Source organism: Gnatocerus cornutus, chromosome 6 (assembly GCF_029298725.1).
Source record: "Gnatocerus cornutus isolate USDA-ARS CGAHR chromosome 6, icGnaCorn1.1, whole genome shotgun sequence".
In the NCBI taxonomy this organism is placed as follows: Eukaryota; Metazoa; Arthropoda; class Insecta; order Coleoptera; family Tenebrionidae; genus Gnatocerus; species Gnatocerus cornutus.
This window is the reverse complement of record NC_142238.1, coordinates 2,558,968-2,701,506: the sequence shown is the minus strand read 5'-3', so window position 1 is coordinate 2,701,506 and position 142,539 is coordinate 2,558,968. Positions and strand designations below refer to the sequence as shown.

Here is a 142,539-nt window from a genome sequence, read left to right as displayed (position 1 = left end):
TATGGTCGTAATTACAGCGTTTATTTGTGGTGATAGTGATAAGAATTGATTAGTTTGGCGGCGTGTATTGGTGGTTGTCTAATCAAGAAATCAATACGCAGACTTCATCCAACTTTTGTCCATTTTAGACTCTTTAAATTTTGACTATTTAGACACGCTTAATGATCTTTTTTAAAAATTCTTTATACTCTTTGGAGGGTCAAACTCAAAATAAAAACTTTAGATTATGACTGTATAATAGTTTAAACTCCATCGAAAATCTTTAGATTCTTATTTATATTCTTTATAATTACTTTTTAGGCTTCCTATAGTAGTTTTCTAAACTCTTTAAACCCACTTTAGAATCTTTGGACTTTTTGCAATGGAAGCTTTACTTAGCCTGTTTAGACATTCCTTAGACACTCTTTAAACTCTCTTTAGACTTCATTTAAGCATTCTTCAAACAACATTTAGACCTTTTGGGCACTCTAGAGTCTCTTTAAACACTTTTTATACACCATTTAGACATTCTTTAGTCTGTTTTTAGACTCAGTTTAAGCATTCTTTAAGCAATATTTAGACTTTTTGTACATTTTGAAGACTCGTGAGACTCTTTAGACACTTTGGACGCTCTTTAAACTCTTTAGACTGTTTTAAGAATACTGTTAGGCATTCTTCAAACAATATTTAGACTTTTTAGCGACTCTTTTGTTGTTCTATGGTTTTGTAGGTTTTTTAATCTTTTGGACACTCTTGACTCGCCACTCTTTAAAATGTTTAGATTCCTTAGACACTTTTTAGATACGCGTTAAACTTTATTAAGAAACTCTTTTAGCATTCTTCAAACAGTATTTGGACTGTTTAGATGCTCCTTCGATTTTCTATAACTCTTTTTACACTCTTGGGACGCCCCTTTTTAGACTCCTTAGACACTCATTAGACTTTTTTAAGACTCGTTTTGGGCATTCTTTAAACAATATTTAGAGTTTTTAGTCTCTGCATGACTCTTTGAGTTCTTTAGTGTTTTGGACTATTTAGACACTGTAGAGTCTTTAGACACTTTTTAGACTTTTCCGATTGGTACTCTTAAGGCATTTTTTAAATTCTTTAGACTTCTTAGACATTATGCAGACTCTTTTGACACTTTTTAGACTCTTTAGACACTTTTTAGACTTTTCCAATTGGTCCTCTTTCGGCATTTTTTAGATTCTTTAGATTTTTTAGACTTCTTAGACATTCTGTAGACTCTTGACACTTTTTAGACTCTTTTGGCTTTTTATATTTCTCAGACATTCTTTAGACTCTTTAGGCACTTTTAAATCTTTTTAAGATTTCCTTCAGGCATTCTTAATACAATATTTAGACTTTTAAGACAATTCTTTGACTCTCTATGACTCTTTGGATTCTTTAGTCTTTTGGACACTTTAGATATTTTTTCGACTCTTTAGACACCTTTTAGACTTTTCCGATCGGTACTCTTTAGGCATTTTTTAGATTCTTTCGACTTTTTAAACTTCTTAGACATTCTGTAGACTGTTTTGACTTTTTTTAGACTCTTTAGACACTTTTTAGACTTTTTCGATTGGTACTCTTTAGGCATTTTTTAAATTCTTTAGACTTTTTAGTCTTCTTAGACATTTTGTAGACTCTTGACACCATTTAGACATTCTTTATTAGTCTGTTTTTAGACTCAGTTTAAGCATTCTTTAAGCAATATTTAGACTTTTTGTACATTTTGAAGACTCTAGAGACTCTTTAGACACTTTGGACGCTCTTTAAACTCTCTAGATTCTTTTAAGAATACTGTTAGGTATTTTGAACACTCTTCAGACACCTTTTTTAAGACTCCTTAGACATTGTTTAGACTTTTTTAAGACTCCTTTTGGGCATTAGACTTTTTAATCTTTCCATGTCTCTTTGGGTTTTAGTTTTTTGGACTCTTTAGACAGTCTGTAGACTCGTTAGGCACTCTTTTTAAACTCATAAGACACTTTTTAGATTTTTTAGACTCCTTAGACATTCTTTAGACTCTTTAGACATTCTTTAGGCTCTTTAGACATTCTTTAGAGAATTTTTATACCCCTCAGACACTCTTTAGTCTTTTTTAAGATTCCCTTCATTCTTCATACAATATTTAAACTTTTAAGACAATCCTTCAACTCTCTATGACTCATTGAATTCTTTAGTCTTTTAGACATTTCACACACTCTTTGGGGTCTTTAGGCATTTTTTAGATTCTTTAGACATAGACTTTTTAGATTTTTAGACACTCTTTTTAGACTATTTATACACGCTTTAGATTTTTTTTTAATTTCCTTTAGGCATGCTTCAAACAATGTTTAGACTTTTTAGACAATCCTTTGACTCTATATGACTTTTTAGTCATCGATTCTTTACTCTTTTGACCACTTTAGACACTCTGTAGACACTTTTTATACTTTTTAAAATACTCTTTAGCCCTTTAAAATTAATTTAAAAACTTCTTATCCATTTTTCAAACAATTTTAGACTCTTTACAAACACTACATTTAAACACCCCTTAGGCACTCTTCATACAATCTTTAAACATGGGCTCTTTAGACACGCTTAAAGACCCTTTTAAATTTTCTTTATACTCTTTAAAGGATCAAAGTAAAACAAAACTTTGTATTAAGATATTAATAGTTTAAACTCCATCAGAAATCGTTAGGTTCTTATTTAGATTCTGTACACATAATTACTCTTTAGGCTTTCTATAGTTTAAACTCTTTAAACCCAGTTTAGAATCTTTGGACTTTAAATTTTTAGACTGCTTTGATTTTTAAAGACTCTTTAGTCACTGGAAAGACATTCTTCAAACAAACTTTAGACTCTTTAGACATTTTTGAGAGCCTCGAAGTAAAACATTTTTAGACTGTTAAGACTCCAGAGACACTCTTTATGCTTTAAAAACTCTGCAAGACTCTTTAGACATTATTTAGAAATTCTTTATAACACTCAAAGTAGTACTGAAAGTAAAAAAATCTAGAGACACTTTTTTGATCTAGAGACCTTTGGGATTTTAGAAACTGTTAAAAACTCCTTAGAAAACCACAAAGAATCTTTCAAACATTCTTTATATTTTATTTCTTTATAATTTATATAGATTCTTTTAGACACTTTAGGCTGTTTGAGACATGAAGTAAAAAATTCTTTAGACTGTTTAGACTCCATAGAGACACTTTTTAAATTACTTCACTCACTATCTTTAGACTCTTTAGATTTTAGAAACGCTTAAAAACTCTATAAAAGCATTCTTTAAACAAACTTTAGACTCTTTAGCAATCCTATTAAACATTCTTTAGATTCTTTGTGTCCTCTAGAGAATTTTTAGAGGATCTTTATATTCTTTAGACACTTTAGACTATTTAAGACTCCTCAGGGGTTCTAGAAGAACTGAAATTGTTTAAATTCTTATTTGAATTCTTTAAACACTTTTTAGACTCCTTAGACAATCTTCGGAATCTGATTATGCATTCTTTAAAGAATCCTCAGATTCTTTAGACAATCTTTGGGGATTCAAAGTAAAAAAATCATTAGACTATTTAGACTCTATAGACTCTCTTGAGAATCTTTAGACACTCTTAGACTATTTAAGACTACTCAGACACTCTTTGAAGACACTTTTTAGATTTTAGAGACTCTGAAAGACTTTGAAGACATTTTTTAGAAACTCAAAGTAAAATATTCTTTGCACCATTTATACTCTTTAGGCAGTTTATAGTTTACAATAATTATTACGTGTATTTGGTGGTAATGATTGCTTAGTTTCACGGCGGCCTTCCTGCAATATCAAAACGCCGGCAGCCCAAAAGCTTCCGGTTTAAACTCCTTCAGCGAATTCAACACCAAAGTCGCAGGCTTCCTCAAACTTTCCGGGACCTCAGGTTCGGGAACTAAGACTACCTGCATCCCTGCCGCCACGGCGCCCTTGGCACCATTGGGAGCATCTTCAAACACCAAACACTAATCACAGTTATAAAGGAGAAAGTAAAGAAAGTAAACACCTGTTCTGGTTTGGGGTTGTCATCAAATCTAGACGCACAAACAAGGAAGATATCCGGCGCTGGTTTCCCATTTTTTACCTGTGGGTCAGAACTCCCACACACAATGTGGTGGAAGAGACCCATGAGTTGAAGATGGTCTTGTACCTTCAAGACGTACATGTCTTGACCGGAAGACGTCGCCACGGCGATCGGTATCTCGTGTTTGTGAAGGTGTTCAATGAGTTCTTTTGCCCCTGAAGATGACATTAGTATAGTGGCGACTTTAGTCGATCTCAAGTACCTGGCATCAGGGTTGGGTGCTTCAAGTACTCTTTTACTTTCTCGTGGTACATTTCAATGAACTGGTCGGAAGTTATCGGTAGATTCATTTCTTTTATAGCGATTCTGGCAGTGTTGGGCTCCGTCGTCCCCAAGATTTTTAATTGGATCTCATTGGTGTATTCTTGGTTGTACTTGGCGGCAATGTCACCAATTGCCTTCCTGTAAAGAGACTCGGACTCTGGAAGTTTCAATGAGCTCTTCATTAAACAAGTTTTATTTACCTAGGATTAGACCATCCAAGTCGAAAATTACGTGAGTCACTCTTTTGAACGACATCATGCTATAAGGTGAAGGTGGCGACTGTCTATGGAGGTGACCTTGTCTATGAGAAACCGATAACTGGTCGAGTGGGAAATGAGCGCGCCATGATTCTATTTCAAAACAGTTTTTTGCAGTGAAAAACTGTGACGTTGTTTACCAAAGATTTTAGATAAGATGTATTGTTGGTTGCCTGAACACAAAGGAAAATTTAAGGAAAATTGGACCAAAAATAAACAAACGTGCATTGAAACTGTAGTTTTTTGTCGGAGTTTGTTTTGCCTTAGCGCTTCTGCTTTGGTTTTACATGATAAACTACGTTTTGAAGATTTGTCTTCACTTTTAATAGCCTACAAAGAGATACGTAAATTTGGTTAAAATTCCGGGTTATTATTTACCTTTCCAATTGTAGTTTTTGATCATTTCATCATTTAAAAACTTGAGGTTATGTTTACACAGTTTTGACAAGTGACAGATAAAACACCAAATTGCTTCCTGGTCATTTTTGCCAAATATGTTGGTAGTGTCTCTCTGGAAATAACTGCGTTTTGAAGATTTGTCTTCACTTTTAATAAAGTAATGCCTACAAAGAGATACGTAAATTGGGTTAAAATTCCGGTTATTATTTACCTTTCCAATTGTAGTTTTTGATCATTTCATCATTTAAAAACTTGAGGTTATGTTTACACAGTTTTGACAAGTGACAGATAAAACACCAAACAGCTTCCTGGTCATTTTTGCCAAATATGTTGGTAGTGCCTCTCTAGAAATAACTGCTCAATTCTTTGCAATTGTAATTCTCACCTAAGATTCTCACGATTCAATGAACCACAAGACATCAATTTATCTGTGTCGTGCAAGCGAGTTAAAGTTTCGTAGTTTTTTTAAAGTAATAAACGGTTTGATTTAGTGGGATCAAGAGTAATGTTGGCAGTGCTGCAGGCAACCACAACGCTAAAGGCAGTCTACAAGTTTTCTCCGCAGTTAATTTGTTTCTCCAGTATCAACGGAATTTGCAGTTTTATTTCAGTGTCTCGCCACAATTTCGATTAACTCGTTAGTGCAATTTAAGAATAATTGAGGGCATTTGTCTTCAGTTTTGTTTTTGTTCGGTGACAAACGATAAAGGTTATCGTAAAGCATGCTTTAGAGTTTTAACCGTTTTTCGCCCGGCTTGTTTGAAAATGTTTGTTTTTTATCGTTGTTTGTGCAAGTGCCAAGTTCAACTGAGAATTTTGGATGTTTAAGGTAAAACTAACAGTTTAAGTTAATTCATTCTGTTTTTAATAGTTATTTGTGTACCAAGGCCAAAAAGCGTGTCTTTTTCGGCTGAGCCTTTTTTTATGGCCGAGGCGATAGCCGAGGGCAAAATGGCACTTTTTGGCCGTGATACACACTAGATTTTTTAGGCGACATCATTAAATTTACAAGTTAATTAATTTTTATTTATGATTTATTGATTTAATCATTTATAACAACTGAATAATTGTAAATATTTATGATTCCTTCAGAAAAGTTCATATTTTTTTTATTTACATTTGCAGTTTCGGCATGTTTTTTATTTTCAAACACGTTTTTGTTGCACTTTACAGCAGTTTGTCGATTTGATTTTACCCAAATAATGATAAAATTGGGGGTAATATCGGTATCTTAATGTAATATGCAAAACTATGGGTAGATGGCGCCACCATTGGTCGGCCAAAAATGTTTGCGGCCAGAAAAGTCTTACTTTTAGGTCGCTCTTGAGGCCTAAAAATTCCATTTTCAGTTTAAGTCGCCTAAAATTCGTTTTTTAAACTTACAGGGGCCTCGTTATTCTCAAGGACCAATTTTGGTTACTCCTCAAAGGCTAAAATGGGGTAAGTGATAATTCTTAAGGCATTTTTTGCGACGCAATGTTTTATAGTATTGTTGTGTACCGTTGTGTTTCTCTGTTGTGCTTTGAATCTAAACTTCATAGAAAATGCTAATAGTCGCATCCCCACACCGTCTTAAGGGAGAGTTATGAGATGTGACTAATTGATCATATGAGAATGAGGGTGGCTAGAATTAATTACAAAACCTCCCCTCTAGCCGCTAGCCGCAAAATTTTTACAAAAGTGAAATAAGAAAAAATATAACACGTATAAAGACAATAGTAAAACAATATATGAAGCATCAAATCTAATAGTAGTGATAACTAATATAAAATATACAAAAATTGTAATACGACATTAAAAAATATAAATAAAAAATTTGAGAGATAAAAAAACAAATAAGTCATAATTAATACAAATAACTTGTGATAGAACTATGCTAAAAAATATATATACAAATGACATTAATTCAGATGTAATTATACAATACATAATGTAGTCATAACATCGAAAATAGAAAGTACATAATGTATTTAACTTATTAATTTGATTCACAATCAGCGTTATGACAGTAAAACACTCATTGTAATTTGTAATGAAAATAATTGAAACGAGGATCAATTCGGATGTGCAAAAAAAATCGTAAGAATTAGAAAAAAAAATTATACTTCGTTTTCTGATTAAATTGTCTAAATTATATTTCTTTAAACGATTGAAATGAACTTTTTTGCACAAAACAGCGCCGATTGCATTTTGACTCGCGTCTGTAGTCACTATAAATTCTTCAGAGTAATTGGGGTATTGTAGGATTGGCGGATTTATCAATTGCATGACCCCTTATTTTACAATATCGACAAAAACTATTATTAATATTTGGATTTTGAGAGAAATTATTTTGTCGATTTGAATTTGTGAAAGGTCTTTGATTTGTGTTATTAGAATTATAATTAAAATGATTGTTGTGAGACCTTTGATTTAAATTATTAGATTTTTGAGAATCTTGCAATTTACCTAGCTGATTTTTCTTCCTTAACTGCAGCCTCTATAGCTTCATGCAATTTTCGAAATCGCGACGCTTTGATAATTAGTTTAATTGGCTCATTCAGACCTTCTACAAAGAAAAAAAAACTAATGGCTGCCATTGACTGAGTAAATTGCTGAAAAAAAGTTATAATTTCAACAGAAACTGAGAAAATACATGACAAAGTTGACCAATCACAAGGAGGATACACTCGCGAGTTGCTAAGAGACCAGTTTAAGTTTTCTCCTTTGAATTTTGTATAAACAATCAGGTCCACTGTAACTTAATTGACGTTAGAATGACAGGCTTTAATAAATCTAACTCATATTGAACTTAATGTGCAAAAACGGCTCAGCGTGCTTGAGGGATTGACTAGAGGGTCGAAGACCACTGGTTGACGAGCGTTGAATGACAAGTGACACGGCGGTAGGACAATTGACACAGTGGAAAGCCAAGTGTGTCAACGGCGTTTCTTTCGGTTTCCCTCACTTGCTGGTTCCTAGTTGGTGTTTGGTGTCAACAAATATCTTAACACGGTCCAATTCATAATAAAACCCAACTTTAGATATAAACCCTTCCTGTCTAAGACATGTTATTACTGACTTCATTAATTTAGTGAAGATGTATGGAGCGCAACTAAGACCAAAAGGCCATTAAACTTAAAACGCAATTTTTTTTTGCAGCTTTTTACAATATAAATGAGAAAATATGCATCTTTTAGATCGATTGTTGCAAAAAAACATTTTTTAGTGATTAGTCTTGCTACAGTCCTAGTGCCTTCAAGTTTGAAGTGTTTAGTTTTAAAATGTTTGAGAGTTGTTTTTGTGGTTTGATGTTGCCTCCTGGCCACAGATTCTCTGAAATGCAAACTCCACAATGGTAAGATCTTCTCTTTCCCCTTGTTTGTTCAAAATTAATGCAAGGGTTCTTCCTATTGCAGAGATGCTTGCACCAATTTCGGATTGTAGATCTTGCAGTCTCTTGTCTCTACGACGCACAGAGTGGAGCCGCGGCGGGAAAAAATCATTTTTTAAAGGTTACGTTTTCCATGAATTGATCTACGTACTTAAGACTTAATAAGTTATAGAATAGAATTATAATAACAATTTTTGGATTGAAAAACGTTTTCTATGTGTAAATTCGACTTGAAGTTGAGAAACCGTAAATCCGGCTAACATAGCAGCATTTTCCAGGACTTCCAGGACACTTAGGGATTTCCTAATTTATTTGCTCTTCCAAAATTACCCAAATCTTAAACACTCTCAATTATATCAAATTTTAAATTATAATCCAAACGTTTTTTATGGATACCTTTTTTCTTTACTAAAACGGTCATGCAAATTTTTCCACACTCTTTTACATTTTTCTAAGGTAGTCTCCAGGACAATGCTTATCTCCTCCCATGTGTTTTCTTTCACTCTGGCATCTTTGAAACTTTTTCCTTCATATCGTGTATTTGGGGATGGGAAGCGATTAGCTCAATTAATAAGCCTAATTCGAAACCTTTAAAATAATTTAATCGTCAATATTTGTATGAAATTATATTTAAGTCCCACATGTGTTTCGTTAAAGTAGGGTGGAGGATTTTTTTTTTGAGTCCCTGTTGTTTTCATGTGCTTGATATATATTTCATATACATCCTTTGTAAATTAGCAAATTTTTGCATACATTTTTCAGCTCCCTATTGAGCAATCTTTTGCCAAAGGAGACTTTTTGAGTTTTTCGATCATTAAAACGGTCATTCTAAGTAGTTTTGGGGCTTAAATATAAATTTGTTGCATCTCTTAAATTAAGATTGTTGTCATTTGGTTTAACACCATGCAGATCTTTGGGTGCAGGTGTTTGCTCTAACAAAAGCGCTTCTGCGTACTTATCAGCTGCGGCTGCATCTATGAATACACAAAAAACTATTTCTATACAAGTTTTGAAAGAGAAAATGCAAATTAAAATAGTTTTTAAAAGAATACACTCACCATTCAACAAAATATTCGCCTCTTCTACAGTTACAGAGGCTGCCAAATTTATACCTTTATGGTTTATGCTGATCTCAACTAATTCACCCTCCATCTTACAGCTAAAGGAGAATTAATTTTTATTTAGGGTAGGCTTTGACAAAATTTACGTAAGTCGAGAAAAAATTTGACAGTAGTTTGACATTTGTCCTTTGATTCAATACATTATTGATTCTGGAGAGACACACGATACATTTTCTCTTATTTGCACCTCGTAATGTTACATATTTTCATTAAAAAATTGAGGTTATATCAAAAACAAAATTTCACTCCGACATGACTTCTATGTTTGTCTCTCTCTTTCATGGCCTACCCTAAACCAAAATTTTGTGGCTCACATGTTATAGAGTAATATAATTTACAAATCAACTTGCAGCTTTCAGAATTATTGAGGTTATATACCAAATAGGGGAACTAGGGGCATGAAGAGAAAACAACAAAAAACTGCAGTAAAAATCAATTAACATAATGTTTTTATTTATTTATGGTACACATGGGGATTCTTTATGCTCCCATTAAACTTTTTTTCACTCCCGACGCCTTTTTATTTTGATCAGTTAAATAGCCGCTCAACTGATGACGCAAATTTTTCATGACTCTTCGTTTCTTCTTGTGAATTGTAGTTACATTTGCATTCAACACAAACTCCTAGAATGTTCAAATAAAAAGTTGATGCATAAGATATTGAATTGAAACTCGATGTAAATTTAAAACAGCAAGGCAATTTTGTTGTATTAAAAATTTTTTTGCGAAACTATCCGTCCAGGAAGTTTTTATTTTCATGTATTTCCTTCCGGTTTTCTGGCGCAATTGTTTCCATTTATCGCTTGTAAAATATAAGGAAAAATAATGAATGTCTGTATTTATTTGATAGATTCGGTTTTCAAAGTCAGTATCATTCTCTTTCGATTCGTCTTGAGAATCATTATTGTCTTTATCATTTAACGGTACATTAAATTTGGTACCATAATTTACAGTATCTTGATATTTGCATAAGCGTAAAGCACCTGTATACAATTTTTTTTTGATGTTATTAGCTTATATTTAGAAATAATGGTTGACCAAATTTCATTCATTCATTCACTATTCGCCTGTTCTACAGTTACAGAGGCTGCCAAATCTATTACCTTTGTGGTTTATGCTGATCTCAACTAATTCCGCCTCAGTCGACGATTCCATCGAACAGCTAAAGGAGAATTATAATAATATAGAATAATACAAGGTGTTTATAAATGTTTCTAGCATCAAGGGTGGCTCTGGAATTCTTGCCATGCACTATTTTGCCGCTTTGTTTTCATAGTGAATATAACTGTCTTGAAAATAATGTATAATGTTATTTACGTCAACGAAGTTTCAGTTACAGTTTTGTGTCCAAGTTTTTCAGGTTTTAAACCACAATTAGAAAAGTTTATTTCTCAAAACTTTCTGTACTCCACGTTTGAGGTTAACTGCAAATGTCAGTTGAAAAATCGCAACCCACATTTGTAATGAGCGGCAAATGTCTTTGACATTTCATAGCCACCCTTGATGCTAGAAACATTTATAAACACCTTGTATAATCTACAAATCAACTCAGTACTCACCAAACTTTGCAGCTTTCAGAATTATTGAGGTTATTTTTCCGAATAAAAATTTGAGAAATTTTTGTCAAATTGACGTTCAAGGTTTGTCACAACTAACCTTTAAAATTTGCGGTTTGGAGTTTATTCTCTTCGTTTGGCGTATTGTTACTGCGCAGAATTGTGAAATTTTTTGTAAATTAATTATATTAAGTAAAATATTAAGTTCTTCAATGAGAGACAAATTTCGTGCTTCAAAGTATTATTATTATGGGCAGACATTTAAAATTATCATTAATAAATTTTAGTAGTTTTAAATTTGGTCTCTCCAGAACCTTTTTGCAGTCAATTATACTGCGATTCGCTTTTCAAATTTTGTATTACAGGGTTTACAGTGTCTATGTTTTTATAATAAAATAATGCTGCCTCCAACCGTGTTCCTCATCGAGTTCTGGAGGCAGGGGCAAGCCCGGACTCAAGCAAACTAAAAACAAATTCTGCAAAATATGGCTAAAAAAATTCCTATAGGGGAAGAGTGGGCAAAACGGGGTACTTAGTGTCTAAAATGCTGTACTTATTTTATTTTACCATTAAACATAATTTAACCTTTTTTATAACAAAGTTTATTTATTTAGTTCTATTTTAAACATTATTACAAAGAAAAAAACTGAAGGCTACATACTAAAACATTTTTTTTTAAATACGTTTCATTCACCCCGTTTTGTCAACTAGTTTGGGTAAAATGGGGTACTACAGTGGACAAAATGGGGTGGAGCTTTTCTATGCGCAATGATCACAAATATAGTAATCATCTTCTTCCTTTAACAAGGCACAAGCTTCATGAGCCCATTCTTGGCAGTTGTCGCATTGAATCCAGCCTTCGCCGCCCTTAGAATTTGAAAAATCTTCTTTACAGATGATACATTTAACGTTGTCATCATCTTTTTCGTCATCTGAAGAGAATTCATACATCCTTTGCCTTTTGCCCTTTTGTTTACAACTGCCAGCTTGAGCTGTCTTATTAATAGTTGTCCTTTGCGAACTGTTGTTCTTGCCACAGGGCGTGTCAAAAATTCGTTTTTTAACTACAGTTTTCGATTGCTCAGAAGCATATAGCGTTGAGGCTGACTTTAATTCGTTCAAGTATGGACTCTCAGTTATAATTGCAGTTTTACCTCTCTTTCGCTTGGATTTGTTTGTTTTTTGTGGTGCCTGTGGTAGTGGCATGATCTCATTGGGAGATACATAAGTTGAGGTACTTGTGCTAGGTTTTTCGGGGGTGGAAACCAGCGATTCTCCAATTCTTGATCTGCTAGGTCCTGGAATTGGACTGTTTGGTGGTGTAGTTGAGGCTACCTTTTCTAGAGCCTCATAGCGTTGCGTTTCATTTTGTGCATCTAAAGGGTCAATGTCTGCTGGATTGTCCTGACCAGTAAACTGTTCATTATCAGTGGTCTTGGATGCCGCAAAATCAAGTTCGGTGAAAACCTCTCTATTTAAGGGATAAATCCCCGTTTTGCGAAAGCCGTTGATGGCAGTTTCCATAGTGGCCGTTTTTAAATATGCCTTGCCAAAGAGTGCCCCCACATCATCTTGTGTTACAACTCTACCAGGATGCACACGCAACCAAGTATCTATTTCGTGGGAGTACCAATCGCTTAAGGGTTTATTAAAGGATACATCTAGCGGCTGTAATCGATGGGTACAGTGTGGTGGGAACACAGAATATGCACGTTATTTTTGCGGGCTAGTTCTATCACCTGAATGTTCTTGACATGCGTGGAGTGACCATCCAAGAGCAGAAGGACTGGATGTTCCTCACTGGGCCGTGCATGCGATATAAAATGAGTAAACCAGTTGATAAAAACGTCCGTCTGCATCCACCCACTTGGATGGCAGGCCAAAACAGAACCTGGTGGTGTGCTATCCATTAGTGACATCTTTTCCCGTTTTCGAGGAAATATTATTAATGGGGGAACATAAGTTCCAGCCGCAGAAAAACAAATTTCTAAAGTAATTAGTTGTCCTCTTTCAGCAGGTGTAATTTTTCTCACTTGACGCCTGCCTTTTAGAGCTATAATTTTTTTCATGCTCTTCTGGACTGTTGTGATTCCTGTTTTATCTACATTGTAGATGTTATGAGGGGCAAAATTGTAGGTGTCCATTAACTAGAGGCCGATGTAGGTTCTGGCTTACGCAGAGTAATTTTTTGATGTCTGTGGCGAAACCCTTTGAACCAGTCTCTTCCTGCCATTTTTAATTCTCTATTGAAATGGTGTTTAATATTATTTTGTTCCGCATATTGAAAGGTCAATTCTCTGAAATCTCTTACTGTTAAACCAAATAATCTTGATTCCAAGAATAGCACATGATTCGCCAATTCTTTTTCTTGGGCAAATGTAAATACAGGTTTATAGGCACCTAGACCACCCTTCCTACTAGCTTCCTCCACTGACATCCCAGCTTTAACTTTCTTCATTCTGTTTTCTAAAGTTGTTTGAGGCACAACGAATAGATGCCTTACAGTATCCAATTTTATCCTCTAATATTGCATTTAAGGCACCAGCCATAGCATCACTAGCCCAGGATTAGCGGTTTGTCTTTCTTTTGTAGTGGGCCATATTAAACCTATTGATGGCAAAGGGAAACAAAAATATAAATCAAAGTATGAAGGCTAAAATGGGGTACCCCGTTTTAGGCTACCCCGTTTTGTACTAATGCACATTTTTGCTAACTCAACAGATACTTTTTTTAATATGAGGAAACTGGGTAAAATAATTGGTTCCCAATGAAGTCAACAAACTAATTAACAATTGTAACCACTTACCACTTAATTATTCCTGATATTCTTTAGTTATTTTCAAATTTAGTTTGCACATAAACTCGTTGCGACAAGTACCAAAATCAAGAATGTGTGCTAAAGAGTTCTACTTTACTAACACTAGCAATATTTTGATTTCATTTTGTGCTATTCTTCTATAGATGTCGCTCGGGAGGGGCGGTACCCCGTTTTATCGCCGTACCCCGTTTTGCCCACTCTTCCCCTACATGCAAATATAAAAAACAATAATATAACAAAATTTTTAAGAAAATTCTCAACAAAAAATACAGTGTCATCGGAGGAGGAACTGCTGGTTTCATCCTCAGTTTTCCCTGAAAGAAATTATGATTGGGTCAACTTCGTTCAATTTGTATACATGTTGACATGCCGACTTCAATTTTCCACAGTTATTGATTCCACGATGAACGTCATTAAAGTTGAAAGTCGTGTTTTTTGCGGCCACGTTGCTTTTCACTTGTGCCCAAATAAACTCAATGGGATTCAAATCAGGATGATATGGGGGTAATCGTAGAACTTCGTGACCGACAGCTGAAAACAAGTCATCGATTTTAAAGGTTTTAAAAGCTGCTTTGTGGTGTTTAACCAACTCGTACAAAATAGGCTTCAACATAGAAGGATTTGCCTTTTGATTTTCAAAAATGTTGAATGCCGAGGGCAAATTTTCCATTATTTTGATCAATTACGTCTCTTCGTTTCATATTAGTCCACCACACCTTGATACTCTTCTACTGGAAGTTGATTTTGGTGGATCAGAAGGTTGTTTGTTCTGACATCTAAAGATGTTGAACTCACCGTCAATCTCGTTTTCATTTCCATGAATCGCAAGTGGGTATCTGTAAAACTACATCAGCGCAACTTGCTTTGCTACACTAAAGAGAGTTTTTCACGTTGATTGGAAGTACTCGTACAGTAAAGTTTTTAAAAGCCCATGCTTCAGCTACCTGCGTAATTTTATTTACGTAGTCACGAGGGCCAAATAGGAAGTTTACTTACGAGCGTTGTTGCAGAATTGCCTCCGTTTAAATCATTTCGATTTAGTGTTTCGCCGATAAAGAAGTACCCTGGAGTTAAGGGTTGCAAATCGGAAGGATTGTTGGACATGGGAGAAAAAGGGCGGAATTAAGGCCAGATTCAATCATTTTCGTCTCTAAATTTACTCGTTTTGAATGGAATTATGTCGATTTTTCAGCGGCTTTATGCATTCCCCTGAAATGTGGAGCTCTTGGTGGCTTAAACTTCCACGTTATTAATTTATTGTAACGCTAATTGGTCTATAATCTCGGATTGAAATGATTTTGCAGTTAACAGTTAACAAGGACTTTTTTTCAAATTTGAGTTTGCACTTGTATTTTACGATTTCAGGAACAGTATTCTTGTCGACAGTGTAATAACTGTCATTTTCTGGCATGTCGTCATTGATAAAAGTGAAAGATTTTTCGTCATCCATGACAATTGTGATGTTTTAGCGCAGACAATTTCGCCGTAGTTTCCTGCATTTTCTTGGAACTTCTTCTAGGGGCTTTTGTGTGTATTTTGCTGTCTTTTGTCTGAAGTTTTTAACATTATGTTTCTTGACAATATTTCTTATGCTACCACGGGAAACGTTATACTTTACGGCTAACTTACGTTAGTCAAAAGTGTGTTGTTTTTTTTTTATTAGCCACCTATTTATATTCATTCTCACAGCTTTAAGCCCACCAGTTAAAGGTTTTTAAAGCGAATTTCTCATATTGGCCATTTTTATTACTTTTTCTTGTTCATTTTGGATACTACTATTTAATTTTGACAACAAAATGCTTCTTGCTTCTTGCAATGCTAATGCATTTTTTGTTTTGCCGACTTATTAATTCGGTCCTCGTACCAATAAGACAGCATCTATCGAATAAACATTGATTGCATTTTGAAATGTTCTAATTAAATTTTCACATTAATTTAAAAATTGGTTTAGTTGATGGGGATTAGAATCTTAATAGAATCTTAATAAAGGAACATTTATTTGATTTGTATTTGTTTCTGTTTCTGGCATATTGTCAGCAATATTAATAGATCTTAGCTGAATAATCAAGTTAGCTAAATCTTCGAAATTATTGGAAATAAACTAAATAAACTAAATGAAAAAAAAAACGATATAGTCACCCTGTCTGGGAACAATTTTTTCAAAAGTTGCTTTTATCAAAAATGTTGATTATATCGAAAAAAAAAATTAGTCTTAGTAGACAAACAACGAAAATTTAACAATAAAAGGCAAGAAACAAATATTAAAGAAATACCTTGCAAATACTAATATAGAAAACTACGAAGAATACCAATTGTCAAAAGCAAGAACACACGTAAGATAAAACAAGAAAAGGAAAGAACGTGGAAAAAATTTAAGAAGAAAATAGCAGAAACATCCTTCAGAACGATAAACACTGTCTCTTCTGTTTTTGCATCTTTGACACGGTTATTTTACGTACTGACAGTTGATGTAATTATATCGAATGACAGAAACTAAATTAGTTGACAATATCAAAGGTTGTTTAATCAAATGTTTTTCATATCGAAGGTGACTATATCGAATGTTCACTGTATTAAATTTCTTAAATAATATTTAACAAAACTTATTAAACTAAAAGTTAAATCTTTACAGTCTTTTTATTGTCCGGTTTCTTTTTGTCAATCGTCTCATTTCTTTTTTGTTTTTTATTTATATCTCTAACGAGCTCATTCTTGTACGTGGAAGCTGGAAGTATTGCATCGATTCTGCATTTGAAGTTCTAGATGGCGGAACCTCAGTTATTACTACTACTGATGTCGTCTACGGAGGGGAAGTGAAATCCATAATTTTTGTGTTGGCGGAAAAATTTTATTTCATATTTATGACATTTTAGCACATCTTCAACTCTTCCTGGAAAATGCAAGATCTTTTTTTTTGTGGCAAATTTCACCAAGACGAAGTCTCCAATACCTATCTCTTCATCATCTAGAATCTGTCGCAGCCATGTTGCTACGTTAATTTCATATTGTTTGTCTGGTAATGAAGGGAATTTTTTTCTCACCGCATCAATAATATATAAAAAACGATAGTGTCTGTTATTAATCAGGTTTATTCCGTACTTTTTAAAATTTCTAGCACTCCCAGATGTCCAACTTTAAAATTATCTTTTCTACCAAACCAAGAGCATTTCGTTGCCAATCTGTCACTAAAAATTCTCCTTAATCCTCTTTTTATGGATTCTACTTCTGTTGTTCCTCCAGACAAGAAGAAAGCAATTTCCTAAAACGAACAGTAATGTAGGTATCATATAAAAGAAATTTCTATTGTGCCTCTTCTGAATTTTTCACTAATTCATCATATTATAACAAGTTTTTGTATTTTTTGAATTGATTTTTAGGGACAGTTTTAAAATTGTTGGCCTGACATTTAGATAAATCTTTAATCTTAAGAGCCATTCTTTCAATTAAAATTTTGTTGTAAAGTGTGTTCTCAAGAATTTTATTTATTTTTTGTTCCACAGAATGGATTCGTAATGTTAAATCTATAACTTGAGGACTTGGGGTGGTATTGTTTTTATATACAATCTCTGAAACATTCAATATAAATTTACCATAAACTGTAACATTTTATTACTACTTATCGGCATTTTCTATAATTTCTTCCATTGAACCTATGTCCATTGCTGCATCTAAAAGAGCAAAAATAATAGTATGTTCTTTAATGCTTCGCTTGTATTGTAATTTTCCTATCCTCGTGTAATAACAGCCTTCATTACATGCAAGTGAAAGACACTATTTTATCTACGACCAAACAATATTTTTCATCTTAGCTTTAAAAGTCTTTCTTTCTCGCTAAATTCAAATGAAACTTTTCCATTACACTCTATGCACTTCACTAACGTTGAAAAAACAGAATAAAATATATATTAATAATACTAACCTATGTAGCACGGGGACGTACAATGGATGTACATTTTTAAATCGTGCCTGGATATATGAACATCCAATGGATGTCCCTTTTCTGACCAAAATTGGTCTTTAAAGTCCATAATCCATCCAGTTTGCGCCAAATTGGATGTCCATTGGATATACACTATTGGACTGTTCTCTTCTGTACTTTTTCTGGATGCCATCTGGACTTCAATTGGATGTAAAAAGACGTCGACGGATGTGTTTTGGATATAGGAATAACATCCAATAAAAGGCCAATGGACGTCCATATTAAGACTGACTTTTTCTGGATGTTTGTTGGACATCGACTGTACATTCAATTTGGACATCGAATGGATGTCCATAGGCAATGACGGATGTTTTTTGGACAATAAATGTACATCCGCTGGTCGTCCAGTATTGGATTAACTTTGTCTGTACGTTTTTTGGACGCCAGTTGGACCCCAAATTAAGGTGAATGGACATTGCAGGATATTTTCTGGACGTCCACTGGATGTCCATTATTAGAATAACCTTTTCTGGATCTTAACTGGATGCCAGTTTGTGCTCCATTGAACATTTTTTGGACACAGAATTTACGTACTATCGCGGAATCAAAATTTCGATCATCAAATTGACTGATGATTAAAAATTGTAAACTGTCCTTTAATTTTATAACCTTAAAATTTATAAACGGTACAGCAAGTGTCAGAAATTTATTTTGTATGTCAGTCACAATGACAATAAAGCTTGCTTTACATTGCCATGTCAAAAAGTGATGTTCGAAATTTTGATTCCGCGATAGTACATTGGATGTCCAGTGATTACATTTTATTGTACCAACTTTTTCGGGATGTTCAATGGATGCTAGTCGGATGTAATTAAAAAGAAAAATTAATTGCATAAAATTTTATTAAATATAATGGATTTATTACATTCATTAAAATATAAAAAAGTATAGTAAAATAATAATTATATAAAAAGTAATGTAAAACTCATTTCTTTCGGTTATTCACTCTTTCGGTGCAGCGCCTAAGCCATTTCCCTACACATGACTCGATTTCTTTTTCTGTTGATTGCCCAAATTTGCCTGATGTTTTAGTGGATTCTGAAAAATGTTTGTTAGAAAAAATTGTACATGATAAATATTACATTGGTGTTATCAAAATTTCAGTTCAAAAGTCAGTTGTTTTGAATGCTACATATTATAAAAGACCAAAGATATTTGCATTATGCGCTTATAATTAGAAACATCCACCATACCTATAATTAATTGTAAGATTTTTGAATTGCCTAATGACAATTTGTGTCCACGGTCCTTCATATTGTAGTTACTTCCTAACTGGTCGGGCTGGTTGTTTTATTAAAATCTTCAGTTGCTTTTCTATAAACAGATCGACTAAATTTAGGCATTTTAAACCGATTTTATAAAAGACTTTTAAGATTTACCTTTTTGTTGTATGTAGAAACTTTTTGCGACAAAATTTTTTAAAAATTATACTCGAAATTATACAACCACACTTATTGAAAACACAAGGTACACCGACCAAGGACAGAAATCAAGTGGTCAGAGGATTTGAGAACGAAGGGCAAAAATGGTGGTAAAACCATAAAAAAGTGGCTATGAAAAATTGTAAAGTTGAAAAATATACTTACCTAAAATGCTTACTAATTATACACTATATTACACAACACACGTTCATTAAAAACACTTTATCTCAAATTGATCATATATCATATGAATGATTTTCTAAAACTCATTAAAAACACTTTATCTCAAATTGATCATATATCGTATGAATGATTTTCTAAAATTAGATATATAATAAGTAATTTTATTATTCCATTTTTAATAAAATACAAACTTTTTTATAAAAAGAAATAAAAAAAAATTGTATCTATTAAAACTTCCGGTAAAATACTTATAATCTACAAGTAATATAAGTATACTACAATATATTATAACAGATATAACTTAAGGAAAAAATAAACAAAATTTCCATGTAATTTAATTGTCTTAATTATGAATAAAGTCGCTAAACAAGCACACATATTTGTATTCATCAAGTCAAAAGTATTGGTTAATCTTTAACTAATTTAGTGTTTGTTTCTTCTTAGTATTCGTCAATAATAGTGTCTTAACACTTGTTCAACATCTGGCACTTGTCGAAGGGCCTTCTCGACCAGATTGGTGCAATAAATTCCTGTCTAAAGTGTCCACCCTTCAGTGCAGTCGAATTTTTAACAATGGTTCCCGATCCAAAAATTTTTTAGGGTTTACGAGCTTACGTCTCTTTTATACTATTTCAAACTTTCTCTTATTTTATTATTATTTTATATTAACTGTTCTACAAAGAATATGTTGATAAATATAAGTATATATTATACATATGTCTTCATTGTTTTTAGTTGTAATTATTTAGTAGTAAGTATTACTTAAAAAGTCTATGCGCTAGATTAAAAACTTAATTTGTTAAACTGAGATAACATCACTACCTGCTTTCCTTTCAAGCGGTGCCGGCAAATCAACAAAACGGAGAAGAAAAAGTTTTGAGACGTCACATGTTTCCAGGGGGTTCCGCCAAAATGCAATACAACTGCAACATTTATTGGTAGCAAAAAGAAATACTCGGCTTAAGAAGTGCGACGATGAAGGTTTATTATTCTAATTGTTTTATTATTAACCTTTTCGCTGCTCCTCATGTTTTTAAGAATTGTTCTGCAGTGCGGCGTTCGCAAGCTCGTACGTGATTATACGTTCAGAGCAGTTCACGGCTGTTTTGCTTGAACGTATATTTACGTTCCGAGCAGTGAATTGATCAAGTAATTTCGTAGATGGTCACAGTGGTTTATATTTTTCACGACGTCAACCAATTAGACAAGATAAAGGAATATATTAAAAAGAGAACAAGAGTTATTACTAATTTAATACCTTTTCAAAGTATGAAATTTTTCGAAACATGGAAGTATACATAAGGGTGCATCACATTGTTGACACATATAACGTGTCTCACGTCTTATTTTGTTTTTAGAACAAACCACACATCGTTTGGTAGGATTCTTTCTTTTGGTGGTATTTGGCACGTGTCCTGGGAAATGCCGATCCGAAAGACGAATAGGGTTGTCAGCATCATTAGATCGTCGGCCTGCAGTTCCAGGATTATTATTTTGGGATATTGGCTGATGGTACTTTTCTAGTAACTGCCGAATGAGTTCTTTTTGGAAAGTACTTGAAGATATATTGTTTCCAGAAGCTGTTTTATACAGTATGTATGCGTTTAGCAAGGATAAGTCTAAAAAGTGGAAAAACACCTTTTTATACCACTTTATGGTTTTTCTTACTGATTCCAATGAACTTAGTATTAAATCAGATTTATCTACAGCACCCATATATTTGTTGTATTCAATGATACACAGTGGTTTTTTGATAGGTTCATTTGTTTCGTGGTCTCTTTTTTCCGTTTCTGTTATTTCGTTTTGATGACAAGTAGTCAACATGCGAACATCACGCTTATCACGCCATTTCAAAGCCATCATATTTTTGGTTGCTTTGACATCTACTTCACCTTTCTTTAGTTTTTGGTCTAGACTTGGCAAATATTTTCTGTTGCTTTTGACAGTGCCACAGGCATTTGTGGCTCTGTCATGGAGAAAATTAAATAGCGTGGGACTGGTATACCAGTTATCTACGAAATGGCCCTTTCCAAGATAGCGTTCCAGCATAGTGAGCACAATTTGTCCCGATTTTCCAAGTCCTTCTTCGTCAAATCCAGTATTTATCTCTGTTGTACTACCAGTATATATTATAAAATCGAGGATGTAACCCGTCTCACAATCGCATAGCAGAAAAAATTTGATTCCAAACCTGTGTCTTTTTGAAGGAATAAATTGCTTAAAAAACACACGCCCTTTAAAAAGCAATAAACTTTCGTCTATGCAAACGTTTTGAAAAGGGTAAAACGAATTTTGAAATGTTGTCTTCATGTGGTCCACAATTTTTCTAATTTTTCTTAGAGAATCGTTTTGAATTATAGGCTCGTTCAAATCCATGAAGTGAAGGCAACGAAGAAGTACCAAGTACCTATCCCTGCTCATAATTTGAGAAAATATAGGGGTTCTTATTAAAAAATCGGTAGACCAGTAATCGTTAATATTTTTCTTGCGTACTTGAGACATCAACATGGTGACTGCAACAAAGCAATACATCTCTTCCATATTGGCGTTTTTCCATCGCTGTAGACGCGAATCTTCGGTAGCACCTTCCAACAAATGTGTAGCATACTTGTTGGTCTCAGAAACAATGAAATTTACTATTTCTTGAGTAAAGAATACTTCAAAACATTCCAGTTCTGTAGGGGATGTATCAAAATCAACTAAAATACCAGAGTTTTGATGTCCCGTAAAATCATGAACGACCGGATTGAAATTATCGCTTTTCCAGTCAAAAGGATTTGGCAATTTTGCAATTTTTTTTCTCTTTGGTGTTGGTTGAGATTCTAAGTCGACCTCGTCCTCAGTATCTTCTTCAATCGCTCCTTCTGTTTCTTTTTCAATCTCTTCGTCGCTTTCATTACATTCTTTTGGATCGTCTGGATCTTCTGCATCCCAATCATCATCTGAGTCATTACAGATAAAATCTTCATTTTCACTGTCACTATTGGCCAAAAGTTCAGCTAATTCAGCTTCGGTTAAAGATTTCTTTTTGCACCATTGTTTCGCCATCTTAATAAATCAAATCTGCATTCAGACTAACAAGTAAATGACTTGGGCAAAAACGTGTCCAAACAAGTGCGTAGGTAAAAAAACATGTGCAGTAGCGCGTGGAGTGCATTTTAGCCGCATGCGGAAATATCTGGCTTGAGCAGTCAGGGCGTAGAAACAAAAAAAAATTAAATTCGACACAACTTGTAAATTCGCACTCCTTAATGGTAGGTAATCCTATATACATGTCCATAAAAATACGCTTTGAGCAGTTTACTGCCTCTCAAGCCATGCGAACATATCCGCTTTGAGCAGTCTGAAAAAATTTCCGTTTTGCGTATTCTTACGTTTGGAGCAGCGAAAAGGTTAAGTTCAGATGAAGACAGATTTGACCATTTCTTTCATTCAAATAACTGGCAACCTTTTTTTAGTAAATAAATGTTCCTAATTTAAAAAAAAAGTGACTGACAAAATATTACTATACGTATAAAGTTCCAAATTGTTAATTTGAGGTAAGATCTCGTACGAACGACAAACTAGAGGGACAGATATTTATGAATTCGTACATATTCTAGACAGCTATGTTAAATGTGTGTTTATTGTTAATTCAAAATAATAGATTCATGCATTTATTGAATGGATTATCCAATATAAATCGTCAACCAAACAGCACCATGCTCTAACTCAATTTGAAAAATATGTTTCATTATTACTTCCTATTCTCGGATTGATATCTCACACCATCCTAATTGATAGATTTTGTCATTTGGACTACTAAAAACACCAAACCTTATGCTACAATTTGATAAGAGGCAAATATTGAGAAAATTATTTACTTTACTAAAAAAAGTTTTTTTTGAAGCCGCGTGCAAAAAGTGCATCCAACGAACATCCGTAGGGGTGTATTCAAAGTATATCCAAAATTTTTCATCCAATGGATATCCATTACATGTTCATTCAAAAATAGTCCAGAAATGTAGATTCATTGAATATATGTACATAAGTGTACATCCATACATAATTTCAAATTTCACGTTCAATGGACATCCATTATCTGTCTATCCAACTATAGTCCAAAAATATACATTCATTCGACGTCCGAATGTGTACATCCCAAATTAATCAAAAAATGTACATCCAATAAATATCTAATATGTGTCTATCCAGCAATAGTCCAAAAATCCATTGGACATCAAAAAGTGTACATCCCAAATAAATCCAAAAATGTACATCCAATGAATATCCGTTATGTGTTCATCCAACAATAGTCCAAAAATGGATATCCATTGGACGTCGAAAAGTGTACATCCCTAATTAATCCCAAAAGGTACATCCAATAAATATCCAATATGTGTCTATCCAAGAATAGTCCAAAAATGAATATCCATTGGACGTCAAGAAGTGTACATCCCAAATGAATCCCAAAATGTACATCCAATGAATATCCATTATGTGTCCATCCAAGAATAGTCCAAAACTGGATATCCATTGGACGTCGAAAAATGTACATCCCTAATTAATCCCAAAATATAAATCCAGTGGATATCCATTATGTGTCCATCAAAAAACAGTCCTAAAATGTACATCCATTGTACAGCCAACAAATGTCCATAAACACACCATCCATAGACGGATAAATATGGATCATTTTGGACATGAACTGTAGGTCCGATGGACGTCCGGTGCTACATGGGAAGGGTGTTATTTTTCTGGGTCGTTTCAAAATTGTATTACCGTTCTTCCGATCTTGTTTAATTTTTGTTGGCATTTTACTAATAGTAACTGTTATCACACTAAAACTGAACACCACAAAAAGCTGAATGACTTAACAGTTTTGACAGTTTTGAAATCCATGGCAATCTATTATTTGGTTGAGCGTAATCATAATAAATTAGTCTGGAGCGACGCATACATAAATACTAATTAATTAATTTTGCTTCGAATGACTTGAACTTTTGACATTATATTGTTGAGATGTAAGAACCGATTATTTCGATGCTAAACGACGATTTCTCGCTGATTCTCGCTGTTTTCTGACTTGAATTCGCAAAGAACAGCTCGAAATTTACAAAACCACCAGTTTCTATCAAAATTCAACGTCTGAATCGCGAGAAAATAGCTGAAATCTGCACGAAATCATCAAAATTCTTAGAGAAATCCTCTTATTTCGATGCTAAACGACGATTTCCAGCTGATTCTCGCTGTTTTCTGGCTTGAATTCTCAAAAAAGAGCTCGAAATCTACAAAACCAGTATTTATTTTTTTTAGAGAGAGGCTTAAATTCATTTCATTAAAAACATCCAAGAAAACTTTGTATTCCAGCGTTAATTCTGGTTTTCGTCACAATATTCTGTGTAGCCTAAATATTTTTTTTAGTTTGCCATGGTGGTTCTAAATAAGATCTAGACGTTGAAGAACGACAATAGTGTGATTAAATTTTTGGCAGCAATTCAATAGTAGATTACATACCGAGGTGGAAAGTGTTTCATTCCTGTCGAGCATAAGTTTGATACCCGAGAGCGCAGCAAATATGCGAGACAGGAATGAAACTTTTCACCAAGGCATGTATATATACTATTTTATTCACAATCATTTAAATAAACAAACAAGAAATATGTTTGATTTAAAGATTTTTACGTCAATTGTGTCATCTCCTTAAAGAGTGAAATGTCAGTAATAAGCCTAGTTGATCAATTAAAAGGCCGCCTCGAATAACGTTAAGTGCAAAAAAGGGACGTTACAAACACAATACAGTTGACTCTCACTAATTCGAACTCTCAGTAATTCGAAACTCTTGGTATTTCGAAGCAAAAGCTCGGTCCCTTGTGAATCTCAATAAATCGAAGTTTTTCAATGCATTTTGGTAATTCGAAGTTGAAAGGAGGCAAGGCCGACCGGGAACACGCAGTAATTCGAAGTTTCTCTCAAGGAACTCTCAACAATCCGAAGTCACAAAGTCAGCAAATGTATTCATTCGCATTTTGTTTCCTTTGTTTGTCTAGTTTCTAGGTTTTATAATTTAATAGGGTATCGTCTGAGTTTGACACAAGTATCATGACTTCAAAAAAATACAAGTGTCTAATATGTATATGAACATATTATACTACGTTGACGTAGATAGGCTAAATGACGTTGAAATACACTTTTCATACAAATCAATACATACAGGGTGATTTTTTTAAAACGGCAGGCGTTGTAGAATTTTTATTTATGAACCGATTTCAAAAATTTAAAAAACAAATTAAATGGTTTTTAATTTCCTATAAACTGATGATTTTAAAAGTTTTTTAAATGTCTTAGTATTTTTTGGGCGATACTCAACTTTCTTATTTTAAATTGACACCCATATTTTTTTTTCCATAATTTAGAAGATATTAATTTTCTTGATTCAGAAATGTGTAATATGTTCTACTTTTACAAAAAATATTTAAAAAAAATATCAAAAATGAAAAAATTTAGGCAATAAAAGTTAATAAAATCTAGGTGCGTGGTGTCAAATAACACAATATCGTTATTGTAATGTCAAAAAGCAGCAAATAACAGAAAGAACAAGTTTTCTTACAAGTTTACAATGCACAATGCATTTCTCGTAGGTGTCAATTGTGCAATAAAAAAAAAACGGGATGGCGTTTCAACAGTATTTTAATTAAATTAAGTAGTTGTTTTTTCTGATTTGTAATTATTATTGTCTTTTGTTATTAATAATTTCAAAAAAAAAAGCCGATCCTTTCTGTTATTTGCTGCTTTTTGACATTACAATAACGGCATTCTTTTATTTGACACCATACACCTAGATTTTATTAACTTTTATTGCTTATTTTTTTCAACTTTGAAATTTTTTTTTTAAATATTTTTGGTTAAAAGTAGAACATATTACACATTTCTGAATCAAGAAAATTAAAATCTTTCAAATTATGAAAAAAAAAATATAGGTTTCAATTTAAAATAGTTGAGCCCAAAAGATACTAAGACATTTAGAAAATTTTTAAAATCATCAGTTTATAGTAAATTAAAAACCATTTAATTTGTTTTTTAAATTTTTTAAATCGGTTCATAAATAAAAATTCTACAACGCCTGCCGTTTTAAAAAAATCACCCTGTATATACATTATAGCTACATATAATCACAACTCTTGGTAATTCTCTCGCTAATTCGAACCCTTTGGTAATTCGAAATTTTTTACTGGTCCCGCCAACTTCGAATTAGCGAGAGTCGACAGTATTTAAAATTTATTTTTATTAAAACACATGTTGATTAATGTTACACCCGAAAAAAGTTTTCTTTGACAAGATTTTCCAAAGAAAAACCCTATATGTACAGTATCGGACATAGTTAAAGCAACTTGACAAAAATCGATTTGTAATTTTTTTGCACACTAAAAGGAAGTGGGTAGCTATAGAATCAAACTGTTTAATAATCAAGCAACATCTACAATAAAAAAATTATATTTATTCCACTTATTATTTGCCAGAAATTAGAGTAAATGTATTCAACAATAATAATTTTGCGACAAAATTAAAGCAACTTCCCAAAAAATATTCAAAAAAGAGTAATATAGACAAACTGGTCAATATTTAGTCCAATACCCATTATTGGCTATGACGTCATGACATCTCTTGGGCATGGAAGATATTAGATTCGAAACAGTTTCCTGATTGATGCTGGTCCAAGCGGCCTGGACTTCAGTGAATATTTGTTTTTTATTGGACATTTGTTTCTGACGAATTTGTCGCTCCACTATCTCCCAAAGATTCTCTATTGGGTTTAAGTCCGGAGACTGCGCTGGCTATTGTAATACATGAATATTATTTTGTTGAAACCACTCTTTTACACATTTCGCCGTGTGTTTAGGATCATTATCCTGTTGGAATATAAACTGCAGCGGCATCTCCCATTCAGCATAAGGTAACATCACAGATTCTAAAATGTTTCTATACACGAAGCGATCCATAATGCCTTCAATTTGATGAACAGGTCCGATACCGTATCCCGAGAAACAACCCTAAACCATGATATTGCCTCCTCCGTGTTTAACCGTCGTACTAACATACTTCGGATGCAATCTTTTATTTTGAGGACGTTGAACATAGCGTGCTCCATCACTTCCAAATAGTTGAAACTTAGATTCATCTGAAAATAGCACCTTCTTCCAATCATCTTCCGACCAGTGCAAATGCCTATTCGCAAAACACAGTCTTGCTTCCCTATTTTTTTTTGACAGAGCGGGTTTTTTTGCTGGACGTCGTCCAGGAAGTCCAAATTCAACTAGTCGACGTTGAACTGTTCTGCAGGATACATTAGCATTGTCAATTTCTGCCATAAGTCTGGGACAAGAAAGCCAGGGATTGTTGTCGTTCATTCTCTTTATACGACGATCAAGTTTCTTTGTGGTTTTTCGGGGTCGACCTCCTCTTTTAAAGTTCACTACACATTTACGTTGCCGATATTTTTTTATAGTTCTGGAAATTACGCTTTTACAAACACCAAACTGTTCACTTATCAAACGTTGAGATTTTCCCGACTGATAAGCCTCTATTATTTTATGTTTTGAATCAAGGGAATAGTGTTTTCCGCGGGGCATCGTTAAATATAAGTTTCAATATTCCTCAACCTACTCTGACGACAATCTTAACGAAAACTAAAAAGTTGCTTTAATTGTGTCGCACCAGTTCAGGCTTATCTACAAAAAGGCATACAAAAAAGCGAGACGGAACAAAAAAAAAAACATGTGGAAGAAATTGTATTGATAATAGTAAAAGACATGTATGGCTTGCTGGGAAATAGCTGTTATCACCAAAGGTACAGTCAAGGTTTTACAAAGTTGCTCTAACTTTGTCCGATACTGTATATTGTAGAACATTTTTTCACTAGTATCTCAGTTTTGACGAATTGACGGTTACAACGTTATTCGAGACGGCCGGCTCTTCAATTATTATTGTTGTTGAGTATTTCAGAATAATGCTCATAATTAACACTATCAAATCTATCTATCAAATTTGTTAGCAAAAGTCGTAAGAAATTTGGGTTTTCTCCTCGTAATTGTTTCCTAAAAACTAATGTCCGACCGTGAAGTAGAGTGTACTCCTCCAGAATTGCGCTGTTATAGTGAGCCGCTTTTACCATGGCGTACCTGACTTTTAGAGTCGAATATTATCTTATTGCACTCATAATGTGGAGGGTGTAAACAGGCTATTGTGTCCGAAAATTAAAATTTACGACATCTCCAAGTAGGTAGAAAAATGTGGACCCGTGCCTCTTCCAGGTATTAGCGCGGAGGCTCAAGATGATTGTTGATCCCTTCACCGTGTTTTTTTAATGAGGTTGATAAGCTTTTAATTTTTGTTTATTAATTTGAAAAAACCGAGAGTCATCAAGTTTTTACGATAAGAACGAAAAAATAATGTTGGAACATGTGTATTTGCATAATTATATAAAAAAAATATAAAGAACATCCTAATCCTATCTATCTAATTAAAAATTAAACAAAAATTATGAAATTTATATAAAGTTATAAAAAAACTACAAATTAATCATTCCACATCAGAATCATCACTGTCATCATTAGTGTTTATGATGAGTTCTGGAAAGTCATTTCGACCTAGGAAATTGTTTTCCACGTGAACTGTGTGGTCAATACAATTGGACCAAAGAACACCGTCAATTTTTTGAGCCTCTTCGCGGATCAAATTAACGACAGAATTAGTCAAATTTGGCGTTAAATTACCCTTCCTAACTCGGTGTTTGAGTTGGCTCCACACCAACTCAATGGGATTTAGCACACAGTGGTATGGTGGAAGTCGCAAAACCTGGTGTCCACAGTTTTCAGCAAAGTTGTCAATCGCATATGATTTGGACTTATCCACGTCACTTTGTGTAATTAAAGCAACCAAATTCTTTTTTGTCTGCTTTAGACCTTCGGGAATGGGAATGTTCTCTTCCTGGACGAATTTCAATAAGGCATCCTTTTTTGAAGATTTAGTTGGGATTTTTCGGTCTTGTCTGGAGTGGTACGAAGCGTTATCTAGAACAATAACAGAGTTCGGTGTTAATTCTGGAAGAAGCCGATTCATATCATCGTGGTAATCTGCGCTGCTGTCCTTTATGTTTTTGGTCGCTAAAACAAATGAATTAGGAATAAATCCATTTTTATTACCTGCTGCCAAGATGATGATCCTCTTTCCTCTATTTGGTGGCGTTTCAAAAAAACATTTCTTGGATCCGTCAACCCAACCTCGTTTTACGACATCGTGACTACCGTACCACGTTTCATCAATGTAGACAATGTTTTTTCCCAAATCCCTAAATTGTCTAATTTTGGATATAAATTCCACTCTCCACGTCACTAAACGAGGTGTGTTCATTATGGAACACCGTTTGTCCAAAATTTTGTATCTAAAACCAATGGCTCTTAATAAGTTACGCATAGTATCCACGCAAAAATTTGCTGGGAACTTAGCTTGAATGAGTCTTTCTCTAACAGCCATTACCGTTGGAACTTGCTTTTCTTTATACATCGTGTAAATGATGGATCGAACAAAATCTAATTCTGGTTCACTGAATTTTTCGTGGACTTTCAGTCGGTGACGCCTATTTGGTCCACAGTTTTCTCCGGTAGAATTGATGATGCGCTGAACTGTCCGATATGGTATTTCCGTTAATTCAGATGTAACCTGGACAGGTGCTTTCTCTCCCCGGTTAATCAAGTTTTTATAGACTTTTCTGACCAAGTCCTTTGCAGAATTGCACAAATATTTTCGCACCTCGCTAGCACCTAAAGAAAAAACAAATTTTGTAGTTATTAATTCCATTTATAAATATTAGGTCCGTAAGAAAAATATCTAAATTTTATTTAAAATAATGAATTGATAATAAATAAAAATAATGGTTTTCTTCACTTACCTTCTTTTAACAAGTTTTGCTCTGGAACGTCCATTGGCTCTACACCAATTACGTCGATAAAATCATCATTTTCATCTTCATTAGATTGATCTAACCAAGGTTGCCACATCATGAAATAGGTCGTAAAGAAAACAAAGTGAGCAAAATTCGTCAAACAGTTAACTTCAAAATGATTTTTCGTACTTACCGGTCCTCTTTATACATATTACCACTCCTTTTAGTTTAACGACATTTTAATATTCCACTTAAAGTCCCCACTTTTTCTAAGAATTAAAGAATTAAGAACAAATAGGCAAACAGACTCCTTACAAAAGATTCTGAAAAGTACCTATTTGTGGATTAATTAAACAGCAAAATTGGATTGCGATAGAAAACTAATTTTGCGTATGAGAAAACAATGAGAAGGAAACGAATGTTTATAATTCATTTCACAAATTCAGAAGCATTATGTTAATATTACATTTTGAATTACTTATATGTATTTGTGTTAGGATTTGAAAATTCTTTATAATTATGTAAAATACACGTTCCATCATTAAAATGATGAAATTTTTTCGTTGTAAAATTTTAAAAACTTGATAGCACTCCATTTTTTTAACTTGTTTAAAATTTAAATTAATAAACAAAAATTAAAAGCTTATCAATCTCATTAAAAAAAACACGGTGAAGGGATCAACAATCATCTTGAGCCTCCGCGCTAATACCTGGAAGAGGCACGGGTCCACATTTTTCTACCTACTTGGAGATGTCGTAAATTTTAATTTTCGGACACAATAGCCTGTTTACACCCTCCACATTATGAGTGCAATAAGATAATATTCGACTCTAAAAGTCAGGTACGCCATGGTAAAAGCGGCTCACTATAATAAATGTTATAAAGACTAACTCACTTTTTGAAACAAAAATGTGTCTTTTAGGTTAATCACTTGTCAAAAAAAACGATTGCGGTTATCATCTACGCCTGTTTACATAATCCAGCTATTTTAATTTAAAAATTTTAGTTCAAAATCTCCGTGGCGCCCCCAGAGGTTGGGAAGTGCAGTTAACTACCTGAAAAAAGTGTGTTGACAACACAAAACTTTTGCAGACGGCTTTTGCAGAATTTCAATCCACTTCCTCTTTATGTTTACTTAGGGGGTCATTCACGAAATCTGATTTGCAAACGCTTACCGGGATTGCAAGTTGCAATATCCTTACAATGACTTATCGGGAGATTTGCAATGGAATTCACAAACCGATTGCAAGGTATCAGCACCTTAACGAAAATTTATCTGCTAGACCACGCCCCTAAATTACCAAACCAATCACCTTAATCTTAGCCTACATTGCAAATTTAAAATTATTAATATTATTATGAGAAATGTAAAAGTAATGTCAAATTATTTTAATATTAAAGTGTGTTGCTTTCTTGTTACGTTATACAAGATGGGTAAAGGTATCAAAACCGATGGAGAAAAAATCTGTCTACGTATTGCTCCGGATTTCTAGATGGTTTCTGTAGACATACAAGTCAATGGCTCCAAGCACATTAGGGAACCCACAGCAAAGTGTCCCGTTGTGGCCAATTGCATAAAATTGCTGTTTAATGTTAACGATGCTTTCGTTGTCTTCAGGAAATTTAATAAACTGTGGTGCAATTTCTATAAGGGAATCAACGACACCTCGAATGATTCTACTTGTCGAAGCTTGAGAGATCTGGATTGTATTGCCTACTAACCATTGAAATCCTCCACTGGCCAAAAATTCTAAGGCGACATAAAGTTGTGTATCAACATTAAAGGCCTTGGACCGTTTTGATTTTTCGATTAAACGGTTTCCAATTAATTCTTTGATTTACAAAAAAGTTTTTCTCGTTATTCTCGTACTTTGAAATAATGTTAGATCTCTTCTATTTTAAATTCTTTATTTAAAACCGTTTTTTCTTTGTCTTTGCTACTGCTATCAAAAATCTGTTACCACAAATCTCTGCTACCACTGCTGCACAAAGAGCCATTTTGTACTACAAATATTGGTAGTAAACGTGAAATTAGTTTTGCTGCATACATTTGTTCCATACTTACATCGAGAATTAAATTTTTCATAAAGTAGTAATTCTTCAAAATAAAGTTGCGGGAACCAAACGTGTGCCGCAAATTACTGATGCTTACCGAAAAATTGCAAATATTTACAAATTTTAGAGAATTAGGTTTAACCAGAGATTTGGAAAATAATAGATCCGGTTACCATATGGAAATTTGGACATACGTTACACAAAACATGTGCAACAATAATTTTTATTTCTGTCTCTACCTATTGCACTGATTCCTATCGCTGATATGCTTATGCAGTATTGTCTCTCTCGTCAGGATGGAACCAATCAGAGATCATGACGTAGATCGTTACTCGAATTTCAAATGGCAAATCCAAATTGTCATAGCTAATGTCAGTAAAGAACTTTGAATGCAAAGTTTTGTGAATTTAAAGGTTTTAGACGTTATTTCTCTTGTATGTTGCTAAATTTTGTGACAAGGATCTTTCATCACTAGTTTGATTTCGTTTTGCTGTCTTTTAATGTTGAAACTTTCATTCCTTAATAGGCCGAAGCTCTTCTACGTCAAGTGGAGACTCCCACAATATGAATGCGGTAAAACCGAGCATTTATAGCTCCACAATTAAACGATATTGATACAATTTTCAGTGTGCATAACATAGTTTTCAATAGGTTTAAGGTCAAACACTAATGACAAAATCAAAATTACCAACGTGTGACTAATACGTTTCTAGTCTGACACCAGAAACCTGGCAAAATGGAGAAGCTAATTCAAACAGCCTAGATTAATTGTAAGAACATAGAAAACTTTACATTAGACCCAGACTTCTAAAGAAGAAAATGCAGAAAGTCTCTTTTAAGATGTATTTGCCACTATTCACATCAATTTGATTTTGTTCCTCGTCCGAGTGTAAGAAAAAAGCGCAGTCTTCTCTCGGTCTGCCACGATCTTCTTTTACTCCTTTCTACTCATTGTCAACCTTTTTGCCTCTGTCCAAATCTTAAACAGAATCTTATTTGCTACAATGTCACAGGTTTCCTAGCGTGTTCTTCTTTCTGTTCTTACTTGTTGTCAGAGCTGTCCATTATTTTGTTAACCAGTTCTGAGCTTCATACTCTTTTGATGTTCTCAACAATCTACTTGTCCCTTTTTAATGTATTTTTTACTGCTTTCATGTATTTTTCTTCAATACTTTGAACATTTCTCCATTCATCCAATTTAGTTAGGTACAACTTGGATTTTTATTACCTAGGATATTTCTTTCAATTGAATCTTGATCTTTTCTCTCTTCGTCAAAATCCATGTTTTTCTTCCTCTCCGTATGTTTGGTGACTTCCGTTTCAATTATAAATCATCTGCTAATCGCATAATAATTCACTTTCTTTGCACTTTATAGTCTGTGGTTAATTTTCATATTTTGCTTCTCAATTTCTCCACAGACGACGATTTAGTTCAGAAACATGCCAGTTGTAATATTCCATTGATTTTTATTTCACTAGTTAGCCCTATTTGTACCATTTCTATTCTACGCTTATTACAAAATCTGTTTCGACAATTATCGCACAAATTTGTTCAAATGCGTCTTAAACCAAAAATTCTTCTTTGAACTCACTTTCTGTCGTCTGTAGTATGCGACGTCAGAGGTTTTATGGTGCTGAGAGAACTTGTTGTGTTACAGTACGTTGGATTACTCATTTTGCTGTGAACTGTCACACATTACAATTGTTGTCAATCTGTTGTCAAGTTTTAAAATTAGCCAATCAAAAACTCTCCATCCTGGCGAGAGAGATAGGTATACATTGTATCCAGTGAATGCGTGCAACAGACAAGGACGAAAGTTGTAACGCTAGTCGTAGATATGTTTTTAAGACTTTTAACTATGTCCCCCCATCTATTAATTCCCAAATCTCTGGGTTTAACGATAATTAGAGCCTGTTATTGGTAGCCATGGTTTTTGCATTTGCAAACTGATCAAGAATTACCTTATCTGACTTGGTATAGCAGCCGTCAAGATAATGTGGCGCTGACCTGCTCAGATGACTTGACTTTTAAGGGGATCTTCGCAGTCGAACAGTATTCAGATTTTTTGTGGGCAGGGCACTGTAATTTGGCAGAAATCACTTTAGTTGTGAATAAGCAATGGTGCAACCAGTATGTAAGAAAAAGAAAGTAATACAAACATTTAGAGAACTGAAATTCGACACTTTCAAGTTCCCTGTTATTGGTCGAAAAATGGTTCTGACCTGACCATAACAAATTAACCAGATGAGCATTGAGGGATGAATGGGAGTTTACGATGCTGGTGTGTAGGTCTATGGTAAATAGAATAATAAGCATAAAAAATACATATATTGAACAAAATTGTTACATAGTATTTTTCAATTGTTTATTTTAAAATTTCATGGGGCAATTGATTTTAGGTAAATTTTTTTTTAGTTTAGGCAGCATTGTATCCCAAAATGATTGGTCATATTCGATCTGGAACAATAAATGAATACATAAATATAGTTAATTAATGTTTACATTTTACCTTTTCAACAAAAAATCCACAAGGAGTCCAAACCATAAAGTGACAATATTTCGCTCCTGTGATGGCCAGCTGTCCTTCCTTGTACTTGGTAAAAATATTGATGGTTTCGTTTCAGCTGGAGATTTCCATCATTTCGTACCAAGTAATTTAATTTTTTTTTCTCGCTTGCTGCTTGAGGGGTTGTGTTCTTTATTGACCAAGGGCACTTGATTTCTAAAATGTTGTCTTTGTCAATAATTCCATCCGGGCTAGCACCAAGAAAGTTATTGTCCTTGTCAATAAAAAGTCCGCAATCTGAAACGGTAACACCAAACTGTCTTTGGAATAATAATTTCGCAGTACTCTCGTTTTCGGATCCCCATTTGATGGCGGCGCTCTTTCTAAATTCACTCGACAAAATGTTTTGGCATAATTTTTTTGGGTCTGTTGAATTTCGTAATTTGCACACAGTGCCAAAATTAGAGGCAGTCAATCGATATCTTCTTTCTTCCTTCCACCTAGTATTAGCGGTTTGTCCTCGTTTCTCTTTTTCAATAAACTTTATTTGTTCAGCGTCCTTTTTCAAACTTGTCAATAAATCCTGCCGTTTTTTTAAAAATTCTTCTTCGTCCATTTGAATCCCGTAATCTTCGTCAGGTGGTGCAACAGTTTTTTACTTTTTATATCGAGGAAACAACTGCCTCCTAGCTTTATTGTAAGCAGATTTTCTTTTCACGCTCGCAATGTACATTTTTGCGTACTTTCCTGGACTTCGTCCGGTCATTTTTTTTTGAAATCGTCGAAAAATAGTTTCTTTTTTATTATAAGCAATAGCTGCTGCATTGCATTTTATTGCGTAACTATTTTTTATAGAAAAATTTATCCTTTTCCCTCCTGTGAATTTACAAATTATTGCATTGTAACATTCAGCGGCATTATTTTTCATATTCAAAATTAAGCTGTGGGCATTTTGAACCAGTCTTTTCCCGCAGGCTTCTATGTCTTCGAAGATTCCAGACTCTATCATCTGTGGAACTAAATTTACTTCGTTGTCTTTCTTTCCTTGACAAAAGTAACTATCACAACAATCGTGTAATCCAAAAACATGTTTTGGACTATTACTATTGATGATATCTCTTTTGTCAGAAGAGCCACTTGGTCTTCCAAAGAAATTTTTTCTGTTCTCCTATACAAAATTGCCTTCTTCACAGCAGTTCTTAGTCTCAATATGTTATTGTTGAGACATTTACGCAGAGTCGGAGGTACTAAAGTCTTTTTCGAACTGAATCTTAGCTTACACAGATCCCTAAGTTTAAAGCAGTAATTTCTAAGTAAATGGTTAACACACTCAATTTTTTTAATCGCCACTTTATGTCCATATGGTCTCGCAACACAAAGTTTTTTAAAAACGCTGCTGTCTCCGTCTCCCACAAGTTGTGTATACATAAGTCCATGCATTGCCATACTTTGTCTAAAACCTTCAAGTATTATGTCTGACTCCATTGCTGCACAATGGGCCGATTGCGGCCTGAGTGCAGTGAATACATCACCCTCCCCCTTAATACCATACCATGTCTGACTCCATCCCCGTAGAAGAAGCAGTCCAGTTTTTGAATTGGAATGTTTTTTACTGTTGATCGGTCACAAACGGGACAATATTTATTTCTACCGCCAATGAAAAGAAGTTTTCCAGTTCTTGCCGCCACTATGCAGGCCTGTAATATGTCAAATATTAAATAAACTATGAAAAATTATTCATTTAGCACTTAAAACACCCGAAAGAGCGTCGTAATTGACTTTATATGATCGTTTTGACCATGCTCCATCTGCGATGACGGTTATCATAGGTACACCTTGTGAATCCACGTCTCAGATAAAATGCTATGGTGTTTAGCATATTGATGATAATAGTACGAGAGCTAGCAACGTGAAAAAAACAAGAATTTCAGGTAGGCCAGTTTTTAGATATGCTTTCTCTCTCACTCTCCCGGGCATGATCCGGGCTACCTGGCTGGCGGTAGTGGTTGCGCTCATCAGTGCGCATCGTATCTGTACAGGTAAAATATCAATTTTTCAAATAATTTCAAGAAGTTTTCTTTTTTTTTTATTATTTTTATTGAACTGTCAGCAACATAAATCTATTATTGCCAGGCACTTTTATTGTTGTTTAAGCTATACCAGACGCCAATTTTGAATTAAAAAAAAAATTTTTTTCAAAATATTTTAGTATGGCTGAAATTTTAATATGATCTTATTTAAGCCACTAAAAACCCAAAATTAATTTGCCAAGCAAAAATTCGATTGTAAACCTACGGCCAGATCGACCTAAACGTGATAAGTGAGGTGGTGTTATTTTGCATGGTCTATAAATAGTTGTCAAATAAATTACAGTGAAAAGATTGAAAACTATTGAATTAATGTGTGGATTAATACGGTATCAAAGTAATAATTTATTGTTGTACAAAATGAGTATGAAAAGAAACCAAAAATTTTATGGTTACATGAAAATTAAGGCTTGATTTTTTAATCAATAATTGTATCACAAAAAACGGAGGCATCTTCATAATCATCATCATCATCTTCATCACTGCTGTCATTTTCATTGTCATCGTCATCTTTTGAATTGTTATCGTCTTGTAATACATTATTATCTGTAATAGAATGAAAAATTTTATAATTTTTCGGCAAAGAAATTTATAAATATTTTATTTTTAATTTTTACCTTTAATAATAATGTCAGCAACTAATGATGGTAATTGCTCCCCAACAAACCAGGCAAAATCGTATTTGCCGTCATTTATGGTCCAGCCGGAAGCTTGAGGTGATAGAGATGTTGGATGTTTCAAGTATGCATTTCTCCAAAACTTTGTTACATAACGAACTCGCAGAAAATGCTGATATAATTCAGCTTTACATGGTGGTAGGCTTGATGGGTCAAAATTACGAAATTTTTTTTCGAAATTATCGTCTGATTTTTTGGCGCGGTAAGTGTTTGTAAACAATTGAAACCGAGTTTCATTGACGTTCCAAGAATCACGAGCTCCGTAAATATGACAAATTAACTTTTCCAAGATCTTCAATGTCTCTTCCAACAATTCTTCATCATCTGTTATAATATTTTGACAGGCCGTCTGATACTGTTCTGATTGTTCTAAGAGTTTAAAAGGTCGCAGTTTACCTTTCCGGAAAAAAGCCGGTGTGTAGTCGCATCCAGTGAGGGCATGAAAGCACGGTAGAGCTTTCGATACAGAATTCCCCAAAATTTCGTATATTCGATTGACGCTTATAAATCGTTCGTGATTCCCGACACCCAAATTTATCCAGAGTTTTAGTGATGCATTCAAATGTTCCATGTTACCAAGAAGTATTATTAAAATATCTGTGTCTGAGCAACGTATCATGACTTCGGCATCAACATTTATTTGGCAAATGTGATATATTATTCTGGAATCCGCCTCTTCATGTTCTTCGCAAGACAATGAATCTTCCACAGTCTTAATTACTTTATTATTTTGAACCCGGTAGGAATAGCACTTGTTGAAATTCAAATTGTTGAGAAACTTGAGTTCTCAATCGACGCTTGAGCTTTTTCAAGCGTCGCCGTAGTGAAAAAATGAAAATGTGGAAAGGGCCTGTTGCCAAAAAATCTTGTTCTTACTCTAGAGGTTTATTCAGAACTATATTACAAAAAAAACTATGTACAGGAAAAGTAAAGACCACCCCTCTGTGTGGGGGTGAGGCGTGCGCAGACGCCCACCAATACGAGGGTAGTACCGTGATGGTACCGAACATACTCCCCGCGTTGAACTGTTGAACAAGTTCAAGAGGCAAAAAATAGGTGTGTTAAACTAATGATATAAAAAGTTGATTTAGATAAAACACATTTAGTGAAGTTCTTGAATTTAATTAAAACAATAAATGTCTTAAACTAATAACGATTTAGAGATGTTAGAGAGTTATATACAGTTGCTAAATGTAGATTAGCGAAAAGTGAGGACTTATAACATAATTTTATGAGTCCAGAGGAACCGCACAGACCTTCGTAATGGGTCGTTTGTACACTCCCCGCACTGTTTTAATCGACACAACACGACACTGTCCGTCTGATCCGGGATGGAGATCGACAATTCTCCCCATGGGCCAGTGAAGCGGAGCTGTGTTGTCTTCTTTGAGAATAACGAGGTCGCCGATGCAAGGACGTTTTCCGGGATGTTGTCTCCATTTCGATCGGGCCTGGAGAGTCGCCAAGTACTCCCTGGACCAACGCTTCCAGAATTCGTGTCGTAGTCTCTCTACCAATTGGTAACGATTTAACCGGTTTCTTGGTTGGTCATCAAGTCCAGGTTCATTGGGGGCGGTCAGAGGGGCCCCAATGAGAAAATGGCCAGGAGTTAAAGGTTGAGGATCGTTAGGGTCGTTAGATAGAGGAGTGATTGGACGGGAATTCATGCACGCTTCCACCATTGTCAACAATGTATTAATTTCCTCGTAATTAAGAAGCGTTTCTCCAATTACCCGTTTTAAGTGGGACTTCGCGGATTTAACCGCGCTTTCCCACAAACCTCCCATGTGGGGAGCATGTGGAGGAATAAAGTGCCATTCTATTCCATCGTTTGAAGCCGCTGAGTGCAATTTTGCTCTAAATTCGCGGTCTCGTAACAAAACGCGCAGCTGCTGGAGATGGCGATTGGCTCCAACAAAATTTTTCCCATTGTCTGAAAATATTTTTGCCGGTTTACCTCGTCTAGCAATAAATCTTTTAAGGGTATTGAGAAAAGCGGAGGACGAGCACTCGCAGACAACTTCGATATGTACGGCCCGTGTTGCAAAACATACAAAAATGGCAATGTATGCCTTCATTGTTTTTTGGGTTCGTCCAAATCCATTCTTTAACGCGAATGGGCCCGCATAATCCACACCGACAATTGAGAAAGGACGAGAAGGCGTGACGCGATCTGCGGGAAGATCAGCCATGAACTGATCAAATTGCCTGGGTTTTGTTTTGTAACAATTCAAGCAATTAAATATTAATTTCCGAACAATGGTTCGTCCCGAAATGGGCCAGTACTTGTATCGAACAGCGCCCAAAGTTGTCTGGCAGCCTGAATGTAGACCTTCTATGTGATGTTTTGTAATTATCAAACGCGTTACTGGATGATCCTTAGCCAATATTAATTGGTGTTTACCCCATTCGGACAACGAAGAATTACGAAGGCGCCCCCCTACGCGTAAAAGACCGTTATCGTCGATAAATGGGCTTAAGGCCGCGATTTTGCTGGACTTCGGAATTTCCTTGAAGCCCTTTAACTCGTGGATTTCGTTGCGCAAAGCTTCTGATTGGGTCGCTTTGATAATGGTATCATGAGCCTGATTCAATTCCTCATTATTTAAAGGACCGGTTCGTTTAGTGGTTTTTGATAAGCAGTTGTTTTTAAATCTCAGAATTAATGCGGTCACTCTGATCAATTTTTGAAATGATGAAAATCGCGTCCATAATTCGAATTGTGATGGCTGCATCACTCTCAAGCAGCAAATGGTTTTTAGTTCGGGAAGGGTTGTATCATCCATTGATTCCGCATTTAAGTTGAAGGAGGGTATTTCGCAATTGGGTAGTGATAGAAACTCCGGTCCTGTCAACCAGCGAGACTTTGACAGAAGAGCGGGAGTTGTGCCACGGGATAAAATGTCGGCTGGATTCTGACTTGATGGCACATGATGCCAATCGCGGACATTGGTTGCGGATTGAATTTCCGATACCCGATTTGACACAAATACCTTTAACCGTGTGGGTTCTAATCGCAACCAAGCTAAAACTATGGTGGAGTCACTCCAGAGGTGGTACCGGGCCCCGGAAAGATTTAAAGTGTTGCGTACCTTTACGATCAGCCGCGCCAAAAGCAGCGCCGCGCATAATTCCATTCGCGGAATCGTTATGGACTTTAATGGAGCAACTCTATTTTTTGAGCATAAAAGTTTTGTTTGTGGATGGCCTTGGGCGTCTAGGCTACGTAGATAAATGCATGCTCCATACGCGTTTTGACTGGCATCGCAAAACCCGTGAATTTGAAATTCCTCGCGCTGATGAAGAACTAATCGCGGTATTTCAATGTGATTCAACTCCGAGAAAGTGTTTATGAATTGACACCATTGGGTGTGTAACTCGGCAGGTAAACTCTCATCCCAATCAAGTTTCAATGACCATAATTTTTGAAGAATAATTTTAGCTGCAACTGTAACTGGTGCTACTAATCCAAGAGGATCGAATATTCTCGCGATCGCACTCAAAACTGTGCGTTTGGTGATTCTTTGCGAAGGGGACGGATTATTTGCTGTTTCGAATTTGATTTGATCACTATTGCGATCCCACAGAACTCCTAATGTTTTGCTGACTTCTTGTTTGTCTAAGGAGGCCGTGTTATTACTTGAAATTTGACTTGTGTCCGATATATTAGGACGATTGGACATGATTTTGTGCAGTTCGAAGCCACCGCTACGTAGAATTGACTTTACTTCATTTAAAAGTTGAATTGCCTCGATTTCCGTGTCGGCTCCGGTGAGCAGATCATCTACATAAAAATCACGGCGAATGGCCCGTGCGGCGTTTGGTAGATCTGCGGCTGCAGCGATTTTCGCGAGTTCTTCTAGGCATCGGGTCGCTAAAAAGCTCGAACTTGCGAAACCGTAAGTGACCGTTTGCAGCTTGTAAATTTTTATGGGTTCGGTCGAGTCATCTCGCCAAGGGATTTGTTGGTATTTTTGATGCTCCGGATGTAACAAAATTTGCCGGTACATCTTTTGGATGTCTGCTGTGATGGCCACAGGGTACGTTCTGAACCGGATGAGAGTTTCGTAAAGTTCGGGCTGTAAAGTTGGGCCGACCAGCAAGTGGTCATTTATTGACTTGTTGTTCGTAGTTTTGAAGGACGCGTTGAAGACTACCCGCAATTTTGTTGTTAAGCTGGCCTCGTTTATGACCGCATGGTGCGGAACAAAGTATCCGGTATGATCGGGTTCTGGGACTTCCACCATGTGTCCTAGCGATTTATAATTGGTCATAAATTCCTTATACTGTTTCCTTACAATCGGGTCCCTTTGAAGCCGTCGTTCAAGATTCAAAAACATCTTGCAAACCCTGTCGTAAGAATTTCCCAGAAGGGGCGGTTCGTCCCGAAAGGGCAATTTGACCTGAAATCGGCCCAACGCCGTTCGACTGAAGGTCTTGGTAAAAATGTCTTCGCATAAATTATTTGAGTTGTCGATCGTATTTTCTCCGCAATTTTCAAGGTTGAAGAATGTTTGCACCGCGTCATGTAACTCGATGTTCGAGATGTTGCACGGGATTTGCGCTGGGACCGGATTAGATTTTGAAGGGCCGTTGATGATCCAGCCTAATTGGGTTTTTTGCAGAATGGGACCGCGGTTTGGCATCTGAATTTGGCCCACGCAAATCAACTCCCAAAATAACTCATTGCCTAAAAGGAGGTCAATTTTATTTGGCACGTTATAGGCGGGATCGGCCAAGCGAATATTTTCTGGTACACCTGTTATCGCTGAAATTGGCACGGTAGGTATGTTACCAGTAATTTTTGGGACAACGAGGCAATTAAGCTCGGAAGAGTAAGCGTTTTGCGCGCTAGTGAACTGAATTTTGACAAATCGCTTTATCGGCGCCACTATTCCACCGATACCGGAGACTGCGATATTTACGTTTTTGACGTTGTTTAGTTTCAATTTTTTTATCGCTTCTTCCGTAACAAAGTTCGACGCGGACCCGTTGTCGAGAAGTGCCCGCAACTGGACATTGTTGCCCCCTCGCGCGCGTACGTTGACGATGGCCGTAGATAAAAACACGGTCGAGCAAATTAAAGAAGTGCTTGTCTCGGCTGACGAAGTTAAGGCTGAGGTCGACGGTTGCGGTTCTTCATTGTGGGCAGAATTTTGATTCATGTGCAAGAGCGTATTGTGCCTTTTATTGCAACTTCTGCAATTTGATGAATTGCACGTTTCCGACCTGTGGCCACCGCGCAAGCAATTGATGCAAAGCTGAAGTTTTTTGACTTCCAACATGCGCTGCTCTGGACTAAGCGCTAAAAATCGCGGACAGCCGTAAATGTGATGTCCCTGCCGACATATGGAGCATTTCAACGGTTTGACTGAAGGGCTGACTATATGAGAAATTGTACGGTTGTTACCGGAATTTTTATTAATTTTGAACGGGTGTTGGTTGACTCTTGTGGTTACGTCATAAGACTCCCACATTTGACATCTCTTGGTGAGAAAATCTATGATTTCTTTTTGGCTTGGTGACGCGTTTGTCAACGTATTTTCCCATGCGATTGTAGTGGGTTGATCAAATTTTGATGAAATTAAGTGGACGAGCAAGTCGTCCCATTGATTGACGGGACGCTTCATATTTTCCAACGCCTTTAAGTTAGAATTTAAGGTAGTTATGACGGATCTTAGTAATTTCGCGTCTTTGCCATGGATTTGGGGTAGTGAAAATAAAGCGCGTACGTGGTGCTGCGTTATGAGGCGCGGATTCTCATACCGTTGTTCCAGCAATGCCCATGCTGACGCGTAATTGTCCGCAGATGGAGTCAAGTGCTCAACTGTCTGTTTCGCGTCCCCTTGCAAGCTACCGCGTAAATAGTGCAATTTTTGGACCGCAGGAAGCTCCGTGTCGTGGATTAGATTTGTAAACGTTTCCCGAAAACTGATCCATTCCGTAAGGGAACCGGAAAATGTCGGCAACTTAATCTCTGGTAGTTTGACCGTTGGTAGTTTCTCCGCGGTAATTGGCGGTTCGTCCGCCGATGGACCTTGGCGTGCCCCAGTTTTCGTGTTTAGAAAATTCTTGCATGCACTTATGATTCTATAATACTCGTCTTCAAAATTTTGTAGGTCTGCATCCGTGGCCTTTTCTGAGTTTAGCGAATTTATTTGCCAGTGGTAGCCCTCAAATTCGCCTAAGCATGAATTTAACCCTTGAAGTCTTTCCCTTATTTCCATAACATTGTTGGCGTTTTCCGGCTTGGAAAAAAAGGTGTGAAACCGAGTCAATCGACTTTTAACAGCTGCACGTTTCGTTACAAGAGTTTTAAGTTGTTCTTCGGACATCTTTACTAGATTTATTAATTAGCAACGCGAAAGCCGAGAAATTAACTTGGGGACAACAGTGAAAGCGTGTATGAGCGCAGGAAATGAAATGAAGGAAGTTCTAACCTGAAACCTTTCCTGGACTGGAGCGAGCTGCTGCTGATGATGATGAGGTTGTGTAGTTGGCGTTGAATCTGCTGTTGCTAAGATCCTGGTGACGATGTTTCGCTGCGTTGGAGCGTTGAATTGATGGGAGAGCTGGTTGACTGCAGTGTGCTTCTCGACTTCGCTGCTGACCTTTTGATCGGTGTTTGGATTATACCACTGCTTCCCGATGAAGGCGTCGAATTGAGAATTTCACACCAGCACTAGCACAAATTTCGGATCTGAGCACTGCACTCTCAGATCCGGCTCGAAGGACCAATTTATGTTGAGAAACTTGAGTTCTCAATCGACGCTTGAGCTTTTTCAAGCGTCGCCGTAATGAAAAAATGAAAATGTGGAAAGGGCCTGTTGCCAAAAAATCTTGTTCTTACTCTAGAGGTTTATTCAGAACTATATTACAAAAAAAACTATGTACAGGAAAAGTAAAGACCACCCCTCTGTGTGGGGGTGAGGCGTGCGCAGACGCCCACCAATACGAGGGTAGTACCGTGATGGTACCGAACACAAATAACTTATTTTATTTCCAATTATCGGAGCCATTTCATCACCAGCCCAATGGTCAATAAAAAAATTAACAAGGGCTTCTTTAAAATTTATATTTTTCAGTTCGGCCACAAAATTATGCGGACGAATTTGATTGGGTCCGATTGTAACTTGGCTCATTAATTCATCCCGACGTGTGCGTTCAAAATCTTTGATTGATGGTGTAAAATATTGATCGAAGACAATATCGACACGATTAGATTTAAATCGTAGTATCATACTCAAAAATTTTTTTGATAAACCGTCGAAGGTTACAGGTACTTCTTTCATTAGGTGTAGCATGAAGAAACCATCCAAAATAGCTATATTAAAACACGAAGGTGGCTTATCGACATTATTACCGATTTTCTTCTCAATTAATTTAACTAATTGAGATTTGTCAGTTTTACAAATACTGCCATCTGCGTGGCACATTGATGTTGGCACTGGTGTCAGTGGAAATGTTAAAACTTTCTCAATATCCACTTTATGAGTTAAGGATATCCCCAACATTCTTCCAAATAAATCCCTTTGCATTCTCAGCTCCACAACTTTATTTCCGAGTGTTAATTTTTTTTTCTTTGGAGCCTCAGCGAAGTTGAGTACTTGATTTTTTTTTATTGGTTTGTCAAATCTAGATCCATCGACAGCACATTCATTAATGAACTGCTTTCTTAACTCATCACCACTTTCTTCGATGTTCAGGAGAAACTCAGCTATATGTTCAGAGACTGGCTTTCCACTAGCTATATTGTAAAGATTATCTTTGTTCAAATCTGAATCGAACGGATTACAGTTTTTTTCCAAAATATCAATAAAATGAACAAGTTGTTTTTCAAAAATTTTAATCCGATTAGGTTGTAAGTCTGCGGTAATGTCTTGCAAATATCTTAATCCACAAACATCGAGAACATGTGAGATCAAAGCAGCCCTAATACTATGACTTTTTGCCCAGCGTTGACGTGCAGCTATTGAATTTGTAAAATGTGCAATACCGCTGAGACGTTTAGCTGCATCGGCGTTGATTGTCTGCTCCAGCGTAAGATCTATCGGTATTCTTGAAAAAGATTTATCTGTTCTTTTAATACCAAAACATCCAGATTTGAAGTCCTCTTCTAGTCCTGGGTGTGTGTCGTCAACATTCTGCAAATTGTCATAATATTTTACACACCATCTAGCGTAGTTTGGCTGATTAACTATAAAAAATAAATTAGTGATTTTTGGAATTATATGCTTGAACATTTCAAAATCACCCATGCGAATGCTCCTTGATAAAGTGATGTAATAATTAACTAGTTGGATGTAGGTCATGTAGAACTGAGCAGTTTTTCCATGATCACCTTGTCTAGTTTTGTCTACGAATTTTTGATACGAAGAGAGCAGTCTGGATAACACCTGATTAGGTAATAGTTCAGCAGTCGTAGTTGAATCGGAAATGGAAATTTCATTATCTTGATATTGTAAAAGATCATCAAAGATTTGTTCTTTTAAGAAACTGTGTTCCACTTGTTTGGTTTTTAAGTATTGGTCAAAATGTAAAATTTGCAAACCTACAGCCATCAACGGATGCAGACGTTTACACCGGTTAAAATGTTTTCCTTCAATGATGCCGTTTACCGAGCCTGATGCTATAATCTTACTTTCAACCATCATATGTGATAATCCACACTCATTGATAAATACTCCAATCGCTTTAAAAAATGCCATCATCAGATGAAATGAGCCTAGATGTATGAAGAGATTATCAAATTTAGGACTTTCTGTCGCCTGAATTTTGAGAGCTATTTTAGCAATGGCCAAATCATATGTTACTTGGACGTATTTTTGGTCACATTCCACGCCAACTTTTTGAGCCTGTGTCATTGTCAACTTCACTACTGATGTCTCCGTTGGTGAAAAATTGATCGGAGTGAGGTAGGATACTTTTTGTTTTGGAGTATTATCCTTTATTATTCTAGAATTAAATCCCGTCCACATTGGAGTATTTGGTACATGGAAAAAGAGTGAAACCATATGTAATAAATCTATAGTTTGTACTAATGATAAAGTACTCGGAATATATTGATGTATGTTTTCAACAGGTGTTAATCGATCTAACATTTCCAAACGGGCAGATATCGGAACAAGTTCAGGAACAATGGCTTCAAAGGTTCGTCTTCTTTTCACTGTTGGTGGTAACATGTCAGACTGGTCACTTCTAGAATCGATATCAATTTCATCAAGAGCATCATTATCAATATTTTGGTAGATTATACCAACGGTATCATGCAAAGTTTCTTTGCCATTAAGTGTATCTACGTATCTGTCAAAGTTGTCGAAGGCGACACCAGTGCATAACGATGATTTCTGAGTAATATCAGGTGGACAAATTTCAGTGCGATGTACAGATGAATAAGTAGCTTCAGTTTCGAGCTCCTCCAGTGTGGTGTAGTTACAGCAATGTCCAAGACGATTAAGAATGTTTATGATTTTTCTACTACTTGTAAGACTTTTAACCGTCATGCCTAGAGTTATATGTTTTGATGGTTTAATAGTACCATTGGTCACACAAAAAATAGTATCAGAGGCGATTGAGTTGGTTAATCGATTACAGTTTATACCATTTCGGCGACGAATATCCTTGCCTCCAATCAATGTTTTAAAAAATCGATCGAGTTTTTCAGGAATAGTACATTCACCATTGATTAAATCAAGTGGCTTGATTTTTGTAGGTAATTCTAATTTATCCATTTGTAAAATTGTGTTCCGTAGCATTAATGCAACTTTATCAATAAGCTCATTTTCCTCGAGTCTCGTCAAATCATTATCTTCTAATAAACTACAATCTTTATGCATGATAACTTTTTTTTTATTTTTTGAAATAATTTTAATTGATTTTTTAAATTGTTTCAATATTTTCTCCTCAAGATAATGATTTGTCATAAAATTTAAATCTGACTGAGACTGAAGCTTTAATTCATCATTGTATGTATCACAAAGAGAAGATAAGAGCAAACAATTTTTCTTGTTGATAACTTCTTCCTCTATTAATGATACAATTTTTTTGAAAATGTTCTGATGGATACTTCGATTGTCATGCCAGGAAGTTTGTGGATTATCAGCAATAACTTTATTATAATCATTTAAATATCCCAATTCACACGAATGATGATAAAAAACAATTTCACTTTTTGCCTGTAAATTTTCTATTTTGTTTAACAACTCTTGATTATTTAATTTTGTCATCCACTCTGCTATTTTTTTATAAATTTTGGCATCATTCGAGGAGTGTAAAGCCTGTTGTTTACCTTTTGCTTGCTTGCGATCTTTTCCACAAAAAAAACAAGCTCGTGTGATATTTGAATTTGTTTCTTTATTTACCACATTTACCACGCTATCAGGCTCAATAACTACATTGGAATTGTCAATTTCTTGGATATTAACTTCTGTTTGTGAATTTGTAGACGTATTATCTGGAAAAGTTTCATTAACATCTACTGCTGTAGTTAATATCGGAGTTGAGCTAGATGGGCTGGGAAGATCTACTACTGTAGTTAATGTCGGAGTTGAACTAGATGAGCTGGGAAGATCTACTGTTGATGAGAAATTAATTTCAGATAAATTTCGATATTTCGCCATGAGAGCTGTAAAACTGTTGTAACAATTTCTATGATATCCATCAGTGTCATTAACTTGCTCTGGTAACTGTACACTATTATATTTCAGTTTAAAATTTACACGTATTTGTAAAACTTCTTTACACTTTTTTAATTTTTCTTCCACAAAACTTATTATTTTTCCATCTCTGTCTTTACAAAAAACACACTTTAATTTTTCATTAACCATTGTAACACAATTTTGTTAAACGTAAACACCAATGTGACTAAACTGACGCCATCTTGACTACAAACAGCTGCTGTCGTCTATCTCGCTTGCGCAACTAACGCGTGATTGTCTGCACTCTTCCAACATGCCCAATCACTTATCACGTTTAGATCGATCTGGCCGTAGATTAACAATCGAATTTTTGCTTGGCAAATTAATTTTGGGTTTTTAGTGGCTTAAATAAGATCATATTAAAATTTCAGCCATACTAAAATATTTTGAAAAAAATTTTTTTTTTAATTCAAAATTGGCGTCTGGTATAGCTTAAACAACAATAAAAGTGCCTGGCAATAATAGATTTATGTTGCTGACAGTTCAATAAAAATAATAAAAAAAAAGAAAACTTCTTGAAATTATTTGAAAAATTGATATTTTACCTGTACAGGTACGATGCGCACTGATGAGCGCAACCACTACCGCCAGCCAGGTAGCCCGGATCATGTCCGGGAGAGTGAGAGAGAAAGCATATCTAAAAACTGGCCTACCTGAAATTCTCTCTCAAAAACGTTGCCAGCTCTTAGACTATAAGACATTGGAGGTAAATTCAACGCTCCACTAATTTGATTTATCGCAGAATGACCAATTCCTGTGCTCAAAGTAGCTAATACTGCCGCAGAATTGATGTTTATTTTTTCGTCAATGTTCAATCTCTTCTGTACAAAGTTTGCTTCTGAACCGCAAACTAACCCTTAATAAGCGATTTATGATAGGTAACACTTTTATCCTGGTCCGACCCTTGCTAATCTTCTGGATACTTCAACGCTTCTTGCCCCAAGATGGGTAAAAATATTGCCCATCATAACTCACCGAAGGAGCAGTTTGCGTTTCAGAAGCAATTGTCGCAAATTAAAAATATTTTTAAGAATTATTAAATATCTCGTTACATCTTTAATTCACATTTTGATTTCCTTTTCATACTTTTGGCAATAAAAGAAACATAATAGGTTAAGTTTGCCACCGATTTGTCAATTTTTATTTTTGAAAAAAACGTTGTTTTTGGCGTTTAAATAACATATGGTTAGCACTAGATTAAAACTGGTTACCTCAATTTAAAAGCGCCCCGTTTTCTCTACATGTACAAAAAAAATAATTTGTAGCTTCATAATTAATAGCGATTTTGGCCCGGTACAGTAGTGTTATTAGCTTATGACTCAGGGTTAAGTGCTATAGACTATTTCTTTCATTTCTAAATAAAAGAGACCCAAATGCAAAGAGAATAGCAAGCAAAAAGACAAGGATGCTGATGGACACATGTGCCGTTATGCTCCGCCCGACACAAGTCGTGTTGTACCATACCAGAATTTAATTCCGTAAACTTGGGAGATATTGATTTAATTTATTTTCCATTTCTTTCATTTATTTATACAAATTTTGTTTAACTCGATTTATAAAAATCTTTAAAAAAAAAGTTCTTTCGGGTAGCAGAGTCAAAATTTACAAAAAGCAATAATTTTGTATTTCCATTTTAATAAAAAAATATTTTAAAATAGTTAGATACATTTTTTTAAACGTTTCTTCTTGTAACTCTAATTAAGTGTATTTTAAGGACACCGTATTAAAAATTCAAGACAGAGTACAAAAAAATGTGGCCAAAATATGGAAAAAACGTTTCGCCTACCCCGGAAGAATCCCCTTAAGGGTTTTTACGACGGTGCGGTTGGGGTACCCATAAATTTAGGTATTTATTTCTACTGGTTTAAGCTGTCAAATATACATTATATTGTTAGGATCGCATTTGCTAAATTCAAAATAAAAGGAGACATATCAGGTGAATTTAATTTTTTGTACTAATAAAAAAATATGTAAAAATCAACAACAAATTACGAGATAATTTATTAACTAATTAAATATATTAAATTTATTAACTAATAAATAGACAAATTAATCAAATTCCATTTCACTGGTGTGGAATATTCCATTCCACCCCATTGGTGGTGCATCCCTAGACGGGTGGGGGATGCCACCACATTTTGGTCCAATCGAGCCGGATGCATACCAGTATCGAATATTAATTAATCAATCCAGAATCGTGTTGTGAGTGAGTGCGTCAGATCCAAAAGACATTGCCATCTCCTGGGTCAAAAAACATCGACAAACCTCTAGGAGGTCTACAACAAGAGACTTCAGAGAGTTCAGCACCACCACAACAGTCCCAACTCGCAAAGTCAGCCAGCAGCATCGAAAAGGTCAGTCCCTTATTCGCTTGATTCCTAACGTAGCTAGAATTAAGGCAAGCTTCCAAGCGGTTTGCGGTAGTATTCACAATCAACCAGCGTATATAAGCTTAAAAAAATGGACGCGTTAAAAGTTGAACGCAAGAAGATTAAATCCGCGATCACGAGGCACGAAACTAGTGTACGGAACTTCCAAGACGGGGACGAATTGGGTATTATTGAATCCAGATTAGCAGAAGTAACAAGGTTGTTCAAAGAATTTGATGATGTACAATCTAAAATCGAAAATTTATTATTGGCCGAACCAGATGCGGATGAAGACGCTTTGGACAAACAGAGTAACGAGATCCGTAACAAATTAGAAAATCAATATTTTCAATTAATCGCTAAAATCAAAGGTATTCTTGTTAAAAATGGTCCGGTGGCAGGTCAATCTGATAATAATTCAACACACTCCACATCAACGGTTATCAATATTGCGGGTAATTCGGAACATATCGAGCCCAAGACGAATTTAAAACCTTTACCTTTACCAACCTTTGCTGGTAGACATTCAGAATGGTTCACGTTCTATGATTCATTTAAATCCCTAGTGGACGACGACAAATCCCTATCGAATATTCGTAAATTTCATTACTTAAGAAGTTGCTTAAAAGACGAAGCTCTACGAGCAATTGAACCATTAACGGTTTCCAATGCAAACTATCAAGCGGCATTAGAATTACTGCAAAAACGCTTTGAGAACAAACGGCTTATTGTTCACGAACATATCGCTAATCTTTTAAATATTCCTAATTTACTAAAAACTTCACCTTCCGAACTAAGGCAACTTCTAGACACCGTTAACAACAATATTGCTGCTTTAAAAATTCATCAAGACATTGGTACTTGGGACGCAATTCTTGTACCAATAATCAGTCAAAAATTAGATTACGCATCTAGAAAGGAATGGCAAGGTACGCTTAACAAGGAAATTCCAAAGTTTAATGATTTTATTGAATTTTTGGAAAAAAGATATCAAATTCTAGAATCTATGCACGCTATTAAACCACAGAATAATCCAAAATCATTCAATCAAAAAAATGTGCAGCAAAATCTAAACAATTCATTTGTTAAACGGAATGCAAACTACTCGTCAAATAAATTCACCACTCAAATCATAACCAAAAACAATATCAATTGTCCAATCTGCAAAGAAAATCATCGAATTCATCAATGTTCCCAATTTTTAAACATGTCTATTACTGACCGAATCAAACAAGTTCAGAATCTAAAACTATGTAGCAATTGCTTAAGGAATAATCACTCAGTTAGCCAATGTAGAATTAATGTAGTTTGCAAAGAGTGTCGACAAAAACATCACTCCTTAATTCACATCAATGAATTCAATCCCGAACAAGCCTTTACAAGTACCAGCCTTCATATTAATTGCTCCAACAAAATTCTTTTGTCAACCGTACTTGTCTTGGTAGCCGACAAATTTGGCAAATTACATAAATGTCGAGCATTGTTGGACCAATGCTCAGAAGTCAACATCATAACCGCGGAATTGTGTACAAAATTAAAACTAAAGACACAAAAAATCAAATGCTCTATTTCGGGTGTAAATCTAAAGGAGAATTCGGTCAGTCAAAGCGCAAATGTGTTCATACAAGCAAGAAAGTCAAATTTCACGGCGGATTTCAAGTGTCTTATTTTAAATCAAATAACGAAACCAACTCCCTCGGAGTCATTGGACAAAGCATTAATTGAAATTCCTCCTGAAACGGTACTTGCGGATCCGGAATTTCACATTTCTCAAAACATTGATATGCTTATTGGAGCTGAAGTATTTTGGCAATTATTAATGGGAAGTCCAATTCAATTTAAACCGAATCAACCATACTTCCAAGAAACGAAACTAGGCTGGATTTTGGGGGGTAGTTATTCAGCTTGCGATAATTATAATAAACCTCTATCATGCAATTTTATTTCGTTGGATAAGGACGAATTACTAAACGATCAAGTGGCTCAGTTTTGGAGTCAAGAAGAAGTCGCGCCATCATTTAATACCAAATGGACTCCAGAACAAGTCGAATGCGAAAGGCATTTTATAAAAAACACAACGCGAACACCGGAAGGTAGATTTGTGGTCAGGCTAAGTAGTGATACAAAGCCGGTTCTGCAGCGGAAGTCGTAATCTCGAGCGCCCGTCCGGTGATGTATTGCTGGTCATCTACCAATCAGGCGCACAGATGGTGTCGGCGGCTCTTCCGGCGTATTGCTGGTCATCTGCCAATCAAGTGGGCGGGTGATTTAAAAATTTGACAGATGGCGGTGGGAATTTGACAGCTGGTGGCGGGAAATTGAAATGTGTAGCCGGTTGGAGGCGCCGCGAGCCGATAAACAGTTCAATTTGCGCGTGCGCGGCTAAACGGCGGGAAATTTAAAAATCTGACAGATGGCGGTGGAAATTTGACAGCTGGCGGCGAGAATTTTGAATTGACAGATGGCTGTAGATTTGACATTTGATCGTTCAAGATGGCGTCTTTAATTGTGACAGCTGGTAGAGGATCAAGATGGCGGTGACGGTTTGGGTGACAATCATAGAGGGCGCTAGAGAGAGCAAGAATTTCAAAATAATTTGAGTGCGGTCCTCGGAAAAAATTTTTGGAATTTCTCGGAAAAAAATATTGCAATTTCTCGGAAAAAACATGTAAAATAGTTCGTTATTTGGGTGTGGTCATTTGGTCTGATTTCCGCGTTTCTCGGAATAACCGCAAACATTGATAAGACCGGACGTTTTTCGCTGTCTATATAAAGAAAAAATCAATCAATTTCATTCAAATCAAGTGTTGTGCAGTCCAAGAATCGATAAGTATGGGTTAATTTTCATTTAATTATTTTATACTAAGTAATACATCTTTTAGAATGGATTTGAAACAAATCAACATTGTCACTAACAGTTCCAACTCCATAAAGGAATTTAAGGGTCTTACAACTCTGCCCATTGGTGTAAAGTACCTTATTAAAAATGTGTCTTTGTACAAAGGGCTTTACGGTGAGTGTCCTATAGTGGAATTGGAAGATTTTAAAGTATTTCTACCCAAAAGAAGTATTGAGGTTATACGCAGCAACTTGGAAAACTTTACTTCAGACACATATTGTTTAGTGTACAGAGGAATAAGAAAATTGAAGAATTGTGAGTACGGTACTACAGCATTGTTTGAAATTGTCTTAAAAAATGAAGACCATTACCACAAAAGTGTTTGAAAAATGATTATTGCATAAAATTATACAATTATAAATTAGTAGTGCTAAATCATGAAATTACACTTGTAAGACAGAAATAAAGCAATCTAATCAATATGAGTTTTACAACCTTTCCTGTTGCGGTAGACGCACACATCTGTTGATAAAATAAAACACTTGTTAAAATCGTTCTTTATATTTATTAAAATCACACAACACTCGTTCGCTTAAGAAATGTATACATTCCATCATACAGTAATTTTTAATAGAGGCATTAGAGTCACAAATAATTCTAATAATATCTAGTATTGACAAGTTAACAGAAGCATTTGCTATTTTGGGTACGTTATTTAACAATTTATAATAATAATTAAAAAAATTTAATTTATGTAATATTTCAAGTCTTTTCGACAAAATAGTGTCTAATTGGAGAATTTGTTGAATATCATTATCCATCAAAACAAAACTAGTTGAATTTTTAGATAGCTGAATGAGTTTTGGTTTGCGATTGATGACAAAATTTTCCCAAAATTTGATAGTGTTGACCTTTAAACCGCCATCGATGAATCGTGTGAGCACCTTAACAAATTCAGACCATTCGATTGTATTGAAGGACAGATTATTGAATTCATTGTTAAGTCGAATTGCAGGTTGAAAATTTCTCGCAGGACTTAGACCACATTCAATAAAGAACGGTGATAAATATTCAAAGTCATATCTGATATTGAGAATTAAATGTTTTTCTTTTTTGATTTCCTCTTCAAATCGGTTAGCTTCAATCATCAATTCGCAATCATACTGAATTTCTTCAACATCACACTGCTCATCGGCAGACATCTTGATGTAAACTAATCAAAACGATCATTGTTTACATGTCATAACACATTTTTCTTATCAATCCAACTGTTATGGTTATTATCAAACCCTAACCATTTAACCAATACTTTATTTCCACGTCGTTTCAAAACTTTTTCCACTAGATATATGTCCGAATTTTTTGTTTTCTGCAATTCTTTTTCGTAGAAAGCACCCATTATAGGTTTTTCTTCCATATCTTCTAAAAGGTACGTGGTAGGATTGGTAATATTTATTTTAACAACCTTGAACAATTCTGTGGTCCAATTAGGTGTATAACCTTTATCAAAAATATGTTTGGCTTTACTTATCCTAACAATGTCTCCAACTTTAAATTTTCTTGTGGCTGTTGCAACTTTAATCTCATTAAATGATGATTTTAAAACACGATCTTCATTTGTTTTGTTTACACTAACGGGCTTCACATGTATTGTACTATGGATGGTATTATTATATGTGGATACAAGTTCTGGTAGAACATTAATCCACTTGTATGAACCGTTTAAACTGAAGTATTTAAAAAGACGGTCTTTTAATGTTCGTATGACTCGTTCGGCAATTGCTGCTTTTTTAGAACTGAACGTATGGTAATGATTTATTTTATATTTCTTCATTAGTGCATTGAATTTCGAATTAAAAAATTCTTTACCTTGATCTGTCTGTAAATTTTTGGGGTGCCTCTTCTCTTTTAATATTGATTCAAATGCTTTTGTAACTTCATCGGCATGTTTAGACTTTAAGGGCTTAGCCCAAACATATTTCGAAAAACAATCGATAACAATCAATATAAAGTTAAAATTTTTATTAGACGAGGCATACATATTCATTTGTCCTAGATCAGCTTGCCATAAATCATCTAAACCCTTAATAATTGTTCGACGTCTTGTAAACTTTCTTTGGATTGGTTTGTGAAGCTCATTAACAAGCTCTAGTTTTTCTTTGGAATGCTGTTTCACCATTGTTTACCACTAATCTGATAAATAATTTGAAAACAACTAATTTTATATAAATCTTTTATTAATAATAAGTAGAATCTACAGACTGTTTTGTATTACTAGATATCTAGAATTTTTTCACTAATTATTACAGATTCACATTTGCTGATTTTCAAATTTTTTAATTATTTGAATTGTGCAATAATTTTTTATCATCAATACTAACCAATTTGTTTTTGCTTAAGAACTCTAGATTAGCAGTCGAGATGGAATCAATTTTCTCTTTAAGTAAGTTAATGGTCGTAAGATTGTTTTCCATATGCTGATTAATTTTCAAATTGTTGTCCGTAATTTGTTCTTCTATTTTATTTAATCTTTTATCAATTTGAGCTACAACATTTAACAATTCTGTTTTTAACTTGGCATATATTTCTTGCTGTAATGTTATACGGTTTTGACAGAGCTCTACAGATTTAAGAACTCTAGAAGATATAGCTTTAATAGTTGTTAGAACATCCTGGGATAGTTGAGCAATTTTAGTGTCTATATATTTTTTATTCGCAGCATCATTATCCAAAGACGGTTCTTTAATATTGCAAATTTTCAAATTTTCTGCATCAATATCCCCATCAACAGTAAATTTCAATCCATTAGTAGTTTGAAATTTTGCCAACAATAAAGTGTTTTTATGATCGTCTAAAGCTTGACCAAACTTGTCGAGAGGCATTTTACAACTAAATGATTTGGACGGATTACAAGTTAATAAATAATACCCGCTTCTTTTAATTCATTAACTATAGCTACAATTTCATTGTTATGTGACGAATTACCAGCGTCTTTTGACGCCCAAAGTAATTTTAATCTATCAACAAGTTCGTTAACATCATCCCAATATACATATTCGATTGATTTGGAATTGTATTGCAATATATTATCTGTAAGCCCACTTCCAGAAAACGAATAACTACGTTGTGGTGAATCACTAATAAGTGGTTTTATAACACTTCGATATTTCGGATGACTACTGCCTCTTAAGTATCCTGTTGGATCAAATTGTCTTTTGTGTACGCTTGTTGCTTTAAGTATTGAGTGATAGCTATCTTCATCATCTTTTGTATACTTCATAGGACGTTTTTTAAACAATAATTCATACAAGCCCCTTGTACCCACATAAGTTTTACCTCCAATAGTAAAATCATCACTGTTTTTCCCAAAATGAATTAATTTATTGCCCAACATCCATTTATTTGTTTCTGCATCATGATTTACTCCATATGTTGTATCATACTCTTTTGCTGAATGATCTCTTAAAAATCCATCTATGTATTCACGAGCTAATTCCGAATAATCAGATAAGTAGTCTTCATAAGCTTCTTCAGTGATATTTTCAAACACATTATCATCACCATCACCAACAACATCATCATCAGGATTAACTGTAGCTGTAGCATAATCATCAGTTGGTTCAAAACTAGGGTTGTATTCACCAATAATTTCAGTAGGAAGCTCCTTAACTGAAATTTGATCCACTGATTCAATGACGGGCTTGGTATCTGTGAATTGATTTGTCTGTGTAGATGAGTCACGTTTTGGAGCGAAGTAACGTGTTTGTGTCGTACTATCAATGACCTTTGCGGTTTTTGTGGTTTTTGCAGATATGTTATCAACCTTCTTGGACAGAGGATCAATAATAGGTTGAAATATTTTCTTTATTGTTTCATCTTGCTCAAATCGACCCAATTTAAGAGCTAAATGTTTTCTCCTAATACCTTTAGCGAGTCGATCAATGGCTTTTGTAACGTGCGGATCTGAAGATGTCATTTTAATGAGTGATGATAAATTATAGAAAATTAGATTTTTATATATTTATCGAACCCTTTGCGATATCGACCATTATCCACCGGAAAATCTTTAACAATTACTAAACATCCATAACGTTTTCTCCAGCACTCTGAACAAATTTTTTTGAATTGATCATAGGACATATCGGGTGAAACGTGCTCGTCATACACATGTTTCAAATTGATTTCGTCTTGTCTAAATAACACAATAACATTACTATTATCACGTATTAATTGTTTAGGTATTTTAGAATAAGTTTGGCACAAGTAGGCTGCATCGATATTTTTATGTCTACACATTGAATAATACTGACGAATTTTATTTTGATTATCACAGGCCACATCGTCAAATATAAATAAGGAATGATCAAGAGCCTGAGAGGGATCAATTACGTCATCATTATTGTCGTACGGAAAGTATTTTATTCCATTCACACGTGCCAACACCGATTTTAGTACTTGATATTTAGTTTGAAATAAAGATTTTGAATAAAGATAAACATTTTTAAATTTAAGTCCTCTTTCATTATAAATTAAAGAAAGCAATGCGTTCGTTTTTCCACATCCACTGGGCCCACAAAAAATTGCTCGAAATGAAGTTGGTAGTAGTTTTCCATGAATATGAGTTTTCGGTTTTTCAAAAAAATCTAAATTAACTATGGGTAGGGTTTCTTCTTGTTGCGTGCACTGCATTCTGACATAAACTGATGGTGAAAATAAAAAGAATTGTTTATAAACTTTTATAACCATCATCACTGTTAGAAAACATCAAACATACTTGATTCTAGTGATGATGATGATGATGATGATGATGATGATGATGATGATGATGATGATGATGTTGATGTTGATGATGAATCATTTTTGATTAATTTTTCGAGTATACATCTACAAGTATCAGGTCCACACGTGGCGTTTGGATTCGACCAAGGACATGTCACATAATGAAGTCCGAATTTATCATTGTATACTTTTTCTGGTTTGTTGGTATGTGCTTCATGCATTTTGAACCAATAACTAAAGAAAATCTACTACAACATCACCTTAAATAGATCTGATGGAGAGAGGGTGATTAATAAAAAATTAAAAACTTTAGCATTTATTTATTTTTTCCACCCACTGGTGCAAAATTACACAGTTTACATTGCTACACATGTAATTTTTTTGATTAAAGTGATTAAAGCATTTTGGACGTTGTTTTTCTAACTTGGGTACTCCAACTTCATTTTCAACGTTTTTTATGATCAAGTCCGGTAATTCACTTGCACACACATATGTTAAATAAGTATGTTTTTGGCTCCCCTTCACATAAACCATTTTATAGTTTTTTAATACTTTAATTAAAATATCAGCAATGTCATCATAATTCACATATCCATATGAATAGCGTAGACCATGGAAATTTCGTTCTTCATACCTCACTTGACTTTTATTGGTTTGCGACAATGTGTCAAATTTTTTAGGCGGCTTTAGAAGGTAATGATTGGTTTGATGTCCGTTGAATATGGTAACTTCTTTGGGGTAAAAGGACCATTTTTGATTTTCATTTCTCAAGTTAAACCCTTGAATATCAACACAAACAATCGTCATCATGATTGTCGTCACATTAACATTACATCTTTAGTCTGTTAAATTATATACCACCCCCTCTACTTTTTAAGATAGACTTCGTACTATCTCACTAATAGGAAGATGTTCAAAGATGGTATCATGAATGATAATGCAATATGCTTTTGTATCTGCAGGAAAACCACTTGCGGCTTCAATATCAACCTTAAGATCAACAGTATTTGATTTCAACGATTGGTGCCTTTGGGAACAGTCAATGACGAACAAAGCTCGATTCTTAAAAGCTACATAATCTAACAAAGGTTGTTTGGGATGTGTAATATCATTTTTAAATCTACTCAAAAATTGTGAATAATTATAATGTGCATCAACAAATTTATTTTTTTCAAAGTTGAGCCTCATGCGTTCTGTAGGGTAATATTCTCCATTTAGCATAATACGTATATCTGATACATTTATATTCCCAAAATATTGCGGATCTTTTTTGATAGTATTTCTGATCCCCGTTTGAAATGCAATAATTACAAATCGAGGTGTTTCTACACTTGTACTTGTTTTCACACCCCAAATTTCTTTTGTAGCACCAACAGTCAGCTGGGGCAATTCATGATAATCCCATTTTCTGAACGATATAAACATTGGCTCATCTGTTTTTATTGATTTTAACAAATTTAATTTCAGGACATCATTAGGTGTAATAATGTCCACTTTTAGTGAGATATTTTCAATGTTTAATTCCCCTGCTATCGTAGGATCTTTTACATTAGTTGTATGCATACAGTCATCATCGTTCTTGTTCCTTACAAGACGTATAGTTTGTTTTCCAAAAGATGTTACTTGATGATCATTGAAAACACCAAACAGATGTTTTAGCGGAACACGTAGAATGAATGATCCATCAGTATTTACTATAGGATTTTGTGGAAAATTCCATCCTGCAATATCCAGGTGCTTTGAATCGTTGGGGTTATAACAGAGATAACCTCTGATTGTGCTCACAATACCAGGATCACGTACGGTCTCAATTTCTTTACCATTTAATTCATATGTGACAGAATCAAATAGAAATGCACCAACATTATTTACAAGAGATACACTTCCTTCTCCACTTTTTTTCTTGACACTACCTTCAATAATCAAGGCGGCATCGTACATTAAGGTCCATATGTCCGATTGATTTATTGAAATTTCAATGATGTCATTATTATTAAAAGTTTTCACATAAGGATAATATGTTCGAGTCTCAATCTTCTTAATGTTTTCATCAAATTGCGGTTTTCGATGAAAGTCGAACGTTTGGCTTAATGACATTATAACCTAACGATTTAAGAAACAATATATTCGCTGGAGTTAAACCCTTTGTCTTCGATGGTTGTCTTTTACAGACTGACTGCTGAACAACTGACATCGAACTTTTATAAGGACTTCGACTTGGATTGATAAACACCAAACCCATTATGACAGTTTCTTTAGTTCTAAACGCACAATTACTTCTTCTTTACGAAAATTGACAGGTTTGAAATCTTGGTTAAGTATGCTTAGTGTTATGTTTGGAATTTCTCGCTTATTAATTATGGGTAGATATACAAGATTCCTTGGTACTTCGTCTATTGCAAATCCTGGATTGACTTGCACAGCAAATTCGTAAATGGTATGAGAAAGCCTATGATTATGAAAAGCTCCTGTCGTTATATTACAATTAATTTGAATAGTTCTGACTTTTACTATGTCGACAGGTAGATCTGATTCGTGATGTTGATGTGGTGGTAGTGTACGTTTAGAAAACCCTAATATTCTACCAATACTATCCTTCTGTGTAAAATCGATTGCGTAATGTTCGCTTTTAATTTCACACTTAAGCGTATTGTGATTGGGTTTTAGTGAAAAATATTGGTTGTAGTCTTCTTTCTTCACAGAGTTTGGAATTATTTTTTGGATCAAGTATGATTCAATGTCGGAAATTTCATAAGATCCTGTTGGTATTGTTATTACTTTTGAATCTTTCTCCTCAGAGTAATAGAATTTATTTTCGCCCGGTTCAATATTTGGAATACTATTGTATGAATGAAACCCAATTAACGCTAAACCGTAATCGCAATCTGAATCAAGTTCTATAGGATTTGGGAAATCGATGGATAGCACGTGATTGTTACTTTTTAAAGAGAAGATGGTTGACATTATTCACATACAACATCTAAGATGTAACTGATTTATTTTATATATTTTACATATGTTTATACAAAAATTTCAAACATAAATGACCACAATTTACTTGATTGTAGTTTTGATATCGATCATTGTTGTAAAAAATTTCAACACTATTACCCAAATAACGTACAAGTTCTTGAGGCGGCTTTAGTGCCCCAAAACTATCAAAATAGGTAACATTGTTGTTCTTTTTTATGTAGGCCACCCAATGAGTTCCTGGATTTTTCTTGGTATCCAAATTGACTATTGCGCATTCATTTTTATTTGGTTTATTTAATAATGTGTCACGCATAAAAACTCCTCTAAAATATGGTATTTTTAACATTTTTGCGAATTTTCTTATATCGATGTCGTAGAGGGCTCTGTTGGGTAGCTCTATAGGTAGTTTTTTGAGACCTGCTGTTTTTTCAAAAACAATCCGTATCCACCTCTATCATTCTTCTTCAAATAAAGACCAGATCCTTTTTTACCAATTTCTTCCATTGCTTTATTATGCCGACCTTGTTCATCTAATTTCTTTTTCGCATTCTTTGCATCAATCACTGTTTTTGCCACAGCACTAGCTCCCCCTATTAGTGAACCAAGACTTCCCAGTCCTGCCAATATAGGTAGAAGAGGTAAAATTCCTCCTTGCTTCGGTTCAAACGGTATTATTCTAGGAACACGTATGTTCTTACGACCTCCCGCTTTTCTCACAGCTATACGACCTGTTTGGAGTGCCATCACTGCAGCTCTTCTCAATGCTGATTTATTAGATAAATCTACATTTTCATTCCTTAGATCCTTTCTTATGTGGTCTACAATACCACGATTAAATGAAATAGTAGGATGATGACGATGAGTCTTTTTTCGAAGACCCATTCCAAGCTTTCTTTTCGTTTTCATGGCTGTTGTTACAAGCCAAGCTGCTGCTTTCTCTCCTAAACCGGCGTCTTTCGATTTAACCCTCTCCCAAGCCCGATTTTCTAAAATCCAATCTGCTCTGTGTCGCTCGTCTAAAGATTGATTTTTGGAATAGCTAATGTCGTGTTCTTTGCATGCAGCATCCAACTTATTTATACCAGAATCACCTTTCCGTAATCTTTTCTCCAATTTTGTGCCAGGACCACAGTAGCTTTTTTTATTGAAAAATGAATAAAATCTTATAGAATATGTAAAGACTTACTTGTAGCCGGGTATGTGTAGTTCTAGAGGTAGTTTATTAATTAGAGAATTTACTACACCACGTCCACCTTTACGTTCGGGGACTAACATAACAATGAATACTTCGTATAAGTGTAGTGATATTTATAGAAGAGGGAGGGAATAAAGGCACATCATTTTAATTACAAGTTTTATTTTTGTACTTTTGAACAAGATTGGGTGGTAAAAATATTTCCAGGTCCTTAATAAATCCATGTAGTCCTTGGTCGAACAAAGATTGACACAACCTCGCCACATCTGTTTGCTTATCGATGAATTGTTGACAAATTTCCATACCATTGCGATATTGCTTCTTCCATGATTTAATTAATGCATCCTCTTCTGTGAAGTCCACATCGTACACCTCAGCATATAGGAGATCATAGTAAGCATCACGAAATTCGGAATGGATACGTTTGATGGCGGAATTAAGATCTGTTGCCTTCACCCATTTGTCTTGACTGTACATTTGCCACATCCTACTACTCCAACTTGAAATGTAGGAATGAATGTTAATTTTCAATGTTGTATTAAAAGTGATTTGTAGTGGCCGTGTGGTAAAGTATCAGTGGAATCATTTAATAAAAATCTTTTATCATCAAAGTTGCTTAAACCAATTTTGTGCTGTTCGATACTGTAAACTTTGTGCGCAAATGATCGTATTGTACGTTGAGTCACCTCTTTAACCATGTTATTTTTTAAACAGTCTAGGTAGTCTTGAAAAGTGATTTTATTTTTGACAACACTAAATTTTACACCTTTTGATTTTTTTATACATTTTCCCCCTTTAACTTTGTACGCGTACATTTTAGATCTAAGTCCAATAAAATGACTCATCGCATTGCTATTTAGCTCATCTTTCATCACCCCAGGGACCTTTTTGTTTACAAGAGGTATTGACCATTGATTGTTTAAAGGGTAATCACTTGTATCGAACATTTTAATATTTGCCTTAATTAAATCATGATAGATATCATCACATTGAAGTTCGTAGATAAGGCTGTCTGTGTCAGTATATAAAAGTTTGCAATTATTTTCATTAAACTTCTTTAACATGAATTCATAATGAAAATTATAGACACATACTTTGGAAATATCTAAAATAGACATACCAATGTACAATGGTTTATTGAATATAAGTTCTGTTTTTGCAAGCTCAACCGCGATAAGATTTTCATTAAAAATTGTACGATTTTGAAATCTGGGGCTGGATATTAAATTTTTTGCTCCGTATCTCCCTTCCCATTGCGATACCAATTTTACAATTCGATGTTTTCGGATATTTTCCATGGTTTTTCCAAACACTGCATTATTTGCCAATTTATAATTATTTTTTTCAAAAGTACTTTTGGCTTGTGCACGTAAATTTGTGTTTAGTTCGATATACGGTTTTAGCCATGGAGCTTGTTTGAAACTTAAAATTTTATGAATCTTTTTAACCACTAAACCATTATGTATCGCTTGTTTTAAATTCTGATAATGAAGAATGTAATTAGTTTTTTTATGTAGGGTGGTCATTAATTTAGAGATTTTTGAATTTGCTGGTTTTCGGTGTTCAGCACAAAAAGGTAAGTCTTTGTGCCTATCATGTCTATGTTGCGGGTAGTCAAGATCGACTTCTTAAATGTAACCTGTGTTGGACTCGTTGGAAATATTTGTAACATCAAAATCAGTAACATCATCTAACCATTTAAATTCTCTATAGGGTAAATATTGCTGCATGGCCCACCCGTAAAGATTGTTGACATCCAAATACATTAGATATTTATTTGGTTTAGTTGGATCATAATCGTCACCTAAATATTTATTATTTGCTTCCGAGTATCGATTGCAGCATTGATTAATGCCACCGCGAATACCTCTTTCCACAAATAATAACATATCAATATCTTTAAGAATTTCGAGTTTACATCCAGTGTATTTCAGCATACAATCCCATGTATAACCGGGTAAAGTGTAGTACCACCCGGGGTCCAAACCATACGTTTTATGCATTACTCGACGGAAATTTTCGAAAACATCGGCCAATAGTAAAATGTCAATTTTCATATACAAATCCAAGTATTCGCCCAAATTGTTAATTTTAAATTGGGTCCAAACGTTTTGACCGTGTTGATAATTTTCTTCGGAAATGTGCGAATCATTTAGTTTACTATAAAATTTTTCGATCGGTGGTAAACATGTCTCTGTTAATTTTTCAATTGAGTCGAGATAGTCGTATGGAAATACACCTTTACGTGTGAGTAATTTGAAGGAATCCTCATCTAAGTCTTTAAATTCGCGTTTTAAATGTTGTAATTCATCTGATTCTAAAGTCGATACTAATTCATCCAAGGATGCATTCATAAATCTGAGAGAATCAATGAACCTAAATTTTATATCAGTATTTTCATCTTTCAGCGTGAATGCAATGTACTTTTCTAGATTGATTGGCAAAAGTGTGATTTTTCCTAATTTTGAAATATCTTCAATGAGGAAATGACTATCATATCCCGATAAATTGTGGAAAACAATGGGAACCATAAATCGCTTTTTATAATTTAAATTACATATTGAATGAGCAAATCCTCTAAATATCGATGTAAAATGATCATGGTCTCTTACAATGTTTTTTTGTTGTCTATCTTCTTCGGTAAAACATTTCCCACATATATGACATAAAACAGCTGATTTAAAGCTTGGACTTGAACCCATAGGTTTAGCTTCGATTATTTTTTCTGAGACATTTCTTGCAATTTGTTTAAGCTTATTTGTAAACCACACAGCAACATTCTCACCACGATAAAAATCATAAAAGGACAGACTATCATCATAGTTACATTTTAGAAATAGTCCAACACTGCACGCTTTATGTTGTTGATACTTGAAGGTTTTGGATGTATTTTCACAAGTTTTTTCGATAGGTTGAAGCACAGACTCGAAATCGCAGTATAAAATAAATGGTAATGTCTGTTGATTGATATAATTTTGAAATTCTACATAATCATATTTTGGAAATGAAATTTTACTAAAATTTAATTTTTCACATTGCTCCGAATGCTCTTTAAAAGTATCCTCCTTCTTGAAATAATTAAGGCAACGATCACATAAATAGACTTTATGATTATTTTTGTTTAATTGATTTGAAACAAGTCGAGACAAGTTTTTAATCCAACAATAATGATACTTTATTTCGGTGTTATCCACATCGGCATTATCTGGAGCCTCATAATCATTTAATTTTGGAAAATAAACGTTTTGGACTTGGAGCAAATTTACATGTTTTTCTAATTTTTTTTCTGTCAGTCTTACTGGAGCTACAGTATAATACGATGCTTTTGATTTAGTTTGATTTAATTCCAAAACGTACACGTTAATTGAAACATTATTTAATTTTTCAAATTTAGAAATTTGATTAATACTGACAGGAAATTCGATTCCCTTCATATTTAATTTTGATGACCAATGCGGATACAAATTAATCTTATCAGCATTAATGTTTGTGGGGAATAAGGCTGAGATGACGCTCCAAGAAAAGCACTCGTTATCATTATAATTTTTGACATTAACACAAGCGTGTTTATTAGCAATTTGTTGTGGAAGTCTGATGAAAGATGAACCATTCCCAATTTCACATTTATTTATATTGATTTCCAACGAAATAATTTTATGTAATGCCCAACCCGAATCACGAAGTTGAAAGTTTTCCAGTTTACTTAAAATTTTATCACTTATGTAATTTTGAAACCAATCTTTAATATTTCGCCCTTGATCCAACAGTCCATTCCTGGTGTTAAACGATTTTTCTTCAATAATTTCACTACCATCGTTTGGATTGTTTTTAATAAATTCACCATGAAAACATGCGTTAATTTTAAGCAAAGTAAATTTTTTAAGCAATTTTTTAATGCGAGAATTAAAAACCGAAAATGCATCATTTAAAAACTGAACAATATCAATGTGACTTAAATTAAAAATTATTCCAGTTTGAACGCGTGACTTAAAAGCAGTTTTCAATTCTTCCCACTGAACCCTCTTTTGATGATTTATCTTCAATCCTCGACCACTGATACCATTATTTGCACACAAACGTTTAAGTATGACGTGAAAATGTTTTAATTTAATTAAATTGGAATTAAGCTTGAGTCGAGCACCAACACTCAATTTCAAGCTTTTAATAGTTTTCGAATAAAATTTAAAATAACTTTTAATTTGGTGGACCAAATATAAAGCACTTTGATGATCAAATTTTGTTGTCAAATTATCCAAATGCGTTTTAGTAGCCTGAACGATGTCGTTACTTACCACGATCACTTCATCAGCTTTGGAAGTCATGATAGGCCTAAGATAAAGTACAAATTCAGTACCAGATTTAGAAGCAAAAATTTATTCTTACCTTTTATTATCACTCTCACTACAACAAAATTATTTGTCTTATCGACTTAAGTTGATCACTCGTATAAACGGCGGAAAATGTTGAGCTGATTACTGTTCTATTAGCACCTTGACAGCAGCACTATCAATGGTCTGAGCTGATCACTTTGTTCATTATATAGACGGCGAAGAACGTCCGGTCTTATCAATGTTTGCGGTTTTTCCGAGAAACGCGAAAATCAGACCGGATGATTACACCCAAATAACGAATTATTTAGCATTTTTTTTCCGAGAAATTGCAATATTTTTTTTCCGAGAAATTCCAAAAATTTTTTCCGAGGACCGCACTCAAAACTTTTTGAAATTTTTGCTCACTCTAGCGCCCTCTATGATTGTCACCCAAACCGTCACCGCCATCTTGATCTGACACAACTGTCAAATTCAAAATTTCCGCCATTCCATAATGACATCTGTCAAAATTCTCGCCGCCAGCTGTCAAATTTCCACCGCCATCTGTCAAATTTTTAAATTTCCCGCCGTTTAGCCGCGCACGCGCAAATTGAACTGTTTATCGGCTCGCGGCGCCTCCAACCGGCTACACATTTCAATTTCCCGCCACCAGCTGTCAAATTCCCACCGCCATCTGTCAAATTTTTAAATCACCCGCCACCTGATTGGCAGATGACCAGCAATACGCCGGAAGAGCCGCCGACACCATCTGTGCGCCTGATTGGTAGATGACCAGCAATACATCACCGGACGGGCGCTCGAGATTACGACTTCCGCTGCAGAACCGGCTTTGTATCACTACTAGGCTACCTTTTAAACACGAGAAGAGCAATCTCGGCAATTCAAAGGCACTCGCACTAAAACAATTTTTTTCTCTTGAAACCAAATTACAAAAAAACCCGGCGTTAAAACAAATGTACTCTGCGTTCATGAACGAGTACCGTAATCTCGGACACATGGAACCGGTGTCGACACAAAATTTATTGGCACCCAATAATAATAACTATTTTTATTTGCCGCACCATCCGGTTTTTAAAAATACCCTGCAAGGTCCTCAAATTAGGGTAGTATTTAATGCTTCGGCAAGCTCTGGAAAAAATTCAAGTTTAAATGACCAGCTTATGACGGGGCCGACAATTCAACAAGACCTATTCGCTATTTTAACCAGGTTTCGAACCTTTCAATACGTGCTATCAGCCGACATCATAAAAATGTATCGAATGGTATTGGTAGCTGCCGAAGATCGGGAATTCCAAAGAATTTTATGGAGGGATGACCCTCATAAACCGCTGGGGGTTTTCCGGCTCAAAACGGTCACTTATGGTACTACCTGCGCTCCTTTTTTGGCTGTTCGAGCCCTTCATCAACTAGGCGACGAAATTAAAAACGAAGACCCCGAAACTAGCGAAATCATAAAACGGGACTTTTATATGGATGATCTTCTGTCCGGTAGCGACTCCATTGAAAAGGCGCTAGCATTAAAGAACAAATTAATGACAACTTTGAAATCAGGGGGATTCGTGTTAAATAAATGGGCCTCAAATGCACCTCAATTAACGAACTCCGATACAAACGTTCCGGTCAATCTAAATAAAACGGAAGAAATAAAAATTCTCGGCTTTTTTTGGAATCATAAGCGCAATGAACTGAAATACAAGGTCGAAGAATCGATAACTACAACGAACATTGTTACAAAAAGGACGATATTGTCGACCATCGCGAAAATTTTCGATCCGTTAGGATTAATTAACCCGGTCATCTTAACAGGCAAATTGTTAATCCAGAGTACTTGGAAAATCAAATTGGACTGGGACCAACCAGTTCCCGAGGAAGTCAAAGACATTTGGATAAAATTCGTAAGCCAACTAAGGGAATTAAACGAATTGCGAATTCCACGTAAAGTTATACCCGCTCACGTTAACTCCGTGGAACTACATGGTTTCGCCGATGCATCAATCAAGGCGTTCGGTGCGGTGCTTTTCTTGCGGACTACTGATGCAACCGGAAAAATCGAAACAACCCTTCTTTGCGCGAAATCCAAGGTAGCACCGATCAAACTCATAAGTTTACCAAGACTCGAGCTGTGTGCGGCGGTGTTACTCGTCAAATTAACAGTCAAGGTTCTAGAAGATCTTAACGTCGCAATCACTTCTCGAAGGTTTTGGACAGATTCGACTATTGTGTTGCATTGGATCCGCGAATCGCCCGAGCAATGGAAACCATACGTAGCGCACAGGGTAAAACGCATTCAAGAGTCAACTTCTAAATTAGAATGGCACCATGTACGGTCCGCGGAAAATCCTGCAGATATTGCATCAAGAGGTACACCTCCCGGCCAATTGCGCGAATTAAAGCTATGGTGGGAGGGCCCTAATTGGTTATCACAAAATAAGGAATCTTGGCCTAAGATGCCCAATTGCTTGATTAACGACCCAATCGACTTGTTAGAAAAAAAATCGGTGGCCACGGTTCATTTGATCAAAGCCAGAGAAGAATTTTCGCTCTTTTTAAAATTTTCTTCTTTCACCAAACTCGTACGCGTAACAGCTTATGTTCTTCGATTCATAAAAAATGCACGGAAAAATTTACAAAAAAGTTTAGGGAGCATTTCACAAGAGGAGTTGCAAGCGGCTCATGAAGTAATAATTAAACACGTTCAGAAATTCCACTTTTTTGAAGAAATCAAGGCGGTCACAGCAAAAAAGGATTTTCGAACCAATAATAAACTCGCGAAATTGGATCCATTTATGGACGCTAAAGGTCTTCTTCGTGTCGGGGGACGATTGAAACATTCTACTCTTAACTACGACAATAAATATCCCATATTACTACCGAAAGATCACCATGTTACCCGATTAATTGTAAAGTCTACGCACGAGAAAGAGTTACACGCGGGAAACGAGGCTACATTGGCCGCCATCAGACAAATGTATTGGCCAATAGCCGGTAGAAGCATAGTACGCAAAATGATCCATTACTGTATTCAATGTAACCGCGCCAGCCCAAAAAACTCTATTCCTAAAATGGGAGATCTTCCTCAAAAGCGGGTACAACCGGCCCGACCGTTTTACATTACAGGCGTTGACTATGCCGGACCATTTTTAATTAAGGAAAATCTAAGTAGAAACTCAAGAAAGGTCAAAGCGTACGTAGCTCTTTTTATCTGTTTTGCTACTAAAGCTATTCATCTCGAGCTGGTCGGAAATTTAACATCAGAATCCTTTTTAGGCGCATTCAAACGTTTTATGTCCCGCAGAGGAAATGTGGCCGAAATTTTTTGCGACAACGGTACCAATTTTGTAGGTGCCGAAAGGGAATTACTCAGGTCACAAAAGTTTCAGGAAAAAATATCCAACCCATTCATGTCAAAAGGTGTAAAATTTAATTTCATTCCCGCCCATTCGCCCCATTTTGGAGGACTTTGGGAAAGAGCAGTTAAAAACATGAAAAAGCACATGAAAAGAGTTATTGCAAACGCGTCTTTAAGCTACGAAGAATTTTACACGGTATTAACTTGCGTGGAAGCTTGTCTAAATTCGAGACCTCTCATTCCTCTCTCCCCTAACCCCAACGACCGGGAAGCACTGACTCCGGGACACTTCCTAATCGGAGAGGCAATCACGGCTCCGGTAGAAATGGATCTCACCGATTGTCCTACCAACCGGTTATCCAGGTGGCAAAGAGTAACCCAAATCAGACAACAACTCTGGAAGAGATGGCAACTGGAATATCTGTCCCAGCTCCAGCTCAGACCCAAAGGTCAACTGGGACCAACGACGAACCTCGCCAAAGACGACCTAGTGGTGCTATTCGAAGACAATTTACCACCCCTACGATGGAAGTTGGGGCGAGTAGTAGAGGTGCACCCAGGTAGTGACGGTGTTGTGCGCATAGTGTCCATCAAGACAGCAAGTGGCGTAATTAAACGTGCGGCAAAAAAGGTGTGCGTCTTACCAATAGACAATAATTAGTTAGGAGTTATTGATCATTACATTAGTTTTTTAATTTTCCTAATTTTTTTTTCCTATTATGTTCATGCATGGTCGATGTTTTTATGTACATATGTTTCAGTTTGGTTAGTTTTTAAAGTGTTTTTAATTTTTTATAGGGTAGTTATAAGACATGTCTAACTGTGTATAACATGGCATTCTTCTCTAATATGTAATTTCATTGTAAATTCAAAATATTCGTTATCAGCCTCTTTCTGTTGAAGTTTGAACTTCAAGGGGGGCGGCATGTGGAATATTCCATTCCACCCCATTGGTGGTGCACCCCTAGACGGGTGGGGGATGTCACCCGCCTTTTAGATTTAGTTAGTTTTTAGTTAAGTTCTCTGTAAACAGTCCACGAGTAAACATCTCCAAAAAATCGAATTGAATTTCAATTCTGGTCCTTCAAGTCAATTCACCAAGACAATCCACAGCGTGGTCAAATAGAACCGGATTTAGACCGCAGGTCTTCAAATCCGCGATAAAGCCACCACAACTGGAATCGTCGTCGTCATTTAAACTAATTATTAATTCTTGGTGATGATTATTTCTATAATTGTCTTCAATCTTTGTCACATGCGCAACACTGTTTTTCCAGCTACAAACGCTGATTTTGTGCACTTCTTGATAAATTAAATCAATCGCATCTTTGGTAAATTTGGACGCTGTATTATTTCGCCGAATGTGTGCCTTCAACTCCGACCAAATCAATTCAATAGGATTGAACACACGATGATATAGAGGCAGCCTTAAAACGGTGTGTCCATGTCTCTTTGCAAGCTCGTCAGTATGGTAAGATTTGCTATGTTTTGGTGCGAACTTCGATTAATTCGGACTTGCTGTAATTTTCTTCGAAATAGACGTCGTTTTCATGCAAAAAATCCTGGATTTCATCTTTTCGGCTAGAATTATTCGAGATTTTTCGTAATTGTAATATTAGCGAATTCCGTTTGGATAATAGCTAGGTATGACATTTAAGGGTAGGTTTTTCCAAAATTAGTCAGCACTAATTGTAAAGTAAGTACCATTGTTATTATTGTTATTATTTACTTATGAGTAAAAAAACAGTGTTATGAGATTAAGATTAAGTATATGTGTATTATACAAAAGGCGCTATTAGCTATAATAATTCCGACGTCGAGCGCATTTTTTCCAGCAATTTTTGTAATATAACGGAACAAAATTGTTAATATAGTACTTATAATAACTTAAAACGTAACCAAAAATTATCACTTAAAAGATTCAAAATAATAATATGGTGAAAACGCGTTTTCATATTAGAAAATCAATAGTATTTATAAAAATAACACTACTAAAAATGCGAACTGCATAAGCAGTGTTTGAGTGACAACCCAGGCCTCAGAGCCGAAATTTATGACCCCTCAACCGCACCGTCGTAAAAACCCTTAAAAGTCAAGTCATCTGAGCAGGTCAGCGCCACATTATCTTGACGGCTGCATTAACTTGCAACTGCTTACCCGACCTTATCGAGTTTTGTGAATGACCCCCGTAGTTTTTACCTGCAACAATGAAACACAACACAACCATGACACTTTAAATTAATGTCTACTCACCTTGAGGAAAGTTAAATAACTTAACATCATCAGATTTACTTCTTCTACATTCGGGAAATGCACATCTTCGAACCATTTTTAGTTCGTTTGACAGTCGGTCGTTATTTACAAGTCAGGGTAGGTACACAAACAACAAAAAATATCCACGTCATTCGTGTTTAAAAATACAGGTGTCCGGAAAAAGGCGCATCACTTTGAAAGGGGGTAATTGGGTGGTCCCCCAGAGAACCAAAAAAATCCAGGCTTTGTGTTTTCGCAAGAGTACCAAAAGAAAATTAGGAAAATGGCAACATTGCTCAACTGTTCCCCCAATAATTTAAATTTCTAGTATTCAAAGCTATAGTAACGTTGCTGTTGTATTGTTGGCGTTAGTCAGGTCGGTTCATGAACGAGTAATCTAATGATTAGATTAGATCACTGATCTAAATTGTTGATTCAAAAATTTTGTAAACAGTTTTCAGGCATTTTTCACAAGATTTTTCCGATTTTTTTTTGTGCCATGCCTTTGCGCAAAATGTCCTTTAGGTAACAAATTCATTTGAACGTAAAATTATTGCACAAAAATCGACATCATATCAATTCATCATATCTCGAACAATTGAAGATATGGATTTTTTTTAACATTTTTCCGGTGATCTATGGCATTGTCCGATGATAGTACCACGGTGGTGCGCGACTTTTCGGACACCCTGTATGTTTTTTTTTTCAAATTGCGCCATTTTTCATCACATTTGGATGCAGGTTTAATTATTCCTTTCTTTTTCAACTTCTTGTTTATGATTTCCCACACTTGTTTCTTGTTATACATAGGCGACATAAACTTTTCGTTATGTGTAAGATAATCGTCGATTAACATTTTTATGTGGTGATTTGTCCAAGTTTTATGTCCATTTTTTTTTTTTATTTTATCGCCCCTTATATAATTTTTTTCATCGATGCTTAGCTCTTCATATTCTTTAAACCATGCATGTTTTTTGTGCAATTTATTTGCATCTGTTTAAAGTGAGTTGTTATATTACTTTGTACAATATATCTTTAACTATCCACAACATTGTTCAAACATTAGTCAATTTTTTATCGAATAATTTTGCACTAAACTGTGTGACTTGTAATGCACAATATTGTGTGAATATTAATTCCAGAATATTAGGTGAATTTTAATTGCATAAAATTATGCTAATTTTTAACGGACACTATAAGAAATTTTTACACAAAATTGTTCGAAACATTTTTAAATATTGTGTATGAAAATTGCCCAATCTTATACTTCAAAAACTCTCAAAGATGGGTTATGTCAAAAAAAGAGCACATATAATATTTAAACATTTTTATTATTTATTTTAAAATATTTTACAGAATTATTTACTTTACTTTCTACATCAACTTTAAAAGCATAAAAATGTCGTGATAACCCAATAGTTTTTATTATTTTACAGTAAAAACAGAAGTTTTGATCATTTTTAGTTACAATGATTTTTTCAATGAGGCCGAAAACAGGAAAACAATCAGTCCATTTTAAAATCAATAAAAAATTTGGTTTATAAATTGTTCCTAAGTGATTAAGCATATCGTCGTTGATTCTGCAACATCTGCTATGTGCAAAAACGCAAATTATTCAGGAGACGCATAAAACTAATTTTAAAATGAATGATTTTATATTCATTTCTCTTAATGATACTACAAAGTCAATATTGTTCTAAAGATATGTTTAATTTGCAGAAAAGTGCACTTCCGGACCAATTGCTTTGTGAAAGTCCAGAAAATTTCCTTTTCTTCACATAGCAGATTTTTCACAACTTGGTTTTCGCACATGTCATTAATTATCTTTCAATTGCAAGTTTACTAAAACGTCAATAATTACTATCTATTTATTAGAAAATTATTGTTGTTGTTATAATTATAAACAATATAATCAAGAATTTATGTAGTATTTTTATTGCTTTTATTCTGATCTGGTTTAAATGGCAAGGCATCATAAAAAGCATGATGATCTTTCTCTATAACTTTCTTTAGTTCTTGCAACTGACGGTATTTTGATTCTGCTATTGGAACTGCATACGTGTACATTTTTTTAGGGTCGTTTGATCCCGTCTTCCTTCTTGAATTGAATGTCACCGTTAGGCGAATATTTAATTTGTCTTATATCTGTAACTGTAGGGTCACCATTTTTTTTTCCCGGTCTTAATGATGGTAGGTTGGTATTCAATTCATCATATTTAAAGAAAAAATTGTAATTAAGTACATTGACGTTGTACGGTTGTTTAGGTCTAGCTAGCCTCATTCGTGCAATGTAATCCGTTGGTGAATTTATTGGAGGTTTGAAGTATTTTTCTAAGGTGGCATGAACATTATCAGCTTCTTTCATCGTATGGCCTTTTTCGAGAAACAACTGTTCAATTGTTACCGATTTTGATTTTGCTAAATCACTTAAAGTACTAACAAGAACTTTATTTCGGTTCTGGTAATTACAACCATTAGAGATTAGAACGACGTGTTTGTACGACTCAGATATCACATCAGAAATATAATGGGCAATGCATGAAGTGAATTCGTTACTAGAGACTCCTCCATTCGCTTCATGCCAAACGTACAAGTATACATCTCCTTTGTTTAGTTCGTATATTGTAGTTTTTGTTTGTAGTACATGGATGAAGAAGGACACTTTGTAAGTCCATTGTAATAACTAACTTTTCTGAATTAGCAGTTTCTTTAGCTGCATTCTTAGCAGCACGTGCATCATCCTTTCTTTTGATGTGGCTTCTATATTCTTCATCGTCAATAGTACCGACTTTGAAGCCACAACATACGTCGCATTGATCTTTCCTAGGATGATGAACTGATATTTTCTGTTTTTTTAATGTAGCTGTGAACTGCATTCTTCCACTTGCCGACAATTCATGTTCTATACACCATTCCTTGTAAACATTGTACATGTGAAGTTTAGATCTAAAAGTTGATTCAACGTATGTTTTCGCTGATGAAGTACGACAGTAATGACTTGGCACTTTTGGGAGTAGAGCCAACCATTCTTCCACTGTTTGGATCTTTGTTTTAACATTCGGGATAACATTGGCAGCTTCCTCTTCGCTCTCAGAGGACGAAGAATTGTTAGAAACATTGATGTCGCGCTTAACCCATCTCATCAATGTATCTCTTCCTAGATCTAAAGTGTTCCGGAAAAAAGTACGACAAACTTTCACTTTCATTCCTGCCTCGGTTGGAAGAAATAAATCGTGACCTTCAGACTTTAGATGCTTTGTACCAGTTTGCTTTCTTCTCCTTTTGATACCCCTACTAGTTACCAATCCCTTAATGTAAGCTTTTTTCTCCTGCCATGTTTTTAAAGTCTTCCAAAAATGATGAAAAATATTGCTTCTATCTTGGTCGCTTACTTGACTACACGCAAAAGAATTTGAAGTTTTCTTTTTTGGTAAGGAATTATGTTTACAACAACTTTTTATACTCCTAGGGCTTCTCATTTTGTTGTGCGTAATTTCCTTTTTAGATGTTCTTGTGTAGCCAATGTAACCCTCGCCGATCATTCGATTTTGAGTTGCTTTTTTCCTTCTTTTTGAAATAGTCTCTCTTTTTTCATCGCCTGAGATTTCCATATTACTTGTTGATGCTATCACACTCTTTCTATTTATTTTCTCTGCGGTATTATGCCCTATTTCTTCAACAGCATTCTCTGTTGCTTCATTGTATTCAATCAAATTCATTTGGGGTATTCCTGGTATAGATGGTTCGTCGAAATCAACATCCACGATTTCTTCATGTCCTATAATAGTTTCTTGCTTCTTAAAGTTTATTTCAATTGGAATTTCTTCTTGTGGGGACGGCATATAATCTCCAAATTGGCAAAAATATCTTCTTCATCTTTCGAATTGGAACGTTTGCTCATCAGCGCCAAATGTAACAATTTTTTGCTCCGAATAGACATCTAGTTTCGTAGTATTTTAAATTAATTAAATGTCAACAATTCATTATTTATACATAATAATAATTAATATTTTACTCGATTTTAATTTTTTGAGGTTATAGGAACGTAACATCAAAGTCTGCACCAATGTGAAATTAAACAATAATGATTATTGCATCAATAATACCTATAACTTATCATACTTACAGTTATTTGTTGTTAAGTCACATTGAAAATTTACAAAACCGCACTATTTTCTATCACGATTTCCATGTAATAACAACTGATTAAGCGGGAAATTCTTGCAATGCAGGTTTAGCAGGAGAAGCGCAGACTGTTATGTGCAAGAAATTGGCAGCGCTTGGGGGACGTAATACCTGCTATGTTTTCTTCTGGCACATGACAGATATTGCGATCATCTATTCGAATATCAACACATAGCAGGTTCTTTATATTTAATTTAAAAAATAGCGGGAAATTTTTAACACATAACAGCTATTACCAGTCGATGCGCATGAGTTAATAGAATTACATCATGCTTGAACCTAAAAATGGCCAAAAAATGCACATAGCAGATGTTGCAGAATCAACGACGATATCTCTTCTCAGCGAATCATTTTTTTTACTGATTAAATCTGTTGCGCCTCTTGTGGCGATGATCAGAAAGGAAACGCAACTGTTTAGATTTTCTTGGTTTTTATTTGGTGTTGACCGTTCGAGGTCTGACAGAGATCTGGCCACAGAATAGGTAAAAACTAAAACTAGGATATTACAAAATGTGTACCCCCCCGAAAGTGGGGTGGTACGGAGGCGTGGTACCTGTTTTGAGCAGGCGTACTGAACATGCTCCCCCCGTAAAATATTGTTTTTACAAATTCTAAATGTACGAATGAACAAAATTGGTAAATAATAAGAATTAACGAATTAACGATCGTAAAGAGTTAAAGATGCATGCAGAAAATTGGACAAAAGTTGTTACTAAATTTTTAGGTCTTTCTTTACTAATCACTTGGTAGAGCGCACACTTTCACAATAGGCCTTTTCACTACACCACGTAATGTTTTCACTGACACGACGCGTGTTAATCCATCGGCGCCTGGGTGAACCTCTGTGATGCGGCCCATGAGCTACTGAAGCGGTGGCAGGTTTTCTTCTTTCAAAAGAACAAGTTGACCGACTTGGGGGTGTTGAAACTTGGTGGCGACCCATTTACTTCTGGGTTGTAGTTGTGTCAAAATTTCCTTTGACCACCTCTTCCAGAACTGTTGGCGACGTTGTTCTAGCTGCTGGTATTTTGACAGCCTGGTGGTTTTCACGTCAACCAGGGAAGGCTTGGGTGGTGCGGTCAGTGCTTCGCCGATTAGAAAATGACCAGGTGTCAGGGGTTGTAAGTCGGAAGGATCATTGGAAAGGGGGGAAAGGGGACGTGAATTAAGACAGGATTCGATCATAGTCAATAACGTATACATGTCCTCGAAATTTAACATCGCGCCTTGTGTCACGCGTTTGAGATGAAATTTGGCGGATTTTACCGCAGCCTCATGTAGTCCACCGAAATGGGGCGCTCTTGGGGGCAAAAACCTCCACGTTATCTCTTGTGTTATCAGTTGTTTTTCGCGTTATCAGATGTTATGCTACATACTTTTCTTCTTCTGGCGATAAACCGTTTGAAGGCGTTCATAAACGAGGAGGTGGTGCAATCGCAAACTAATTCAAGGTGTATAGCCTTGGTGCAGCAGCAAACAAAAACAACTATGTATCCCTTTATTGTTTTTTTTGTTCGACCATGTCCATTTTGGAGCAAAATGGGTCCGGCATAATCGACCGCGGAATTTGAGAAGGCTCTCGCGGGTCGGACTCGCGGTCCAGGCAAATCTCCCATCAATTGCTCGCAAGTGGTCGGTTTAACGCGAAAACAGGGAACGCATTTGTGTAGAACCCTTCGCACCGTATCCCGTCCTGCTAAAGGCCAATATTTTTGTCTCATGACCGACAAAACTAATTGACAACCCGCATGCAAATGGGTGATGTGTGTGTATGTGATTATCAGTTTTGTTACCCAATGATGTCTTGGTAAAATTATCGGAAATTTAGTTTCGCTTGACAACGAGGCGTTCCGTAATCGACCACCGGACTCTAAGCAAACCGACTTCGTCAATGAATGGGTTCAGTGATAACAATGAACTTTCGCGGGGTAACAATTTTTGTTTTGAAAGATAGTTTATTTCAGAGTGAAACGCTTCTTGTTGTGTAAGTAAGATTATTTTCGTGTGGGCATTCTTCAATTCCTCACACGACAAGTGATCGGTACGGCGACCATCCTTGTGCCGTAAGTTATTAACGAATCGCAAACAAAACGCAGTCACACGTATCAATTTTGAAAAGGAGGAAAATTTACGCAGCCAAGTGCCACTTTCCGCGGCTCCGGCGCCGGCGTGGCTTGCGCAACAAATTGTTTTAGTTTCCGGTAATTCAGTTTTATTCAAAGCTGCCCCTTTTGGCCATTCTGATTGATTCTTACGCAAAAAACCGGGTCCATTCCACCACAATGGGGAAGTTTCTAGACGTTTGGGAGATGCGCCGCGTGATAGCAAATCTGCCGGGTTTTCCTTTGTGTTTATGTAGTTCCAACTGCAGGGATCCGACAGTTCTTGAATTTTGGCGACGCGGTTCGCAACGAAGATTTTTAATTTTACCGGTTCCGTTCGCAGCCATGCCAGAACTACTTCTGAATCCGTCCAATAATAAATTTTACCAATCGGCAAATTAAGAATATTTTTGATTTTTTCGACTAACTGCGCCGATAGTAACGCGGCGCACAGTTCCAGTCGCGGTACGCTAATCGTCTTCAACGGCGCGACCCGACCTTTGGAACAAATTAGACGAATGTGGAACTGCCCTTTAACGTCTGGGTGGCGTACGTAGGCACATCCGCCGTATGCAGAAGTACTCGCGTCACTGAATACATGTATCTCCATACTTTCGGGCATACTGTCGTTGATTATTTTCCGTGGGATCCGAATATCGTTTAGATCGCGAAATTCGCGTACGAACGTTAACCACAACGAGTATAAAATTCAATTGAAAGTGACTCGTCCCAGTTTAACTTGGACGACCAAATTTTTTGTAAAATGAGCTTTGCTGTTACCGTGATCGGGGTGATTAATCCCATGGGATCAAAGAGTCGAGCAATTGTGCTCAGAATAGTACGCTTCGTTGCTTTGTTGGGCACAGGAATGTCCGCGGTGGAAAATCTAAACGTATCCGATCGCGTGTCCCAATTCAAACCTAAGGTTTTTTCCTCCGATTGAGGCGATAAATCGATGATGTCTGAGTCGGAAACATCGTTGATTTCTGGAAGGTTTGAAGCCCACTTGCGTAAGTGAAAACCGCCACGACTTAGTACTTCGTTCATCTCGTTTTGTAGCTTTACTGCATCAGCTGGTGTTGCGACTCCCGTGATTAAATCGTCTACATAAAAATCGCGCAAAATGATTCGAGTAGTGTCAGGAAATTCTTCCGCTTCCATCGTAGCTAATTCCTGCAAGCTTCGAACTGACAAGAACGGCGACGATGCTAAACCGAACGTTAGTTTTTAAGCGGTACACTTGCACGGGTTCTAGCTGGTGGAATCGCGGTGTTCTTCCTGTACGTCAATCATACGAAACATTTTTGCGATATCGGCAGTCAATCCGTATGCGTGAGTGCGAAATCTTACCAAAATGCTAAATAAATCATCTTGTAAGCGCGGACCAACCAACAAGCTATCGTTCAAGCTTTTGTTGTTCGAACTTTTTGCGGAACCGTCAAACACGACGCGTAATTTTGTCGTCAAACTGTTCTATTTATTTCGGACAACGGGACGGGCTCCAGATGGTCCAGCTCCAGGTACTCTTTTATTACGGTCGCGTACGCTTGCTGGAGTTCTGGTTCTTTGGTGAACTTTTTCTCCAACCCTCTAAATCGTTTTATGGCAATATTGTACGTGTCCCCGATGTCGGGAGGAAAATTTGAAAAGGGTAGTTGAACTTGGAATTTATGACCAATCCGAGTGGTGGTTTCACGAAAGATGTTTTCACAGGCAATATCGTCCTTGGACATAAAGACTTTATTTTCATCGAACCGTTCGAATTCCCAAAACCGCTCGACCAATTTATGAAGGTCTGGAGTGGTCACGGACATATGACAACCAGATGTGAGACTGTTGGTTTGTGAATCAATGCAAATGGACCCAGCGACGATCCATCCTAACTTAGTCTTTTGAAAGAACAAATCCGTGTCGTCTTTAAATTGTCCCACGCATAATAACGATAAATACAATTCGTTTCCAATCAGCAGGTCTATATCCGATGCGACATGAAAGCCCGGATCCGCTAACGGAATGTTTTTAGGGATTTTTAGTTTTGATCTGTTAATAGTTACGTGTGGTAATTTTTCTGTGATTTTTGGCAGAACCAAACATTTCAAGGTAGACTTGAAAGCTGTTACTTTTGATTGAATTTGAACCGCGGTACGTTTATGTATTTGGTTACAACCATCGTTGATACCCTTTATTTCAACGAAGGTGTCTTCTAAGGCCCGGTATTTCAGTACTTGGTTAAACCAAGAATTTTTGGTTAACTCGTTTGAAGCGTATTTCAGTGTTGGGTTATACACTCATCCCATGGTTAAATTTCTTGGTCAGTTGACCAAGGTAGCGAGGGTGGGTTAACCCAAATTTATTGCGCGCGCATTCTGAGATTTCTTCAAATTCAATTGTAATCTGGCACATCTGGCATTACAAGATTTGTAATTAATTTCAAAATTTTAATGAGGGCTTTTGAGATGATGTACTCTGCATCACATGAAAAATAAAAATATTTGGTATATACCTAATATTAAACTTGAATGTCAGTCGTATTTGATCTGTTCGTTGCGAAGTTTGGAGTTTGTTGAGTTTGTTAAGTTATAACTTTATTGTGTATAATATAACATTATTGTAAATAATAACACTGCGCGACGAATTTAACTAATTTTGAGTAGGTACCCTTTTTAAAAGTTAGTATTTTGTGATCTAAAGACAGTACCAAATAATATCTTTTTCTCAAAATTTTTGTATCAGGTACAGATTACAACTTGTTTAGCAACTAACTTTGATGCGATTTTTTTCACTCACAAAAATTTGTGTTTTTTTTTTATACTAATTTTGAATTAATTGTATTGGAGTAGTGTAAACATTTCCAGTTTGAAAACAAAAAAGTAAGTTTAATACCTACACCAGTCGTAATCTACTTGATTTAAAAATTAGTATTTTTGAAAATAATAACATAACATTTAAACGCGACATGATATGTCTTATAAAAATGTGGGTTACTTGTTATTGCACTTATTAGTTTTTAGGGTACCAAAATCTTGTTACGCAGTGTAATGAGTGCAGAGCGTGGCGTTCGATAAAAAAATCTCTACACACGAGAAATTGTGACACTCGTAAATTTGGTGCGTGAAAACATCAGAATAAATCAGAATCTAATCTGATTCCAACTAAGTTGACAGCCCGCTGACCGTTAACACCACAAGAAGTACTACCAACATACAAAAATTGTTGGTTAGTTAACCGAAATATCTTATCCCACCGTTTTGGTACTGAAATACGCCTTCTTGGTTAACTTTCTGGTAAACATTTAACCATGGTTAGTTAACCGTGATTTTAACCAAGTACTGAAATACCGGGCCTTAGTGTAGTTTTAGCTTATGGCATGCATTTTCGCTAATGAAGTTCGATTGCGATCCACAGTCTAATAACGCCCGCAAATCAAAGGATGATCCGTTTTTATCCGAAACTCTAACGAGTGCGGTGGACAATATTGTTGTCCGGTTATTTAGGAACGCGCAATGACTCGTACTCGCGATGGGTGCGTTCTCCACGTGTAGGAGAGTGTTGTGTTTATTATTGCAGGTCCGACCAGGGTGCCCAGGTAATTTTTCTACTAGATCGCCGAAAGAGGACTCTGAAGTAGCCAAATATCGCCAACAGTGATTAGTAAACACAAAAAATCCCCAAATTTGAAAGTAAAGAAAGAAAATGTAATATAATGTATATATATTGAAACAAAACTTATATAAAATTCAAAATAATTAAGGTTTGGAAACAAAACAAAATAAATGTGTATATTATATAATAACAATGATAATACTTATATTAACGGTGAAGTCGAGGGGAAAATATCATATGTTCGGAAGTCCAAAATACTGGAAAGACAAGAAAAGCCAAATAAGAAAGACCAAAGGTAAGACTTTTCAGACGCACACGCCTGTAGAAATAGTGCTACTGCTAGGCGCGAAATTTAAATTTCAGCACAATCGAATTTAAACATATTGTACTTTCACCGTCGACACGACGTAATTATCGCAGTCTTTTATTCACTTCAGTCATCGTCGGCAAGGTTAATAATGTTTAACACTGCGTTAAATTCCGATGTTACATTTTCCTCATCGTTTTTATTAAGTTGATTATAAATGTCACTATTGAATAAAGTTAACATTTCAGGAGTTGCTTCGAAATTTTTACAACAAATTTTTCTGTTAAAACAAAATATCTTTGATCGAATGATTGCATCCAAAGTTCTGAACTTCATTCTGTTTCGTGTTTTTGTTTTGACATAGTTCATGACTGAGAACACTCTCTCCACTGCTGCGTTGCTTATGGGCAAACACAGGAAGCGCAATACAACAGTCGCTAAATTTTCAAAAAGTTTTTCACCTGAACCATCTACATAGTTATAAACAACGGGCCAGAATTGTAGTACATTGTTTGGTACAATCCCTGTTGCAAATTCTTCACCCCAATTTATGAGCTTCAGTTTTCTCCACTCATTGTTAAGAGAGTACAAATCTTCCCCATAAATAAACAGCTCTAAACCTAATGCTGAAAATTCATTATTTGTCTCTTTGTTTAGGCATACTTGAGGGTTTAAAAACCTCGCTTTATCAAATATTTCAATATTGGAAGGTACCCGCGAAACAAATTCCCTGAGTAACGTTACGATAAAATTTAGACAACGAGTTTTTATATCGGATCTTTCAGCAGCACTGAAGTGTTGGTTCAGTTCAATGCTGAATGTATAGCCCAAGTCAGCGTCATCCACGGATAAAAATGATAATCTATTTTCAACAGAATTGATTATATTATTTAAAATTTGAATTTTATTCTCATTACTTCCATGCCTATTATTATTTAGAAAAATGGGCTTAATAACTCTCCTAGCTAAACTTTCGATCAATAGAAAATAATTCCTATACAGAGAATTTATATCATAGTTATTACTCTGGAACATTAAATTGAGTCGATTTGTCTCTTCTAGAAACGGCATTATAAATTTGCAATAGAGTAACATTTTGTCATCATTAAGTATATTATGGATGGTCTTTGCTTTATAGCATTTTTCTTTACTGCCTGCCACGTTGAAAAATAATTTCAATTCTACCCAGTTGTCTAGAATTCGTTGCATAACATTGTATCTTGATAGCCACCTAGTACTAGATAATTTTATGAAATTTTTAAAAGAACGATTTTCGTTGATATTAATTAAATCGTATATTTTTTTGTATTCCAATCTTCGCAAAGGAGAATTGCTGAACCAGTTATAAATTTCATGCGCTAGAAAATCTAGACAACTGGGTAACTCTACACTTGCTTTTGAAACACATAGGTGGATGGCATGACATATACATTTTATTAAAAGTAAATTTGGAATGTCAGCCTTAAGAAGCGTATAAACTGAATGGTTTTGTCCACACAAATTTGAACCACCATCAGTTCCTAATGCTACCATGTTACTTAAAGGTATGCCAATTTTTGTAAAAAAGGCAGTTATGGAGGTGTACAAAGCATCTGCAGTTGCTCTTTCCACCTCAAGTAGGCCCAGAAAATCTGTTGTAATATTTGTTCCATCAAAGTAACGAATGCAAATCGCCAAATACTTATTAACGCTGACATCAGTAGATTCATCAATTATGCAGGAGTACTTCTTACTACCAACATTTTGCACAATGTTCTGTAAATATGCTGGACCAAAAACATGTTGAATCAGCAATGAACATTTTGTGTAATGTAATCTAATATTGCTGAAATTGCCTTGGCCTGTCTTTATAAGCAACTCACTCAAGTGATCAACCGATCTGAAAGAGCAGTGATGTAATATAAACATAGTTAATTGTAGCTCAATCTTCTTCTGCTCATTACTTAAAAGTTTCGGTGGAACTAAAATGTGCTCAATAAGTTTTATTTAAAACTGTCTAAACTCACCTACAGTAATGTTGAACAGTTTGGGTTTTCGGTAGCACTCTGTTTTTTGCATTGTTCATATGCTGTTTAGTATGGGCATGTTTTTGAAGGTCACTATAATGTGCTCGTAGAGAACAGTGGCAATAAAGACAGAATGCCTCATTGGGGTCTGCATCATTGTAATTGGGTATAGTTTTATATTCCCGAAGCCAGCCTAAACCAATTACACCGTGAAGAATATAATGTAAATAGCTTAATAATTATTACCTTTTGCCCACTGTTGCGTTACCCATTCGGTCCTAAAATGCCTTAAATATTTGCGTCTTGGCATTATCACTTCTGTTAGAAAGAAACAACCACAGCTTTATAATAACATTGAACGTTGCTAATGCTACGTTGCTCCCATCAGTCCCATCGTTTTTGCGTCGTTTTGAGTTTTTGTGACTTCCTTTCTTGTGTTTGACAGATCACAGACAGTGGCAGTTGGTTTAAAAATATGGCGGTAAATTTAAAATATACATTTGATTTAATAGAAATTTTGACAAACTTCCAACGTAAGTGACAAAAATATTATTGAGCGCCAACGCAAAGATTCAAAATCGCCAAAAAAATAGCCAGTCGCCGAAGCATAAATTTTAACGCCAAAATACCTGCTGTTATGATCCCACCGATGATTCATGGACCCATCACTGATCATTATGGCTAATTATGTATGCTTTGCATGACGAAGGTCCATGGGTCTAAGTGATAACAGAACCTATATAATTGTACCCCCAACAGTATTCAAAATCATTCAGTATTCAGCATTCCATATTCCATATTCAGTAATCAGTAGTTAGTAGTTAGTCGATCACGAAGTTAGTCTGTAGAATTAAAGAATATATATATATACCATCTAAAGTTTGTGTCAATCCTCTTCAAAATTCGACCGGCCCAAAAAGGAGATAAAAAGAACCATCACAAACTGGCGCAGTCGTTAAGGATTTCCAACCGGGAGCAGAAAAACTTGTGAAAAAGGGAAGATACGGTCAACTTTGTTGAAAATCCGCAACCTGATTTCAAGTCTACTGGTCGAAAAAGAAAAGGAAGAAACAAACTTCTAGATCCGAGTCATCTTCACGGTAAGTGTAATTATTCTTTTGACCACGAATTTCTAACTTATCTATACGATGGTCGATACACGATCCAACCAAAACCAAAACCAAAATCAAAATCAAAACCAAAATCAAAATCAAAATCAAAATCAAAATCAAAATCAAAATCAAAATCCAAATGAAAGTTCTGTCCAAACTTTCAATCTATCTAATATAAGAGCAATCATTTCTGACGACTTTGATGGAAATCGAGAAAAACTCTATGATTTTGTTCAAGATTGTACACAAGCTTGGTCATTATGCAATGATCAACAGAAGCAATTACTACTTCCTTACATTGAATCGAAACTAAAAGGTTCAGCTCGTGCTCAAACAAGAAACAGACGATTCAAAGACTTGCAAGAATTAAATCTCTATTTACTTCAATTATTCGGTGATCGTCGCGATTTATCACAAATTTTAGAAGAACTAAATTTAATTAAACAAAATAAAAATGAGTCAGTTCAAAATTATTTTAATCGTATTGAAAATCTACAAACTATCGCCCTAAACACATCAGCTTTACAGGATGCAATCCAAAATCCAGGTAGAACAGCTATGATAATGGAAATTGCACTTCAACGATTTATTTTACATTCAAATGATGCTATTTCGAATTGTTTACGTAGATCAAAACCGCAAACACTAAATGATGCGTTACGCGAAGCATTATCAGAAGAAAAATATCTCTTAGCCCGAAATCCACATTGCAACGGTAACACTTCTACATTATTTTGTTCCTACTGTAAGAAAAAAGGTCATAAAACTCAAGAATGTCGAAACCCTTCTCGTGATCAATCTAAGTTCCATTATTCAAACTCACAAAGACAAACTAACTCTAATTCTAACTCTAATTCTCATAGTACGACTAACTCTAATCGCCAAAATCAAAATACAAATCAAAACTCAAAATTCTGCAACTATTGCAAACATAAAGGACATATGATTTCAGAATGTCGAAAACGACAATATAATAATAACAAAAATCAATCAAGTTCACACAATTTACCTTCCACATCATCCTCATCAAATTCGGTAAATTTAAACGCCAAAATGTCCGCAATCAGTGTCGCGTTGTTGGACATCCCACATTACTAAAAAGCGATACGCATTCAAGAAATCATAATTTCAAAAAATCAAATCAAATTCATATGCAGAATATCGACAAAGAATTTTTAAATAAACAATCCTCTTATCATATTGATTTATCCAAGTCAAATCTTACATTTGTAAATCTTCCTCATTTCAACAATCAAAAACAAATAATCAATTTCAAATTTCTTGTTGACACTGGTGCAAATGTCTCTCTGATAAAAACCGATAAGTTGAAGACAACATCATTAAATTATAATCCTAACGATACCACCATGATAACTGGTATTGACTCTAATAATGCAATTTTAACTGCAGGCAGTGTTTCCTTAGAACCTCATTTCGAGAATCACGATTTAAAGATCAAATTCCAAATTGTCCAAGGTGATAACGCTATTCCTTACGATGGTATTATCGGTAACGATTTCCTAACCGAACAAGAAGCAGTAATTGATTTGAGTAATTCTGAATTAAAATTAAAATCTTTGCCATTCCCACTAAAACTGTATCCGCATTGTTCCTATTCGATCAACTCTTCCGTACCAACAATTTTAAAACCGCGTTCTGAAACTGTTATTGAAGTCAATATAGTTAACGAAGGAAATTTAAATGTTGGACTCTCACCGGAAATTAAAGTTCACGATGGTGTTTTTTTGGCAAAAGCTATCCTATTTGTAAACAAAGACAAGAAAGCTTTAACAACAATAGTTAACACTACAGACAAATTTGTAAAAATAAATCATATAAATTTACTTCTGGAAGAATTCAGTGAGGACCGCAGTAACATTTTTCTTAACACATCCGAGTCAAATATCACGAATCAAAAACAATACATTAAAACAAGATTGGAAACTCTTGATGCCAATCTTCGACTTGACCACTTAAACGGCGATGAAAAACAATCTGTAATTAGAATTTGTCGCAACTATAACGATATTTTTCAACTACCAGGAGATCATTTAACGCACACAGATGCAATTCGTCATAAAATCATTACAACAAATTCAGAACCAATCAGTTCAAAAATCTATCGCTTTCCAAAAGTACATCAAGTAGAATTATCTAACCAAATTGATAAAATGCTCGATCAAAAGATTATAGAACCCTCAACTTCACCATTCAACGCACCACTATGGATCGTCCCCAAAAAAGTTGATAGCTCTGGTAAACCAAAGTGGCGCATTGTTGTGGATTATCGCAAATTAAATTCAGTTACAGTCGGTGATTCATTTCCAATTCCTAACATCGAAGAAATTTTGGATCAATTAGGTCATTCATGTTATTTTTCAACTCTTGATTTAGCTAATGGGTTTCATCAGATCAAAATGGATGAAAACGATGCCTATAAGACAGCATTCTCGACACACACTGGACATTATCAATTCACTCGTATGCCATTCGGTTTGAAAAATGCTCCATCAACATTCCAAAGAATGATGAATACAGTTTTAACCGGATTACAAGGCTCACAGTGTTTTGTGTACCTTGATGATATTGTCATTTATGCTTCATCAATTGAACAGCACGAACAAAAACTAAAGGCTATATTCAAGAGACTTCGCGAAAATAATTTAAAGCTTCAACCCGACAAATGCGAGTTCATGAAAAAAGAAATAACATATCTAGGACATATTATATCTGCAGAAGGTGTGAAACCTGACCCTATGAAAATTCAAGCTGTTACTAAATTTCCCATTCCGACCAAAGTTCAAAATGTTAAACAATTTCTGGGCCTAGCAGGTTATTATCGGAAATTTATTAAAAATTTCGCAAAAATTGCTAAACCACTCACAAACCTTTTAAAGAAAAATCATCCATTTGAATGGAAAGAAGAACAACAAAAATCATTCGATCAATTGAAACAAATACTAACAACAGAACCCATACTTCAGTATCCAGACTTTGAGAAAACTTTCATCGTAACAACCGATAGTTCAAATTTTGCAATTGGTGCTATTTTATCTCAAGGCGAAATAGGCAAAGACTTAGCTATCTCTTATGCTTCACGCACATTGAATCAATCAGAAATCAACTATTCAACAACTGAAAAAGAACTTCTCGCTATTTTATTTGCTGTCAAGCGATATCGTCCGTACTTATATGGTCAAAAATTCAGAATAATCACAGACCACCGTCCTCTCCAATGGTTATTCAATTGTTCAGATCAATCATCTAGACTTTTAAGATGGAAATTAAAACTCAGTGAATTTGATTATGAAATTGTGTACAAGCCTGGTCGTCTAAACGCAAATGCTGACGCACTGTCACGAAATCCAGTTTTACCCATAACCACTGACGACAGACAGTATTCGAAATTTCTCGAATATCACTACAAAAACGACAAAACAATTGAATTTTCCTCAATAAAAGAAAATATCTTTAACGTAAGTCCTAATGTCTTATTTATAGCCAAAGATCTACATCCAGACAACAAAAATTACGAAACTCTAAATGAAAAATACGATCTAAATGTATTGAATGCAGATAATATTAATCTTCACGATGTTATTGTTTTACAAAACAACAGTTCTAAAACTTACATATTAATCACACATTTAAATCATTTTGATCAACCCACCTACCAAGACATTTACTATTCTCTTATCAACCTCTACGATAAAGCTAATTTAGAAAAGGAAAGGCAACTCTTCATCAAAGATCCTTCCTACTACAATACAAAAATTAAAATGACAAACTTTAACAGCATGCTCTCGTTCATCTTTAGCGATGTAGTCAAAATTACGATAATTCAATCCGAAAAACTAACGCCAACATCTGAAAACGAGAAAATCAAAATTTTAACCGAAAACCACTCAACTTCAATTTCAGGACATACCGGGTTTAGCAAAACTTACAAACGAATAAAAGAACACTACAAGTGGAACGGTATGAAACACGACATCAAAAAATTCATAAAAAATTGCAGAAATTGCCAGATAAACAAAATTAATAGACATCCCACTAAAGCCCCAATGCAAATTACTACGACTTCATCCAGACCATTCGAAAAGCTATTTCTGGATATAGTAGGACCTTTACCAATAACGGAAAACGGAAATAAATTTATTCTCACCTTACAAGATGATTTAACAAAATTTTCTTATGCATACCCATTACCGAACCATGAATCTAAAACAATCGCGGATAAATTTTGTGAATTTATACTAATATTTGGAACACCCGAGAGTATAGTAACCGACAATGGAACCGAATTCACATCAAATTTAATTAAAGAGATCAATAAACTTTTCAAAATAAAACATATTACGACAAGTCCTTACCATCCTCAAAGTAACGGTGCCTTAGAAAGATCACACGCTACTCTTAAAGACTACCTCAAACATTTCGTCAACAAAGAACAGAATAACTGGGATCAATTCATACAAACAGCTATGTTTTCATACAATTGTCAAATTCATTCAACTACACATTTTTCTCCTTACGAATTGTTATTCGGACACAAACCACTACTACCAAATTCAATCACCCGTACACCAGAATTTCGTTACACATATGAAGACTACCATAAACAATTACAACTGAGACTCAACAAATCATTCGAGACCGCTAAATTAAATGCAAATCACTCTAAAGAAACATCTAAAATCCGTTATGACAAAAGAACAAACGACTATAAATTCAAAATCGGTGACTATGCTTACTTAAAAAGCAAATCAACAACTCCAGGAACTTCTCAAAAACTCTCACCACATTATAAAGGACCATTTAAAATAATCAGAGTAAACGCTAACGAAACCGTAGTCCTAAAAATCAAAAATAGAGAACAAACGTACCACAAAAATTTATTAAAACCAACCATTGTTTCAGATGATACGAATCCAAATAATACTACTCCTTGCACTCGCAAAGACATCACCGTCTCTTCCGACGAATAACTTCGAAATAACGCCGATAGAACAAAAGTCAGGACTTTTTTATCAAGATTTAGGCCAAATTCGCATAAGCAACGACCATTTCACTCTTCTCACTTTCAAAAACATTTCGTTTCTCTCTAACAAACTCGCTTATATCCATTTAATTTTTAACAACTCTCAAAATCTATGCGAAACAATCACATCGATCAAATTCCCTTCAGCTTACTGTGTTAACTCAATTCGAATTATGAAAAATCAAATCAAACATTTGCTAGAAAAATCAGATACAATCAGACATCTAGTCGGACACACTCTAACGAATAAATTTAATAGACAACGCCGTGGATTAATTAACGGAGCATCAACAGTTTTAAAATTTCTTTTTGGTACCCCCGATGCAACGGATGCTCAAAGATATGATAATGCTATAAAGTCACTAGCAAACAACGAAAAACAAACAGCGATTCTCATGCAACAACAAATTCGAATCATGTCTTCCACAATCGACAATTATAATAAATCAGTTACTACCCTCAAAGCAAACGAAGAAAACATTAATAATAATTTTAGAAAATTTCAACAATTTTCAAATAATGTCTTAGATCGAGTTACTCAGTTAGAACAACTAGACTCTATCACAAAACATTTCGATCTCTTAAACGAAATCATAGTAGAACTTAGTAATGAGTACGATTCCCTCATAACGTCAATAATGTTTGCTAAACTAAACATCATATACCCAAAGGTAATCAATCCTCAAGACCTATGGTCAGAACTTTCAACTATAAAAATTAGTACAGATTTTATTTTTCCAGTCACTTTGAATGACTATAGTGATATCTACAAACTATATTCACTGTGTAAACTTAATGCAATTTATAACAACGAATTATTAATCTTTTCTCTCAAAATTCCATTAGTTGATCATAAAAATTATAATCTTTTTAAAGTCATCCCTCTACCTATTCAACATTACAACTCTAACATATATTCCTTTATAACGCCTTCCTATCCTTACTTGACTATCAGCATAGATAAAGACGAATTCGCTGGATTGAAAGATCTTTCCAACTGCCAACCACTGGAAGAAAGGATAACACTATGTTCTGATGTTATGACATACGCCACTACCTCAAATCCAAGTTGTGAAGTTACACCTAAAGTAGAACATTCGAATGAAGTACCAACAAATTGTCATCTCAACGTAATTAAAGCACAGTTCGAAGTTTATCACAAAATTGGACCCAACGAATGGTTGTACATTGTTTCGAAGCCAACGAGCCTCACCATCAATTGCAAATTCGATAAACAGGACTCTACGGACAAAACCATAGAAAACGTCGGAATCATTCGATTAAGCACAGGTTGTGTGGGTCGCACTATGTCTTCATCCCTTAAACCAAGTTATAACCAAACCGTCATCGTTCATCACTACATCCCTAATTTCGACATAACGAGAAATGTCAAATACCCAGGGAAAATCAAGGAGTTAAGCAGGATGGAAACCAAACCCGTGATGTTCCGAACCGTCGATTTAGACCAACTCCATGATGCCAAACATCAACTCCAGATGTTTTCAGATGTACTACAGGACCAAATCAACAAACCTATCCTAGGAACTTACGTCGACCACTCCGTGATAATATTTTCGTCGCTCATTTTCGTAATCTTTGGTGCCATGATCACTTTCATCTACAGAAACAAATTGGTGCCGAAGTGTTCAAAACGCAAAAGTGAAGTGTCAAGTTTGCAGAATACCCAAACTGTGCAGCAGACTGTTCCACAAAGTGAATTTTTGATTGAAATACCTCAACAAACTAGTAACGAAACTCATAATGTAAATTTCAGAAGCATTTATTAAGTAGTTCTCCCCTTTTTATATCTCCATGTTATCTTTATTGTTTTTTTTACCTTTTTATATATTTGTATTCACACATATATCAAAAAACTTAGGAGGGAGGAGTGTTATGATCCCACCGATGATTCATGGACCCATCACTGATCATTATGGCTAATTATGTATGCTTTGCATGACGAAGGTCCATGGGTCTAAGTGATAACAGAACCTATATAATTGTACCCCCAACAGTATTCAAAATCATTCAGTATTCAGCATTCCATATTCCATATTCAGTAATCAGTAGTTAGTAGTTAGTCGATCACGAAGTTAGTCTGTAGAATTAAAGAATATATATATATACCATCTAAAGTTTGTGTCAATCCTCTTCAAAATTCGACCGGCCCAAAAAGGAGATAAAAAGAACCATCACACTGCCTAAATCGCCCAAATGGCGATAAATCGCCAAATCTGGGCACCGTGGGTCCGACAACGACTCGAAGTGCAATTATCGCCCTTGTGATTAGGGCGCAAACAATTTTTGCACAGCTTGTGCTTATTTATCTCCGCTAATCTTTGATTAACCGTCAGCGTTAAAAATGCTCTGCACTGATACATCTGGTGTACTTGGTTGCAAATGACGCAGTTAGTCGAAGTTGTGTTGTGTCTTGCGTTGTTTGTTTTTTGCGCTGAGTGTGATGGAGGTTTGGCATTTGACCCTGAACCCGACTCCACTTTATTTATTTCTAAAGATTCCAGAGTTTGACACCGCTGTGTCAGGAAATTTTGTAATCGTGCGTATGTGGGAATTTCAGAATTGAGGGAAGATTCCCATGCCAAGCCGGTTGCTTGATCAAATTTTGATACCATGATGTGAATTAATAAATCGTCCCATTGATTCACGGGTCTCTCAAGTGATTCCAAAACTTTTAAATGCGTTGTAACAGATTGTAGCAAATTTCTAAGAGACCTTGGTTCCTTTGTCGCTGCGTTTAACGAAAATATCTCGCGTACATGGTGTTGGACGATTAACCTGGAATTTTCGTAGCGCGCCTCCAAAAGTTCCCAAGCTTTGGCATAATTTTCGTTTGAAACAGTTAAATGTTGGATGTTTTGGCGTGCATCGCCCGTCAAACTAGAATTAAGATAATGAAATTTTTGGATTCCCGATAATTTTGAATTGTTGTGTATTAGATTTTTGAACGTGTCGCGAAACGTTACCCATGCTGTAAAATTACCGGAAAAAATTGGCAATTCAATGTCTGGGAGCTTTATCTGGGCTGATTCCGTGTTTGCCCGGAAGTCGTTAATTTTTGCTTCAGCCCGACTTGTGACGTTATAAAAATCGTTTTCAAAATTCACTAATTGTTCTTCCGCTGCTTCCGTAGGCTCTACTGCCGCTATTTTCGCGTGGATTTCATCAAACTCGTTTAGGCACGCTTCCAAACCCTTTAATCGCCGCTGAATTTCCGTAATTTTGTCGTTGGCGGATACTTCGTTTAAGAAATTATTAAACCGTGTGAGTTTGCTTTTGAGCAGCCCCCGCCGAAACTTTAATTGTGATAATTCCGTCATAGTGAGATCTCGTAAAACGTACTGACAATGATGTGATCGAATCTTGTCTATATCTTAGGATTATGGATAAGAGGATGCACTGACCTTTTTCTTTGCTCCTGGTTGGATGAATTGTTGCTTGCTGTGATGCCGAGTCGGTATGTTCGGGAAGCGCGTTTGTCTTGCGATGTCGACACTGCTTATGCTTCCGATAATTTACTTGGACCGTTATTTTTAGTGATAACAGATCCGGCTCGAAGGACCATTTTATATGTTGCGCCTCTTGTGGCGATGATCAGAAAGAAAACGCAACTGTTTAGATTTTCTTGGTTTTTATTTGGTGTTGACCGTTCGAGGTCTGACAGAGATCTGGCTTAACTAAAACTAGGATATTACAAAATGTGTACCCCCCCGAAAGTGGGGTGGTACGGAGGCGTGGTACCTGTTTTGAGCAGGCGTACTGAACAAAATCAAAAATTGGAGTTGCCAATGCAGGCCATCGTAAAAATAACGAATTTTCTTTATTTGGGTATAAATAATTAATCCAACTGAGTCTAAAATATAATTTATTTCACTTGCTAGGGTTTTAAAACGTACTGTTGAAATTCTAAAAGAACATTAATATTATTACATAGTTGCATTACTTTTTCTAAAAATGTATGCACCGTTTATCAGTCGAAGATTGGAGTTCATTTCTAATGAATAAATTACATAAATTTGTTCTTTTGAAATTTTTGTTAGGTCCGTTATGCCGGAAGTGGCAGTCAACTTGCTTATTTTAAATAGAACACCCTATATTTTATTGTATTTTTGAATTCTATATGCAAATTGAAGATCAGTTTTGCTTGAAACAGATTCTTATTTTTTCTTAAAGGCAAATAATTTAGGAGACGGAATTCATAGGATTCAGCAAACAAATCTTTGTTTTGTAGCTTTAGGCGCCGCCGGTATTTATATCTTGTGCTGGTCTAAATATACATGTTCTGATGATTTTTTCTTATTTCAATAATACTTTCGATCTTTAATTTTAATTGTTTTGGAAAAAAAAATCTATTTTAATAATTTCAAATTATAATTACGATTATAATTTGACATACTATTTTCATGGTTCTGAATGTTCTGGATTTAGCTCGTCTTGTTCTGTAAGGCGAGCTTGAAGAAGTTCTGGGTTCAGTTCTGACTGAAAAGTCATAAGAAAAGTTTTCATATTATGTCAAACACATTTATATAGGTTAAACAAAATTCTTCTTTTTCTTGCAACGACTTATTTTTATGATTCAATCAAATAAAAAAATAATACTTGAAAATTATTTACACAAGTTGGATGAGATGATTATTCATAGGAGGTTATTTTTTTATATGTGCAGTTAAATCTGTAAATAACAGCAAAGTGATCAATGATATTATTTTCGGTAAGGCAAGAAACAATTTTTAAAAGTTTGAGTCACTTTCTTCAAAACTCATCACAACTCATAAACTTTTCAAAAATTTGATTACTTGAGAAGACACGAATATTGACGAATTCGATTTTTTTTGTTGTGGGCCTTTAGCATCGTGAGCGCCAAAAATACATAAAAATTTCTAGATGTCAAATCCTCCCATTTTCTTACTCTTGACGTCGGACGTAAATTTTCCATATTTTCAGTAACAGTTTGCGCAAATCTGTTGGTCTCACATATAATAAGTGCCACTAATTCCAAATCAAAGATTGATCTTTAGCATCTTTTGGCAAATTTAAATAATTTTCTTGAATACCAGGTTGGTTTCTCACTGCCCCTCTTCTATTCTAGAATTTACATTTTCATCATCACTTTCATACAAATTGTTATCAGTTTTACCTTATGCATTTTACTTTAGATTGTTGCTGCTTTGTTTTTTTTTTTTCAGGAAACCATGGGAAGATTTGATGGTATCATATTGTACCGACCTGAAGTGCACTTGAAATATAAGAAAGCCTGAAGTTGAATATTTGGAATTTGGAACTCTGCCCACTGGCCACCCTGAACCGAAGATTGACCACGGTTTTTCTCAGTCAGAGTACGTAAAGAATGGTATACTGAGTCATACTAAATCCTGCACTTTACGTCGCGTCTTTCTGTGCAAACTTGTCGATTTGAAGGCGAAGCTTAGGTAGTTCAAACCGCTTTCTAATCAGAGCGGGAAAGTCGATAAAAATGCCCCTTTTTCTGTGTGCCGTTCGAAAGATAGGGAATGATTGACAGGTCCTTTCTTACGACAACAGCTGTAGTATTATTACTAGCTATTATCTACAATCAACTTATAATTCGATTTTCAATTACATTTATGAACCAAATGAACCAATATTTTATTCACTATTTTATTCACAGATTCCTCTTTGGTGTTTGACTTCGTTGTCATTTATGCGCATCCTTTTTTCGACATTTTTGGAAATAACATACAGGTACAGGTTTAGACGCAATTGTGAATTTATGCTCGTGTCTGGAACTACAAGTTTTCTCTTGAATTTTCTTTGCAATATTTAGTTTATTTGACATGGAATCTTCAAAATAACTTTCTGCTGTTGTTGAAGATTCAACAATATGACAACATGACCCCTCATTCAATTCAATTCAATTTTTTTTTTCGTAATATTCTTTGGACTTGTCTGGTTATAAACGCAGAGTTCCTTTTTCAGCTACTTTAAGAATTTTTGTTGAAATCAACGCAACTTTCATTTTCGCCGCTTTTTCTAGCAAAACGAAAAAAGCAGTAAACAATATCTAGACACGTTTAATGTGGCATTTAATATCAGTAAATTTTGAAATAATGAAAAGAATTTTGATGATTTCGTGCAGATTTCTGCTGTTTTCTTGCAATTCAGCCGTTGAATCTTGATAAAAATTGGAGGTTTTGTAGATTTCCAGCTCTTCTTTGCAAATCCAAGCCAGAATCAGCGAGTAATCGTCGTTTAGCATCAAAATAAGCGGATTTCTCTAAGAATTTTGATGATTTTGTGCAGATTTCTGCTGTTTTCTTGCAATTCAGCCGTTGAATCTTGATAAAAATTGGTGGTTTTGTAGATTTCGAGCTCTTCTTTGCAAATCCAAGCCAGAAAACGCCGAAAATGAGCGAGAAATCGTCGTTTTAGATCGAAATAAGCGGATTTCTCTAAGAATTGTGATGATGTCGTGCATATTTCTGCTGTTTTCTTGCAATTCAGCCGTTGAATCTTGATAAAAATAGGTGGTTTTGTAGATTTCGAGCTCTTCTTTGCAAATCCAAGCCAAAATCAGCGAGAAATTGTCGTTTAGCATCAAAATAAGTGGATTTCTCTAAGAATTTTGATGATTTCGTGCAGATTTCTGCTGTTTTCTTGCTATTCAGCCGTTGAATCTTGATAAAAATTTGAGGTTTTGTAGATTTCAAGCTCTTCTTTGCAAATTCAAGCCAGAAAACGGCCTGAATCAGAGAGAAATCGTCGTTTAGCATCAAAATAAGTGGATTTCTCTAAGAATTTTGATGATTTCGTGCAGATTTTTGCTGTTTTCTTGCAATTCAGCCGTTGAATCTTGATAAAAATTGGTGGTTTTGTAGATTTCGAGCTCTTCTTTGCAAATCCAAGCCAGAATCAGCGAGAAATCGTCGTTTAGCATCAAAATAAGCGGATTTCTCTAAGAATTTTGATCATTTTGTGCAGATTTCTGCTGTTTTCTTGCAATTCAGCCGTTGAATCTTGATAAAAATTGGTGGTTTTGTAGATTTCGAGCTCTTCTTTGCAAATCCAAGCCAGAATCAGCGAGAAATCGTCGTTTAGCATCAAAATAAGCGGATTTCTCTAAGAATTTTGATGATTTCGTGCAGATTTCTGCTGTTTTCTTGCAATTCAGCCGTTGAATCTTGATAAAAATAGGTGTTTTTGTGAATTTCGAGCTCTTCTTTGCAAATCCAAGCCAGAAACCGCCGAGAATCAGCGAGAAATCGTAGTTTAGCATCAAAATAAGCGGATTTCTCTAAGAATTTTGATGATTTCGTGCAGATTTTTGCTGTTTTCTGGCAATTCAGCCGTTGAATCTTGATAAAATTTGGTGGCTTTGTAGTTTTCGAGCTCTTATTTGCAAATCCAAGCCAGAATCAGCGAGAAATCGTCGTTTAGCATCAAAATAAGCGGATTTCTCTAAGAATTTTGATCATTTTGTGCAGATTTCTGCTGTTTTCTTGCAATTCAGCCGTTGAATCTTGATAAAAATTGGTGGTTTTGTAGATTTCGAGCTCTTCTTTGCAAATCCAAGCCAGAAAACGCCGAAAATGAGCGAGAAATCGTCGTTTTAGATCGAAATAAGCGGATTTCTCTAAGAATTGTGATGATGTCGTGCATATTTCTGCGTTTTCTTGCAATTCAGCCGTTGAATCTTGATAAAATTAGGTGGTTTTGTAGATTTCGAGCTCTTCTTTGCAAATCCAAGCCAAAATCAGCGAGAAATTGTCGTTTAGCATCAAAATAAGTGGATTTCTCTAAGAATTTTGATGATTTCGTGCAGATTTCTCCTGTTTTCTTGCAATTCAGCTGTTGAATCTTGATAAAAATTGGTGGTTTTGTAGTTTTCGACTCTTATTTGCAAATCCAAGCCAGAATCAGCGAGAAATCGTCGTTTAGCATCAAAATAAGTGGATTTCTCTAAGAATTTTGATGATTTCGTGCAGATTTTTGCTGTTTTCTTGCAATTCAGCCGTTGAATCTTGATAAAAATTGGTGGTTTTGTAGTTGTCGAGCTCTTCTTTGCAAAATCCAAGCCAGAAAACGCCGAAAATGAGCGAGAAATCGTCGTTTTAGATCGAAATAAGCGGATTTCTCTAAGAATTGTGATGATGTCGTGCATATTTCTGCTGTTTTCTTGCAATTCAGCCGTTGAATCTTGATGAAAATAGGTGGTTTTGTAGATTTCGAGCTCTTCTTTGCAAATCCAAGCCAGAAAACGGCCTGAATCAGAGAGAAATCGTCGTTTAGCATCAAAATAAGTGGATTTCTCTAAGAATTTTGATGATTTCGTGCAGATTTTTGCTGTTTTCTTGCAATTCAGCCGTTGAATCTTGATAAAAATTGGTGGTTTTGTAGTTTTCGAGCTCTTATTTGCAAATCCAAGCCAGAATCAGCGAGAAATCGTCGTTTAGCATCAAAATAAGCGGATTTCTCTAACAATTTTGATGATTTCGTGCAGATTTCTGCTGTTTTCTTGCAATTCAGCCGTTGAATCTTGATAAAAATTGGTGGTTTTGTAGATTTCGAGCTCTTCTTTGCAAATCCAAGCCAGAATCAGCGAGAAATCGTCGTTTAGCATCAAAATAAGCGGATTTCTCTAAGAATTTTGATCATTTTGTGCAGATTTCTGCTGTTTTCTTGCAATTCAGCCGTTGAATCTTGATAAAAATTGGTGGTTTTGTAGATTTCGAGCTCTTCTTTGCAAATCCAAGCCAGAAAACGCCGAAAATGAGCGAGAAATCGTCGTTTTAGATCGAAATAAGCGGATTTCTCTAAGAATTGTGATGATGTCGTGCATATTTCTGCGTTTTCTTGCAATTCAGCCGTTGAATCTTGATAAAATTAGGTGGTTTTGTAGATTTCGAGCTCTTCTTTGCAAATCCAAGCCAAAATCAGCGAGAAATTGTCGTTTAGCATCAAAATAAGTGGATTTCTCTAAGAATTTTGATGATTTCGTGCAGATTTCTCCTGTTTTCTTGCAATTCAGCTGTTGAATCTTGATAAAAATTGGTGGTTTTGTAGTTTTCGACTCTTATTTGCAAATCCAAGCCAGAATCAGCGAGAAATCGTCGTTTAGCATCAAAATAAGTGGATTTCTCTAAGAATTTTGATGATTTCGTGCAGATTTTTGCTGTTTTCTTGCAATTCAGCCGTTGAATCTTGATAAAAATTGGTGGTTTTGTAGTTGTCGAGCTCTTCTTTGCAAAATCCAAGCCAGAAAACGCCGAAAATGAGCGAGAAATCGTCGTTTTAGATCGAAATAAGCGGATTTCTCTAAGAATTGTGATGATGTCGTGCATATTTCTGCTGTTTTCTTGCAATTCAGCCGTTGAATCTTGATGAAAATAGGTGGTTTTGTAGATTTCGAGCTCTTCTTTGCAAATCCAAGCCAGAAAACGGCCTGAATCAGAGAGAAATCGTCGTTTAGCATCAAAATAAGTGGATTTCTCTAAGAATTTTGATGATTTCGTGCAGATTTTTGCTGTTTTCTTGCAATTCAGCCGTTGAATCTTGATAAAAATTGGTGGTTTTGTAGTTTTCGAGCTCTTATTTGCAAATCCAAGCCAGAATCAGCGAGAAATCGTCGTTTAGCATCAAAATAAGCGGATTTCTCTAACAATTTTGATGATTTCGTGCAGATTTCTGCTGTTTTCTTGCAATTCAGCCGTTGAATCTTGATAAAAATTGGTGGTTTTGTAGATTTCGAGCTCTTCTTTGCAAATCCAAGCCAGAAAACGCCGAAAATGAGCGAGAAATCGTCGTTTTAGATCGAAATAAGCGGATTTCTCTAAGAATTGTGATGATGTCGTGCAGATTTCTCCCGTTTTCTTGCAATTCAGCCGTTGAAAAATTGGTGGTTTTGTAGATTTCGAGCTCTTCTTTGCAAATCCGACAATTTTTGCAAAAAACGTTGGCCATTATTACAAACTGCGTTGTCTGATATCGGGGTTAAAATTTTTGCACTCTTTGCATTCGGATTAAACGTCTGTCAATATCTTAAAAGACAGTCTTACAAATTGTAACACTAATGTCTCTAAATAGATCAACACAAAATACGCTTTTCCTTATCTATAAAAATTTACTTTCACAGTTATTCGTAACTTGTATTTTTTTTAAAGTCACCGGTAATTTTTATTATAATAATATGGTTATAAATGGAGGAATATCATATATAAAATCAAGGTGAACACAATAATTAGCAACATTTAGAAAAATATAATAATAAGTAGCAATTTCACTTAACTTATATGTGTCAGAAACTGGTTTACGTACAAACAAATAAATTATTGAACAACGTCGCTACTGAAAGTTGGCACTAATGAACCCCATTAAAAACCAATTTAAAAACTTTTGATGACTAAAAGCAATTCATCGTTGCTAGTGAAGCAGTTGCATGATGACAGAAGTCCTTAAAGTTTTAGTGATACTTCTACTTTTTTACCACGGGTCATGTCAAACCGGACGATCCGTTTTGGAAAATTTCCTGGGACCTTTCAGAACAGCGCGGAAACTCTTCATGGAAACGAGTCTTCGACTCCAAAAACAAAATGAATTTCCCATCAGAAGCACAGTAAGGTCGAATTTTTACCACCAATGAATTGATTGAAACTTTTAGAAACTACAAAAACGACTTGCGAAATCGCACCCGTTTTTCTGTGACTTAGAAAACGCACGAAGTTCAAAGAAACCAACTTCGATCCACGAGTTGAGACCTGGAGATATCGACGTTATTGCAGCTCTCGGCGACAGTTTAACCGCGGGTTTTGGCATCAGCGCGGTTAACCCTTTCGAGGTTCTTATCGAAGAACGAGGGAAATCGTTTTCCATCGGAGGTGAAGGCGATTGGAGAAGTGTCACCACTTTACCTAACATTCTCAAAGTTTTCAATCCAAATTTAGTGGGATTTTCTTTGGAAAGTTCCTTATCTATCCAACCAGAGTCTCAACTAAATGTTGCTGAAGGAGCTGCCATTTCCGCAGACATGCCTTACATGGCTCGCGAACTGGTGGCTAGAATGAAATCTGACAATAGAATTAACATAGCTGAAGACTGGAAGGTATAAAATACGATGTACGAACTCTGGTTATTTTTTAGATGGTGACTATTTTTATAGGAGCAAACGATTTTTGTGGCCACGTTTGTTACCTCGAAAATCCACTTTCAAGTTTGAAGAACCACAGAAAAGATTTAGTTGAAACACTGCGAATACTTAGAGACGATTTGCCGAGGACTTTTGTCAACGTGATTCCACCACCTAGTAAAAAAAAATTCATCTGAGATCTTAGGGTTGATAATTTCATCATTTTGCAGACATTCGAACTTTAGTGGAAATGCAAATAACAGACCCATTCTGTTACATCAGCCATCTCTTTGAATGTCCTTGTTTCTTCGGCGTTCAGTTTGCCGCGAAGAGAAAAACACAATTTGAGCTGATGGTGCGGTGGCAAAAACTTGATTTGGAAGTGGGAAATCTCTTGGAGTTTGATAAAGATGATTTTACAGTGGTTGTTCAACCTTTTACCTTAAATTATACGTTTCCGGTGACTATGGGAAATGTGGCAGATCTTCGGTATTTTGCACCCGACTGTTTTCATTTCAGTCAACGGATGCAAGCTAGAGGTAGTCGCTGCAGTTGTGTTATAACACTACAAGAATGTGTTTCAGTTGCCAATGATCTGTGGAATTCTATTATGGAGCCTGTTGGTAATAAATCTTTGGATGGGCAAGAACTTTTTACAAATTTTAAGTGTCCGAGTAGTGAGCATCCTTTTATTTTTACGAGAAGAAATAGCATGTTATGACATGTTTAGCAATTAGGTTTTTTATGGTTTCTATTCAAGACTGCAAAATATTTTTTAAACAAAATCATGCGACGTTGCTTTCTTTGTTGGGACTTTGCAGATAAAAAAAATTTCAAAAAAATTAACAATGTATTTACAAAAAAAGGTAATGCGTTATTAGAAATAATTGCTAACAAAGATATATTAAAATTAATCCAAATTCAGCAACTTCTATAGTCTATTTGACCTTAAAACTCCCCCAAATTTGCTCTTGTGACACCAAAAATGTCGAAATTAAAGCGCGTTGAAGTTTTTTTTTGTATTTTTTTTTACTGGTCGAAATAAAAATTTCCAAATATTCTCCTTTTTGGTCTAAATTTTTCTAAATCTGTAATCTTAATAAGGCAGTCAAGACTTATAAACTTCACAAATTTGGTTATAGTGGCGTTAAAAATGAAGAACTTACAGGTCGTTAAAAATTTTTGGTCAAAATACAAAAATTTTTCTTTGCTCCTCGAAATCAAAATTTCTAAAAATTCTCTTTTTCGGTCTACGTTTTTCTAACTCTTAATAAGGTAGTCGAGGGTGATAATCTCCACAAATGTGGTTAAAATCGCATAAAAAATAAAGAAATTACAGAATCTTAAAAAAAATTGGTGGCATTTTTTGGTCTTTAAACGAAAACTTCTAAAAATTCAACTTTTTAGTCTAATTTTTTTGGAAATTAGTGATATTACTAAAACAAACAAAAGAAACAACATGCATAAATTTCGTTCCTGTCGCACTAAAAATAAAGAAATTGGAGTGTTGAAAAAAATTTACATTTTCACAGTTGTCCAAATAAAAATTTCTAAATATTCTTCTTTTTGGTCTAAATTTTTCTAAATCTGTACTCTTAATAAGACAGTCAAGACTTACAAACTCCACAAATTTGGTTATAGTGGCGTTAAAAATGAAGAACTTACAGGGTGTTAAAAATTTTTGGTCAAAAAACAAAAATTTTTCTTTGCTCCTCGAAATCAAAATTTCTAAAAATTCTCTTTTTTGGTCTAAATTTTTCTAAATCGACACTCTTAATAAGGTAGTCGAGATTGATAATCTCCACAAATGTGGTTAAAATCGCATAAAAAAATAAAGAAATTACAGGATTTTATCAAAAATTGCTGGCATTTTTTTGGTCTTAAAACGAAAACTTCTAAAAATTCGACTTTTCAATCTAAATTTTTGCAAATTAATGATATTACTAAAACAAACAAAAGAAACAACATTCATAAATTTCGTTCCTGTCGCTCTAAAAATACGTAATTGCAGGGTTGAAAAAAATTGGCATTTTCGCAGTTGTCCAAATAAAAATTTCTAAATATTCTCCTTTTTGGTCTAAATTTTTCTAAATCTGTACTCTTAATAAGACAGTCAAGACTTATAAACTCCACAAATTTGATTATAGTGGCGTTAAAAATGAAGAACTTACAGGTCGTTAAAAATTTTTGGTCAAAAAACAATGTAGTCGTATTTATTTAAAAGATTCAAAAACGTGTTGTCGTTTTGCTTGTTTATTTTCGAATCCTCATTTTCCTTAGTTTCAATACAAGGCATGGGTTGATTATAATATTTAATGCGTTTTAATTTGTTAAATGAAGAATACAAATTGAAGTATTCATGTGATTCAATTTTGTCTTTTTTAGTAACATCAGTGTTAAGATGTAAATAGGCTTTTTTTGTTTCTGCCAAAGTTTCATTTTTTACAGGAAACAATAAATTTGGCCAATGTTTCATGTTTTGTTTTAACAACGAAGGACCATTAAACCATAAAGGGCAATTTAATAAGTTGTCTGGAGTACAACCGCGACTTATGAGGTCGGCTGGGTTGTTTATGGATTCGACATGCTTCCAGTCTGATGGTGAAGAAGTATCTTGAATAGATGCTACTCTGTTTGCTACGAAAGTGGTTCGGTAATACGATGGAGAATTTATCCATTGAAGAGTTATGATAGAATCTGACCAGTAAAATACTGAATCAACTTTGATATAACTTTTGCTGATTATTTTATGCATTAATTGTGCTGCTAAAAGTGCTGCACACAGTTCTAAGCATGGTAACGATTTTTTCTTCAAAGGTGCTACTCGCGATTTTGCACACAGTAAATGAATAGAAACGTTATTGCTTGAATCAATGCATCTAAGATATACAGAGTGTCCCAGATCTCGCGCCCCATAGAGCAAGGGAGGGTGCCGACAGCAATACAGATGGTAAATTTCAAAACAAAAATTGACTAAGTTTAATAGTATTCAAGAACTGATAAAAAGTTAACAACCAATCCCAAAAGCTTATTCGAGAAGTGGAGTAAAAGGCCATCCCAATTTCCTAGGCAACGAGAGTCTAATGTTCATCTGACCAATGGATGATAGTATGTGTCCATAGTTACCAATTTTCAAATTCTGTTCAGCTTCAGGATTGGCTACAGTTTTTTTGTCTTATCTCGGTTATTTTTTGAGTTAAAAAATTATAGTTTCGAAATTTTGGTTCAGAATTTTTGCCTCCATAAGCCCTTTTTCTCTGGGGCGCGAGTTCTGGGACACCCTGTATAACTGCACCATAAGCCTTTCCACTGGCGTCAGCAAAAGCATGAAGTTGAATTTGCACTGGATCTGTTTTTGTTGCACATCTAAAACTTTTAATTAAATTTAAGTGAGTTAGATTTTTCTCAAAATTGAGCCAGGCTTCAGCAATAGATTGAGGGACTTTGTCATCCCAAGATAACTTCAATTGCCAAAGCTCCTGAATGATTAGTTTTGCCACCAAGATGGATCTGGCATACTGTTGAAAGCATGCTTCGTTTAGTAGGTGTTTGAGTTAACTGAAATGTATCCTCTTTAGCATTCCATATAACTCCTAAAGTTTTTGCATTATCATGATTGCTTAATGTCAGAATATCAAAATTAACCTGCTTTGTGTTAATGTCGCGGACTATCGCGTTATTATTCGAAATATATTTCCCTCAATTCAAAACCAGCTGAGTTTAAGATTATATCAAGTTCTTTGCGTATCTGATTAACTTCATCAACGTTTTTTCCACCTGTTAAAAGATCATCAACATAAAAACATTGAGAAATGATTTTGCATGTCTTTGGGTACTGATCTTTATATAATTCTGCTAATCGCATGAGACATTTAGTGGCCAAATATGGAGCTGAACTTGTTCCATAAGTTACCGTATTGAGTTTAAATATCTCCTTCAGAAGGATCATCTCTCCAAAAAATAAATTGATATAACTGATCGGTTGGTTTAACTAATACTTGCCCATACATTTTCATAATGTCAGCGGCCAAAACAATCTGATGTTGCCTAAAGTTGATAAGATTAGTAAATAAATCGTTTTGAAGAGTTGGTCCAACCATCAAAATATCGTTTAAAGATAACTCGGTACTTGTTTTCGTAGACGCTTAAAAACGACTCGCAGTTTTATCGTTAAACTGTTTGATCTTATGATTGAATGACGAGGTAAAAATAATGTTTCGCGTTTTCAATTTCAGAAGGATTAATTTGACTCATATGATTTAGTTCAGTATATTCATGAATAAAATTAGACTATTCTTGTTTCAATGATGGATTGTTATCAAGCCTTTTTTCAAGATTTAAGAAACGTTTTAATGCAACAGTTTTAGAATCACCAAGAGATTCGGGATTTACTTTAAAAGGTAAGATACCACAAATCGACCTTCTTCATTGCGGTATGTATTTAATTCAAAATGATTTTCATAATTTTGTTCTTCTGGGGAAGTTTTGATGATAAAATTTGTGGTTCATCTAAACTCCAGAACTTTTTAACGTCATTGTCTAATTCTATCAAATGATCTACAGAATGACAAGCAATAATTGTGTGATTTGAATTCATTGTTGATGCTTTAAGTCCTGGAATTTTTCCTGCTACAATCCATCCCAATTTTGTTTTGATTAAAAATGTCTCATTAGAAACACTCAGCTTGATCATTTGACCTAATATTTTATAATATTCACATACTCCTAGCAATAAATCTATTGGACCTGAATTGTTGAAATTTGTATCTGTTAGTTGTAGTTCAGTAGGAATATTGAGCATTTCTGAGTTAAATGATGTGAGTGGAAGACTCTCAGTGACTTTGGGAATAACATAGCAAGACAAGCTAGATGAATAATCTCTGACTTCGGAGTAAATTTGAACCGTAGTTCTTTGCTTAATTTCAGAAAAAGAATTGTTAATACCTCCAATGCCTAGTTTAACATTTGTTGTTTTTATATTTAATTTGCGACACAAGTTTTCAGACATAAGATTACTTTGAGAACCTGGATCAAGAAGACACCGAACAGAACACCATTCACCTGAAGGCATCTTGACTTTGACCATAGCTGTTGATAACAGTACTTGATTTAACGTAATACAATACTGTTAGCGCTGCTGTTAAAATTTCAAAATATGAATCAGAAAACGATTTAATTTGCTCATCTGGGAACGACTGATCTAACGATTCCAAAATTGAACAGTTATTATGGAATTAGCAACGGCTTTAACTAAGTAACTCTTACTTGGAGCTCTGTTTTGTTTTTTAAATTAAGAGTTTCATCTAAAGATACAATAAACTCAGAACAATCTCGCATTTGCCTATTTAATGAGTTTACTTTTGCCAAAGCTAATTCATGTTCCGATCTTTTGGGAGCCATTTCTTTATTGGTTAAACAAAACTAGGAACAGGCAATATAGACCAGGAATGGGTGGGAATAAAGGATAGGGCTGACCTTGTCTAAACTTGTGACTTATCTTTGATAGCTTTCTGTATTCGTCTGTCTCTGGTCTGGTTTGATGATGGAGCTGGATACCTTGCAGGAAGTTCACTGCCAAACGTCTCGATGTGGATTCCGCTTTCAGAGTTTGGGACACAATGCACAGACGATGACTAAACGTATTTGGTATCGCTATCCGGCTCGAAGGACCAATTTGTAGTTGTATTTGTTTAAAAGATTCAAAAACGTGTTGTCGTTTTGCTTGTTTATTTTCGAATCCTCATTTTCCTTAGTTTCAATACAAGGCATGGGTTGATTATAATATTTACATGAAATTGAACAAACAAAAATTTTTCTTTGCCCCTCGAAATCAAAATTTCTAAAAATTCTCTTTTTCGGTGTAAATTTTTCTAAATCGACACTCTTAATGAGGTAGTCGAGAGTGATAATCTTCAAAAATGTGGTAATATTCGCATAAAAAATAAAGAAATTACAGGATTTTAACAAAAATTGGTGGCATTTTTTTGGTCTTAAAACGAAAACTTCTAAAAATTCGACTTTTTAATCTAAATTTTTGCAAATTAATGATATTACTAAAACAAACAAAAGAAACAACATGCACAAATTTGTTCCTATCGCACTAAAAATAACGAAATTACAGTGTTGAAAAAAATTGACATTTTCACAGTTGATCAAATAAAAATTTCTAAATATTCTCTTTTTTGGTCAAAATTTTTCTAAATCTGTACTCTTAATAAGACAGTCAAGACTTATAAACTCCACAAATTTGGTTATAGTGGCATTAAAAATGAAGAACTTACAGGTCGTTAAAAATTTTTGGTCAAAAAACAAAAATTTTTCTTTGCTTCTCGAAATCAAAATTTCTAAAAACTTTCTTTTTCGGTCTACATTTTTCTACAGCTAATGTTTATCGTAATAAGACCTTGAGACATTGCATCGAACTCGAGACGCAAAAACGAGTTCTTTATGCAGTGTCCTAGACCGAGATTCCACTTGTATAAAAAAGGAAATATTAAAATCCACTTACCACCAGTGTGTGTTCAACCATGAAAACCAATATCTTACTTTGCTTCATTCTTTGCCAAAAAGTGTCCCCAAACCCCGTGGAACTCGACGGTCTTATCGCCCCCTGGCGCCATTTCAGAATCGAATCCTTCAAACTCTTAAACGAGACTGTCGAATCTAAAGAAAACCTGCGAATTCTCCGAAAACAACAAGTAAGTTCTTCTGAAATCCCCACGTTTAGTATGGTGTTGAAATTTCTAGAAAGTTCAACGGTTTGTTCGGAAAAAAATCTTCTGCCCGGTCAACAACACAAGAAACGCTCGAGTACCAGAAAGTATTCATGAACTTCGCCCTGGTGACATCGACGTCGTTGCTGGAATTGGCGACAGTTTAACGGCTGGGGTGGGTCTCATGGCCACCAACGCCATGCATGTTAGTTTGGAACATCGAGGGTACGGAGCTACAGCAGGTGAGATGCGATTTTTGCATGAAAATGACACCAAAAACTATTAATAGGTACTTAATTCATTAATCAGGATTTTTTAGCTGACTTTTCTGCAGATCTCTATAAGTCTTAAGATTTTTACTGCCTTCTTCTTCAAACTCATCATTTACACTGAATTCATCTTCATCTTCTTTAAACTAACAAAGCAATAAGGGCAGGGATATGAAGAAGTAGCAGTTTGCTGACCATTAATTAAAAGAAGAATTTTGAAATCTGCCACAAACTTGAATGGTATTGCATTTAAATTTGTCAGTTAAAACAGTAGCAAAATTAATTTTTCTACCACAGAGTCCACAAACTTTTTTTCTATTTTCATCGTTTTTGCACTTCACTGAAGGCATAATTAAAATTTGCCCTATTTGTACGTTGATAGAATGTAGGAACTGTCATAAAAAGCAATTGTTTTTAGACGGCCTACTCCTTAGAGTTACAAGTTACGATATTTGAAGAAGATCGTAATAGTATATTAAAGAACGGTAAGAACGTGTTTTATAATGGCCAATTAATGGCAATGTCATTATAAAACAAGTACTTTATACTATTTTTTCGAATTTGCACCTTTTGTTTTAATAAAAAAATTAAATTTTCCAATTCTAAGACTTTTCGTTTTACACGATTGGTAATGGTTTTGTAACCACGACTTGCCACTTGATTTTTCAAATTCAATTTAAAATTTGACATTTATGGAGTTTCATTATCACTGAATATTAACCTAACCTCACAACTACCGCCTGTAAAGTATGCAACCTTCCACTCTGGAGGATGAACAAACTAAATACGATTGAAATAGTGGTTTAGATGCAGTATTTAATTATTTTTTGTATTGTAGTTGGGTCGCAACTTCTTAAAATTTATTGCCTTAATGATAATTTTGATCAGTGAATGGTAAATGTTTAATTCCAGCCAGAATACAAGTTGGAATCTCTATTAATTTTTGGCATATTAAGTTAAATGTTGATAAAATCGTCAAGTTCTTTTTGAGGGATACTTATATGCAACTTGCAACTTGCAAAATCCATGACGATACCAAAAACAGCAGATATGGCGAATTCAATATATTAGAATTTTTTAAATATAGCTGTTTTCTTGTAATTTACTTCGCGTTAGTTAATATTTAAAAAAAATAGAAAAAGAACTTTAAGTTGAAATTTTGTAAGGAATGTATTCTGAGCAACTTTTCTTAAAAATCGAAGATGTCCAACACCAAGGAAAAGTTCACTTTATTCAAAAACTCGTGGACAATCTATCATTTCCAAATTCTTTCTTCTAAAATTAAGGACGATAAAAGCTTATTCATTTAAAGTACAAAGCACTGTATTCTTTTTTCGTCTAATCTGTAGATATTTTAATTTTATTTCAATATTTATCGTCAAGCGACAAAAGCCTGTAACTTTTTTTGCGATTTATAAAATATCAAATCTGGAAAGTTGTCATTCGTTGGCGTTTTTGGACCACTAATTACGCCAAAAGTGTCCTAAAATAAACAATTACTACTCAAAGGCAGTATAGATAATACATATTAAAAGGTTTCAACCTCACCATAGTAAAAACACAGTCAAAAATAATTAAATTCTGCATCTAAACAACGATTTTAATGGTATTTAAATGGTTTGTTGATCCTCCAGAGTGGGCGGTTGCATACTTTACAGGCGGTAGTGCCCGCACTCCATTTTATTAAACACGAATCGTAAAATCCGTAACGTGAAATTGACCAAGAACTTGTCAGGAAACAAGTGACAGCCAGACTAATTAGTTCTGCCAACTCTTTAAAAATAAAATTTCCTACTTTGAGTTCTCTTAAATACCAGAGCTCATGACTATCGGTCCACTCGTAAAAAGTTAAGTTGGCAGCAGCCCTTAGCGATTTTCATCTGTAACAGTTGGCAACAAAAGTGTTTGACCTTGACGCGAACATTGCTAAAACTTGTTAAATCTCTATTAACATCATTCTTTTGCAACAAATTTTTAATTATTTATTGATTAATACACTCAACGTTGACAACGTGTTAACCTCAAATTCGCTACATTCAATTTTCCCCTAAGGAATTGAAAGCCTGATTTACACCCAAAAATTTTCGAAAATTTACACAGGAGAGTGGACTGATAGCAATGAGCTGCACTTTAGATACCAAAAACGACTCCAAATTGAATACTCTAATGGACCTATTAAAGCGGCAAATTCGAAAAAGTCACTTCAATTAATTTATTACGATTATCATAGCTCGAAGCCCGTTTTCTTCCATCAGGTTAGGACTCAGTAATTAAATAAACTGTCCAACGAACTAAAGAAAATCTTTTAAAAAACAAACGGCTTTAAAAAAAAATTTGACCCTTTGACCTCTAAAATTTGTTCTTTGATTTTTTATTGTAATACGTCCTTATAAAGGTTGAGGTCTCTGCTTTCTAACGCGGTGCCAAACAAGTTATTATCTCTTATCATTTAGAAGTTAGAGGACAAAGAATTTGCAGTAATTTTTAGAAAAAATATAAATAAATGTTTTTTGTTTTATAACTTCTAAACGATAAGAGATAGCAATGCATTTGTCAACGCGTTAAAAAGCGAAGATGTCAATCTTTTTAATAATGCATTGCAATAAAAAATCGATGTAATAATTCTTCAGTTATATGCAAAATTGCACATGAAAATTACTGAAAGCATGTTTTTTTTGGGACATGAAGTCAGTTTTTCAAAAATATTATGAGAAGTTCAAGATGTTTATAAATGTTTTTAGCATCAAGGGTGGCTTTGGAATTCCTGCCGTGCACAATTTTGCCGCTTTGTTTTCATGCTGAATGTAACAATCTTGAAAATTATCTATATTGTTATATGTCCATGACGTTTCAGTTACAGTTTTGTGTTCAAGTTTCTGATTTTCAAGTTTTAAACGACAACTAGAACAGTTTATTTCTCAAAACTTACTTTGCTTTCATGTTTGAGGTTAACTGCAAATGTCAGTTGACAAATCGAAATCCACATTTGTAATAAGCGGCACATTTCTTTGACGTTTTATAGCCACCCTTGATGCTAGAAACATTTATAAACACGTATTTGTATAATTTTTTTTAGATATTTTTTTTTCTAGTAGATCCTCTGAATTGTCTTTAAATTCTGGCTAATTCTCCTTTTTTTATAATTCTTTCTTAGTTTTGTTATTTAATTTCGTAGATTCCAAATGCAGTATGTATATGTTTTTTATTTTATCTGGTTTGTGCTTAAATTTTTTAAGTTGTCCATATTCTACCTTAATTTAAGGCTCTTTAAATTTTCTTTTTATTCTTAGATTCTTTTAAATTAGAGTCTCTTGATCTTCTTTAGATTTTAAAAATTCTCTTTATTTTCTCCAGATTTCCTTTAGGTTCTTTCAAAATCCTGTAGTTCTTCTCTATTTTCTCTATTTTCTCTATTTTTTTTGGTTTTTTAATTTTATTTTTTTCGTTTTAGTTAAAAAGCTACAAGGCTTTAAAGTTGACCAATAGAATGGCTTCAAATAATTTTTCAATTTTACAGAAATCCAAGTAGCTTTCGGACCAAACGAATAATTTGTCACTTTCCCGTCACATTTGAAGTTTTAAATCAGTGGCGTCAATAAAAGGGAAAAACAATAATGCAATTTTATTCAAAAAACAGACAATAAAGCAACACTACACTAGATGTTCAAAATAGCCACCATCTTGTTGAACCCATAATTGTAAACGACGCAACAATGTTTCCTTTATTGTACCCAACACATTTTCGTTTTGACGAACTTGATTTGTGATGTCCACAAAAATGGAACAAGTACGCCCCTGATAAAAAGTAAGAACTGTCAGTTTGACATCAAACAAAAAATTTCCTTCAGTAACTCTGATTCAAATTTTTGTAACCTTATGCAAATTGTTCCCTGATTGGTCACATTCAAAGCCTTCCAGCTTTTAAACGGTTCAAGAAAACCCGAAAAAAACTTCAAAACATTACTTTTCACGGCTGCCTCCATCACCCGTTTTTCTATGGCCGTAACGTTACCTAACACCCTGTATTCTTGAATTTTCTATATTCTAGATTTCCAATAGAGATTTTTTGTTCTTTCCAATTTTGCAAGTAAAAAATCTAGATTGTATCTAGATGTCCTTTAAATTTTCTTCAGATTCTTGAAATTATTCCTAAATTTTCATTGGATTTTACACAAATTCCATATCCAATCTAATTGCATTGTCATCTATGTGTCAGGTCTGGAACTGCCGAAATGTCAAAAATTACAAATTTTTAGGTTAATTTACATATTTTTTTTGAATTTTAGCCCTTATTTTGACCATCGCCGACTCCATCTTATACCAAGCCTGTTCAATAGCTTCCGAGATCTGTTCCCGCGAAGTAGGCCATGAGTACGTGAGGCGTGCGTACGCTAGCGCCACTTTCGACAATTTCTTGAAACACAGTTCTGGCATTTTTTGATTTTTAATTATATATTTCTGATTATTAGCCGTTTCCGCGAAGAGAATGATCTGTTTTCTTTATGGAAGTTCGGAGAAATCGCTTTCCTTGCATTCCAGATGCCGTAATTTTTGATGAATTTACCCGACATACCTAACCTATCATCACTTCAACTTTCAAAGTGACGGAAATGTCACCAAAATGAAAGAATTATAACCAGAATTTGATACGTTTTTTCGTCGTTGGTGTCGCTGGCGTATGCACGGCGATGACCTTGAGGGAACTTTTTGCAAAGGGGAGAAATCAAAATTGAACAGGCTTGGTATAAGATGAAGTCGGCGATGACCTGACCCAAAAGTGGCGCCATCTATGTGTCAGGTCTGGAACTGCCGAAATGTCAAAAATTACAAGTTTTTAGGTTAATTTACATATTTTTTTGAATTTTAGCCCTTTTTGCATCGAAATAAGCGGATTTCTCTAAGAATTTCGATGATTTTGTGCAGAATTCTGCTGTTTTCTAGCAATTCAGCTGTTAAATCTTGATAAAAAGTGATGGTTTTGCAGATTTCGAGCTATTCTTTGCGAATTCCAGCCATTCTTCTCAAAACTTACTTTGCTCTATGATTGAGGTTAACTACAAATGTCGGTTGAAAAATCTAAACCCTCATTTATAATGAGCGGCAAATTTCTTTGACATTTCTTAGCCACCCTTGATGCTAGAAACACCTTGTATAAACAGTTTTTGGTGTCATTTTCATGCGCTTGAGGACATCTGTGTCTGAAGGTGAGTTTCAGGAGGGAAAGGCTCCTGGAGGCGATATCTAACTATTCCGAACATTTTGAAGACTTTCAACTCGAACTTGACGGGTTTTGCCACGGAGACGTCGCTCACGTTACACGAAGAATCAGGGCTGAATGTTGGGGAAACCGGAGCGGTTTCGGCGGATATGCCGTACATGACGCGCGTTGTAGTGAAGAGGATGATGCAAAACCCGAAGATTGACATTGAGAAGCACTGGAAGGTGACAAACACTTTTTCAGAAAGTGAGTTCACAATATAATCGTAGATGGTGTCGTTCATGATTGGCCCCAACGACTTTTGCAGTCAAATTTGCTTCGAGGATGACACTGAATTGTTGCTCAACAAACACAGAAAAGAGCTTAGAGAAGTGTTGAGGATCCTCAAACGGAATTTACCGAGAACCATCGTTAACTTAATACCGCCCCCAAGTAAATCGCCTCTTTTCTAAAGTCAGTTTTATTGTTTTATTATTTGTCAGACTTGAAGATCTTACTGGAAATGACCAACAAATCTGTCACATGTCAAATGCATCACTTATTCGAGTGTCCCTGTTTGTTCGGACCTGTTAGTCGAAACCGACAAGAACTTTACGTAAATTTTATGAAGAAATGGCAAGATTTAGACGTGGAGATCGGAAATGAGCCGGAATTCGACACCGACACTTTTACAGTAGTTGTACAACCGTTTACTTTGGAATTTCCAGTGGTAAATAACACCAAAGGAACCACCGATTACTCGTACTTCTCTGAAGACTGTTTTCATGTCAGCCAGAAAGGGAACGCCAAAAGTAAGAGTCTCTTGGGGTGAAATTGATATTATTTGTTTTTTTATTATACCTGCATCATAAGCTGGTTACTGTTGTTTGTTGCTTCTTATTCATAACTAGTAGGAGCTTTTTCATTTTCATTCTTCTGTTGGACGTCAATAGCTGGTGATGAAGTTGATTTAGCAACCGATGTGTTCAGAACAGCAGCAATGCGTTTGGAATCAACTATTTTGTTTGAAGTGGATTCTTCAATATAGCCACTAGCCACACTCGAAGATTTCCATCTCACCTGACGTTTCAACTCATCGATGCTCATACCACTGTTTACCATAATCGTATGAAATTCGTCGGAAAGCATGACCAGTATATTTCTCGGCGTCGGGTAGATTCAGAATGCGAGCCTTTTAATATCTTCACTCATTTTCTGAACGGATTTTTACAAACGTGAAAAAATGTGCTTAACAATTTTATTGTGTAAATTCACATTTTTTCAATGCTCCTAAAGGATTGTAAATGCATAGGTATAATAAAAAATAGCGTATAACACTCGTTTATAAACGCCTTATAAACTTGTACAAGGTGTTTATAAATGTTTCTAGCATCATGCGTGGCTTTGGAATTCCTGTCGTACACTATTTTGCCGCTTTGTTTTCATAGTGAATATAACTATCAGGAAAATTATTTATGTTACTTACTTCAATGACGTTTTAGTTACGGTTTTGTGCCCAAGTTTTCGATTTTCAGGTTTTAAACCACAACTAGAACAGTTTATTTCTCAAAACTTACTTTGCTTTCATGTTTGAGGTTAACTGCAAATGTCAGTTGACAAATCGAAACCCACATGTGTAATGAGCGGCACATTTCTTTGACGTTTCATAGCCACCCTTGCTGCTAGAAACATTTATAAACACGTTGTATTATGATATACTATTTTAGTAGCCATTTCTTTGTGGAACAACATCATGGAGCCAGTTGGGAAAAAATCGCGAAAACCTGTGGAACTTTCCGCGGAAATTAAGTGTCCTTCGGAGCAGCGACCATTTATCTACACGCGAAGAAACAGTCAATAGAATATAAGTGGTGGAAATAAAAACCTTGTTCTGTTTTTTAATTAGTTTGATAAGCACATTGCAACAATTATTGCATAAAAACCTTAACCCCACAATTTTTTCCTGATCTTTGCGCTTGTTTTCTAGCTTCTCCTGCTTCTTGCCCACTAGCTGGCTTAGTCGATTCTCCATTGTTTTCTTCTTGAGATGTTATATCGTCCAATCGTGCTGTTAGAGGCAGTATTAGATTGGAAAATCTGAATATATCAATCTTTAGGCATTTACAGTATTTAAGGCTTTACGCTACGCATATACCCGGTATATGGCTTGCGATTTTTTGTTTTTGAAGCGCATTTTGGACTTTGAAAAGTCGCTCGACCTCTGTATGTATGCGTCTCAAGTAGAGCTATGGAGGTGACATCTTCGAATTTTAAAAAAAGTGAAAAATTTGACTTTAATTAATTAAAAACTGAAATTCCCATTTTTCGTTTTTAAGGAATATGAAGCAACCTACGAAGTTAAAAAAAATACCAACATGTGGAGAATTAAAACCTCTATGGAAGTGACATTTTTGTTTTTGTCATTGTGCTATAATTTTGAAGTTATTAATAAAAAAACAAATCAAAAATAGGCAACCAACAATCTTCTTCAAATCTCATAATTTACGACCGCTCACTAGGGGGTCACTGACGTTCCGCCCAATTGTAATAAACTGCTATCGGGTAAAAGCAGGTAAAGACCCAACTGGTCGCTCTCGGCAACAAACATCGAAGACACTTGTAGCAAGTGTATTGAGAATTAATATTTTTGTATCTTTGATACAGGGTCCGGCAATATTTGTGGTCACCCTCAAAATTGTCTTAGAGGTAAAATTTGAATAATTTACATACGCTAATAGATAGTCGAAGAAGCACTAGGAGATGATGCAAAAACTTGTTCTTTATTACCGATAGTTTTGGCGTCGCGACGCCTTAAAAGTGTAATTTTATCTATTTGTGAGGGTTTTTGGAACCATTCAATATGTAATTTTTTTTAATATAAATGTGTTAAAAATATTTCAATTGTCTTTTTTTATTGTACGCAAATTGTGTTTAAAATTGTGGAAAAAATGCTGTTTTATCAGTAAGGATAGTAAGAAGTTATTTTTTAAAACTCAATAACGTGAAATTGTTTTTTTTTGGGTAAACCTAATAATGTGTAAATTATTGTATTGTCTAAAATTATTGTTTATTCATTGAAAAAGCTCTTGCGAAAACACTGTGTCCGAATAGTTGAGCTAAAGTTGAGCTATGTCGAACAAAGTATCGGTTTTTTTAATTCCCTGAACAAAATTAATATTCATTAAGGCAGTAAACCTTCATATTAATCCTGACATTGTAAATGATTCGCGATGGCAGGGAGCAAGAGTATCTTTAATCGAGAGATTTCTTTATTCCCGAAATGAATACAATTTTTTTAGAAGAAAAGTGGATTTAAAGTTCTTAAAAATAACTCCCCAAGTTGGATTTTTAATCTATTACGTCAAAACTGGAAACTAATGGCCTAATTTCATGTTGACTTGCGGCATTGCAAATCAGAATTGCGTCTTAGCAATCCCAATCAAACTGTTGCTACCTTAGCAACTGCGTCAACGCAATTTTGCGCCACTGATTTGAAATCGGGCCCTAAGTTCTTATTTTTTAATGTAAATAATTAACTATTTGTATTTAGTGTCCAAAAGGTGCAACAATCAACGTCAATCAAAATTGACCTTTATACCATAGAATGAAGTAAAAATTTGATGTTAAACGTAGTTCCCACTGCCCGTCATAGTTTTGAAAACTAACTTGTTAAAACAGCAATTTATGTTCAAATTTTAAACACAATTTGCATTAAATTTAATGTGAAACTGGTCATAGTTATGTTAAAAAAAAGCAATTCGCGAGTATTTACGCAAAAACTCAAACATCGCTAAAAATTACTTTTCTAATGCATCGCGAATTTTTGCTTTAGCTTATGCAAAATTGAAATATTTCTAAACTAAAAGACCATTTTTCCGCAAGTATAAAATGTGTATTATTGGGAACATTTTCTCTTTAATAAACTTTATCCGATAACTCTGACTTAAAACCGGTATTTACATTTTCACTTTTGGAACTATTCCTAATATTTTTCATAACCAAATCTTGGTGTTGACAAAAATTATCAAAAACTCAATTTATTCCCAAACACCAAATTTCGTCAAAAACTGCTGACGCGCATTTGGATAGTAATGCTTACCATCATCAGAACGATTATTAAACTGCATTTTTTGACGAAATTTGTTGTTTGAGAATACATTGTATTTTATTAAGAACCGTTTTGCAATTTGCTTCCTACTTTTTTGGTTAACTGATGTACTTACATGATTTTTTGAACCGTTTGCCATTGTAAATTAAAATAATTAAAAGCAAATAATAATCTAATCTAAAGAACAAAAATTGGCAATCAACGATAAACACTCTCTCTCTCTTTTTAATAAACAGCAAGTTTGATAAAAGCCACTGACCAACTTTAATCGACAAAACTCTAGAAATTTAAAAAAGTACATTGATTTACAAGTCGAGGACAGTCAAAAACAAGTATCCAAAGATTGCAAGAATTTAAATATTTTTTTCAAGATATTTATAAGTTTTCCCAAACACATTTTTAATTGCTTTTCGATGATTTGAAGGTCTTATTGGTAACGTATAAAATCCACCAGTAGCAAGTAATGATTAGCTTATTAGAGACGAGGATTTTTATGTAAAATTCGTACAATTAAAGACACAAGTGGATACAGGTTTTTAAAAAAATAGTTTTTTGCATAATAACATTAAACGCCAATTTTGCTTTTCCTGAGTGGTTCTGGCTTAAAAAATATTAACCAAATATTAACCAATATAGAAATATAAAAACTTTAATTTAAAATGTTAAAATTGTTAAAAATCAATTAGGGAAGTATTTCTATTGACTAGCGGGGTGTATTATTATGAAGAGTTAATTTTTAAATCACAGAAAACAACAGAGTAAAAAAGGCCCTTATGTGTCAGGTAAAAGGTTTGGTTAAAAAAATTAAATGCGTTTTTCTCAAATAAAAATAATAAAATAATAAGTAATTTTAAAATTTCCCGGGCGACCAGTGAGGAAAAATTTCGGACCACATTTACGAAAATTACATTTTTCAATTAAAAAAACTTTCTTCCATTACGTACTATGGGAACTGTAATTTTGTGGATTTTATACATACATTTTTCATTAATTGAAAAAAAAATTACGCCCGTAAAATTTTTGCCTACTTGAACCAGAAATTTGACGGACTCAAAACGCAGAGAAACTCAAATCCTAATATTTTTAACTCATCTTTGGTCCAACACGAATTTATTGTTCCAACCACTGGGTTTCTTAGGAAATGTGCAAGTCAAGCGACCGTTTCCATAAAGTTTATGATCCGCTCATTACCAAATCCTCGGTAATCCCTTTTGGCAGCTGTCAATCAAAGGTGTTGTTAAAGTTGCATACTTTTCAAACACGAAATTTTCGGGCAGGCTCCTAGACCCTTAAGGTACAAGCATTTAAAGTTGACCACTCACAGCGCATCTTCGTGTAATTTGAGGAAAAATTTTCGAATGTAACGTAGCAACAGAATGCTCTCTAGCGATTTATGGGCTGTGATTGGCCAACAAAACTGTAAGGGTCTAAACATTGTGCGATACGGCAATCAATTCAGATTTTAATGGAGGTGCTGGAACACCTGTGTAATGATTACGTTGAAACCACTGATTGTGAGTTTTAAAAATAGCAAGTTACTTTGGTATAACATTGCTGTTACGGTTTGGTCCTTTGCTTACCAAGCATCCTGTATATTTAGCAATGTTTGTTAAAAGAACTGTCGAAAATTAACTTGATAAGATATGTTATACATGAGTTTCTAGCTTTTTTTTCGTATTTTTACGATTACGATTCAAAAAATTATTATTCATGAGTCAGATTTTGAATGTTTCTTATTAATGAGAAGAACACTAAAATTCAACTTTGATTAATTAAAAAGATGGTAGAATTATACAGATATACAGAAGGCAATAAGACGTTGTATTAAATAATGTTAAAATAAGATTCAGTTTCTCTACTAAAAAGATCAATTTTCAGTTTTTGCGCAAAAGAAGGGAAACAGATTTTATTACTTCACAAGAACGTTTATCTTTAGGTTCTACATGTCATCACCCGTTTAGTAAAACTATACAAAAAACTCACTTAAATTAATTTATTACGATTATCATAGCTATTGAAATTTGTATTGGAGTAGTGGAGTCATTTCTAAAGCAGAATTGCCTTCTTATTCTAGATCCGAAGCCCGTTCTGTTCCATCAGGTTAGTAAACTTTCCAACGAACTATAGGAATCGCCGGGAGAATTAGTTTTTTGATATTTGAGAAAATCTTTTGAAAAACAAACGGTTTTTAAAAAATTTGTGACCATTTTTTGCTTTAAACTCTAAAATTTGTACTTTGATTTTTTATTGTAATACGTCCTTATAAAGGTTGAGATCTCTGCTTTCTAACGCGGTGTCAAACAAGTTATTATCTCTTATCATTTAGAAGTTACATGTCAAAGAATTTGGAGTAATTTTTAGAAAAAACATAAAAATTTGAATTTTTTGCAAAACTTTTAAATGTTTTTTGTTTTGTAACTTCTAAACGATAAGAGATAGCAATGCATTTGTCAACGCGTTAAAAATGGAAGATGTCAATCTTTTTAATAATGCATTACAATAAAAAATCGATGTAATAATTCTTGAGTTATATCGTCGGTTAAAAGTGTTAAATTGTTCTTTGTAGTTTGCAAAGTAGTTAATAATTAAATTTGTTTTTAAAAATTAGCTTAAAGATAAGGCCACTTTTTATAATATAAAGATTTAATAGGGCATAAGGAGACATTGTTTTACGTGTTTAAAAAAAAAATTTAGATGGCTATAACGGTTGGTTCTTATAATATTTATTTAAATAAGAGTCACAATTACATACCGAGGTGGGAAGTTCATGATTCCTCTCGAGAGAAAAAGTTTGTCACCGAGGCGTCAGCCGAGGTGGACAATTTCTCGAGAGATAGGAATCGAACTTCTACCGAGGTTTGTATACTATTTTATTCACAATCATTTAAAAAAAATAATAAAGAAAGTTAAAAGTCCAATATTGTTAAACGTTTATTTGCTTCCAAAAACTGTTACCAAATTACTTCCGCCCATGCTCTACATTGGAAATGACTCATCTGGAGTGGATATATTTAGACAACCACTTTTTCACACGCGCACGCATCAAGAGAATAAGTAGTTCAATTTGGTTCAACCTCCTACCAAAGTCGCTACTGTCAACTCATGAAGTTTTAGGTTAGGAATTTTTGATTTCAATACAACTTTATTATTATAAATATCTTGAATAGTAAGATGAACAATATATTTAACCAACGAAACTTAAAACTAACAAGTTAAATTGTATTAGAGGGAACACCGTTAATGTTGAATGTGAACGAAGAGTGATCATAACCTGCAACATACAGTGTCAGACCTTGTTTCCGTTGTTCACTTGAAAAGTTAAAACTCCTGCAGTCAGACGAGACGCGGTTGTTTCTCCTCTTAAAATGTTCACATTCCTCTCATTTTTTGTAAAATTCACCGGAAAATGTACTACTTTTAAACGGTTTAGAAGCTTCAGCATCCATTTCACACACTTTTTGAAATCAACTTTGACGCCAAATGACAAGATAGAAATGTCAAATTCAGTAACGCGGCCTGCTTCATTTATATAAATCTAGATATCTGGCATTTGGAGGTCGGGAAATGGTCACTTCCCAGCGAGTTGGGAAGTGAATTACCGTAGTAACAGCTCACTTTCCACCTTACGAAAAGTTAGAAAATGAACAATTGTTGACTGATTGTGAATAAAAATGTTTTATTACTGTCGAGGACCTCTACGTCTTAATATCGATTTTTTTATGCATACATATTTTTTTATGTAACGGTTAATAATAATTATTACAAAATATTCATTTTTAATTTTGTAATTTTTACTACCTACTTCTATTATTAAATTTTCTCAATACGACTAATAAAACGTTGCTTAGTAAATATTTGAAGTTAATTTTATTTGTGGCTTTTATATTCAGAAAACCTACTAAGACCTAAATTTAAAAAAAATCACAAAGGTCGCCTGCTATCTACAATTATACAATGCTATAATTTATTAATTTGGGAGTTATTTTTAAATTATTACTTTGTATAATTCGTAGCCGAATAGTATTAACCCGTTCGTAATTTGAGTTCTTTTATAAATCTATTTTTAATAAAATTCTTAAGTTTTTTTTACCTCCTGCAAAATTTGCGTTACTGGAGTTAGCAGGTTAACACTCTTAACCGACGATGTGTAAAATTGCACGTGAAAATTACTGAAAGCAGCGTTTTTTTGGGACATCAAGTCAGTTTTTCAAAAATATTATAACAAGTAGTTACCCTAGCAATGAATTTTATGTCGTTGATAAGATTAAATTAGTCTTCCAAAGCTCTGACGAGCAATCTTAAAACTCTGCAGGTTTTGAAAAAAATGACAAACTAAAAGAAAGTCTTCAGTAATGCTCTTAGTTTTACTCCTATCTTCAAAAGTTTCATAAGCCCAATTGTACCTCATTCTCCTGCCGCTTCTTGGATGAAGAAAAACGAACCTCTTCAGTAATTTCTTTCTTCGCAAGACATTGAAAAAAAACGGTGAACGCGAAGGACTACTCAACTTATAGAACATTTTTAAAAAAAGTAGAAAGGAAAATGTAAGGAAATGTAAGAAAAATCTAAAGAAAATCTGTTGCTTCAGTAGAAATTTAGGAAAACTATAAAATCAAAATTTAAAATTTTTTAAGAAAATTGAGATTATTTAGAAAAAATGTAAAGGAGAATTCGTGAACATAAAATGTAAAAATCATTAATTTATCAGAATCTAAAATAAATCCGAAGAAACTCTGGAGAATCCACGAAAAAATATGAAGAATTTAAAGAATATTTAGAGAAAACAAAAAATCTAAGAAAAATCTGAAAAAAATTTAAAGGAAATTGAATGAAAAATAATTAGAAATTTAGAAAAATCAAGAAATAAAGTAAAGTAGAGTATCTAAAAAATTATTTAAGAAAAATCAAAATAAGACTATAATCTAAAGAAACTAGAGAGTATCTAAAACTACTTGAAAAAGAAAAACTAGAAACTTTAAAGTAAATCTAAGAAAAATAAAAAGAGAAATTATAGACAAGTAAAAGCCTGAAGACAATCGTCAAGAAGACAAACGTCAAGAAGAAACACAAGAAGAATCTAGAAAATTTTAAAATATTCTCTCTAAATTTGTCGCAAAAAACATACACCAAGATAGAACTCATTAATAAGAACAATAATTTCTTTTACAAAAAAGATAATTTTTGTCTTGTTTAAAAAGTTATAGCGCTTTAATGTTGATAACATTCAACTGATTTATTTAAGAAATTTGTGGATAAACTAATCATGTTGAATTACACATTAATAACCCATTTTATGTGATAAATGTTTCTTTAAACTGATTGTGAGACAACAAAATGAACTGTATGAATGACCATGTTGTATGATAATATGCATTGTTGGTTGTCTGAACAAGAAGTGGTGACAACGATAAATAATTTATTAATAACTTATGTTTACATTTTTGAATAAGTCTGTATATTATAATACTGTGAAGCTACCTATTGCAAAATTAAAGGCCCCGATAAATCTATTTAAGCTAAATATCGCATTCTCTATTGTTTTCTTTCAGCCGGTCGTACATACTTGGTCCCACCATATTTCTCCCACTCTTTATTAAACTCAGTTTCCAAAATCTCTGCGCCTCTTTTCCTCGTAAGTCCTGTTTCTTCCAACGACAACTCGCACATCTGCATGTCATCCTTACCTACAAAAAGAATAAGACATCGCACGACTAAAGGTAGGTGGTACTACTTACCAGCAACCAACAAAATCGGCGCTTTCTCAGGATGCAACTCTATCTGTCTAGCCACATACTGCCCATCAAAATGAGCGAACCACCATCCCCTTTTGTTGTTATCGCCCCCTGGGCGCACGAAGGGAATCCTGAAAAACCGCTGCGAGTTGTTATCTAAAACCGGCGCTTTTTGCTGGAGCTTCGGAGTTCTTGCGGCAGATTCCATGACGGAACGTGGTGCCCGCTCGTTTTCGTCCATGACTGTACGCTTGCGGTTCTTCGCCTTCCATGCGTGGTACACTTTCAAGCGGCGGTGGAATTCGTGGCGACACGCTTCAAGGAGCTCGATATCACAAGAAGTGTTGATAGTGTCGCGGAGCTCCGAGTACTTCCACTTACTGAGGTCGTACTTGCCTTTGGCGAGAGCTGCTTGCTGGTTCTTGACCGCTTCGGATCTACAAAGTTTTAACATGAAAAGAAGGTCAAAGAGTAAAGGAAACTTAAGCCGACGTGCACAAAAGCTCGCGGTACTTTCTAATCTACGTATGTATTGAAGTAGTACCTGTTGAGTTTGAAAGACTGCCGGGCCGAATCCGTTCCACCGCTGAGTCATGGAAACAAGAAGCATTGATATAGGGCTGCCACCACAATATACAATATATACAGAGCAGACAAGAAAAACATGAATAGAAGACAAACAAATCATACTTGCGGATCATCGGAGGACTTTCCTCAATCTGTCCGTTGCTCTCTTGGGCTAGTCGCAACGCCAACTCGTGGTCTTGCCTCTCTTGCTCTAACCGTTCTTGGTAGCGACGCTCATCGAGTTCATCTTTCTTGTGTTGTGCTTGAAGAAGCTCCGCGGTTTTCCTATCGGCTTCCTCCTGTTTGCGGCGCTGCTCCTCTTCAACCTTCCTTCGGGCCTCCATTTCTGCCTTCTTCTTCCTGTTCTCTTCCTCCTCCTTCAACTTGCGCTCTTCTTCCTCTTTACGCTTCTTCTCACGTTCAAGATCTTCTTGGATCTTCCGTAATCTCGCTTGCTCTTCCGCGTTCTTCTGCTCTAGGAGTTTCTTCTGAAGATTCGCCATTTGTTTGTCGATCTGAGCCACCAGTTGCTTGTACAAGCTGTCAATAGCCGCCGGTTGTATCTTAGCGTCTTTCTGTTGAAGAAGTGTTAGTTTATTATCAAACAATCATTAGTAGTACCTCGAGCTCGAAATCTACAAAACCACCAATTTTTATCAAGATTCAACGGCTGACTTGCAAGAAAACGACAGAAATCTGCACGAAATCATCAAAATTCTTAGAGAAATCTGCTTATTTCGATGCAAAACGACAATTTCTCTCTGATTCTCGCCGTTTTCTGGCTTGGATTTGCAAAGAAGAGCTCGAAATTTACAAAACCACCACTTTTTATTAAAATTCAACGACTGAATTGCAAGAAAACAGGTGAAATATGCACGAAATCATTAAAATTCTTAGAGAAATCCGCTTATTTCGATGCTAAACGACAAATTCTCGCTGATTCTCGCCGTTTTCTGGCTTGGATTCGCAAAGAAGACCTCGAAATTTACAAAAACATCTATTTTTATCAAGATTCAACGGCTGAATTCCAAGAAAACAGCAGAAATCTGCACGAATTCATCAGATTTCTTAGAGAAATCCGCTTATTTCGATGCTAAACGACGATTTCTCGCTGATTTTCGCATTTTTCTGGCTTGAATTCGCAAAAAAGAGCTCGAAATCGACAAAACCATCAATGTTAACAAGATTCATCGGCTCAGTTGCAAGAAAACAGCAGAAATCTGCACGAAATCATCAAAAATCTTAGAGAAATCCGCTTATTTCGATGCTAAACGACGATTTCTCGCTGATTTTCGCAGTTTTCTGGCTTGAATTCGCAAAGAAGAACTCGAAATCTACAAAACCACCAATTTTTATCAAGATTCAACGGCTGAATTGCAAGAAAACAGCAAAAATCAGCACGAATTAATCAGATTTCTTAGAGAAATCCGCTTATTTCGATGCAAAACGACTATTTCTCGCTAATTTTCGCAGTTTTCTGGCTTGGATTCGCAAAGAAGAGCTCGAAATCTACAAAACCACCAATTTTTATCAAGATTCAACCGGCTGAATTGCAAGAAAACAGTTACTATTAGTACCTTAATCTTGTCGATAGCACCCGAAATTTCGTTCTTCAACTTGTTAAGTTCATTAGTCGTGCCTTCCTTGTCCTTCTTTAGTTGTCCAGCAACCTGTTCCATCTTCTTCAAGTTACCTTCAAGACTCTTGATCTTCACCAACCCTTTGATCCTCGGTCCGTGTCGCTTCCTCGCCAAATGACCCCGTACAGTCTTTTGCACAACAATCAACGCCCGATTCCGATAAATTATCTTATTCTTCACTAAAACCAAACATTATCCTCGAGTTTCCTCAAGTCTCAACTTACATTTAATCACTGTGAGTGCGCAGAACTGAGCTTTGAGCCATCGCGACTTCACTAGGAACTTCTTAACATCAGCAATGATCGCCTTCAAGTTCTCCGGGTCCGATTTCATGATTTTATCAAACTCCGCGAATTTCCCTGGTCTGAAGAAAACTCGAGACACCCCAAATTTAAAATCCCTGTCTTTGAGTTTCAAGCTGTGAAGCATAGCCTCGCAGAACGTCTTAGGTTCGAGTTTCTTCAGCTCGGGAGGGAGGAAATCTTTGTACATGTTGTACAAATCGGCGAAGGGACAGCGACTGGGGTAGCCGTGCTCCATCAACTCCAAGACTGAAGTCATGCCAAGACATTTCAGTTGCATCAAACATAAGGCACCGTCGAATTGGTTATCTAACATTTTGTTGTTGGGTTTGATGCACCTGATGAAGTTGGTTCCCTGGAAAAGTTAACGTAGTGGTAAGACTCATGAGTTTTTCTTCTTACGTTTTGTCTGAGCTTCTCCATGAGCTCCAGGAGTTGTGTCTTGAATTTGTTGCCCACGCTGATGAAGGTGAGTTTTCCTTTTTGTGCGTTGGACGTGGCGAAGAGTGTTTGAATTAGCTTGTTCTTGCTCTCTTGGACCAAACCTTCCAATGAGGCGTGAAGAGCGTCGTTGTTCTTATAGATGAATTGTTTCTACAAGAAGTTAACTTCAGTTAAGAAAAGTGGAGATCGCGACTTACAGTTTGGTAGCACACAGCTCCAGCAAAGTGGCGAATCAAGAAACCTTCATCATCCCTCAAGTTCCGGTGCGATTTGAGCTTGGAAGTTCTTGGTAAGGCTAATCGGTACTCATTCGCCCAGTGCTTGTGGACTTCGGAGGTGAAGTGTCCGTAGGAAGGCTTCGGAAGCTTGGATTCTTCGTCGAGGATGTTAAGAATCCCGTGGTTCTTCGTTTCGATCACATTGATACAGTCTTGGTTATCGACGAAGGAGACTTCAGGGACGCTGAGACCTTCGCGTTTGTACAATTCTTGTTCAAACTTGAGGATGACCTCGTTGAAGAACTGCTGGAGCTTCTCATTGCAATAGTTAATACAGAACTGTTCGAAGCTGTTGACCGTGAAGAATTCTACAAAGAATGGTAAAGTCGAGGTTCAAAAACAGAGATTTACTACCGAATCCTGCGATATCAAGAACTCCAATGTAGTAACTGGAAGTACTCTGGAAAGGAATGCTTTGGTTGATTCTGTTGACGATGTGATCGAAGAGGTTGCTGTAGACGGCTTTAGCCAACGCGTCGCGAGCATTGTTAGCCTCGTGGATCTTCAGCGGCACCCTGCAACTCAACATTTACCACCAACCCACCACTTCAAGACGTACATGATGACTGTTCCTTTGACTCCTCCGCGACTGCTCTGCATGACTCGCGCCTCCAACGCCTGTTGAAGTTCCGTAGGGTCAATTCCAAGAAGGCTAGACGCGGTTTCCAGCGCTTTGGTTTTAGAAGGCGACACTCTACACCCGCCTCTCGTGTCTTCTGGATCGTCTTCAAAATCGATGTTCCCCAGGTGAAGAACGGCCGCAACCGTCGCGTAGATCTGAAGACGATCAGCGTCGTTGAGTCCCAAGCGTGATAAGGCACCGTCGAGTACTTGGAAATCGCCGACGTCGTCGATGAGGATGTCTCTCAGCGGTCCGTTCTTCGCATGATCCGCGCTCTTCTGGGCCGCTGTGAGTTTCTTCTCGTTCGCCGCAGTGGTGAAGTACCTCGTGCATCCGGATTTTAGGTACTAACAAAACCAAATGAAATGGGGGGAGATCGAGGTGGTACTTACATTGAAGTCATCGGGTTTGGTTAAGAAGAGTTGTTTTCTTAGGGATTCCGGAGCGCCCGCCATCATCATGTAGAAGATGTGGTAACTGCGCTCCTCGCCTTGAGGGGAGCAGATTCTTGATTTTTCCAAGAGGTAATGAGAGATGTGCCCTCCGGCCACATGATGACTTTTATCGAAGTGTACTTCCATGAACTTCCCGAATCTTGAGCTGTTGTTGTTTCGCGTGGTCTTCGCGTTGCCGAACGCTTCGAGGACAGGGTTGGCATCTAGGATTTTCTGTTCGATTGGGCCGGCCTGCGCCCCCCAGTTCACACAGAGGTACTTCAACAAATGCTTGGTGGACTCGGTTTTCCCAGCTCCCGACTCCCCCGAGACTATAATCGATTGTGATTGCTTCAACACTTTCATGTCTCTGAAGGCTTTATCGGCGATGGCGAAGACGTGCGGCGGCATCTGACCAAGAGACTTCCCTTGGTAGTTTTTGATGGTACTCGAGGCGTAGAGCTGGGGGATGTCTTTATACGGGTTCACGGCGGTTAAGATGTTGGCCACGTAGGTCTGAAATGAAGAGTGAGGTTTTGAAACGCCCTCCGCCGGTACTTACATAGATCTTGTTCTGGTAGTACCGGATACGTATGTTGTTGAGGAGCGAGCCTTCGTTGAGAAAGACCATTTCGCCTGGAATTGTTGTGTTAGATGGGGGAGTGCTAAAATTGCGACTTACAGTTGTCGTCGTAGTCTTTGTCTTTGTCATCTTCTTGTGCTTTGAAAATATCACTGAAGGGGAGGACCCGTTTCGGGAACTTCGGGTTTAAGGGGATCACTTCCGCTCCGTCGATTAAAAGCTCGGAAATTCGGCCCAGGATGAAGCCCTCGGTGGGGTCGCGGGCCCACACCGTGTCCATTTCAGTCTGGGAAAGTCACCACGTCACAAATAGAAATAAATCTGATGTCTGAGAGGAGAGCATGATATCGATAAGATAAACGACACACTTCAATTGTGAAATTTTCCGGCGAACAAAGGCCCCTTTTTTAAACTCTGACGTCTTATTATTCTACACTCACTAAACGGTTTCTCTTAAAAACATCGTCTTGTTGATTCTGGTTTGCGCCTTCCAGACAAAGCCACCATATGCCTGCTTACAGTTAGAGGGGTACCGGTAGTTGCGACCTACTAAGGTGATACCTGAGCCCGAGCAACAGATTTGTCTAACGTCACGGAGAATTTGTTATCTGAGTCATATCTAATTCAAACAAAATTCAATTAGTGTTTGCGAAGACATTCAACTGTCTGAACAAAAAATCCATACTTGCTGTTGCACCTGATAAAATCGATGTTTGATTGATGGTGTGTCAAAATGTGCTTATTTAGAATTGCATCACTAATGGCAATGACAATTTATACCGAGAAAGGCTGCGAGAACGTTCACACTATTGTTCATACGGTGTAATTTAGCTTGGTAATTTTTAAATGTGCGCCTTCGCAGTGGAAATTAAGACAATTACACGTTTGATTGTGCAGAAAGGTTTACGAAATGCGCAAATTGAAATTTACATTTCGCAGGTGGCTTTGGAAAAAAATTCATGTCGTAACTAACACCATCGCAGCAGTTTTGACGTATGAGGACCAAATATTTGAGAGATTTTACAGTTTTCGAGTAAGAAGCTGACATACGTTTGAAATACATTGCCAATTAAAATGGAAATTTAGTGGATCACATGATGTAGCATCAAAATCACAACAGATGTACTGGTTACAGGGTCGTATTCAGCTCCATTTATTAACTTTAAGTGAAATCTGTTAATTTTTCTATTTTGTCCAATGCATCCTTTTGAAGTATCTTTTCACTTGTTTTTATAGCCTGTTTAGCTCGGTGTATTTTTAGTTAAAAGAAAACAAAAAAAATAGATAATAGCGAAATAAACTCCAGAAAATACAAAGAAAAGGCGAATATTATGTGGAAAATGTTAGAAAAATTTAACAGGTTAAGCAGAACTTTAGAAAGAATTTAATCTTAACGGAATCTAAAACGAAAATGCTCATAATCTGTAATTCAAGTAGGTAGATCTAATTTAGAGAATCGAATGAAAATCTAGACAAAATCTAGAAAAGTCAAAAATTTAGAGCATTTTTAGAAAATTTAGAAGAAATATAAAGCCAGATTTCAACTTCAATCTAAAAAGAAAAGGAAAAAAGGAAGAATTCAGAAAATGTAAAACAAACTAAAAAAATTTGAAGAATAAAAAATCCTCTAAAGAAAATTTTGAAACAGAATCAATCTAAGATTTAAAAGAAAAAAATAAGAATATTTTGAAAATGTATGCACAATTTAAAGGAAAGAAAATCTGAAAATAAAATTTAGAGTTTTTAAGAAGAATCTAAAAAGCATCTAGACTAGAGGGTTTCCAAAAATAAGAATCTAAACAAAATCTAAAATTAAAGCCTCTGAGAATTTGAATGTAAGAAAAACTAAAAAGAAATTATGCAAAATTTTGAACATGCAATTAGATTGGATATAGAATTTGTGCAAAATCCAATGAAAATTTAGGAATAATTTCAAGACTCTGAAGAAAATTTAAAGGAGATCTAGATACAATCTAGATTTTTTACTTGCAAAATTGGTAAGAACAAAAAATCTCTATTGGAAATCTAGAATCTAGAAAATTCAAGAATATATGGGAAACCAAACAAAAATAGAAAAGAACTACAAGATTTTGAAAGAACCTAAAGGAAATCTGGAGAAAATAAAGAAAATTTATGAAATATAAAGAAACTCAAGAGACTCTAATCTAGAAGAATCTAAGAATACAAAGAAAATTTTAAAAACCTTAATATATTAATATATATAATATTTTGTATTTGGAATCTACGAAATTAAATTACAAAACTAAAAAAAAAATAAAAAAAGGAGAATTAGCCAGAATTTAAAGACAATCCAGAGGATCTACTGGAATAAAAATATTCTACAGTAAATCTAAAAAAAATAGACTTCATGGGCAATTATACAAATCTTTCAAAATCCAATGAGATTCAATATAGTTTAGGAAAACCAGAAAAAATATAGAACAGTCAATTATGTACAGAAAATTTAGCGAAAACTCAAACAATCTGTAGGGTTTAGTTTGCGAATGTCCACTTTAACAGTTATTTCTTTATATAAAATTGGAATCTTAATGACTTAATGAATCCAAATAACTTTGGAAATTGTAAGATAATAAGGTTGGCAACATTGTCATTGTATTGACATAAAAATTGATGTGTTTTGAGCTTACGTAATTAAATTATTAATGAATGGAGCCGTTAAAGATGCGACTGCTGTTTAAAAACGGTAACAAACAAATTAAATTTCGACGCATTAAATTGACAGAAATTTCACATTGAAATTTTTTGCGTTTGTGACCTTGGGTGGACAATAGCAACCTAAACCAAGAAAATATACAAAGTCTAAGGAGAATCGAGAGAAAATTAAATAACTAAGGAATAAAATCTAAAAACGATCTAACGAAAAACTAGAGAGGAAAATATGTTTGAAACACTTTGAAAAATGTAAAAATTCCAATCTAAAGAAAATATGAAGAATGTAAGGAGGATCTATAAAGTCTGAAGAAAAACGGAAAACATAATCTAAAAAAAATCTATATAAAGATCAAAAAATAGTGTATGAATCTAAGGAGGAGAAAAATCTGAAGAGAATTGCATTGAGAATTGTGTAAAGAAATCTAGAAAATTTTAGCAGAATCTGAAGAAAATTTAGACCATCTAAAGGGAATTAAACCAAATATAAAAGAATTCATAAGATGTACACAAATTAGACAGAATGTAAACAAATGTAGTGAGATCTTAGAAAATATAAAAAAATCTAAATTATATAGGGCTTAAGAAATTTTCCAATGAAAATCGAGAGAATTTGTGAAAAATCCAACAAGAATCCACAGACATCTAGATTAGTTTTAGAAAATAAATAAAAAATCTAAAATCTAATGAACTAATGAGAGATTCTTAATTTCGTAATTGGAGTTTCTAATTAATTAGATCGTTAATAATCACCTTAACTTAATTTTAAGCTAACGCTTGCCCAGTTAAATATTCAAATTGTGACGAACAGATGGATGGATGCACATCTGTTGCCGCGATTCGATTCGAAAGGAGAAAAAAAAATGTCCATATTGCGGTTTATGATGTTTTTTTTTTTTGTAAAATCTGTTCTATTTTAAGTGGTTTGTCATTTCGATAATTGCATAAAGCGAGATAACAGATTTATTAATTAATGAACAGAAGTTTAGTCACTTTTCACGGTCGTAATGTGGGTAGCCTGGAAAAACAATAAGTAGTTCAAGTTTAATTTTGGTTTTTAATTAGTGATTAAAGTAGCATCAAAATTAGAACAACACAACTTCCCTGGTTAATGTCTAATAAATTAGGGATGTTAATTAGGGAAAAGTTATTTCTAAAGAAAAATTAACTCCAGTTTTGCCAGTTTTTCAGTCAAGTCATAAAACCTTGTACCTACACATTATTGGAAAACTAATTCTAATTAAATAAGCCTCGCAATGAACTATAAAAGTCGTGGGTTGAGTCAGTTTTAGCCAAGATATTTGAGAAAACTGACGAAATTTTCCAAAAACAAACTCATTAGAAATGAGTGTACATTTTAATAGCATAGAATCATAAATTTAACTTCAAAGGCACTGAATAAAAAATATCTAGAAATTGTTAAAAAGATATTTTTAGTATTTTCGCTCCACGTTGAATTTTCGCAAAATTAATAATAAAAATGAAAAGCTAAAATAAACAACAAATTTTAAACGAAATTTGTACTGGAAATAAATAATAATCTAAATAATTCGAAGCTCGTGTTCACTTTTGTTTTTTTTTTCAGTTTTGCTTAACAATTCTGTAATTTATTATTAGAAAGGTAATTAAATAAGCTCGCGTTTCTAAATTATTTGAGTCATCAGAATGGAAGATCACAGATAAAATTTATGCAGCAACTGTTAAAAAGTTATTGGTCGAGTTTTTTATAATTTTGAAGACGTTTTTGTAGCATTTTAGTTCACTTTTTCGTCAAATTAATTATGATTTTCATCGGTCACTGCCACTAGAAATTTCCCCATTTTGTGCTAACTTTCCAGCAGATTAGCGAGTGTTTGTGTTTAATGGTTACTCATTGTGTTTTCCTTTCAATTCCTTTCAAAAAAGTCCACATTCTTATTTTTTGGTCCACAAGCAAATTAAGACCTCTTTATCATAATATTTTTTTAAAATGTATTATTCTTCGCTGACTTAGCATTAAAATCATTTTAAAACCCAATACCTATGTGTCTATTTTTTATGAAATCGCCAAAAAAAGTTTTATCTACTATTAGATATCAGATTTAGATTTATTCATTACTAAATTATCACTGTCCAGCTGTCAGATTTTATTTTGACAACTAAAAATTCCCAAAAGTCATTAAAGTTTGTGTTTTTCTGGGCGAAAAAACCCAAGGTTTGTGGTCGTAGATAAAGCCTAGTGTTACACTCGCATGTCATGACCCTTATTCACTCGATTGGTTTACTCTACTCGCTCGTGTTGTAAACTCAACCTCGTACATAAAAGATCTCATAGCATACTCGTATAATAATATACTATTTTTTTTTAAAACTTAATGTTTTTGTCCTGTAATTCATAAACAATTAAAAATTTAATTTTAATTTTAATCCAACACCCAGTTAAAACCAGCAAAGGCTAGACCAATTTTGTTTACTTGATTTCTACAGTTTATCAAACGCTCTAGTGAGGTTATGGCTTTGACTTTTTAAACCGTTTATAGCCGCCTTACCGCAAACCCCCATAATCATAATAACTCATCTGGCTTGAAATGAACCGTAATAAATATTCTCAATCTCTATTTAAATATGCAATTTAAAAGCGCATTGCGAGTTATTGATGACTATTAATTTCAAATCGTGCGTAATAGTCGTAATATTTTTTTGGGCATATTTTTACACTAGGTTCCTTCAACTTGTAAGAAAAATTAGATTATCTGGACCTAAGTCTCACTTAGTAATAGAAACTTTCAAAAAAATTAACAATGTTTTTACAAAAATAAAGATAATACGATATTAGAAATAATGGGTAACAAAGATATATTAAAATTAACCCAAATTCAACTTTTATGGACTATTTAACCTTCAAAATAACGCCCACAAATTTCGTTCTTGTGACACCAAAAATGTGGAAATTAAATCGCGTTCAAGTTTTTTTTGTAATTTTTTTTAAGTACTCGAAATAAAAATTTCTACAAATTCTCTTCTACAATTTCTACAAAGTCCCAGATTTACGGCAATTATTAGTATGTAAAACAAGTCCTTTATACTATTTTTTTCGAATGTGCACTCTTTTTTTTAATAAAAAATTTAAATTTTCCAATTCTAAGACTTTTCGTTTTACACGATTGGTAATGGTTTTGTAACCACGACTTGCCACTTGATTTTCAAATTCAATTTAAAATTTGACATTTATTGAGTTTCACTGTCACTTTTTAAATTACACAGTGACAGATCTTCATTTCGCAGTCACACTTGCAAAATTTTGAGCGGGAAATTTGAAATTTTACAGTTTTTAATTCAATTTTTTAATTAATTTGAACGTTCGGGAGAGCAGGAAAAAATAAAATTAAGATTCGGTAAGCACACTTTTTAAAACAATCGTAGAAAAAGAAGAAAGTTTAAAATAATCAAGCTCGAAAACCTGAAGAAACGCAAAATCTAATAAATTCTTTAATTCTAAAATACCAAATAATTTGAAAGTTTTAAAATATGTAGAAAGAAGTTATTTATAGAAAATCTAATATTTAAAAAAAATTAATACAAAGAGAATTTAAAGAAAAATCTAGGAATAGAATTTTTAAAATCTAAGAAAAATAATTTGAAAGTTTTAAAATATGTAGAAAGAAGTATTTATAGAAAATCTAATATTTAAAAAAATGCAATACAAAGAGAATTTTAAAAATCCAAGAAGAATAATATGAAAATTTTAAAATATGTAGAAAGAAGTACATATTTATAGAAAATCTAATATTTAAAAAATAATAATACAAAGATAATTTAAAGAAAAATCTAGGAATAGAATTTTTAAAATGTAAGAAGAATAATTTGAAAGTTTTAAAATATGTAGAAAGAAGTACATATTTATAGAAAATCTAATATTTAAAAAAAATTAATACAAAGAGAATTTAAAGAAAAATCTAGGAATAGAATTTTTAAAATCTAAGAAGAATAATTTGAAAGTTTTAAAATATGTAGAAAGAAGTATTTATAGAAAATCTAATATTTAAAAAAATGCAATACAAAGAGAATTTTAAAAATCCAAGAAGAATAATATGAAAATTTTAAAATATGTAGAAAGAAGTACATATTTATAGAAAATCTAATATTTAAAAAATAATAATACAAAGATAATTTAAAGAAAAATCTAGGAATAGAATTTTTAAAATGTAAGAAGAATAATTTGAAAGTTTTAAAATATGTAGAAAGAAGTACATATTTATAGAAAATCTAATATTTAAAAAAAATTAATACAAAGAGAATTTAAAGAAAAATCTAGGAATAGAATTTTAAAAATCCAAGAAGAATAATATGAAAGTTTTAAAATATGTAGAAAGAGGTATATATTTATAGAAAATCTAATATTTTTAAAATCTAAGAAAATAATTTGAAAGTTTTAAAATATGTAGAAAGAAGTATTTATAGAAAATCTAATATTTAAAAAATAATAATACAAAGAGAATTTAAAGAAAAATCTAGGAATAGAATTTTTAAAATCTTTTAAAATCTAAGAAGAATAATTTGAAAGTTTTAAAATATGTAGAAAGAGGTATTTATAGAAAATCTAATATTTAAAAAAATTAATACAAAGAGAATTTAAAGAAAAATCTAGGAATAGAATTTTTAAAATCTAAGAAAAATAATTTGAAAGTTTTAAAATATGTAGAAAGAAGTATTTATAGAAAATCTAATATTTAAAAAAATGCAATACAAAGAGAATTTTAAAAATCCAAGAAGAATAATATGAAAATTTTAAAATATGTAGAAAGAAGTACATATTTATAGAAAATCTAATATTTAAAAAATAATAATACAAAGATAATTTAAAGAAAAATCTAGGAATAGAATTTTTAAAATGTAAGAAGAATAATTTGAAAGTTTTAAAATATGTAGAAAGAAGTACATATTTATAGAAAATCTAATATTTAAAAAAAATTAATACAAAGAGAATTTAAAGAAAAATCTAGGAATAGAATTTTTAAAATCTAAGAAGAATAATTTGAAAGTTTTAAAATATGTAGAAAGAAGTATTTATAGAAAATCTAATATTTAAAAAAATGCAATACAAAGAGAATTTTAAAAATCCAAGAAGAATAATATGAAAATTTTAAAATATGTAGAAAGAAGTACATATTTATAGAAAATCTAATATTTAAAAAATAATAATACAAAGATAATTTAAAGAAAAATCTAGGAATAGAATTTTTAAAATGTAAGAAGAATAATTTGAAAGTTTTAAAATATGTAGAAAGAAGTACATATTTATAGAAAATCTAATATTTAAAAAAAATTAATACAAAGAGAATTTAAAGAAAAATCTAGGAATAGAATTTTTAAAATCTAAGAAGAATAATTTGAAAGTTTTAAAATATGTAGAAAGAAGTATTTATAGAAAATCTAATATTTAAAAAAATGCAATACAAAGAGAATTTTAAAAATCCAAGAAGAATAATATGAAAATTTTAAAATATGTAGAAAGAAGTACATATTTATAGAAAATCTAATATTTAAAAAATAATAATACAAAGATAATTTAAAGAAAAATCTAGGAATAGAATTTTTAAAATCTAAGAAGAATAATTTTAAAGTTTTAAAATATGTAGAAAGAAGTACATATTTATAGAAAATCTAATATTTAAAAAAAATTAATACAAAGAGAATTTAAAGAAAAATCTAGGAATAGAATTTTTAAAATCTAAGAAGAATAATTTGAAAGTTTTAAAATATGTAGAAAAAAGTATTTATAGAAAATCTAATATTTAAAAAAATGCAATACAAAGAGAATTTTAAAAATCCAAGAAGAATAATATGAAAATTTTAAAATATGTAGAAAGAAGTACATATTTATAGAAAATCTAATATTTAAAAAATAATAATACAAAGATAATTTAAAGAAAAATCTAGGAATAGAATTTTTAAAATGTAAGAAGAATAATTTGAAAGTTTTAAAATATGTAGAAAGAAGTACATATTTATAGAAAATCTAATATTTAAAAAAAATTAATACAAAGAGAATTTAAAGAAAAATCTAGGAATAGAATTTTAAAAATCCAAGAAGAATAATATGAAAGTTTTAAAATATGTAGAAAGAGGTATATATTTATAGAAAATCTAATATTTTTAAAATCTAAGAAAATAATTTGAAAGTTTTAAAATATGTAGAAAGAAGTATTTATAGAAAATCTAATATTTAAAAAATAATAATACAAAGAGAATTTAAAGAAAAATCTAGGAATAGAATTTTTAAAATCTTTTAAAATCTAAGAAGAATAATTTGAAAGTTTTAAAATATGTAGAAAGAGGTATTTATAGAAAATCTAATATTTAAAAAAATTAATACAAAGAGAATTTAAAGAAAAATCTTTTTTTTTAATAAAAAAATTAAATTTTCGAAGACTTTTCGTTTTACACGATTGGTAATGGTTTTGTAACCACGACTTGCCACTTGATGTTCAAATTCAATTTAAAATTTGACATTTATTGAGTTTCACTGTCACTAAATTTTGACATAACGTAACCTAACCTCACAACCTGCATTCACATCTATTATATTTAGGTACAAATATTGTTGGCCGCAAAGGACAATTCAATTATATTGATACATTTTTTATTCACGCAGCAATTAATTAAACACGAATCGTAAAATCCAAATTGACCAAGAACTTGTCAGGAAACAGGTGACAGCCAGACTAATTAGTTCTGCCAATTCTTAAAAACCAAAGTTTCCTACTTTGAGTTCTTTTTTCTAATGGACCTATTAAAGCGGCAAATTCGAAAAATGATTTTTCATGATTCCAGCACAAAACTTTGCTGACCTGTGTGATGCACAGGACCGTATTCAGCGCCATTTCTAACTCTAAAGCGGTAAATTTTCTAGTTTGTATTTACGTAATTACCGTAATTCTGCGCCGAAAACAACAATTAAAAATTATGATTTAATTTTAAGCCAACACCCAGTTAAAACCAGCTAAGGCTAGACCAATTTTGTTTACTAGTTTTCTAGCTTTACTTGCTTAATTTCCCAGTACTGTTTATCGTTCGTTATTTACATTCGTCGTGCGCTCAATTTGCAACTTTTTCCCAGATTACGAAAACACCGTGAAAACGAGCAACATTAGTCAACGCGAAAATAACATATCATTTATTTGTTCCACTTTATAAATGTTGCCATCTTTGCAATTACACAATCCCACTTATTTATCCTATCAATCAAGTGAATTATTGATGGAATTCAATAATTTCACGTAATCGCAGGGTTTTTGAGCGTTGATTAAACAGATAAAAAACGAGGTGACGCAACTGTGGTCTTGGAATTAACAGTTTCTTAAATGACATCGCCATTTTTATAGACTTTTCGACTGAATAACGGAGTTCTGAGAGGCAATTTAGCGTCACAAAGAAGAGTGAAGGGTTTAACATCTGGTAATAATGTGGCGTTTCGTTTCAGAACTATGATGCAGCGGAAATAAGAACTCGGTTCCGTTAAAAACGCCAAAAAGTCGGGATTTGTCACGCTAGGCTGTCAACCTTTTACTTTTGTAAAACAATTGAAGCAAAGTACAAAATGATGTAAATTACATCATTGGTTTGGTCACAGCAATTGTAATGACTGCGGTACTAATATGGGAACATCCGTTCAAGGTCCTGGAAATTAATCATTCAAGGTCTAGGTCTAGGCACATTTCGAATTATGCAACCCATGGTGGAAACAATTCGTGCTTTTCTCGCACTTTCTAAGTCTTGGATAATTTACCCCGAGCATCAAGCATAAAATTCTGTATAATTAATCCACTGTCAAGTTCAACTGGTCAAAATCTGCAGTGTTTCTCTTTGGGAGCACTGAACTAAAGCCGCGGCGTTATCAGGTGGATCTTCACGACCAGTGGCTAGCATCTTCATATTGGCGGAGGAATTCCAAAACTGAAGTGCTTTTTATCACGATTGTGTAGTTTACATTGAGAGATAAGATAAAGTTTTTATAAATCAAAGTGGATTCCAGGGCGTTTTGGGATTGTGAAATTAAGATTCATGGCCGTTTTCTCCAGAAAAATAGTACTGTAATCACCACCCAAGTACCTGTTTTTGAGTCATTACTCCCACCAGTGAGCCGCCAGGTTCGTTTGAAAAGGTCATTTAAAGCGCTGGGGATGTTATAGACGTGTAGTTCCGGTAATCTTGTCACCGGAAGCGTTGTGCAACAATAAAGTCACCGGATTTGCGCCAAACCCCTTTCTAAAATCCCATCAAAACCATAACTTTGAGCATTAGAAAGCCGCGATTTTCTCATTTACACGAAACAATTTGGTTGCAACAAACCGCACAGGAAAAAACTGAGAAACGTACCTGAAGTTTACTCTCTGATAACAGGTGAAACTGAACTGAAACGTGGCCAGCGGTAATAATTTTATACACTCTTATCGCATTGATAAGCGATTTTTAGGCTCCAAAAATACAAACACTGTACCTCCCAACTTTCGATTTACCGCTAGGACTAATCGTGTCGTTTTGACTTGCACCTTGCGCACTCTTCCGTTCCGCACACAACAAGTTTGTGAGCGAAGAATTTTTTAAATGGGAATTGAAATGTCGATGGGGTCTGCGCAAGTCGGTACCATCTTTTGTTTGTTGGGCTGCGTTCATAAAAATCGCTCTGTGTAAAGTTTGTGTAAAATGTGACACAAAAGCGTTCATAAAGATGCGGAATGCTTTGTGTCACTCGACTTTGAGCACTCGACTTTGAGCGATACCGAGTGTTTTTAAAATTGTGCAATTTTTTAGTTTAGAAAAATACATTTTTTAAAAACTTTTTGTTTATTAAAAAAATGTACATTTTATAATATCAACCAGCTTCTCCCGCACCAATGATTTTGGTCAAATTCCTAAATCGAAAAAGAAGCTCGAGAATTATCTACTGCCCAAATTTGAGATCAAATTAGGAAAAATGAGGAAAAATGAAAATCAACTTTTTGAGAATTTGATCGGCCATACCTCAGTTATTTGTTGTCGGATCTGAATTTAAATCCCAGATTTGGAATCTGCGGAAAATTCTGCATACCCTGATGTATAATAACTTAAGTTTACTCGAAAAAATAAGCGAGATATCGATATCAGAAATTTGGCATAGTTTTAGTCACGAATTTTTGCGAAAATTTCCATATTTCCACTGTAAAAAAAAACAAAGAACTATTTTTTATTTTTTTGTTGCATTCAGCGTGACATTCTGAGTAAAATGAGCCCAGATTTGTTGAGTTTTCTTAATAAATAGTCGAGGCATTGGCCAAAAACTGTTTTAAAAACGTCATTTTAGGGTGATTTTCAATCAATGTTTTCAAAATGAAAACGACGCTTAATGGCTTTGAATTATACATCAGTCGAAAGAGGAGCTCGAAATCTATTTACTGGCTAAATTTGAGATCGATCGGACAAATAGTTTACAAGCTTTGGCCAAAAATAAAAAAAAATAAAAAAATTTCATCATTTGAGTCGGATTTTTTTTTCGCGAAAAATCGACTATCGAATTTTGGGCTTTTAAGAACATTTTCTAACGTAAAATGAGCCGAGAAAAAGAACGGCGCAAACCGCATCTCAATGTCTCAAATAGTTTCCGAGATATTTAACTTTAAAAATTAGGAAAAATGAAAATCAACTTTCCGAAATTTTGATCGGCCATACCTCAGTTATTTGTTGTCGGATCTGAATTTAAATCCCAGATTTGGAATCTGTGGAAAATTCTGCATTCCCTGATGTATAATAACTTAAGTTTACTCGAAACAATAAGCGAGATATTGACATCAGAAATTTGGCATAGTTTTAGTCATGAATTTTTGCGAAAATTTGCAAATTTCGACTGTAAAAAATCAAAGAACTATTTTTTATGTAAAAAATCGCGAGAAAAACGATGACGCAAACCGCATCTCAATATCTGAAATAGTTTCCGAGATATCGAGCACGAATTGTTTCGAACCTTCAAAAATTTGACTTTCTGGCGACAACCCAAAAATTCAAACGACCATAACTCAGTTATTTGTTGACGAAAATTAAAAATTCTTATGTTTTTAGATCCAGCGTGACATTCTGCGTAAAATGAGCCCAGATTTGTTGAGTTTTCTTAATAAATAACGAGGCATTGGCCAAAAACTGTTTTAAAAACGTCATTTTAGGGTGATTTTTAATCAATGTTTTCAAAATCAAAAAGACGCTTAATGGCTTTGAATTATACATGAGTCGAAAGAGGAGCTCGAAATCTATCTACTGGCTAAATTTGAGATCGATCGGACAAATAGTTTACAAGCTATGGCCAAAAATAAATAAAAAAAATTTCATCGTTGGAGTCGGATTTTTTTCGCGAAAAATAGACTATCGAATTTTGGGCTTTTGAGAACATTTTCCAACGTAAAATGAGCCGAGAAAAAGAACGGCGCAAACCGCATCTCAATATCTCAAATAGTTTCCGAGTTATTTAACTTTAAAAATTAGGAAAAATGAAAATCAACTTTCCGAAACTTTGATCGGCCATACCTCAGTTATTTGGCGAATCTCAGAGTGTTAACTTTATGAACACACCCTTGGTAACCGCAAGCAGAACGCGCGCTCGTTCGAATATGGATTTTACTGCACAGACAGGTGGTAATGGCATAAAAGTGGGTATTGTGTGAAGTTAGTTGACGCAGGCAACCGGAGATATTCAAGTTCATTGTGTTCATTGTTTAGAATCGTTGCCTTTATCGGGAAAATTCCAATAAAAATTTCGCAAGATTTTCTTATTGTTCGAGTTGGAATTAATTCATTTCTTTAATTTATTACTTAAATAATTGCGCACGTTTCGCAGAATGCACTTTTACTTTTGTTTTTATTCCGCTTTGGTTATGTTTATTTTATATCTAACAAATGATCATTAATTATTATTATTATTCTTTCTCTGAGTAATTGTTTTAAATTAATTTGTGCAAATATATTCGCGCGTTTGCTTTTAAATGGTTTAATTTTTGGCTTATTTGAATAAATATT

At 34.6% G+C, this 142,539-nt stretch overlaps 13 protein-coding genes across 17 annotated transcripts in view; 6 read left to right on the top strand and 7 right to left on the bottom strand.

Annotated features, from left to right (window-relative positions):
• Positions 1 to 102, bottom strand: part of LOC148172237 (putative pseudouridine-5'-phosphatase) — a 1,120-nt gene extending 1,018 nt beyond the window's left edge. For both annotated transcript variants that reach the window (XM_088039118.1, XM_088039119.1), the window contains exon 1: positions 1 to 102. This exon is cut by the window's left edge. The gene's annotated coding sequence lies outside the window, so the exon portion shown is untranslated.
• Positions 103 to 3,682: 3,580 nt separating this feature from the next.
• On the bottom strand, positions 3,683 to 4,736 carry LOC148172236 (pseudouridine-5'-phosphatase-like). 2 transcript variants are annotated; one of them, XM_088038615.1, is made up of 4 exons: positions 4,547 to 4,736; positions 4,285 to 4,503; positions 4,005 to 4,237; positions 3,683 to 3,963 (listed from the first exon to the last, which is right to left on the bottom strand). In XM_088038615.1, the coding sequence occupies exons 1-4, from the start codon at positions 4,602 to 4,604 to the stop codon at positions 3,790 to 3,792; spliced, it is 684 nt and encodes a 227-aa protein (XP_087894741.1). In that variant the 5' UTR covers positions 4,605 to 4,736; the 3' UTR covers positions 3,683 to 3,789. The 2 variants fall into 2 exon arrangements, with proteins under 2 accessions (XP_087894741.1, XP_087894743.1); XM_088038617.1 differs by having other exon boundaries at positions 3,712 to 3,947; positions 4,547 to 4,735.
• A 109-nt stretch (positions 4,737 to 4,845) lies between these two features.
• On the bottom strand, positions 4,846 to 5,422 carry LOC148172235 (uncharacterized). Its single transcript, XM_088038928.1, has 4 exons — positions 5,388 to 5,422; positions 5,214 to 5,344; positions 4,982 to 5,166; positions 4,846 to 4,933 (listed from the first exon to the last, which is right to left on the bottom strand). Exons 1-3 carry the CDS (start codon positions 5,420 to 5,422, stop codon positions 5,015 to 5,017), a joined length of 318 nt encoding a protein of 105 aa, XP_087895054.1. The 3' UTR covers positions 4,846 to 4,933; positions 4,982 to 5,014.
• Positions 5,423 to 37,559: 32,137 nt separating this feature from the next.
• LOC148172234 (uncharacterized) lies at positions 37,560 to 46,253 on the bottom strand. Its single transcript, XM_088039543.1, has 2 exons — positions 44,679 to 46,253; positions 37,560 to 38,479 (listed from the first exon to the last, which is right to left on the bottom strand). Exons 1-2 carry the CDS (start codon positions 46,011 to 46,013, stop codon positions 37,631 to 37,633), a joined length of 2,184 nt encoding a protein of 727 aa, XP_087895669.1. The 5' UTR covers positions 46,014 to 46,253; the 3' UTR covers positions 37,560 to 37,630.
• Positions 46,254 to 50,858: 4,605 nt separating this feature from the next.
• LOC148172233 (uncharacterized) lies at positions 50,859 to 52,789 on the top strand. The gene is made up of 2 exons (XM_088038911.1): positions 50,859 to 51,696; positions 52,725 to 52,789. Exons 1-2 carry the CDS (start codon positions 50,859 to 50,861, stop codon positions 52,787 to 52,789), a joined length of 903 nt encoding a protein of 300 aa, XP_087895037.1.
• Positions 52,790 to 53,541: 752 nt separating this feature from the next.
• On the top strand, positions 53,542 to 62,211 carry LOC148172232 (uncharacterized). Its single transcript, XM_088038909.1, has 4 exons — positions 53,542 to 53,597; positions 53,650 to 53,930; positions 61,937 to 61,996; positions 62,039 to 62,211. The coding sequence occupies exons 2-4, from the start codon at positions 53,651 to 53,653 to the stop codon at positions 62,209 to 62,211; spliced, it is 513 nt and encodes a 170-aa protein (XP_087895035.1). The 5' UTR covers positions 53,542 to 53,597; position 53,650.
• A 329-nt stretch (positions 62,212 to 62,540) lies between these two features.
• Positions 62,541 to 67,013, bottom strand: LOC148172231 (uncharacterized). Its single transcript, XM_088038908.1, has 4 exons — positions 66,937 to 67,013; positions 66,016 to 66,882; positions 62,859 to 63,052; positions 62,541 to 62,626 (listed from the first exon to the last, which is right to left on the bottom strand). The coding sequence occupies exons 2-4, from the start codon at positions 66,873 to 66,875 to the stop codon at positions 62,541 to 62,543; spliced, it is 1,140 nt and encodes a 379-aa protein (XP_087895034.1). The 5' UTR covers positions 66,876 to 66,882; positions 66,937 to 67,013.
• Positions 67,014 to 68,134: 1,121 nt separating this feature from the next.
• Positions 68,135 to 70,894, top strand: LOC148172230 (uncharacterized). Its single transcript, XM_088038906.1, has one exon. The coding sequence runs from the start codon at positions 68,135 to 68,137 to the stop codon at positions 70,892 to 70,894; it is 2,760 nt and encodes a 919-aa protein (XP_087895032.1).
• Positions 70,895 to 80,236: 9,342 nt separating this feature from the next.
• Positions 80,237 to 80,943, bottom strand: LOC148172229 (uncharacterized). Its single transcript, XM_088038903.1, has 2 exons — positions 80,894 to 80,943; positions 80,237 to 80,813 (listed from the first exon to the last, which is right to left on the bottom strand). Exons 1-2 carry the CDS (start codon positions 80,941 to 80,943, stop codon positions 80,237 to 80,239), a joined length of 627 nt encoding a protein of 208 aa, XP_087895029.1.
• A 4,385-nt stretch (positions 80,944 to 85,328) lies between these two features.
• Positions 85,329 to 92,977, top strand: LOC148172228 (uncharacterized). Its single transcript, XM_088038241.1, has 2 exons — positions 85,329 to 85,789; positions 90,722 to 92,977. Exon 2 carries the CDS (start codon positions 90,722 to 90,724, stop codon positions 92,627 to 92,629), a length of 1,908 nt encoding a protein of 635 aa, XP_087894367.1. The 5' UTR covers positions 85,329 to 85,789; the 3' UTR covers positions 92,630 to 92,977.
• Positions 92,978 to 96,052: 3,075 nt separating this feature from the next.
• LOC148172227 (phospholipase B1, membrane-associated-like) lies at positions 96,053 to 102,890 on the top strand. Its single transcript, XM_088038902.1, has 7 exons — positions 96,053 to 96,068; positions 96,110 to 96,196; positions 101,294 to 101,448; positions 101,494 to 101,934; positions 101,973 to 102,135; positions 102,189 to 102,497; positions 102,543 to 102,890. The coding sequence occupies exons 1-7, from the start codon at positions 96,053 to 96,055 to the stop codon at positions 102,677 to 102,679; spliced, it is 1,308 nt and encodes a 435-aa protein (XP_087895028.1). The 3' UTR covers positions 102,680 to 102,890.
• Positions 102,891 to 108,317: 5,427 nt separating this feature from the next.
• Positions 108,318 to 116,039, top strand: LOC148172226 (phospholipase B1, membrane-associated-like). 2 transcript variants are annotated; one of them, XM_088039525.1, is made up of 6 exons: positions 108,318 to 108,656; positions 108,706 to 108,913; positions 114,156 to 114,382; positions 114,428 to 114,590; positions 114,641 to 114,949; positions 115,868 to 116,039. In XM_088039525.1, the coding sequence occupies exons 1-6, from the start codon at positions 108,486 to 108,488 to the stop codon at positions 115,996 to 115,998; spliced, it is 1,209 nt and encodes a 402-aa protein (XP_087895651.1). In that variant the 5' UTR covers positions 108,318 to 108,485; the 3' UTR covers positions 115,999 to 116,039. The 2 variants fall into 2 exon arrangements, with proteins under 2 accessions (XP_087895651.1, XP_087895650.1); XM_088039524.1 differs by having other exon boundaries at positions 108,319 to 108,656; positions 115,865 to 116,039.
• Positions 116,040 to 123,644: 7,605 nt separating this feature from the next.
• On the bottom strand, positions 123,645 to 140,131 carry jar (Myosin heavy chain 95F jaguar). Of its 2 annotated transcripts, XM_088038263.1 has the most exons (14): positions 139,876 to 140,131; positions 128,947 to 129,133; positions 128,827 to 128,900; positions 128,223 to 128,780; positions 127,768 to 128,177; positions 127,563 to 127,723; positions 127,128 to 127,516; positions 126,889 to 127,080; positions 126,409 to 126,841; positions 126,122 to 126,363; positions 124,668 to 125,119; positions 124,522 to 124,563; positions 123,981 to 124,414; positions 123,645 to 123,929 (listed from the first exon to the last, which is right to left on the bottom strand). In XM_088038263.1, the coding sequence occupies exons 2-14, from the start codon at positions 129,125 to 129,127 to the stop codon at positions 123,778 to 123,780; spliced, it is 3,720 nt and encodes a 1,239-aa protein (XP_087894389.1). In that variant the 5' UTR covers positions 129,128 to 129,133; positions 139,876 to 140,131; the 3' UTR covers positions 123,645 to 123,777. The 2 variants fall into 2 exon arrangements, with proteins under 2 accessions (XP_087894389.1, XP_087894390.1); XM_088038264.1 differs by lacking the exon at positions 124,522 to 124,563 and having other exon boundaries at positions 139,876 to 140,130.
• Positions 140,132 to 142,539: the final 2,408 nt, after the last annotated feature.

Excerpts from the sequence above, each read along its gene's own strand:
- LOC148172236 (XM_088038615.1), bottom strand. The coding sequence starts at position 4,604 with ATGATGTCGTTCAAAAGAGTGACTCACGTAATTTTCGACTTGGATGGT. Across the intron at positions 4,504-4,546 it reads CTTGGATGGTCTAATCCTAG|AGTCCGAGTCTCTTTACAGG; the intron begins GTAAATAAAACT and ends TGAAACTTCCAG. Across the intron at positions 3,964-4,004 it reads ACAACCCCAAACCAGAACAG|TGTTTGGTGTTTGAAGATGC; the intron begins GTGTTTACTTTC and ends AACTGTGATTAG.
- LOC148172235 (XM_088038928.1), bottom strand. The coding sequence starts at position 5,422 with ATGTCTTGTGGTTCATTGAATCGTGAGAATCTTAG. Across the intron at positions 5,345-5,387 it reads TTGAATCGTGAGAATCTTAG|AGGCACTACCAACATATTTG; the intron begins GTGAGAATTACA and ends TTATTTCTAGAG. Across the intron at positions 5,167-5,213 it reads CAAAAACTACAATTGGAAAG|GCATTACTTTATTAAAAGTG; the intron begins GTAAATAATAAC and ends ATCTCTTTGTAG.
- LOC148172234 (XM_088039543.1), bottom strand. The coding sequence starts at position 46,013 with ATGACCTACATCCAACTAGTTAATTATTACATCACTTTATCAAGGAGC. Across the intron at positions 38,480-44,678 it reads AAATAAGTTATTTGTGTTCG|TTTCTCAACAATTTGAATTT; the intron begins GTACCATCACGG and ends TGAGAACTCAAG.
- LOC148172233 (XM_088038911.1), top strand. The coding sequence starts at position 50,859 with ATGGACGCGTTAAAAGTTGAACGCAAGAAGATTAAATCCGCGATCACG. Across the intron at positions 51,697-52,724 it reads ATCTAGAAAGGAATGGCAAG|GACGAATTACTAAACGATCA; the intron begins GTACGCTTAACA and ends TCGTTGGATAAG.
- LOC148172232 (XM_088038909.1), top strand. The coding sequence starts at position 53,651 with ATGGATTTGAAACAAATCAACATTGTCACTAACAGTTCCAACTCCATA. Across the intron at positions 53,931-61,936 it reads ATTGAAGAATTGTGAGTACG|CACTAGCTCCCCCTATTAGT; the intron begins GTACTACAGCAT and ends TTTTTGCCACAG. Across the intron at positions 61,997-62,038 it reads TGCCAATATAGGTAGAAGAG|GAACACGTATGTTCTTACGA; the intron begins GTAAAATTCCTC and ends GTATTATTCTAG.
- LOC148172231 (XM_088038908.1), bottom strand. The coding sequence starts at position 66,875 with ATGACTTCCAAAGCTGATGAAGTGATCGTGGTAAGTAACGACATCGTT. Across the intron at positions 63,053-66,015 it reads AATGCTGATAAGATTAATTT|TTGGAGTAGTAGGATGTGGC; the intron begins GTATCCGCATTG and ends CTACATTTCAAG. Across the intron at positions 62,627-62,858 it reads GAAGAAGCAATATCGCAATG|TCCCCGAACGTAAAGGTGGA; the intron begins GTATGGAAATTT and ends TTGTTATGTTAG.
- LOC148172230 (XM_088038906.1), top strand. The coding sequence starts at position 68,135 with ATGTATCGAATGGTATTGGTAGCTGCCGAAGATCGGGAATTCCAAAGA.
- LOC148172229 (XM_088038903.1), bottom strand. The coding sequence starts at position 80,943 with ATGGTTGTAACCAAATACATAAACGTACCGCGGTTCAAATTCAATCAA. Across the intron at positions 80,814-80,893 it reads CGGTTCAAATTCAATCAAAA|ATCAAAACTAAAAATCCCTA; the intron begins GTAACAGCTTTC and ends AACTATTAACAG.
- LOC148172228 (XM_088038241.1), top strand. The coding sequence starts at position 90,722 with ATGATACGAATCCAAATAATACTACTCCTTGCACTCGCAAAGACATCA.
- LOC148172227 (XM_088038902.1), top strand. Across the intron at positions 96,197-101,293 it reads CACGGTTTTTCTCAGTCAGA|TTTTAGTGATACTTCTACTT; the intron begins GTACGTAAAGAA and ends AAGTCCTTAAAG. Across the intron at positions 101,449-101,493 it reads AATTTCCCATCAGAAGCACA|AAACTACAAAAACGACTTGC; the intron begins GTAAGGTCGAAT and ends TGAAACTTTTAG.
- LOC148172226 (XM_088039524.1), top strand. The coding sequence starts at position 108,486 with ATGAAAACCAATATCTTACTTTGCTTCATTCTTTGCCAAAAAGTGTCC. Across the intron at positions 114,383-114,427 it reads ACATTGAGAAGCACTGGAAG|ATGGTGTCGTTCATGATTGG; the intron begins GTGACAAACACT and ends ATATAATCGTAG. Across the intron at positions 114,950-115,864 it reads CCAGAAAGGGAACGCCAAAA|TAGCCATTTCTTTGTGGAAC; the intron begins GTAAGAGTCTCT and ends ATACTATTTTAG.
- jar (XM_088038263.1), bottom strand. The coding sequence starts at position 129,127 with ATGGACACGGTGTGGGCCCGCGACCCCACCGAGGGCTTCATCCTGGGC. Across the intron at positions 127,517-127,562 it reads TCTTGATATCGCAGGATTCG|AATTCTTCACGGTCAACAGC; the intron begins GTAGTAAATCTC and ends CATTCTTTGTAG. Across the intron at positions 123,930-123,980 it reads GCCGATTTTGTTGGTTGCTG|GTAAGGATGACATGCAGATG; the intron begins GTAAGTAGTACC and ends TTCTTTTTGTAG.